General features: G+C 50.7%; 10 protein-coding genes across 21 annotated transcripts; 3 read left to right on the forward strand and 7 right to left on the reverse strand.

The window, feature by feature from the left end:
- Positions 1-14203: 14203 nt before the first annotated feature.
- TEX101 (testis expressed 101) lies at positions 14204-23091 on the forward strand. Its single transcript, XM_036743525.1, has 6 exons — positions 14204-14374; positions 14816-14976; positions 15077-15217; positions 20332-20514; positions 22362-22493; positions 22806-23091. Exons 2-6 carry the CDS (start codon positions 14910-14912, stop codon positions 23012-23014), a joined length of 732 nt encoding a protein of 243 aa, XP_036599420.1. The 5' UTR covers positions 14204-14374; positions 14816-14909; the 3' UTR covers positions 23015-23091.
- A 2361-nt stretch (positions 23092-25452) lies between these two features.
- Positions 25453-30012, reverse strand: LOC118835266 (CD177 antigen-like). Its single transcript, XM_036742460.1, has 4 exons — positions 29878-30012; positions 29526-29708; positions 26642-26776; positions 25453-25859 (listed from the first exon to the last, which is right to left on the reverse strand). Exons 1-4 carry the CDS (start codon positions 29936-29938, stop codon positions 25657-25659), a joined length of 582 nt encoding a protein of 193 aa, XP_036598355.1. The 5' UTR covers positions 29939-30012; the 3' UTR covers positions 25453-25656.
- Positions 30013-34279: 4267 nt separating this feature from the next.
- On the reverse strand, positions 34280-40116 carry LYPD3 (LY6/PLAUR domain containing 3). Its single transcript, XM_036743097.1, has 5 exons — positions 40047-40116; positions 39159-39290; positions 38114-38284; positions 35583-35744; positions 34280-34806 (listed from the first exon to the last, which is right to left on the reverse strand). Exons 1-5 carry the CDS (start codon positions 40114-40116, stop codon positions 34280-34282), a joined length of 1062 nt encoding a protein of 353 aa, XP_036598992.1.
- A 2469-nt stretch (positions 40117-42585) lies between these two features.
- On the reverse strand, positions 42586-50653 carry PHLDB3 (pleckstrin homology like domain family B member 3). Its single transcript, XM_036742968.1, has 15 exons — positions 50159-50653; positions 49416-49568; positions 48670-48807; positions 47606-47734; positions 47310-47468; positions 46855-46965; positions 46506-46595; positions 46305-46415; positions 46024-46123; positions 45820-45910; positions 45636-45723; positions 45333-45359; positions 44481-44751; positions 43960-44045; positions 42586-43407 (listed from the first exon to the last, which is right to left on the reverse strand). The coding sequence occupies exons 1-15, from the start codon at positions 50327-50329 to the stop codon at positions 43273-43275; spliced, it is 1860 nt and encodes a 619-aa protein (XP_036598863.1). The 5' UTR covers positions 50330-50653; the 3' UTR covers positions 42586-43272.
- A 2609-nt stretch (positions 50654-53262) lies between these two features.
- ETHE1 (ETHE1 persulfide dioxygenase) lies at positions 53263-57205 on the reverse strand. Its single transcript, XM_036744563.1, has 7 exons — positions 57054-57205; positions 56770-56914; positions 56184-56332; positions 55185-55314; positions 54557-54646; positions 53578-53694; positions 53263-53442 (listed from the first exon to the last, which is right to left on the reverse strand). The coding sequence occupies exons 1-7, from the start codon at positions 57165-57167 to the stop codon at positions 53390-53392; spliced, it is 798 nt and encodes a 265-aa protein (XP_036600458.1). The 5' UTR covers positions 57168-57205; the 3' UTR covers positions 53263-53389.
- Positions 57206-59671: 2466 nt separating this feature from the next.
- ZNF575 (zinc finger protein 575) lies at positions 59672-61252 on the forward strand. The gene is made up of 3 exons (XM_036744564.1): positions 59672-59764; positions 60118-60215; positions 60490-61252. The coding sequence occupies exons 2-3, from the start codon at positions 60137-60139 to the stop codon at positions 61176-61178; spliced, it is 768 nt and encodes a 255-aa protein (XP_036600459.1). The 5' UTR covers positions 59672-59764; positions 60118-60136; the 3' UTR covers positions 61179-61252.
- Positions 61253-61758: 506 nt separating this feature from the next.
- Positions 61759-70417, reverse strand: XRCC1 (X-ray repair cross complementing 1). Of its 5 annotated transcripts, none has more exons than XM_036744558.1 (17): positions 69955-70417; positions 66403-66495; positions 65985-66095; positions 65528-65686; positions 65245-65322; positions 65065-65170; positions 64557-64687; positions 64257-64377; positions 63954-64179; positions 63758-63874; positions 63573-63633; positions 62951-63080; positions 62755-62809; positions 62544-62680; positions 62278-62368; positions 62067-62142; positions 61759-61966 (listed from the first exon to the last, which is right to left on the reverse strand). In XM_036744558.1, exons 1-17 carry the CDS (start codon positions 70003-70005, stop codon positions 61853-61855), a joined length of 1857 nt encoding a protein of 618 aa, XP_036600453.1. In that variant the 5' UTR covers positions 70006-70417; the 3' UTR covers positions 61759-61852. The 5 variants fall into 5 exon arrangements, with proteins under 5 accessions (XP_036600453.1, XP_036600454.1, XP_036600457.1 ...); XM_036744559.1 differs by having other exon boundaries at positions 61769-61966; positions 65065-65167; positions 69955-70243; XM_036744562.1 differs by lacking the exon at positions 69955-70417 and adding an exon at positions 69853-69874 and having other exon boundaries at positions 61769-61966.
- A 168-nt stretch (positions 70418-70585) lies between these two features.
- LOC118838819 (phospholipase A2 inhibitor and LY6/PLAUR domain containing) lies at positions 70586-75030 on the forward strand. 4 transcript variants are annotated; one of them, XM_036746184.1, is made up of 7 exons: positions 70586-70738; positions 71108-71197; positions 72238-72318; positions 73113-73229; positions 73748-73900; positions 74369-74512; positions 74770-75021. In XM_036746184.1, the coding sequence occupies exons 2-7, from the start codon at positions 71164-71166 to the stop codon at positions 74946-74948; spliced, it is 708 nt and encodes a 235-aa protein (XP_036602079.1). In that variant the 5' UTR covers positions 70586-70738; positions 71108-71163; the 3' UTR covers positions 74949-75021. The 4 variants fall into 4 exon arrangements, with proteins under 4 accessions (XP_036602079.1, XP_036602082.1, XP_036602080.1 ...); XM_036746185.1 differs by lacking the exons at positions 70586-70738; positions 71108-71197 and adding an exon at positions 71707-71819 and having other exon boundaries at positions 74770-75030; XM_036746186.1 differs by lacking the exons at positions 70586-70738; positions 71108-71197 and adding an exon at positions 71775-71819 and having other exon boundaries at positions 72218-72318.
- A 4830-nt stretch (positions 75031-79860) lies between these two features.
- Positions 79861-84384, reverse strand: IRGQ (immunity related GTPase Q). 4 transcript variants are annotated; one of them, XM_036747208.1, is made up of 3 exons: positions 84083-84384; positions 82360-82909; positions 79861-81967 (listed from the first exon to the last, which is right to left on the reverse strand). In XM_036747208.1, exons 1-3 carry the CDS (start codon positions 84228-84230, stop codon positions 80680-80682), a joined length of 1986 nt encoding a protein of 661 aa, XP_036603103.1. In that variant the 5' UTR covers positions 84231-84384; the 3' UTR covers positions 79861-80679. The 4 variants fall into 4 exon arrangements, with proteins under 4 accessions (XP_036603103.1, XP_036603104.1, XP_036603106.1 ...); XM_036747209.1 differs by lacking the exon at positions 84083-84384 and adding an exon at positions 83508-83861; XM_036747211.1 differs by lacking the exon at positions 84083-84384 and adding an exon at positions 83456-83474.
- Positions 84385-132908: 48524 nt separating this feature from the next.
- ZNF428 (zinc finger protein 428) lies at positions 132909-135301 on the reverse strand. Of its 2 annotated transcripts, none has more exons than XM_036746069.1 (3): positions 135218-135301; positions 133731-134007; positions 132909-133556 (listed from the first exon to the last, which is right to left on the reverse strand). In XM_036746069.1, exons 2-3 carry the CDS (start codon positions 133804-133806, stop codon positions 133045-133047), a joined length of 588 nt encoding a protein of 195 aa, XP_036601964.1. In that variant the 5' UTR covers positions 133807-134007; positions 135218-135301; the 3' UTR covers positions 132909-133044. The 2 variants fall into 2 exon arrangements, with proteins under 2 accessions (XP_036601964.1, XP_036601963.1); XM_036746068.1 differs by lacking the exon at positions 135218-135301 and adding an exon at positions 134900-135077.
- Between the last annotated feature and the right edge of the window lie 1070 nt (positions 135302-136371).

A 136371-nucleotide genomic window follows, 5' to 3' on the forward strand; every position in this document is an offset into this window, starting at 1 on the left:
CCCCCTGGTTCCGTCCCACGCTCTATGCTCCCACACACACTCCCCCTCCCGCCCCTAGCAGTGGTTCCTTCCCTTCCTACTCATATTCAACAAGACCCCCCCCCCCACGGTCCTGCCCAATGGTTCCGTCCCACGCTCTATGTTTCCTACACCCATCTGCCGCCCCACCCCACTCCCAGCAGCAGTGCCTTCAGTTACGCACCAGAGGACCCCGCAAAAAAAAAAAAAAATCCTGCCCCATGATTCCATCCTACACTCAATTTGCCTTCCCTTCCTCCCCATACACTCCTGTGCCCCCTATGGCCTCGCCCAATGGTTCCGTCCTTCTTGCTACTGGTTTCCTTCACATCCCAAGGAAAGTGCTTTCTCGTTCCAGGCCAAGGGAAAGAGAAAAGAAGGGAATAAGCACTTATCTAGCATCTACTATGTGTGCCTAGCACTGTGCTAAACACTTTGCAAATATTATCTCATTTGATTCTTACAACCCGAAAAGAAAACTGCTAACCCTAATGCCCTGGTTCCTTCCATTCCGAAGTTCCGGCCCTCCCCGAACCTTGCAGTGGTACCTTCCACGCCTCAACAGGGCCCCTAGATATCGCCATACAGCCTTAGAGTATGGGGTTGGAGGGAGGAAGTTTGAGCGCCAATGCTACAGCAGACGCATGCTAGTTTGACCCTGAACAAATCTCTTAGTCACCCCATCTGTAAAATGGGGATAACATTAGAGCTTGTCTGCCTGGGTTGTGAGGATAAAATGAGATGATAAAACGCTTCCTAACCCTTTATGCGCTCTATTAAGGCTGTCTACTCTTATTGCTCTGCATTATAAGATGTCGCGGTGCTTCTAGTCAGACCTCCGACGCGGTTCAGTTCCCCACCCTGTGGTCCTGACCAATGGTTCCATCCCGCGCTTTAGCCCCCACCCCCACCCCTTCCCTTTCTCTCCTTTGCGTCAGCCTAACCCAGAGGCCTTAGCGAATGGGGTGAAATTACAGAGGAAGAAGAGAGCCAATGGGTTGGGTGAAGGGAAGCAGAAAGACGGTGCTTCCACCCTAGAGGCCCCGCCCCCTTCTCTTTACTCCAATGGAGCTTCGAGCTCGCTTAGCGGGTGTCTGCAGGTTCTGTCCAATGGGACCTCAAGTTGGGCCGCGCTTCGCGCCTTCTGGTGGTTCCGCCAATGGGTGAAGTCATTCCTTTCCGCTTTCGTGGAGGCGTCCAATAGGACGTCGCCTTCGATGCCTCCGCCGAGATGGGTCCCGCCCCCTCCGGCAGCGTGCTTCAGACTGCTGCAAAGGAGGCCATGGCCAGGTGGCTGTGTCTGCCCGCTGCGCTCTGCCACCTGTGGTTCTGCCTCAGCCGTGCGTTAGCCGGGCCGGGGCTGGGTGGCGGGTGTGGGGGAGACCCGAGGCCTGGAGCCGGGCCACGCTGACCCGGCCTCCTGCCCGCAGGCACGGCCGCGCTGCGGTGCCACCTGATGCCGCTTACGCAACTGGGCCCCGGCCCCAGCCCCAGCCCCAGCTCAGGCCCCCCAGCCTCGGACATACAGCAGTGCGAGGAGGGGCAGGTGTGCCACCAGACGCTGCTGCGCGTGCGCACGGGTAAGGCCGCCCCACCCGGGGACCCGGCCCAGCCCCCTCATCCTCACAGGCCCCCCCAATCAGTCCCCAGCCCCGCTCCCTCCCTGCCCATCCCCCAGAGCCCTGCCCCCTCACCAGTCGTTCCTCCCCCCAGCCCCCAGCCCCCTGCCCATCCTCTAGGGCACTCCTTCCTAGGCCTCCCCGCATCAGTCCCCAGCCCCTCTACTTATCATCCCCAACAGCCCCGGCCTCCCCCTCCCCAGCCCCGATCCCTTAGGGCCCCTCCCCCTAGTCCTCCACCCCTCCCAGCAGCCCCGCCCTTCCCTCCCCCGGGCCCCTCCCCCCAGCCGTCCCAGCCCCCCCCCCCCCTTCCCCCAGTCCCCACCCCTCCCTCCCCCAGTCCCCACCCTCTAGCAGCCCTGGCCTCCCCACCCCAGGCCCCGTGGTCGCCTCCTTCGGCAGTAAGGGGTGCACCCCGCTGGGGTCGCAGAGCACCGGGGTGTCCCAGTACCGGCAGCCCCCCGAAGTGAGCCTCACCCTCTACAACCACGTGTGTTCCACGGACCTATGCAACGACCAGCAGACCGCGGCCTCGCTCTGGAACCTGTCGGGTAACCCGGGGAGGGGGGGAGGGGAGCGGGGGGGGGGGCTGCCAGAGCGGAGGCCGGGTCTGGGCCGGGGGCTTTCTGCCTCCGTGCTCCGAGGCCCGGGGATCTGAGGTCCTGCCTCGTTCTGTTCGGGGGTCACGCTGTGACAGGGTTTGGGATGAAGCGCAGAAAGAAGGGAGGGAACCGAGTGCACTCCAGAGAGAAGGCCAGTGAGGGCATCGCGAGTCTGAGCCCCCCGAGACCTGAGTCTTTGCCCCTAGCCGGCCTCAAACCGCCGAGCAGCAGCACCTTAGCTCCTGGGCTCCTCCAGTGTCCGGCCTGCGTCGCCCCGAGGTCCTGCCCTGACCAATCTCCTGTCGTCCCCTGCCCCTCGAAGAGCAGCTGCTACCAAGGAGTCATCCAGCTCGAGACCAGTGAGGCCGGGCTGGGGAGGGAGGCCCAGTGAGGCTGGGGCCGGGGTGGTGGGGGGGGGGACTCAGTGAAACAGGGCTGGGGGGGGCCCAGTGAGGCCGGGCTGGGGGGCCGGTGGGTGCTCAGTGAGGTCAGGCTGGGTGGGGGGGGGGGGCGGTGCTCAGGCTTGGCTTTGGCTGGACTTGAAGGCCCTTTCCTCTCGTCCCTCCCTGCCACAGGTAACCTCTCCCTGCCGCTGGCCATCTGGGGCTGCGGCTCATGGACCAACTGCAGTCTGCTGGAGGGCCTCTGGTGGCCAGGGCCGGTCGCCTTGAGGGAGATGTGTGAGGATGAGATGGAAATGAGGGACTTGTTGGGCCGCTGGACTGTGAGAGGTGGAGTTTGGCCAGATCCCAGGCTAGCCTGGCAGGTGAGACTGGCCTCACTGCTGACCCTGTGGGGGATGCTTCCTTCCTCAGCTCTGAGCCCCTGGGACCTTTGTCTCTGAACACCTGTCTGATGTCCCCCAGTCCTCCTCCACCTTCTGTCCCATGTCCCAACCTGGTATTCTGATCAAACTGGTATCTTTTACTTTCCTGAAATCCTAGTCCAACCTCCCTAATGGTTCTGGCCTCTCCTAAAACTGTAGATCTCAGTGACCTCTAAGGCCTCCCACCCACCCCACCCCATCCTGTGGGGCTCTGCTTTGGGAGGATGGAAAGAATCAATGTGTCTTGACAATAAAGCTACTTCCTCTGCCCTGGCATCAGAGTCTTTGTATTCCTCTGGGGCTGTGGGAGGGGTGATGCCCAGCTGACTTCCCAGTGCACTAATGAATCCCACCTCCTTTCCCCAGCCCCAGTGGGCAGGATTCTTGGACCTGGCCTCAGCTTTACTTTTTCCTAATTGTCAGTGCTCCAAAGAGACGTGTAATATCACCTGTGTGCCTGTTTGAACAATCTGGCTAGCAGCTGTTATGGGGGTGAAAGACCAACACAAGCCCAACAACAAGAACGCTGCCAAAGCCCAGGTTCTGTTGCTCTGCTTTACTAAGGAAAGCAACGTTAAGGGGTTGACAAGCTTACTTTAATTCAGCATACAGACATCATTCACTTAGTTCAGGGGGAAAGTCCAGCACCCTGAACTTCAGAGCAAAATACAAACAAATTACAAACATCGACAGACAGACTAAATGCAATTGATAGTTACCAACATCTAAGTTCAGCCCAGGAGCTCATAACAAGGGCTGGCCCCCAAGTCATGCACACCACCACAGCTGTGGGTAAGAGCTCCAAAAAAGAGAAAGCCAACCCCTGGTTTTATATCTTTTTCAGGGTCAAGGTGAGTCACACATTAGACACCCACGTGACCTAAAGTCCTCACAAAGAGGCAACTTAAATCCACGTGGTCTAAAAGCCTCTGATGTCCCAAACATGTCACTCAAACTTGTGTAAACTAGGCCCTCCCTTAGCCCCACCTTGGTTACCAATTCACACCCACACAGGTTTAGCACCTAATTGGGGTTTGGGCCTGGGGCTTAGCACCTAGTAAGACTCAAAGACACTTAATCATTTTAAAACAGTAAGAAGGTCCCAACTCAATTGATATTACAGCGCCTATGTTCTCCACCAACACGGATGTGACCTTTGTTCGGCTATTTCAGTTGTGTCCAGCTTTTTACGACCCCTTTTAGGTTTTATTTTTGGCAAAGGAGTGGTTTTGCCATTTCCTACTCAAGCTCATTTTACAGATGAAGAAACTAAGGCCAAGAGGGTGAGCTAGCCATGTGGCCCAGGATCACACAGCTAGTAAGTATCTGGAGGCTAGATTTGAACTCAGTCTTCCTGTGCTCTATCCACTGCACCATCTGTGTAACTTTAGGCAAGCTGCTTCCTGGAGCCTCACTCTTCTCATTTATGAAAATGATCCTAGGGAGCCTCATAAGGAAACGATTCACAATAATCTAATGACACTTCATTGTTCCTGGAACAAGACACCTCTGACTTCTCATATCCCCACTGGCTATCTTCACTGCCATCTCCATCTAAAAGCCCATCTTCTAAGACAAGACTTTCCCAATCCCCCACAATGCTGGAGCCTAGCCTCCCCTCTGGGGTTATCTCTAATTTATCTTGTCTGTACCTCATTTGTACACACCACATCTCCTCCATTAGACTTATGGCTTCATGAGAGCAAGGACCATCTGTATCCCCAGTGTTCAACACAGACACGAACACACAGTAGGTGCTTAATAAATGAATAGCTCTTGACTTCATGTGGATAGTGGTGGCATATCCTTCTGGCATATTCAAGGCTGCCTATAATCTAGCTCTGTGCATCTGACTTTAATCTTGTATTCCTTAGATCAGGGCTGTCCAAAATGCGATTTATTTGGCCTGCCTACAAACGTAGAAATTTACATAAATGCTTTAGTGAATGAAGCTGAGCTACTGCAGAGCTCTCACTAAAATGGCAAATCAAAATATATTGTCTATTGTTTCAATAAAAACCTAAGGTTGGACAGCTCTGCCATAGATGATTTCCACCTCATCAATACCATAATCCCTACAACTTGTTCCATGCCAATAGATGTGACAGTTACTATAATCACAAATCAATCCCCCGCTTTGGCCAACTTGGGCAATGACTTTCTCCAAACTTAGGCAAGCTGGTCCTTGAATGACACATGTGGTCCATTCCCAGGCCAATTCTTGACTTTCTAGCTGAGTGTAGGACTTAGCAGAGACAAGCTCAGATGGATGGCCTTCCCTCTGATTTTAATATGGACTAAAGGAAAAGCAAGTTGTCCACATTTAATACCTGCTGCTTTGAGTAGCATCCTCTATTATGTGTATGTAAATGCTCTTTGTTGTTAAGTTTAAAATAAAAATTAGTTTTTAAAACATGTTTTTCTTTGTGATGATATTATGTAAATTGTTCTGGTCCTGCTCACTTCACTCTGCCTCAGTTCATAAAAGTCTTCCCAGGCTTCTCTGAAACCATACATTTCGGTATTTCTCTGGGTATGATAATAATATTCCATAGCATTTGTATGCTATAATTTACTTAGCTATTCCCCAATTGGCTGGTGCCTGCCTTAGTTTCTGGATCTTTACTACAACAAAAAGAACATAAATATTTTTGTGCACCCAGGTCCTTTCCGTCTGATCTCTGTGAAATATAGGTGTCCTGTTGTGTTGCCAGGTCAAACAGTAAGCACAGTTTAGTGACATTAGGGCATGGTTCCAGGTTACTTTCCAGAAAAGATTTCTGCAGGCCGCATATCGACTTAGTTTTATAATGTAATGTTACTTATGCTTTATTGTAGGTTTATTGATTTTGTTAAATACTTCCCAATTACATTATAATGTGGTTTTGGAGTATTTTGGGCCACATGATTAACACCTGTTCTAAGGCTTCTCCAGCAAAGATGGTCTGCCCTCCCACCACTGACCTCAGCCCCTGAGTGGGCTGTTGTCAGTGATCTGCCCTATCCCTGTGGCCAGCAGCTCCCAGTGTCCAGTTTAGCACCTGGTCCCCTTCCATTCTCTTATTCACTACCCCCCCAACACACACACACACACAGATCCACAACCTAGATCCCAAGAAGAGTGTTTTCTAGGACTTCTTAAGGAAAAAAATTCTATACAGATATAACAAGTAAAACACTATTTGGTGTCACTGTGTAGTGTACAGCTGGCCCTCCAGGACTCAATCCTTTCCCTCCTTCCTCCCTGCAGTAAGGCAAAACTGAATCCTTCCCAGGCCATGCCTGTCTCCTTCCAGAGGGAAGTCAGGAATGGTGTAGGATGGGATCCTTTCTGCTACAACCCTAACCTCAATACCGCTCTTTTTGTGCCTGGATAATCAATTACACCTTGCTACAGTTACTCACTTTTTATCCTGGCCCAATAGGACAACCCTCAGGTACATGTCAGGGCTCTGCCACTTTATAGAGTTCTTATCAATCAGAAAGTTAGCCATGCAATCCCACTAGCTCATTGGGGAAATTCCTAAGGCTCAGGGAAAGGTGTGGCTCTCTGCCCTAATTTAAATTTGTTCTGGTTTCTAATTAACTCTTGGCCCCTTCGTTGGAGGCAAAATTTAGCATATGGGAAATATTTAGGTAAAAAGAATGGTACATTAGAGTGTCTGATAGACATGAGGAGGGGAAACTGGAGAAAGCAGAATTTGAGGGGAGTTCCCCAAAATTCCATAAGTTCTTGAAGAGGACAACTGTTCACTTCAAGTCTTCTGCCTCAGTGCCTCTAAGAGCATCTTCTCTGGCCCAGCTGGGCAGGGGAAGCTGTTTCTCCACCTTGAAGGTTTCACTCCTTCCTCTCAGACTTGTATCTTGAAGACCATATATATCCATTTATGAACTCCTAGGTGTGACTCGAATTTGACGTACAGTTCAAAGATTAGTCCAAAATCATTCGCAAAAGAAAGCAGAAATGGATGGCCCTCTGAACTAGCCACCCAAAGTATTGGTCACTTTTCCATTTCCTATTTCACAAGAAGAGAGTTTTGCATCCTCCTACCATAATCAAGGCCTTCTGGGATCTGACCTTACCCACCCAGCCTCATTACCTCCTCCCACCAGATGGTCTATTAAAAAAAACTAGGAGAGGTGGGGCTGGAGGCCACTTCTGCCCTCTGTTGCCTTAGTGGCCCTGAGGAGGTCACAAACCTCTCTGGACACTAGTTTCTTCAGCACTGAGAGAGGCTCACTCACCAGGCTCTACTCCAGGGTCATGACTAAAGTACTCAGTAAATCTTCCAGCATACAAGCCATGATCAACAGAAAACAAGAACCCCCTCATGGGTCCTAGAGTCAGGAGTCTATTTGTCTCAGTCCCAGATATGCCATTACTCACTGGGATTTTAGACAAGCTCCTGTGCCTGGAGGAGCCTCAGTTTCCCTGAACCACATGGTGAAGAGGTTAGTCTGGATGTTCTCTAAGGGCCCTTTCACCTCTCCCAATCACAACAATCACTACATCTCAGATTTAGAAGGCACCTCAGAGGCCACCTGGACCACTTCTCTGAATACACTCAAGAAGGGCTCATCCAGCCTTTGCTTGAAGACCTCCAATGAGGGAGAACTCGCCACTTCCTAAGGTACCTCATTCCCTTTTGGAATTGCATTAATTGTTGGGAAGTTTGCCTTTGCATGATTCTTAGAAATATCCATCCGTGGCTCCTACTTCTCTCCTGTGAGGGCAGACTAAATAAGTTCTAATTTCCCTTCCAAACAATGTGCCTTCAAATATTGGAAGAAACCCACCATATTCCCCTTCAGCCTTCTCCTAGATAAATATCTCCAAGGTGTCTGACTATTGATTCCCATTGCTTTGTCCTGTTTTTTCTCAACCTGTCTAGTGTGTCTCGGGGGAAAGAATTCTGAACTTGGGGTCAGAGGACCTGGGTTCAAATCCTAGCTTGACAGTTTCCTACCTATAGACTCCATCTTCACATCTGTAAGATAAAGTTAAACTAGGTGATTTCCACGATCCTTTCCCATTTTATCTTACACCAGTCTCCCAAGCCCCATTCAAGTTCTGCCTGCAGAAAGTCGCTGCTGCTTGTGCCAAACCACAGGGCTGCTCCTTAAATATGAGCTCCAATTATGCTTGGAGTCTCTCCTATGAATTTATCAGTGGATTCGTAGCCAACAGAAGACATGGTTTCTCCTCAAACTAAAGGCATTTATGCCAAGCAAACTCAGTTCAAAAAGACTTCCAAATTTGGGATTGCTGTAGCAGACATGGTGGGAGAAGGGAAACACTCCATGTTATCAGATGACTGTGGGTGGAGGCCAGGAAGGAAAAAAGGAAGAAGTGACAGGAAAGAGGCTTCCTGAAGTGGCCAATCCTGGACAAGCAAGAGGGACTCCCAATCCAAGAATAGAGGACCTTCACTGAAGAAGCAAGGATAGCACCTTCAGAGACAAATAAATGCCTGAAGCTCAGAGGAGGGACAGACACAATGGTGCCAGCCTACTGGGCCTCTGCCAACCACAACTGCACCTGAATCATTTGAGAACAGGGAGGAGAGGGAAGAAAGACATAGAATAGGGAGCCACCCATCAGAAGGTGGATGATAACAATTTCCAAAGTATGTTTGTTAAGAGGGCTGGGCTATAAGCCCCTTCTCTCTACATTATAGTCCTGAAACACTGCAATTAGAAGCCTTGGGTGCTATCAAATGAGCTGTCCTAAATACCGTAGAATGGAGCTCAATTGGGGGTTCCCAAAGTGACCGACCTTTCGCCTGTCTCATATGACAATACATGAGCCATGTGACCTTGTGGTGAGACATCCAAGATAGATTACAGATATTGTAGTAAAGGGGAAAGAGCACTATGTTTGGAGTCAGAAGACCTGTGTGATCTTGGCCAAGTCACCTAAACTCTCTGATCTTTGGTTTGCTCACCTGAAAAAATCAAAGGGTTAAACAAGATGGCTTCCAAAGTCCCTTTCCACTTTAACTCTTCTGTTACAAGAAATAGTCACATGGAGTCTATGTAAGTCAAAAGTCCCTAAGGGACATGAGTTACAGACTATGTAAAAATCCCCTGAAGTCTTCTCCCAATGTCTCTTTATGGGGTAGAAGAAAGTGTGACCCTGTCCTTGGAACCCAAGCTCCGGAAATGCATTTGGCATGGGCCAGTCAACCTACTATGGGTCTGTCTCCAGTTTGGTCAATGCAGAGAGTCTGATCCTCAAAGGATAGTCCCCCAGGGCATGGCATTGACAGTAGGTCAGTCAGTCAATAAGCATTTGTTAAGTGCCTACTATGTGCCAGGAATGTACAAGGTAATGGAGAGACAAAGAAAGGCAAAAGACAGTCCCTGATCCCAAGGAGCTCACCATCTAATGGGGGAGATAACAAACTCACAGCTATGGACAAACAAGATATAGATAGGAGAGTATAATGCCTTCTTTCTATTGACTTTCTATTGAGATTCGTGAATGGGGGCAAGGGGCATGTTCAAGGCACTTTCCTGGCCTGACCTTCCTTGTTCTAAGGCCCCCTCACAAATCCCCCAAGGACTGAAGTACAGGAGAGGGTCATCTGGAATGAATTCATGGACTCAAACATTCTTTAAGTCAAGGTGGCAAAGGTTTATTGTAACACCAATATGGTGGGCAGAGCTCCTAAGGAATTGGCAACCTAACAGTAATGATGCTAAAGCTTATATAGAAAAAGTAGTGGATTATGTGGCAGATATGCTAATGAGGTGATAATGTACAACCTTAGTCACAAGCATCATCATCATTCGCTACTGAAAACTGGGGAAAGGAGTTCCCAAGGGGTGTATTTTTGATCTGTTGTGTCTGTAGCAAGATAGCTTTGAGAGTTGATGACTATAGCTTGACCTCTAGATTGTAAAAGATAACTGTGGGAATCAATATATGATAATTCTGTGATTACAAAATAGTCCTGTTTTTACAAGGGAATTTCTTCAGAGGTCAGCTTGTTCTTGTAACAGGGAAAGATGGTTTGTCTTACTGGGGCCCACTCATGAATAATTGCTAGGCATGGTGTCCTTCGGCTGGGGAGAAAACTGTCAGGGATAGTGTTTTGAGGCTAGGGTGAAATGTGATCTTGAAACTGGGATCCAAGCACAAGCACCCAAGCACCCCATCATTTCAAATTTATCCTGTATGTAGCAGTATCAGAGGAGAGTTGTTATGAAAGTAAAATTGACAGGCCTTGGCCATAGATTCGATAGAAGAGTGGATATGAGAAAGAATGAAGAGTTAAGTAAGACACCTAGATTTCAAGCCTAGCTGACTAGGAAGATGGTGGTTCCCTTGATGGTGAAAAGCAAGTTGGGAAGAAGGAACTTGAGTTTAGGGGTGGGGTGGGGAATGATAATGGATTCTGTTTTGGATATGTTGAAATCCAGTTTGAGATGTTCAATAGGCAGTCAGAGATTTGGGGGTTAGGAGGGAAATTAGGGCTTGGATTAGTAGATCTGAGAATCATCAAAAGAGATGATCATCAAATCCATAGGAGCTAACGAGATCACCAAGTGAAAGAATAAGGGTGAGAAAAGAAGAGGGCCCAGGACACAGCCCTGTGGGACACCAACCTCGATGAAGATCCAGTAAAGGAGACTGAGAAGGAACTGACAGATAGAAGGAGAACCAGGGGATAGCAATTCACTAAAACCTAGAAAGAAACCAGGATCAAGAAAAAGGGAGCAATCCGCAGTGTTAACACCTGCAGGGAGTCAAAAAGGATGAAGACTGAAAAAGGCCATTGGATTTGGCATTGAAGAATGCATTGGTAACTTGCAGGGGGTGGGGAGTAGTTTCAGCTGAATCATGAGGTCAGAAGCCAAGCTGTAGAGAGTTAGGAAGAGAGCTTGAGGAGAGACAGTGGAAGTACTAAATATGGATGGCCTCCTTAAGGTGTTTAGCCACAAAAGGGAAGAGATCTGGATAGATCAAGTGAAGGTTTTTTAAGGGTGAGGAAGACCTGGGCATGTTTGTAGGCAGTAGGAAAGTAGCTACTAGACAGGGAGAGATGAAAGATAAGTGATAGAGTGGGGATGAAAAGGGGGTGGAATTTGCTGTCCCAATTTTGGCAATGAGAAGGGCCAGTTCTTTATGTGAAGGAGGAGATAGTGGCAGAATTTATGACATATTCCTGCTAAGCCTTACTGACTGCTGCCTGAACTTAGTGATCCATCTGATCTTTAAACCAAATTTTCGGGGCCTAGCTTGACCACCATGATTCTGTTTATTGGAAAGAGCACTTGATTTGGAGTCAGGACTTGGTGTGGCAGCTGATGTAGACAAAGAGTAAAATTGTTGCAGAAGCAAGTAAAACCTGAATGTAGCTCATTGCCCAGCTTTTAAATACTGACCCATTTCCCTACCAAGAGCTCTTTCTTTGCAGAAGCCTCTCTAGTCCTGCCTAACCAGAACTAATTCATTGATTGGTTATTTATTGATGTTGAAAGAAAAAGGAAACTTGAGGACACTGAAAAATATACCAACATAGAATCATAGATGAAGAGCTGAAATGGACCTCAGAAGTCATCTCCAGGGCTTCTTAAACTTTTTCCACTCTCAACTCCTTCAGCGCTTCTTAAACTATGGGTCAAGACCCCATAAACCCACAGTTTAAGAAGCACTGAATCTGCCCCCTCACTTTACAGATAAGAAAACTGAGAACCATGTAGGGTAAGTGACTTTCCTAAGGTCATAAAGTGTTAACCAAAAACAATATCACAAGTCCATGAGATAAATAAAGGTGGGATTTGAATTCTAGTCTTCTGTCCTCAAAACTGACTCTGCTGAGGGGAAGAAGAAACCCAGGGATGCAGGGATCCCAAACCAAAGTTCCTAGGGAGAGGCAGCCTGGAATGAATTCACGGACACAAGCATTCTTTAAGTCAAGGAGGCAAAGATTTATTACACTTTTTCAGCGGGCAAGAGTTCTTAGGGAACCTGCAACCATAGAGAGGTGCAGGGGGAATCTTTATAGAAGCTAATAGGAGATTAAGGGGAGGGGGGGAAACAGATCAGTTAGGTGTTTGGGGGTGGGATTAGGGAGTGGATTAGGGCATGTTCAAGGAGTGGTTAGTTCTTAAAGGAACATGTACATTTAGTATCCACTGAGCAGGCATACTACCCAGAGTTCTCTAGGAAATAGCCCACAGTGGGGTTACTAGGGGTATGGCCTTTACCGTGAAACATCACTAAGTTCAAGGTCAGTAGGGGCTAAAGAGGACTAGTTTCTCATCTAGTGTTTTGTTAAACAAAATACTATCTCTAAGATACATGTTAGAAAGGGCAGTGAATAGTAAATACGGTTATGACTCAGTGTTCAGTGAATTATCAGCATCCAGAATTCAATCTACAGTTGCGCATAGTTGCTTACTGAGGAAGAAGCAGGGATAAGTTGGGTCAGGCTGCCCTGTAGCTAGAGAGAGATAGCCTGGGACAGAATATGTTTTTTGGGAACAAGATGTGTTTATGAGAACTGAATGTATTTTGAAATTTCGGGTTCAGGCACAGGTACCCAAGCAGAGGCTGTTAGAATTTAGGGTCCAAGCACAAGCACCTCATCAACTCCACTGCCTTCTATACACTCCCTATCTTTCTCATGATCCTGCTAGGCTCTTTTCCTCAGTTAACTCCCAGAAGTCCCTAGAAATTGCTATTACAGTGGGTCTTAATATTGGCTCTAAAATTTGCTAAAATGAGAGAATATATAATTGTTGGGCAAATCTTAAAATTCAATCATAGTTCAACTCCCCTACATTATGAACTATTATTGTTATGGCACAAATCAAATTACCTTCCTTTGACCTCAGCTTCTTGATCTGGAAAATGAAGGGGTTGATTAGGTAGCCTCTCTCCTCCGCTCTCTATCCCTGCAACAAACCTCGTTTTTCTTCAAAACTTTCCATTTTTTCCACGTAGTTATTGCCTATACACTGGATTATTGGCTTGTAACCTTCAGGGTGATGAAAGGAACTTCAGATGTTTGAAGAGGGCAAGCCTGGTCCCACCAGTTCTGTGCCAGGCAGCCCTGGGTCCCTTCACTCCTCCCCACTCCTCATGACATAAGCTCTGATCCTTGGCTCACAGAGACAATGGGTGTGCTCCACTTTGCCAAAGCCCTTGCTGCAGAGTGGCCCCCACTGGACTGAACACAGTACCCCAGAAGTGACTACATCTGCACTGCATCTGCAGTAGAAATGATCAACCCCTCATTCTGGAAAATGCTTTTGTTGATGAGGCCAAAGATTTTCTTTGTGGGCACAGCATTGTCCTTGCCCTGTTAATTGATAGGTAAATGGAGTTCTTGTTACCTAAAGTTTCAGAATCACTCCCTCAAGTTCGGCCCCAAAGTTCACAAAACACAAGCTATTTCTCATAAGCCTCTTTGCGTTGACTCATGCTCCCTCTCAAGATCTCACCTTGTTAAGAACTAGCCTGGTATGATGAAAGAGCCCTGGGCCAGTTCTAGGCTAGGCTTTGCCCTTGACAGGCTGCTCTGTGACCTTGGGGAAAGCAAGTTACTCCTCTGAACTTAGAACTCAGGGTCAGCAAGGCCTTTGAACATGCTGTGTCAGAGCTGGGAGAGATGGGGAAGAGAGGGGTTACAATAGAGGATGTTAAGAGCTAGGAATGGACTTGGAACAGGGGATGTCAGGGCTGGGAGGGGCCTAGAACAGGGGATGTCAGGGCTGGGAGGGGCCTAGAACAGGGGATGTCAGAGCTGGGAGGGGCCTTAGAATAGGGAATGTCAAGACTGGGAGGGGCCTTAGAACAGGGAATGTCAGGGCTGGGAGGGGCCTTAGAACAGGGAATGTCAGGGCTGGGATAGGGGGGGCAGGCCTTAGAACAGGGAAGGTCAGGCCAGGAAAGAGCCTTGAACATCGCCTCTAACCATGTCCCTCGCCCCTATTCACGAATATTCGGCCACATGGCCCTTCGGGAGCCCTCTCTCTGTTCCTCCCGCCCCTTCCCTCAGCCGACCAATAGATAGTCAAATCCTTCTCTGGAGGTCCCCAAATCAGACCAATAGAGAAGGGCCGCCAGGCCACCAATGGGGCGTCGAACTTCTCAGATCAGAAGAAGGCTGGTCCCGCCCCCCAGCGCCTAAAGCCGGGAGCAGGAGGGAAGGGGGGAGAGAGGAGGAGACTGGGCCTTCCGTTAGTCAGGGGCGGGGCCTAGAGGGGCTCCTCCAATAGCCTGAGCAGGTCTCAGGGCCGAGGGGAGGAGGGTCCAACGGAGGCCCCGCCCCCTGGAGTTGGAGTAGAGTCTTGAGGCAGGGAGGGTATTGGGACACAGGGGCTCCAGGACCCCTGGGATTGGGGGGAGGGGACTGACAAGGGGCAGAGGGGAGACACCTGGGTCCTGTGGTGGGGGAGGGGCACCTGGGTCCTGTGGGGGAGGGGATGATGCCAGGATCCTGTGGTGGGGGAGGGGCACCTGGTCCTGTGAGGGAGGGGATGATGCCAGGGGCCTGTGGTGGGGGAAGGACACCTGGTCCTGTGAGGGAGGGGCACCTGGATCCTATTGGGGGGGAAATTCCAGAGTCCTAAGCGGGGGAGGGGATGCCTAGGTCTTGTGGGGGGGGAGGGGGCACCTGGTTCCTATAGGGGAGGGGATGATACCAGGGTCCTTTGGTGGGGGAAGGGAAGCCCGGGTCCTTGAACAGGCATTATACCAGACGAGAAGTGTCTTTCCCATCTTTTCTCCGATTCAGCATTTCTACTCTTCCCCTTCTGGACCCCTCCTCACTGGTTGGATCACCAGGCTGAGCAGTGGCCACCATATCCTGCTTCCAAGGATCTGGGACCATGGCACCCTGCCATGCCAGGCTTCCACTGTGCCTCTTCCTCCTAGGAGCTGCCCTTGCCCTCTCAGGTGGGTGTGTGGACCTGGGGCCCCCAAGCTAGGGCCCCCGAGGGAAATCTTGTTCATTCAGGGCAGGGCTAGAGGCTCACCCCTGCTACCTCCTCCCTAGGAGCCCTCACCTGCAACCGGGGTGTACTGATACGGATTGGAAAAAACCCCACGAAATTCCTGGCGAACTGGACAGAACTATTTAAGGAAGAATGTAAAGAAGAGGACCTGTGTCAGGACACTATTCTGATCTTCGAGACAGGTAAACAAGAGGTGTTGATGTCTGGCAGAGCCTTGCCCTCCCAACCTTCCTTTAAGGCCTCTATGCCTACCTAAAAGGGACTAATAGTCTCTGTTCTCATGCCCCTCCCAGCCCTGACATCTCTTGTTCTAAGGCCCCTCCCAGCTCTGACATCTCCTGTTCTACGGAACCAGTAACATCTGGAGCTGGAAGGAACATTAGGCACAATGCTTCTGAAATGGAAAGACAAGTAACTCCCTCTGGAAGCTGCTCATCTCACTTTGGGGCAGTTCTCATTGTCAGGAAATTTGATTTCAGATCTGCTTCCTGTGATCCCCCGTTGCTCCTCTTTGGAACCCAACAAACTTTTATCAGTATGCTGCACTGCACAGCGCTGCTAGGCCCTGTGGTACATGTATGCCGGCCCTCACAGAGCTTACATTCCACAGGGGATCTGGCCCTTCACAGAGATGCGTAGCACCAGGAAGGGAAACCAAGTTGTGGTCCGAGCGATGTGCTCTAGCAAAGTGTGATGAGGGAGAGAAAGCTGAGCTGAGGGGAATGGAGAAAGGCTTTGGGAGAGGAGTGTTCTGAGAAGAGGGAACCGGCCTGCTCTTAGGCACTTTGACCAGTGACCCTCAGCTGACGCTGGACCAGAGAGTCCAGATACCCAAGAAGATGGGGACTTTTGGACACTGAGCTGAAAGTGAAGTCCTGCAGCCTTACACTTGGGTACAGCTTCACAGTCTGAGGTGGGAGAGGCATGGTTAGAGGGCAGTAACCACAGGCCAGTTAGACGAGCAGAGAGCGGGTGAAGAGTTAGGGATGCTCAGTCAGCCAGGAATGGCACCTTGGAGCCAGACTGTGGAGAGCCCTCAATGCCAAGCTGAGGAAAGGAGATTGGGTTTTATCTTAAGACCAAGAGGGAGCCATTGAAGGTTTGGGGGCAGGGCACGATATAGTCAGAATTGTGTATTATGAAGCTCAATTATTTTGGCAGGTGCATAAAGGAAGCTGGGGGCAGGGACCTGTTGGGAGGTTGTTATGACTATCTAGGTGATCAATGATGAGGGACGGAACCACGAAAGGGGCTGCCTTGTGAGTAGGGAGAAAGAGGTGGATGGGAGACCTGGGGTGAAGGAAAAAGTGGTAAGACTTATTGACTCTGTGCTGAGGAAGCGGTATCTGGGATGCCCCGGGGCTGTAAACCTGGGGTCCTGGCAGCATGGCAGAGCCCTCAGCAGAAACAGGGGAGCTGGAAGGAAGGAAGGAAGGGCCAGTTTTGTGGCCCTTTGCCTCATTTAATTCTAGTTTAATTCCACATTGCTTTCCAGAATAGTTGCATCAATTCACAGCTCCACCAACAATGCATTAGTGAACTTTAGATGAATCTTTCTAGGATTTTATCAGTGAAAGGATAGAAACAGAATTAGGGTCCGAGATATAGCATGGGGCAGCCTGGATCTGTTTTAGGCAACAGAATGGATCAGAGGGGGGCAAGAATTATTGAAGACATTAAAGAGGGAATGATGAGCCCTGTTTTGAAGTATCTGAAGTGCTGATGGCTGGCCACTGGCGGTGTCCAGGAGGGAGTTCATGATGTTGGGGGGAGATTAAAGCTGGTGGTTAGGTTTGGGAATTATCTGTGCTTGGGCCTGTGGGAGCAGGTATAAGCCAAGTGAGAAAAGGAGCCCTGAGACAGCATCAGGGGACACCTAAATTTAGAAGGGAGATGGATGATGATTCAGCAAGGGAGACCGAAAAGGAGTGGGAGAGCCCTCAGAAGAGGGCAGTGTCCCCGAAATCCAGAGAGACTCCATCAGGGAGGGTGCACACATTGAAAGGTCAAAGTGAAGAGAACTGACAAAATTGTCCGTCTGCTTTAGTAGGAAAGAGGCCCTTGGTGGTCTGTGAACGAGCAGTCTCAATTGAGTGGTGGGTTCATAAGCAGGGGCTTGATGGGGGGGGGGTGCAGTGTGTGGAAGCATCAAGTGCTAAAGCTTCTTTCTTTAAAAAAAAAAATAGTTACTAATTGTGCCCGCAGTGGCGTGAATATACGATGAAGTGATTGACACAAAAAGACAAAGACATGGGGCTAGGCGGGTTGTATAGTCAAGCTATAGACTGATTTTAATGGAGTTACTGACAGTATTTTATACAGGTTAATTACTGAGTCATCCAGACTTCAAAGAAGAGTACAATGAAGCATTGATTAAGTTTTTTACCTCCTTGTTCCTAGGAATGAGACACTATTTTTACTCAAGGGTAACCAAATTGAAACATTTTTGTTCTCTCGCATATAGATAACCAGACTGAAACATTTCTGTCATCACCCATGTGGGTAATCAGCTACAAAAGCAGGTTTTCTTTGCCAAGTCTTCTTATCCTAAAACTGGCCTTGCCATGCACAGGCCAATTTTCAATTGACCCTGCCTTGCAGAGGTCTAAGAGGCCTAAACAGGATATAGCTGGCTCCCTACAACTAATCTCTTGTTTTTATGTCACATTTAATTCCTAATATATCACACCATCTATCTAGAAAGCCATCCCTTATACTAAAGAATTTTTTTTAAAGAGGAGAGTCAGCCAGACAAAGCAGCCCATCCCCTGAGCCTGAGCCTGACAGTCTGGGGGGGGGGGGCGGTGATTCCCACCTGTGATCCCCAGCTGTGCCAGGAAGCAGCTCTCTGCCAGCGCTCTAATATTCCATGTTCCATGGCTTGTTCAGCCACTCCCCAGTTGAGGGAAAACAATTGTGTTTTCAGCTCTTTGCTGCCACAAAATATGCATCTGTAAATCATTTGGTGTATATGAGACCTTTCCTCCCCTCAGGGCACATTCTAACAGTGAGCTCTCTGGGCCAAAGGATATTGGGGCAGTTAGTCGTCTTCTGAGTATAATTCCAAACTGCTTTCCAGAATAGTGGCATGAGTTCATAGCTCCACCAATAATATGTTAATTTGCCTTAGAGGAGCTCTTTGTAAGAGTCTACCGGTGAAAGGAAAGAGAGAGATAGGAGGGAGCTCAAGGGGATAGCAGGGTCAAGGCAGGGGTTTTGTTTTGCTTTTTTGTTTGTGTTTTTTAGTTGTTTTGTTTTAGGATAGAGGAAACCTGAATATGTTTTAAGCAGCAGGGAAGAGGCCAGGAGAGAACAAGACATTGAATACATGAAAGAGGGAATGATGAATGAAATGAAGTCCTGATGGAAATGAGAGGGATAGGATCAAAAAAGACCAATAGAAGAGGAGAAGTCCACGTCATGCTCTGAAGCTGGAGCAAAGGGGGAGGATGGATAAGGAGATGTGCTAAAGGAGGGGTTTGGGGTTGAAGCAAGTGCTGTGAGGAGCAGTATGAAGTCAGGCAGAGATGAGAGAGAGAGAGGGGTAGGGGGAGGGGGGAGAGATAGGAGGAGGGGGAGAGGGAGGAGGGGGAGAGAGAAGGAGGGGGAGAGAGAGAGAAGGAGGGGGAGAGAGAGGGGAGAGAAAAGAGGGAGAGAGAGGGGATAGAGAAGGAGGAGGAGGGAGAAAGAGAAGAGAGGAGAGGAGAGAGAGAAAGAGAAGAGAGGAGAGGAGAGAGAGAAAGAGAAGAGAGAGAGAGAAAAGAAGGGGGAGAGAGGGGAGAGAGAGAGATGGAGGGGAAGAGAGAGAAGAGAGAAGGAGGGAGAGAGAGGAGAGAGAGAAGCAAGGAGAGAGAGAAAGAGAAGAGAGAGTGATGAGAGGAGACAGAAAGAGAGAGGGAGGGAGGGAGAGAGGGAGAGAGAAGGGGGGGAAGGAATGCCATGCAGTGGTGAGGCCCCATTGAGGACCAGTCACCAGCCTTTACAGTGGAGTCAGTCCATGCAGTTTGATGACTTCCTCCAGCCTTTTGTGTTCCACGGTTTGGGAGCAGGAACAGAGAAGGTGGATAGCGGGGAAGAAGAACTAAGAGTATGGAGAGGACCATGTGGTTAGCTGCGGCAAGAGGGAGGGAGGAGGGAAACAAGCATTCTGCCACGTGCTCAGCACTTTGTAAATAGCATCTCATTTGATCCTCTCAACAGCCCTGGCAGGAAGATGCTGCTGTTATCCCCATTTTATGAATAAGGAAACTGCAGCAAACAGAGGTTAAGTGACTTGCCCAGGGTCACCCTGGTAGTAAGTGTCCAAGGCAGGATTTGAACTCAAGTTTTCCTGACTTGGGGCGAAGTGCTCTGTCCACTCTGCCCCCTAAACTGCCTCTCTCTGGACTGTGAAAAGAGAGAAAGGAGGCCAATATGGGGCTAATGGATTAGGGTAACAGGGAGATCAAGCAACCAGAGACAGAGGAGAGGATGAAGAGCAGGGAGAGGCTGAAGGACAGGAGAAATTATAAAATTACAGATTAGAGCTGGAACCTTGGAAACCATCTACACCAGGTCTGGAGAACCTGCGGCCTCAAGGCCCTCTAGGTCCTCAAGTACAGCCCTTTGACTGAATCCAAACTTCACAGAATGAATCCCCTTAATAAAAGGATTTGTTCTGGAAAATTTGGACTCAGTCAAAGCGCCGCACCCAAGGACCTAGAAGGCTACATGTGGCCTTGAGGCCCCAAGTTCCCCAGTCCTGATCTAGACCAACTGCTTCATTTAACTAGCAAAATCACAGGGTTGGAGTTCAAGAAGGGTTTTGGGAGCAGAATCTGTCTGCAGATGGCAGGGCTGCCCCAGGGAGTGCTCTAGTGTGGAGGAGAAGAGGAGATCAAAAGCCTGAGGTTTGATTGGCCAGACTGAGCTGGAGAAGACTGGAAGCAGGACCCTAAACTCCTCCAGGAAGGAATGACCTGGAGATGATGGGAGACCACACTGAAGCTTTGGATGGGCATAAAATAGAGGCTTCCTGAGGAAGCAAGAGGGGGTCCATGGTGGGGGGGCAGGACTCTTCTCCTTGGGGAGGCCAGAAGGGCTGATGTTCCTGCCCCAGGCACATAGGAGGAAGAAGCCCATAATGAAAGGGACTGAGAGGAAGGAGGGCACACGGGAAACACCATTGAACAGGTAAAGACCAATGCAGGATTTGAAGCCAGGTCTTCCCATCCCATGTGCCCATCCCAGAGCCCCCAAACTTTCGAGGCTCCTTGTTACCAAGCGCAGGCCTCCATGTGTAATTCTGTCTTTCTAGAACTGCAGGGCATTATCATAGCCACCAAAGGCTGCTTCCTCGAGAGTGTGCAGGAGCCCACAGTTGTCAAGTACACGCAGCCCCCTGGTGTGTCTGCTACTTCCTACACGCACTTCTGCTCCACCGACTACTGTAACAATTATACAGACCCAACGCCACTGACGGAGCCCCCGAGAGGGGCAGGTGAGGATGAGAATCTTTCCCTCTCCGTGGCCTTGGGGGAGGGCAGTGGGAGGGTCAGAATGGGAGGGGGACCTCTGACTCCTGGACCTATGGGCTCAAGCAAGGCCCTTCCACTCCCTCAGTTTGCTCATCCATAAAGTGGAGGCAATTATAGCACCTGTCTCACAGAGTTCTTGTGAGGACCAGGGGAGATTATGTGAAGCTATTTGCAAACATTAAACGAGCCCTGGTATTAATATGCACACTCATCAAGGCCCTTCCCTTCACTGCATCTCCAGTAAGACAGTTGGACTACAGTCCGTTCCAGCTCCAATGTCCCACGTTCTCAGGTGCCTAGCACAGGGCCTGTGATGAACACAGGAGGCACCTGATGCCCCTTTGGCTTCTGTGACAATTCTCCCATTCTGCCAGGAGGGAAGAATGCATCTTTATGGAGCCCTGAGCAATTACAAAGCCCAGGAGCTTGGCGTTGTCTCTGGGTGCCAGGATCTCTGCCCCTTGGCCAGTCTGGCACCAGTGGGGCCCCTGGCCCTCACCAAGGAAGGCCAGGAAAGTGATTGGCCATTATACATATGAGGAAAACCAAGCAACCACCTCCCCCCACCCCGACCTTTCCTGCCTTGTGTCTCCTCCTCTTCTCCTTGGGGCAAAGCCCAGCACAAGACTTCCCTGCCCCCTGAAGGCAGTCATGACCAGAGAAGCTGCCATGAGGGTACATTAGATTCCCCTCAAATTGTCAAAAAAAAGCTGGAATTTCTTTAAAACTTCATCCAGGGTGGCCCCAAGGTGGAGTCAAAGATAGGAAGAGAGCGGTGGATGCAGGCTCAGTCCCCAGCTAGGCCAAGTCAGGGCCTCAGTTTCTTCTATAAGCTGAGGAGTTTAGACTAGATGGTCTCTAAATCCTACAATGACCTCTTTGTTGTTCAGTCACTTCAGACGTGTCCGAATCTTTGTGACCCCATCTAGGGTTTTCTTGGCAAAGATACCAGAGTAGTTTGCCATTTTCTTCTCCAGCTCATTTTACAGATGAGGAAACTGAGGCAAATGAAGTGACTTGCCCAGGGTCATATAACTAGTAAGTATCTAACTCTGGATTTGAACTCAGGTCCTCCTGACTCTAAGCCCAATGCTCTATCCACATCTCACCCAGCTGACCACTATGATGATCTAGACAAGGTTGAATGAGTAACAGCTGGATTATACGTGGCCTTGAAGGAAAGCTGAGGCTGGGATCAATATGGAAGGAAGTACCAAGAATTTGATAAATTTGAGCCAAATCCTCTGACTCCAGAGGAGCTCTCAGGTAGCTCTGAGCAGGTGATGCATGGGAAGAACCTTTTGGGGTGTGAACGCTCCTTGGATATGGAGCCAGTGGATCTGGGCTTGAGTTTGAACCAGCTGTGTGACCTTGGGACCTCAGTTGCCTTATCTGTAAGATAAGAGGTTTGACCTTGATGGGCTCCATGGTTCCTTCTAGTTCTGATAGTTTGAGCCAGGCTTTAGACACATGAATGTGGCAGCCAGGTTGTAGGGGGCAAGGCTTGAGTGCTCACCCTCTGTACTCTCCCCCCTAGTTAAAAGTTTACAATCCCTATAAATCATACCAAAGTGCCTCTCTTCTAAAGACAAGCAAAGCTTAAACATTCTCTGTTGGATTCTAAGCTTCTGGTTCTGTTTTCGGGGCACTTCTAGCTTTGGGTCAGAAGCATATCTGCAGCACTCCAATCACACCCCAAAGCAGAAAAATGCTTTGTTTGTGGGCATGAGCCGGGCCCAGACTTGAATGGGGCAGTGAGAAACATTGTGGTAAAGGGGTGGCCCTGACAGCTCTTTTCCTCCCCTTCTAGTCAGCCCCCACCAAGAGGGCCTCATGTGCCCCACCTGTGTCTCTCTGGGGCCCTGTGTCCCTGGCTCACCGGTCATGCACTGCCCCAAGCTCACCCTCTCCTGTTACAGCGGGACCATCATGATCAAGGGAGGTGAGAGGGGAGATGCCTGTATCCCTGGGGCTGGGGAAACAGATGCCCAAGCCCCTAGGTGACCCGAGGAAAAGGGTGACAGGGATGTCTGCAGGACTGAGAGGACAAACACCTGAGGTCTCGGGAGGAGGATGGCTGAGATAGTTGCTTGGGTCACTGAAGGACTAGGGATGTAGATGCTTGAGAAGACCAGGGGTTCTCAAGGGTTGGGGAATAAGATGGCTGTGGGAAGCTGGGTCCCTGGACTTTGGAGGCCCCACTGATGGTCCGAGATCCCCTGCTGAGCACCATTTCTCTCCCTCTCACTCCCAGGAGGCATCTGGACCCCTGTGGACCTGGAGGGCTGCATGGGCGAGATCGAATGCCGAGTGCTTAACAAAACCCACACTCTTGGGCCCCTTGAATTGACAGAACTGTGTGACAGGAGCAGCTTGTTTGAGGACTTTAGGATGGACTGTGGCAGCTGTGTCCTCCCTGCCTTTGTGTGGGCTCTGGGCCTGGGCTCCCTGCTAATCCTGTAGCCTAGAGGGGAGGGGAAGGGTGCGATGAACCTGACTTGTGCCGAATGCCCTAAATAAAGTCTGCTTCTGCCTCCTCTCTCCTGCCCTTTGCCTCCTCCCTCCTGCCCAGGCTGTCTACTTATGGCCAAAGAAGTCTCAAAGACTGAACTTAGGATTATCACAGCTCTGAGCAAGGTTCTCCTGAATGCACAAAGTCCAAACCCCTACCCAGGACAGGAACTCATCCCCAGGGCTCCAGAAAAGTGGTTGTCCAGCTATCACTAAGATCACCGACGTGACCATATTTTGCTTTTAGTTAGGGAGACAAGTGACATGGAGCTCTAATTGTCGGTGGTATCTTTAAGCATGATGACATTAACTCGCTTAATGCTTTCAAATTTGAATTCAATTTTGTCCAATCTCATCCCTGCAATTCCAGATTTTCTAGAATCAGCTGAAGCATAGTACATTTTAATTTCTCCTGTTGTCTTGAATTTTTATGCATCACGGTGCTAGGTATCTTTCCAGTAGGTAACATGGTATTGGGTTGTGTTTGGTCATCCATTGGGTGATTGGGTTTTTTTTCCCTTTGATAGAGGAATTTGGTGCATTTGCATTTAAGTTTATTGTTCAGCTTGATTATATTTTATCATTTTGTCAAAAAGGAATATGATAATTCACTGGCACTAACTCCATCTTGACCTTAACACTAATGAAAACACACACATGTCCCTAAACGCCTGTAGTTCTAAGTATAAACTGTTCAGAAATCCAGCTATCTTTTTGGTGAGATTCTCTATCTCTGTCTCTCTGTCTCTCTCCCTCTCTTCCTCCTCTCTCTCTCTTCCCCCTTCCCCCTTCCCCCTCCCCCCCCATTCCTTCCTCCCCTTGTCTCCATCTGTCCACCAGTCTCTCTCTTGTAATGATGATAGCTGACATTTCTATCGTGCTTACTCTGTGCCAGGCACTGTGCTAGCACTTTACACTTAACAGTTGCAGAAATTGAGGCGGACAGAAATTGTGACTTGCTGAGGGTCCCACAGTGAGTGTGAGTCTGGATTTGGATTCAGGTGTCTGTCCACGTCTGCCTCTGTCTCCCTCAGACACTCACAGAGCCCAATGTCTTTGCCTTTCCTTGCCCCCTCCCCACTTTTTAGCTGTCATTCACATAATTTAGGATTCTAGCTTCTGAGATGGGCAGGGCTATAGAGGTCATGTAGTCCGACCTCATTTTACCCATGAGAGGTCACATCACTCTCCCAGGGTGGCAGGGAGCAGGCTAGATGACGAGATGGAACTGAGCCCACGGCCTCTACCCCAAATCCCAAACTCTCCGAATTAGAACTGGCCTCACTTCGTCCTCTTCTTCCTACCCCTCCATTTCCATCTGGAGCTCATCTGTCTTATCTCCCTCCGCCCCCACCTTAAGTAAAGGCTAGTTACAAGATCCCCATTGGCTTCCTGCCTCTGACCCAAGCTCTGCTTCTTGCTGGTGTGGCAGCTGGCCATCTCCTCCACAAATTCTTGGCGCGCATGTGGACTCCTAAAGGACTCTTGTCTTCAAAAAGAATGGTTAGTTTAGCCGAGACACTGTTTGGAAGAGGAAGTCCATTGTTTGAGGCTCCAGGCCAGGTTATTTCTCATTTTTGTAGAGAATCTTGTGCACATCACCAAAGGCCCTCAGAGGCTACTGATGTCCATGGGTGGTCCCGCCCAGCCCTTCCAGGAGGAGCGCCAGTGATGAGCACACAGGAGGGGATCGGCAACCCCCAGGAGCGGCCCATTTGTTCATTTCATTGTGGAGAGCTCTAATTGTTAGGACGAGTTTCCTTACTGCCCCCACTGTGCCTGGTGTCCTGACATTTGTCTAGTGCTAACCAACCCAAGCTGAAGGTCAGTCCTCCCTGCCCCACCTCCAGGCTAGCAGGAGCATTGGGGGCAGCCAGGGAGGACCATGTAAAGCTACTCCACGATGCATATACAGGAAGCACATTTTGGCTGTTGAGGAGCCAGGCTGAGAGCCAAGGGTGGCAGCCCAAGACAATGGAATGACTTTCCACCGCCTCGTTGTGTGGCCAGAGGTGATCTCTTCCCTGAGTCTCAGCCAGTCTCTCCAGTGCGAGGTAAGGTAACGGGCTCTGTAAGCCTGAAGCTCCTAGCTACGTGTCCTGGTCACCTCTCTCAGGTCTCACCTCCTCTGTCAGCAGAGATGATGGTACTACTACAGTGCCACCTACACAGCCCCAGATTCATAGGGCCCCGGAGCTAGATGGGGCCACTTTCCAAGATGGAAGCTAAGACCCGGGGAGTGGATAGTTAGAGCCAAGATTTTAATCTGGAGTGGTTGGGGGGGATCCTAATCAAAGGGAGAGAATACACTATTGGGAGAGCCCAAGGAAGAAGGGAATTATCATTATCATACATGATTAACAATAAGTGTTGGCAGTGGACAGCAGTAATGGAATAGTCCATTTAAATCTTTAATACCTGTGCAGCAGACAGCCTTGTGCTGGGGTTACTGGGGCTTTGGACACACCTCCTGCCCCTGAGATCTCAGGGCATCCTCTTCTGGCCCCCAGGCAGCACCATGGGACCAGGAGGGTTCCCCTCTGCACCTCTTCCTGGGAGACTCAAAGAGATGTCTGGTCTGAGGATGCCGCTGCCTACAGAGTAAGAAGCAGTCCCAGCCCGAGAGTCCAGGCCCAGGCGGGCCGAGGGGCACCCTGGCTTCTTGGCCAAAAGACTCTATGATGGTCCAAACACTTCTCGCTCAGGGTGAATGGGCCGATTGTCTCCATGCCAAGGAACAGCTCACAGTTGGGCACAGTGGAGCAGCCAAGCAAGCCCAGGTCATATGAGACGCCTTCTACGAGGGGTAGAGGGGAGACCAGAGACAAAGACAGAGCAGGTGGGTGGGCACAATGACAAAAGGCATGAACACTTGTTTGGAGGCCTGTTACAAGACCCTACTTCTGCCACTAATCCAACATCTGACCTTGAGTGCCTTCTCTTCCAGTTTCCCAGAGGCCTCCTGGTTGGCCTCCAGTGGCCTTTCCAGCCCCAGATCTAGGAACCTCTGAGGCCCCTCTGAGCTCTGACAGTCTAGAAATCTCTAAGGCAGTAGCAGCATATTGTGGTAGAGGCCCTGCATTTGAATCCTGGCAGCTCACCTGACTAGGCAGCTCTAAGGCCATTATCTCATTTTGGGCTCACAACCAACCAGATGAGGAGCCTGGGCTCTGGAACTCTGGACTTTCCCAGAATCCCACAGCTAGTAAGGCAGGTCCCAAGCCCAGCATTTGCTCCATTTACTCTACCAAGCTACCTCTTAGGATCACACAATTCCGAGCTGGGCAGGGAGGGCCTTGGAGACCATCTTGTCCCCAGAAGAGTGGCCGGAGGCCACAAAGATAGGAAAAGACAACACTAGGGTTCCAGCCCATGTCTTTAAGAAGACCAAACCCAGGATTCTTCTCCCCAGCACACACTCCCAGCCATGGGGCTTTAGGAAAGGCACCTCAAGGACCCGGATCAGCTCCTGAGAATGCTTTCTGTTTGCCTGGTGCACATTCTGAATCACCTCCTTCCATCTGACACTCAGGACCACCTCCACTCTTAAGAGGCCGACACTTTGCAGCTGGTGCTCACCTCCCTTGATCTGGATGGTTCCATTGTAACACCTCAGGGCCTTCTCACTGCACCGATGGAGGTGGACCTTTGTGGGGCAGGAGTACAAGGCCAAGCAGACTGGGCAACGCAAGGCGTAGTCTGTTTTTCCAGTGACTGGAGGGAGGGAAGGGGCATCACTGGGGCAGGCACTGAAGGAATGCTGGGAACCTGGGATCCCTGGGAGGCTCTCACTGTGGGCAGTCTCTGACCTATTGTCTCCCTACTTCAATCCATCTTTTACTCCAATACCCAAATATTCTAGCAGACCTGTCATCTCATGTGTATGGATGCCTGCCCTGCCTTGACTCTGACATTCCTTTCCCTAAGGTTACTGCCAGGGAGCCCCCAATATGCTCCCTGTATTCCAAGGACAGAGCCCAGGGGCTGCCCAACAGTTATGCCAAGCACTGGCCATGGGCCTGTCATCTCCTTTTGGCATTCATGCATTTCTTCGTCATACTTAGCTGCCTCATTGAGTTGCGGATGTGACCCTGGGCTCACAAAGTCTACACGAGCTAAGGCACATTCTATTCTTGCTAGGAGGCTTGGAACACAAACCCAGCTGACCGAGCCTGTTTCCCAAGGACCAGCCCTGCTAAGGAATGCCAGGCCCCTCACCACTATTAGGTTGGCCATGCAGTGAAAAGTTCTTTGGGAAAACTGAGCATCACACAGTGTGACTAACTAGGCATTTAGTGTGAGGGTCTGAATGGGAACCCCAAGCCCAGGGCTGTTTGGCAGAGCCTGGGAGACATGCCAGGAACCTATGTTTTCAATGGCTTTTCTGGGAGGAAATGCTTCATGGTGACCCTTGAACAAAGAGTCAGGGGGCCTGGGTATGAATCCCGACTGTGCCCCTGACTTATTTGTGGCTTAGGGGAAGTCCCATCTTGGAGTCTTTGTCCCCTGTCTATAAAATGAGGGAGTTACCAGCAATCCCCCCAAAAAGGAAGCATCTGGCTGGTCTTTGGACAATGCATGCTCTCTAAGAGGCATGGGAGGTCAGGTAGCTTCCCAGTGATAAAATGGAGTTTTTCCAGCAAGAAGTAGAGACAACAGCATCAAATGAGGATGTTGGGTCCCTCCCTACTGGTTCTAAACAGATGGGGGCAGGAGAGAAGATAAAGAAATTGTGGGGTAAGTGATGTAGGAGATCAGGAGATGAGGTCATGGGGAGCCTGAGAAATACCATGAGGAGGGACCATGGGGATATACTCCAGGGGAGAGGGAAGGACACTTGTGGGGAATACAATAAAAGGGTAGAATGTGGCAAGGGGCTAGCGGTAGATACCACAGGTTGGGAGGGTATAGAAATTATTGGGAGGCAAAGGGAAAAGAAGCACTAGGAGATCCCACCAGTGAGAGGCCCCGCGAGACCTGGGCTACCTAGGTAAGCCTTGGGTCTCAGCACCGGGGCTGTGCTGGTCAAGTTGTTACAGTAGTCGACATTGCAGAAGTGGACGTAGGAGGTGATAATGATTCCTGGGGGGCCCAAGTGCTCTGTGACCCCGGAGATCCGGTTCCCTGCTGGTGTGCAGCCCTTACTGCCTACAATCAGTGACTGGGGCCCTAGGAGAGGAGCAGTAGGTTGGCAGGGGTTGGGCCCAAGCCCCAGGTCAGTTAAGAGACAGATGTCAGTGTTCATCACCTCCTCCTCCACCCCCTTGTGGTGACAGACCTGTATCAGCACACTTTTTACATGTCCATAGAAAGACAGCTGATTTTGCATTGGCAAGAACGCAGAGCACAAGCCAGGCAGATGCCCATGAGAAAGGCAAGAATATGGACCAGCAGGAGGGAGGGAGATGCCCTTGCCTTCTTCACCTGGCTTTAAAGATTGCCCAGTTTTTTTGTGTGTCAAAAAGGACCCGAAGAACAAAGTGGACTATCTCATCCCAAAACTTCAGTCTTCTTCTGGGGTCTTTTCTGGCCAGAGTCCTTGACACAGGTTTGGGGACATAAGATTCTGACCAAGGATGTTTCTGGAGTTAAATGGAATTGCTTTCCCCTAAGTCAGACAGTTGTCTAGGATGATGGCCTCAGTCAGTTCTGGATAGCGGCAGACCCTTTCATTGAGGGCATTCTGCTGGCCTTAGCTCCCTCCCTGGCTGGGGCATGGGGGGGAGGGGGAGGTGGCAGTCACAGCTCAAGCTCTTCATTCAAATAACTATCAGCCTGAACTGTTAGGAAGATGCTTTTTAACCAGCACACCTTAATAGCAAGAAGAACCCAGCAGATGGCAGCAGAGGGAAGCTCAGTGGCCATAGCCACATTAAGGGAGATCCTGGGATGAGCAGGGAAGGCCAGTGGGAGAAGGGGCAAACTTTCAGGGTTGAAGAAGTAGGGGCCTGGGCCAGGTGTGTGCCCCCTATATCTGTCCCCACATCACCCATGTTCTCCACATGTATGTTTTTCCCCACATAGACTTTTTTTTTTCTTTTGTAGGGTGTTGTAACCTGTGGGAGCACATATCCTATGTGTTCATGGCAGGTGGCCTTTAATTGTCAAGATATTTTCTATGGTATTTGAGACCATGTCTTTGGTCTTGAACTAATGGCTCCTCTGGCTGCCTTACACAAGTAATTCAAGCTATGGTTTTTAGTGAGTGCTGACCCACAGAGCGCTTCGAGCTTTTCTGGGAGCCCCACAAAGGGGGACCCCAGGGGCTACATTCAGAGGAAGAGACTAGGGTCCAGAAAGGGCAAGGGAATCACTGATTGCAAAAGCTGGGAGTACTTTTGGCAATCCTATAGTAAACTCACCTAACTTTCTAGATAAATATAGGGAGAATTCTCTAAAGCAGCCTGATTCAAAGGCACTGTCCCCACTGCACCCCCTCCTTTGTCATCTGTCCTCAGTTTACCTGTCTCCAGCATCAGCAGGGTCTCCTGACACACCTCCCACTTCTCACAGCGCTTGGAGTGCTGCAGGCTGGAGGTCCAAAGCTCGGGCTCTGAATTCAGTTTGCGCCCAAGGTACAGCATCTCCGTGTGGTAACAGGCGACAGGCGGCAGCAGGGGGAAGATGGGGGTGAAGGGGCGATCCTCTGCGGAGGGGGGAGGGGATGATCAGCGCCTGACCCTCCCCTCCAGGACCCGGGGATTCACACGCACACATGCAAGCGCGCGCGCACACACACACACACACACACACACACACACACACACACACACACACACACACACACACACACACACACACACACACACACACACCAGTCTGGGCGAGCGAGGCTCCCACAAGGCCGAGGAGCAGCGGGAAGCTGACACATGCCATGCTGCGGTCTGGACCCTCCTAGACCCTGCAGTTGTCCTGTCTTGGGTCGTCCCTGGCCCCTGGGACCCCGGACTCTGGTGGGAACGAAGACAGCAGGGAAGTGAAGGGCACGCCCAAGCCCCCACTACGGGGGGCCCCAAGCAACCCCCATCTGTGCCCTCCCCATGTCAGCCCCCGCCCATCATTCCCCCCACCCCAACAGGCTCCCCGAGGTCTCTCGCAAGGCTCGGATTTGTAAGGTCCTATTAAGAGGGGCCTCTGAGGGGGCAGTTGGAGACGCCCCCAACCCCACCCCTCCCCCACGCCGAAGGCCTGCTTCCTCCCCTCGCCCAAAGCCTCCCCTCTCTCCAACACAGCAAGCTCCTCCCCTCCCCCAACCCTAAGCCCCGCCTCCACCCTCCCCCAAAACACAAGCCTCACCCCATCAGTCCTAAGCCCCTCCCCTACCCCACAAGCCCCGCCCCCAACCAACCATAAGCCCTGCCCTTTCCCTCCCATAGCTTAAGTCCCGCCTCTTTCCCCTGGCTCCCACATCAGGGCCCACCCCAAAGGCCCATCCCCGTCTCTAGCATCGCCTCTCCCTCCCCACCCCCAGCCAAGCCCCGCCTCCTGCTCCTCCTACCCTCCCCCTTCCCAACGGCCCCTCCCTCGAGCCTGCGCACACGGGGCGGGGCCAATCTGCTCCGTTCCCACCCTTCCCCATGATGGTTGCAGGGGAATGTTGGGGGGAGAAGAGTTCCCGCCCCATTGGCCTCCAGCCTTTACTATCCACTCCACCCCCCCACCATGCCCCATTGGCCAAAGCGGTGCAGAGTGATGGGTTCCTGTTGGCTCTTTTAAGGAATGGGCGGGGCATCTGTTAGCGTTGGCTCTGGGGAGGGGTGTCTCTCCCCATTGGCCGGTGAACTTCGCACCCCATCTCCCTTCCCAGCACCAATAGGAGATCCCCTTACAAATATGGACAAGAAAGGGTGCAACCAGGGCAGGCCACACGAAGTTGAGGGGCGAGGAAGGCAACGAAGCTGTATTTTAGGCCCCGGCATTTTCTCCTCCCCTCATCTCTCCCAGTGGTATCTCCCAAAATGCCAAAGAGGTTCAGAGAGTGGGAGATACCATGATAGAGGAATGGGGTGGGAGGGGGAGAAATCTGCCCACACACATATGGGGGCCTCAGATGCTACTAAGGGGATTTGAACCCAGGTGCTCAACTCCAGCCCTTTTCCCATTGCACCCGGTTGATTCGTCAGGGGCCATAACAGCAGCAGATGGCCTGTGGGTAGCTCTGCAAAGTTTGCAAGCCCTCCTCCAGATGATAGCTCTCTGTGGGCCAGAGGTGGAGGGCTGTTAGCATCCCATTCTGCAGATGAGCAAACTGAGGTTCAGAGGGATTCACTTTGACTTCCCCAAGGGCAACAGCTTTCAAAGGCCAGGGGCAGTATCCCAACCCAAATTTCTCTTCCTCCCACACCCGAGGCACGACACCATTCTGCTGTCTGTCTCAGAAAAAGCTGGGGGTGCCTTCTGATTCTAAATGTATACTTTTATGGGTCCTCATTTTATCCTCACAACAACCATGGGTTATAGATGATATTTTTTTCCCATTTTGTTCAGCCATGTCCTACTCTCCATGACCCCATTTGGGATTTTCCTAGCAGAGATCCTGGGGTGGTTTGCCATTTCCTTCTCCAGCTCATTTTACAGATGAAGAAACTGAGGCAAACAGGGTGAAGTGACTTGCCCAGGGTCACACAGCTACTAAGTGTCTGGAGGCTGGATTTGAACTCAGAATGATGAGTCTTCCTGACTCCAGGACCAGGGCTCTATGCACTATGGCGCCACCTAGCTGCCCTCAGAATACATTTGCAAAAGAGGTGTTGACCTATACTGGTAACAGGAGTTTCCTCATATGGGAGTTTAATGTTACATAATCTCATCTGGGCCCTCACTGCTACCAGGCAATCCTTTACATCTCCCTAATTGACTCACTCACCCTCTCCCAAACCTTCTCATCCCTCCTTAAGCCTCCCATACTTTTTCACTTGGTGATTTCTTGTGAGTTCCCATTGATTCAATGATCATTCTCAGATCTTTTTTTCCAGCCCTAACCTCTCTCTGATTTCCAGTCTCACCTCTCCAACTGCTGGTTAGACATTTCATACTGAATGTCCCATAAACCTCTTAAGCTCAACATATCCAAAACATATCCCCACCCCCACCCCCCCGCCCCCAAACCTTCCTCTCTTCCTAACTTTCTTGTTCCTGCTGAGGGCACCACCATCCTCCTGTTACCCAGGTTTGAAACCTAGGTGTCCTCCTCCAATCCTTACTGCCTCTCATTGTCCCCTTCCCCCATTCAATTGGTTGCCATACCTGGTCCATCTTACCTTCTTAACATCTCTATACCTCCCTCTCCTTCTTCCCTCTGACACTGATCCCAGCCTGATGCAGACTCTCCTCACTTCACACCTGCATTATGTAATAGTGCTAGGTTAGTCTCCCTGCATGCTCCAGCCCACCCACTCTGCTGTCCATGGGATCTTCCTAAAGTCCGACCATATCACTCTCCTATTCAGAAAGCTCCAGAGACTCCCTGTTGCCTCCAGGATCAAACACAAAATCCTCTGTTGGGTGTTCAAAGGCCTTCATAACCTCCCTCTCCTACCTTTTCAGTTTGCCTACGTCTCCCTGGCCCCCACCCCTCCAAGTGCTAGGTGATTCACCAGCCTCTTCCATGCTCCTTGAACAAAACCACACCATCTCAGACTGGGACTTCTCTCCTCCCTCATGCTGGCCTCTTGGCTTCCTTGGTTTCCCAGCAAAAACCTTCTGCAAGAAGCCTTTCCTGGTCCTACTTAATGTTAATGCCTTCCCTTTGAGATTGCCTCTGACTTATCCTGTATAGATCTTGTTTGCACATAATGATTTACATGTTGTCTCCCCCATTAAACCACGAGTTCCCTGAAAGCAGGAACTGTTTTTGCCTTTCTTTATATCTCCAATGTTTAGTCCATACCTGACACACAGTAGGTGCTTTTAAAATTGCCTCTCAAATGACAATATGGAAATGATGTGTTGCATGACTGCACACATATAACCTTTATCAAATTGCTTGCCTTCTCAATGGAGTGTGAGGGGGAGAAAGGAAAGAGGGAGAGAATTTGGAACTCAAAATTGTAAAAGAAAAAACGAAGGTTAGAAATAGTTTTTATATGTAATTGGGAAAAATATTTAACAAATTTTAAGTCCTTATTGATTTCCAAACCCTAATGAGATCATAGGCTCAGTCCCTATGTTTCCATCTCATGGTATTTCCCAGTATTTTTCTCCCCTCTGCCACCTGCTCTCTCTCACCACTTTCTCCTCTTCCAGTGGTATTCACTAATAACTTCAGACTACCCTTTTTCCCTTCTCCACAAGATCTGCAGTATTTGCCTAATGTAAGAACCATAATCACACTGGGCCAGCCAAGGCTTTGTACAAGGAACTAACATCAGGAGTGCCTTCACGGCCCTGGGCAGGTGACTGCCAAGAGGAACAGGCTGGCTCTAGGATCAGGAGCAGGCCTGGACATATCTGCTGGAAGCCTGATGATAGGGATGAGTCACTCGTGGGTATGGTGCCCGGGACTACTTTCAAAGTAAGGGGGAGTCTTGGAACCTTCCTCCTCTGGGCTGGAGGTCTGCTTCCCTGAAGGTCTTTCTGCCTAGGGAGAGGAGGTGCTCCAGGGGCCCCTGAGCCCACGAAACCCAGGGAGACAGGCAAGGGAACCCCCTGGAAATGGAGAGTCTCTTCCAGTTGCTATCCATGGATGAAGAGAAGGGGCAAGGACCAGGCTGAGGTGGAGAAGTTGCTTCTTGACCCCTAGGCCATTCCAGCGAGTAAGAAAGTATCTAAAGGAGAGGTGTACTGGGGAGCCATCGCCATCCACTCAACTGAATTTTGTCAGGTGACAAAAGTCCTAGGTATGGCTTTGCCAGTTGTGACATACTGATGTCACAACTGCTTCTCCTCTGCCCCCAATTCTGCTTCCCTCCCTCCCAATTCCCAAAGTGGTCACCTCCCTACTACCCTTCCCGATCACTCACATCCCACTTCCAGCCCTCCCCCATAGCCATCCCTTAAGTTCTCCATGCCCTAGGAACAAAGAGCTTGGACTAGTTCGTAAATATAGGGTCATTTTATTTTCAGGACTGAGGAGACCTGCTCAGCCTGATGCGGCAGGACAAGGTGAGACTGGCTTGGGGTGGGACCAGCCCAGCCCAGGGAAGAGAAGGGAATTTGTGTTCAAGGAGAGGTGTCCCAAGGCCACAAGGGGAGGGGATGGGAGGAGGGGGAAGGGGATCACAGGAGCGTCCTGGCAACAGTAGCTACCAGGAGCAATGCCAATGGAAGGCCCAGGGCCCTGCTACTCCTGTTAGTTGGGTGTTGGGGACCACCCTTAGGGGGGAGCTGCCCCATATTGCTTCGATCGCTATGACCAATGGCCCCTCCACTGGCCTCTTCCTCCTCTCTAATGGTCTCCACAGGTTTCTCAGCATGAGAAGCTGACTCCCTGGTTGGGGCCTGAAGGGTGGTGGTTGGGGCCAGGCTTGAGGAGGCTGAGGGTCTAGTAGTTGGAACCCGGGTGGATGCAGGAGTCTTCGTTGCTGTCGAGTTTGGGCGGGAGGTAGCTGTGGGCTGTGGCACGGGCAGCACCACCAGAGGTGGGATACCAGGGGCAAAGTAGGTCTTGTTCCGGAGGTCAGCGTTGCAGTGGGACCCAGAGCAGCAGGAGCCGCTGAGGGAGAAGCCTGGGCCGGTCACTCCATCTCTGGTGCACCCCTCATCCTGGACACAGCCTCGCACAGGCATCGACACCGTCACATTGGCTAAGGGACACCAAGGGAATGAGGTGGCTGGTTAGTGCCGAAATCCCAGAGGCGTAGGAAGCAGAGCCCTGGGGTGGGGATGGTTAGGGAGGGGATCAGGGAGTGCAGCTCCTAGTCCCAATTCTTCTCCAAATTCACTGAGGACCCATGGGTGAATCCCTATCCCTCCCAAAGCCTCAGTTTCCAACTCTGGAAAATGGCAGCATTGAAAAGATATGATTCCCCAGTGTACTGGACAGAACATGATCAGGCACAGTGCCCTGCTGCTGTTAAGTCTGACTCTTTGTGACCCCTTTTGGGATTTTCAGGGCACGGACACTGGAATAGTTTGCCATTTTCTTCTCCCTATAATTTTATAGGATTTTATAAGATTTTATTCCCATTGGGGGTGAAAGGAAAGGCCTTGAGGTGTGGAACACTATTTCCCTCGATGGAGTAGAAGCAAGTTCTCTGTCTCCCATAAGGCTTTGCTGAGGAGGAAAGGAGACGAGGGACCCTCTTACAGAAACATTTCGGCCCCTCCCCACTCCCCACTCCAGACCCCCAAGTTGTTACTGTTCTTTCCCCCTCAAATCACGCTTTAGTTCATCAGTTGTGTGCCGGTTGTATCCTCCATCCCACCCAATTGAATGTAAGCCGCTTGAGGGCAGGGATTGTTTCATTGTCTGCCTTGTGCCCAGCACCTAGCCAGGGGATGGTACCGTTGGACTACTCCCAACCAGGTTCTAGAAGGAGGGATGCCCCAGGACCTCGTGCAGAGCATCCTCCTCGCTCACCTGCGGTCAGGGTGACGTTCCCATCAAAGCAACCCTTGTGTACCCGGTCGCCCGCGTTGTAGCATTGGGCCAGAGGGGGCTTTGTGCCTTCACAGGCCTCCCGGCTCAGCCCCACACAACTGTAGCACTGGACGCCATTGGGCTCGTGGGCACTCTCATTCCCTGTGGTGGTGATGGGTGGAGAGAGAGAGGAGCCATCAGTGAGATTCCCTGTCCCCAATTCCATAGATGTCATTATGACTTTGCCCCCTTCCCACCTTTCTGTTCTTAGTCTCTGGTCCTGCTACATGAAGAGCGGACCCCAGACACCACTGAGTCCAGCCCATTTGCAAACAACAGCCAGCCAGACATGAAGTCCTCCAGCCTTTGACTGAAGACATCCAAGAGGAGAAACCCACCATATCCCAAGGCAAGACTCTGGTTTTGGAATCGCTCTAACTACTGGACACCTTTCCTGTCATTGACCTGAATTCCACCCTTCTTCAATGGGTACCCACAGTTCCTAGGTCTAAGTTAGGGCCAAGTGGACCCCATCAAATGCCTCTTCCAAATATTTTTAAAATAGTATTTTGTTTTTTCCAATTACATGTAAAGACAATTTTAATATTCCTTTTTTATAAGATTATGAGTTCCAAATTTTTCTCCCGCCCTACTTTCCGTCCTTCTTCCCTAAAACAATAAGCAATTTGCTATAGCTTATATATGTGCAATCATGTAAAACATCTTCCAAATATTTTAAAAACAGTCCCATGTGCCCACCAAGTCTTTTCTCCTCTTGGGTATACAACCCCCGCCCGTTTCTTCAACTGATGCTCATAGGCTCACGTGGAGTGAATGGGAGCTCCTTCACCTACCTAGTCATCTTCCTCTGGACTTCTCTGCAGCTTCTGACTGACCTTTGTAAAATGAAGTGCCCAGAACTGAGCCCAACACTCCTGAGGGGGTCTAACCATGGCAGAGGATGAAGGGATTGTATCCTCCCTAGACACTGGACATCGTCTTTCTTAATGAAACCTAAGATTAAATTAACTAATTCCTTGACCCTGTTGACTTATATTGAACTTGCGGTCCACTAAAATTCCCAAATCTTTTTCGATGAACTGCCTAGCCATGTTCCTCCTCCCCCCATCTTATACTTGAGAAGTTTTCCCCCCTCCCCTTTTGTTGAAGTATAGAAGTTTACATTTAGTCTTAGTACAACATCTTTGGGCAGCTAGGTGGCAGAGTGGATAGAGTGTTGGGTCTAGAGTCAGGAAGACTCATCTTTGTGAGTTCACAAGCTACGTGACCCTGGGCAAGTCACTCAACCCTGTTTGCCTCAGTTTCCTCATCTGCAAAATGAACCGGAGAAGGTTAAATGGCAAACCAGTCTAGTATCTCTGCCAAGAAAACCCCAAACGGGACCATGGAGAGTTGGACATGACTGGAAAATGACTGAAAAAAACAATGCTATCTTGGGGGAGGCAGACTGGCATAGAAGATAGAACATGGGCCTTAGAGTCAGGAAGACTCGGGTTCAAGGCCTGCCTCTGACACTCCCTGGATGTGAGACCCTGGTTAATTCACTCCCCCACGTCATGGGCACAGATCTGCATGGAGGAAGGAGGCTCCTCACTAGGAGCTCCTGACACCAGTACATTTTTTTTTAACGTCATCTTCTTAGTGCTGGCTCAATGTTCCATCATGCCACAGTCTTTTGGAATTCAGACATTGTCATCCAGCATCTTAGAATCGCTTTGTGATATTGGCAGATTTGATGAGCTTACTGTCTCTGCCTAAAGGCATCGAGTTGTTAAACAGCACAGGTCCAGGCCCAGATCCCTGGGGCCCTCCACCAGAGACCTCCTCTTCTAGACCAGCCTCGAGTGTGGCCACTCTATGGATTTAGTTATCCTACCAATTCTGCACCCACCAAGCCCTACCATTGTCTGGCCTGAGTGGATCTCTCCAGCTTGTCCAGGAAAAAAAAATGGAATGAGATCCTTTGTCAGAAACTTGGAGAAAACTCCTATCGACTCTACCCGCTGCAATCCCTTGACCTGACTGCCAGGCTAGCAAGCCTGTCAAAAGTGGAGCCCAGTTAAGTCCGACATGATCGATTCCTGTGCTGGCCCTTTGAGATTGCTGCTTCCCTTTCTAAAGAATCACTAGCCGCCCTTTCAGTGATACCTCCTAGACTATTGTCAGGAACCAAAGCTAGATAACTAGATTATACTTTGTAGATTCCGTCCTACTGCCCTTTACCAGTCCTGCTTTACCCTTCACACTCCCACCAAGTCGCTCACTCAGTTTCCAGCCCCTTCCCCCATTTCTGGTCTCCTTCCCCAGGGCTGCCCTTAGATTGAAGGGTAGGATTTAGAGTTGGACTGCATCTTGGACCTCATCTACTCCAATCTCTTCATTTTATAGAGGGGGAAACCAGGACCCAGGGTCACACAGCCAGTGAGTAGCAGAGTTGGAATTTGCACCCAAAATCTAGAGAACAGGGCTCCTGTCCCCCTCCCCGAATCCTGAGGCCCCTTTTGGCTTACCACTGGGGTTTAGGGGGTGTGAGGTAAGGTTGAGCTGGGTGTTACACAGGTCCTTATCGCACTGCTGCAGCTGGAGGAAGGCCAGGACCCCATGCAGGTCCAGCCCTCTGTCATTCTTTCCTGCAAGGCCTGATCCACAGCCTCGGATGGCCAAAGAGAACTGCCCGTGAACTGGAGGGAAGAATTCAGGCACAGGATGAGAAGAGCAGGGGCAGAACAGGGAGGAGTTAAGGAGAAGGACTGGGGTGGGGGAGGATCCAGAAGGAGAGCACTGAAAGAGGGAGGATCCAAAGAGAACGAACCCAAAGGGGGAAGATCCAGAGAAGGAAGACTCAGAGAGGGAGGATCCAGAGGGGGAGGACTCAGAGGGGGAGGACACAGGAGGGAAGGATCCGGAGGGAGAGAACTCAGAAGGTGGGGGGAGTTAAAGAGAGGTGTGAGAGGGGAGGAATCTTGAAAGGGAAGAGCTCATAATGGGGGGGGCTAAAAATTCAGAGCTGGAGAGGGGAGCTCAAAGGGAGCACTCAATGAAGAGGACTCAGAGAGGGGAGCAGTCAGATGGGTTGGGGTCTGGGGTCTCTGAGTCAGAAGGGAGCAGAATTTTGGAGTGTGGCCCACCGGAGCCTCAGGCTGGATGCCCAGGGGTCTGGGGGTGGGGATAGGTTTCCATGTGATAAAGCTTCAGGAGGATGGGGTCTCAGCCCAAACCAGGGTTAGCCTGGACTACCTGGAAGCCTTGCCTTCCCCAGTGAAAGTAGCTGAGCCTAAAAGGAACAGGGGGTGACTCAGAAACCCCTCTCTCCCAACTCCCTGGGGGCTCTGTCCATCTCCAAATCTAGATTTATGACCTCTAGGCCCCTGGACCTCCAAGCACTTGCTTACCTCCATTGCCAAGGAGACCCCAGACCAACCCCAGTGAAGGAAATGGGCCAGCAGAAGGGATTGGGTTTGTGAGTCTGGGTTTGCCCAATGAACTCATTGGATACTATTGGGTCCCCCCCATTCTCCATATGCCAACCCCTCCCTCCAGAGGAGCTTCACTTACTGGTCTCCACGGCCCCCACAGTCTCTGTGCAGACCCCTAGGTCAGCAGGGCACGTCACCACCTTCATCTTCTCTGGGGAGCACCCTTCATCGGCTTTCTGAATGCAGCTATAGCATTTAAGAGCTGAGGCACCTAGGGGAGGGCCAAACCCACTGTAAGAACCTTCTTCCCCTCCCCGAACTGTTCTTGTCGGCATTATGAAAGAGCCCTATCCCGTGAGCCCCTCTCCCCAAGCTAAAAGACCCTTCTGACCAATGGCTCTGACCCTGAGGCTGGAACTTCTTCCCTGTGATCCTCCCCCTTTGTTCTGCAGATGGAAGACCTTTCCCAGCCATCCCTTTCTGTGGGCCTTCTCCACAATCTCCCCTCTCCAAAGAGGGAGAGCCCCCTCTCCTGTGGTCCCTGAAGTCTCTTGGGGGTAGGAGGCCTTTTTCTGCAGCCTTCTCAGCTGAGTTATAGCCTTTAAAGCCCCTCTCTCTGGCCTAGCAAAAATCTTCCCTGCATTCCTGTGTTTTCTTGATGGGAGAGCCAGGTGGCGGGCCCACACAGCCCTCTCTGCCATGGGAAGCCCATAGTCCCAACTTCACTAGGGCCAGAAGGCTTAATCTCCTATAGCTAAGCCTTTCCTTGGGGTTCAAAGGCCTCCTTGCCCACAGCCCCCTCTCCCTGAGGTGGTGAAACGTCCTTCCCCGTGACTCCCCCTCTCCTGGATGCAAGAATCTTCTCCCCTGTCCCGAAATCACCTCCTTTCCTGCACTTTCACAATTCTGGACAGGGATGAGTGGGAGGCCTTTCTGGACTCATGCCCCATCTGCCTGGGATGCAGGGGGGCGTAACCCTCCCTCCTCAGTCTCCTCATCCCTCCTGCCCAAGTCGATTCGACCTCACCTGGCCAGAGCAAGGACAGGAGTAGAGTTGCTGCGAGGAGCCCCGGGCTGCATCTCCTCTCTGTCTCCATGGCTGTTTGGTCCTGCTTCTTCTGAGTTCCCCAGGGAGTGTCGGCTCTGCACCCCAGCCTGGCCCTCTTACCTGAGCCCTAGGATGAGTAACTGCCCCTAGGGCCTCACTCTCTCCTCCCCCAGCCCAGCCCGACCCAGCCCAGCGTTCACTCTCGGGCGGGTCCCCCTTTTTCCTTGCGTCACATCCCTGCAAGAGACCAGACTTGGCCTCTGACTGCTTCTGAGGGAGATGGGAGAATCCTGGCCCAGACAACGGGAGCCCTGCCCTGGGGCTGCTGGTTCTGGGAAGTGACTGGGTGGGGTGGAAGGGGCAGGAGCCAAAGAAGAGACCAAGCCCACCACTACCCCATGGAGTGCAAGGGACATCTGGTCCAAGCCCCTCATTTGACAGATCGGGAAACTGAGGCCCGGGGGGCTCAAGAGATTTGTCTGAGCATTTCTCTCAGCCTCGGTTTCCTTCTCTGTGAAATGGGGATAACCGCACCCACCTCATAGAGTTGTTGTTGTGAGGATTAAATGAGATAACATAATGGAAAAGCATTTTTCAAACCTTTAAATATTACATAAATGCTAGTTATTATTCTCTTAATGAGCCGAGTGTTCTGCATCTCCAGATGTATTTTCCAGACAGGGATCCCCAGACCTAGAACAGCCAAATGACTTGCCCAGGGGCCCATCATGGACTTGGTATGGGGGTAACCCAGGGCTAGGACTCCAGGCTCTTGCTTCTCCCATCCATTACCACAGGGCTGTCTCTCCAAATGCTGTGCCAGAAAGAGGCAGGAGAGGAGGCCTTCACGGGCCAGAGATCAGAGAATGATCAATCAGCCCATTGCTGCCCCAGCACCCTGGGATCCTGAATCTCAAGTGGGAGGGGGCTGTCCCCAGGCCCCAGTCTGTATGCCAGCCCCACGGTTTTAAGCTTTAGGGGCCCAAGAAGCAGGAGGGGGAGCGTGGGAGCAGGAGTTTCGAGGGCGGGTCCCAAACCAGGGCTCCCTCCCCAAACTGGCTGGACCGGAGAGACAGGCATCTGGAGAGCAGGGCTGGTGAGGGGTGGCCTCTGTCTGGGCCTGCAGGACCCCTCAGGTGACTTCCTCATCCCAAGTCTGCTCACAGAAAGAGACACAGACTGAGAGACCATCTAGTCTGACCTTTTATACAGGTTTGGAAACTGAGGCCCATAGAGAAAAGGGTGCTCTTTGCAAGTTTGTTGTATCACTTCAGTCAAGTCCTTTTCCTTGTGGCTTTCAGTTTCCTCCTTTATTAAATGTCAGATTTGGACTAGCTGAGCTCAAAGGACCCTTCCAAGTCTGACCTTCCCGGTTCCGACTTCCCATATTCTCTGTTCTGTGGCCCCCTCCAGTTCTTCCATATTGTGTTCTATGTTCTAGGGAGCTTTGTGGGTCTAAAATCCTATGATTCCTAAGACTGAGACCCATATTTCGCACTACAGAGGATACAAGAACGTTCAGAAGGAAGCACAGACTAGTCGGATAGTTTTGAAAGCAGCCTGTAGGATTTATTATGTACTTTCAAACAGCACGAAATGGAAATTCTGGGTTTCACATAAAATCCTCTTTTGTGTTCTGCTTTGTGACTGGAAAAATGCTCTTTTTAAAAAAGAATAAAGACTGAGACCTCTAAAAGCTAAGGTGGAGATGGATGCTCTTTCCCCAGGACCTCACCCTCTGCTCCAGAGGTTCTTAACCTGGAGTCTGCTGATAGATTTTAGAAAGTCCATGTATTTGGATGGTGAAAAATAAGTACACCTTTATTTCAATGTTCTTGGCTTACAAAGTAAGCCTACACCTGCTATTTAAAAACAGTATTTGGAGGAATCTCTAGGCTAGGCAAATTGTCAAAGAGGTCTATCCCAGCACAAACGTTCAGAAGCCCAGCTCTTGATCCCTTCTGCAGACAAACCTCACCCACGTGCTTAATCCTTTTTATCACCAGATTTGGTTTTCGGTAAAGTGGAAGGATTAAGGCTCTGGGGGAGGGGGCCCATACGGGCAGAAGAGAGCAGCCACAAAATGAAAGGTGAGGGAGGATCAATGCTTCCTTCCTAAGGGTGGGGCTCGAGGCTTCCTGCGGGTCATGGGAGGAGGACGGGAACCTGAGGCTTCCTGACTCAGGCTCCCTTCTGAGCCCCAGCCCCCTCCTCAAGTTCACAGGGTGTATCTGCGTGTCATTTCCCTGAGTCCCTAAAAAAAAAAAGGCTGGGGAGAGCCAGGACGCTTGGTTTCCCCCAAACGTGAAAAAGGGCAAAGGCTGGGGCCCCTGACGAGTGAGGACTGGAGCTCAGGTCCCTAATAGGCTCCCTGGATGAAAATGGGGGCTGGGGGATGAGGACGTAAATGGGGGTCGGGGGAGGGGCTCAATCCTCCTAGGTCCCTGAGAGCGGAGGCCAGGAGAGAAGCTTGGAGGAGTAGGATGCCCCGGTTGTGGGCAAACAACAACAACCACGATTGTTTTTCCTCGGTATTTAATTTAACCCCACATGTACGTCAATAAATAAACCTCCCTTCCCCGCCCCCGCGCGCCCCAATGACCCGAGAGCCGGCGAGGTGAGGCCGGCAGCTGCCTCCTCCGGGGGCACGTGGAAAACCGAGCTCGAACCTGCCGAACAGAGGAAGCGCACCAGGAGGAAGCGACCGTTCCCAGGGGATTGGGCTTCCTGGGTCGGGAAAAAGTTCGGAAGAGAGAGAGCGCCGGGGGTGGGAATGTTCGGCAGGGGGCGGGGCCTTCTCCGGGAAAGTTAGAAAGTTACAAGCAATAGAACACTGGGGGTACGAACGTTCGGCATGGGGCGGGGCCTTCCCGGGAAAGTTACAAGCAACAGAACACTGGGGGTACGAACGTTTGGCAGAAGGCGGGGCCTCCTCCTGAAAGTTACCAGGGCTAGAATGCCCCGGCTTTAAACACTGGGCAGTGGATGGAGCCTCGATAGGGGTAAATTCATAGCATCTGGATCGTGGGATTGAGCTGGAAGGGACCTCAGAAATCGGCTCGTCAAACCGTCGTTTTACAGATGGGGACAGTGAGGCACAGAGAGGTTAAGAAGGCCTGGGCCATGTCAATACTAGGCAGTGGAAGGGGCGCTGTAAGGGCAAGTTCCGAAAGGGTGGGGATTTGGGGGCAGTTGAGGGCCTGGATCAGGGGGCGTGGTTCTCATCTGCAGCAGTCACGATGACGTCCATCCAGATTCGCATGGCCTCTGGGCTGGGGGCCACCATGTAGAAGAGGCGTTCGTAGGTCTTGACGCAGAACGTCAAGCGGGGACTGGGGCTCTGAAGGACGAAGGGGTGTGAATTCGGTGGCTCTTCTCTCGGGCCCCAGCCCCTCCCGACACTGAATTATCAGGGACCAGAGACCTTCCCCCCTTAGGCAGCCCCTCCTCCACCACCACCACCAAGGGTGTTTCAGGGTGTGTGTTTAGAGGTGGGGGGGGGCTCCAGAGACCTAGTCCAACACTCTGGGGAGACTGAGACCCAGAAAGGAGCAATGACGTGCCCAAGGCTACCGAACTAAGTGGGGCAGAAATAGCACTCACACCCTGGACCTCTGATTCAGAATCCAGGGCTAAGAATGAGCCTGGTCCCAACAGAATGTCGGAACTGGAAGAGAGAATGTTGGAAATGGGTCCCTTTGCACCTGAAATGCCTGAATGTCAGAGTTGGGAGGAACCATCTGCTCCCATTTTCTGATGGGGGATGCTAAGGCCTAAATGTACAGGGGAGTCCTGCTCTCTGTTGTCATTCCGGGCAAGAAGGGAGCAGGCCAAGTATTTTTTATTTTATTTTTCTTAAGAATGAGCACTGACCTGGGGAAAGGAAGCTCACCTTGAAGGCACATCGAAGGTGGTCATAGTATACCTCTTCTATGGCTTGGAAGTAGATGACTCCCTTGAGTTTGGTCTCCTCTTTGTCTGAGATATGGAGAGAATAGGGAGGGGTTTTTGTTTGTTTTGTTTTGAGGTGGTAAGAGGGAGGGAAGGCCTGGAGGTTGAGTTTACAGTTGGTCACTCCAGCTGTCAGGAGGGTGGGTGAGGGAATGGGCCCAATGGCAGAGGATGATGTCAGGGTCCAAATTTGAGCCTGTGGTCAAAGGTCCTTAACATTGTGTAGACAAGGGTTGGGTCATCAAAGTCTGGAATTTAGATCCAGCAGGGACCTTGGAGATCATTTTACAGAGAAGGAAACTGAGGCAGGGCCAGGCTTTAGAGCCTAAGTTTTGGGATGTAGAGGGACCATCTAGTCTCCTATTTAAGAGGAGACCAGCTGGGCCAAGGTCACATGTCTCACTCCTGAAAGAGGTGAGGAAAGGTGAGGTTGGCAGTGGAGAAGGAGGGGTCACCCCTCACCAGCATAGTAGGCGAGCCGGCGGGCATGGCGGTCAAAGCAGAACCATCGCTTTCTCCAGGTCTTGATCCGGCCCCCCACCTTCACCAGTGGCCCCCGACAGCAGCCACTGGTCACTCGAACATGAGGGCAGCTTTCGGGGCTGTGGCCCCAGCGTTCCAGGTGTTGGTGCAAGTCTAGAACCCGGGGGCCTGGAGGGCGGGGTGGCGGTGGTGGGGGCAGGGGTGGTGGTGGGGCCTGAATGAGGGGGAGACATGGACAGGATCCGGGTGACTCCAAAATCAAGGAGAAACAGAGGAAGGAGCTAATCTGGTTGTTGGACGAGGGGTGGAGAGAGATGGGGGGGGGGGGCTGGGTTCTATCATTGGCTCCCTGGGAGTTTATTAAACTAAGATTTGTGCCACTGAGCCTGTGTGGCAGGTAGGGCAGGTAGGTCAGGGACTGTCTTTACAATGGAGGAAACACTTTCAGAAAGGTGGAGTCATCCTCATTCCTCAGGATTTAGACTTTTTTTTTTTTGAGGGGGGAAGGCAGGACAATTGGGGTTAAGTGACTTGCCCAAGGTCACATAGCTAGTAAATGTGTCAAGTGTCTGAGGCTGGATTTGAACTCAGGTCCTCCTGACTCCAGGGATCTACTCACTGCACCACCTAGCTCCTTAGGATTTAAAGCTGGGGAGGGGGCGCTGAGCTGGATGGTGTAGACTGAAGTGGGGTGGGGGTGGAACCAGAGCACCTGGATGACCAGGGGTGGCTCAGGAAGAACCCAGGTGCACGAGAGAGTGGGGAATCAAGGGGCTGGCTGGGAGGTTGAGGGGGGGCATCACTGACCATGATGGCTGGAATAGTTCTGGCTTCCTCCTTGGTCCTCTTAGTCCCCTCCTGTGGGGGTCAGAGTGGGACGGAGAATCAGTGGGGGACCAAAGCCCCCCAAACCTGAGGTCCCATGCCCTGTGCCAGCAAAGTCAGAGATGTGCCCAGTGGGCAGGGAATGGGATCAGTACAGTTAGGAATTTAAGGAGGTTGGGGACTGGAGGGTCCCTGAGAGAGATGGGGGTAAAGTGCCCAGGTCCTCAAGAGGCAGGATACTAGAACCCCAGGGTCCTTAGGAGATCTAGAAGGCCAGGACCTCCTCCAGTCAGGGTCCCTGGCTCTTACCCGGGCCTGGATCAGCCTCTCTCGTTCTGCCACAGCCTGCTGTAGCAGCTTCTCCATTCGGATGATATCGGGATGGGGCACTCCATAACTGGAGGACAGGAAAGGCCCGGGAGTACCAGCCCTGTCCCCAGGTGCCCTTTCCTCCCCTGACCCACTCCTGTTTCATCTCTATCCTTCTCCTCACCTGGCTCCAGGGCTACAGTTCAGCAGCTGGTACAGAGGGTGTCTCTGGGGGTCCCCTGGAGGGGGCTGCAGGGCAGAGGCCTCCAGGGGCCCTGAGAGGGAGGGAAGCAGCTTAGAGGATTCATCTCTTTCCCCCCTTTACCCCACCCACACCCCTTCTCCATCCTTGCTCCCATAGTTCTCTGACGGGGGACAAGATACTCACGGCTGCAGTGCAGGGACAGGGGTCTTGTAGATCCCCTCTGTCGGGCCCGGTCTCCCTTTCTCCGAGGCAAACTACCGGTCCTCTGGAGCCCAAAGGAGCCCTGGAGGGGAAGATGAAGAGAGGAGAAAGGGGAGGAATAAGACAGGAGAGGAGAGCAGATATGGGGAGAGAGGAAAGAGAAACAGAAATAGGAGAGCATCAGTTTGGGGCCCACTTCCGACAGCCTCCCAGCCTCAGGGTCTTAGCCCTAGGTCTCCCCCACTTCTCAGCCCAAGCCCCACCTGGAGGGAGCTGTGCACAGAGAAGAGGCAGGAGGAGGCGGCCGTTGATGCTGGGGCCAAGGAATCCTGTAGGACCAGGAGCTGGCGATCTGTCTTCTGGGTGATCAGCAGCTGGACAGAAGATGAGGATCAGCCCAAAGGGAGGGAGTGGCACGGGGATTCTTGTCTGCCCCTGGGGTGAGGGGTAAGGGTTCCCATTACCTTGGTTAAGGCCTGGCTCTGCTCAGAGAAACTGCCGTCTCCACTTTGGGTTCCCTGCAGGTGGCTGAGTTCCAGAAGCCGGTTCCGCTCCTGGGTAGAAGGAGGATTCAGCAAATTGGCAGGGGATCTCAGAACCTGAGGACCCCCCAAGAACCCTTGCCTCATGGCATGTAAAGGATTCTTAGCCTCATTTTACATCATAGAACAATTAGGTCAGCTATGAAGTGACTTGACCACAGACACATAATCCAGTGGGTGTTGGCGAGAAGCTCCCAATTGGAAACTACTTTAAGCCTGTCCTGCTGGGCTTGATAGGACTTCAGGGTTGCGCCAGGGAAGTCGGGGTCACCTGGCTTAAGGCCTGCAATGCCTCTTCTTTCTTTCGGCTCAGGCCACGGCTTTCAGCTGCCATCTGTTCCCCAAGCGATCCCAGTTGTTCCTCTAAGACCTGGATTCGACGCTGAGAAGACCCGGCCCAAGACTCAGAGATTTGCAGAAAGACCCAAGCACCCTGCCTGGTATCAGACCTCAAAGCAGATCAACTGACCCCTGGGGATCCATACCACACAGAGTCACAGGGGGGACATTGGAAGAGACCTCAGAAGACTATATCCAACCAGTGGCCCTCTGGCCTCTGCTTGAAGACTTCCAGGATGAATGGGGAGCCTACCACCTCCAAGCCTACCCATTCCACTTATGGAGACGCCCACAGAGTAAAGGATTGGGAGACAAGACACAAACATGCTGAGTGAGGCAGACAGAGACAGGGACAGGGGAGGGAGGCTGGGCTCTGCTGAGGCTCACCCTGTGCTGGGCCAGGCTCCCCTGCAGCTCTCGGATCTTGGGGCCCAGCCCCTGGTGCCCTGGCCCGTCCACTTCTTCTTCACAGCTACTTTCCTTCTCCAGCTGCTGGAATTCCAGATCCTCATAGGAACGCTGGGCAGCATCCAACTGCTCAGACACCTGGGGAGGAGGGAGGGGCTGGGGGATCAGAGAGCCTGGGCCCCTGAGGGGAATGGGGGCTGGTGGATACCTAAGGGGGGAATTAGATTAGGGGTTGGGATGCCTGGGTCCTTTGGTGGGGAGCAGCATTCACTTACCTCCTGGACCCCCTTCATCAGCTCCTCCCTGTCACCCTCAGGCTTTGAGTCCAGTTTGTCCTGAGCCTCCTCTAGCTTCAGCCGAAGGGCCTCCACCCGGGCCCGGGCCTCCCTTAGACGCTGCTGCTCCTGGCAGGACCAACCCCAAGAAGCAGAGACTGAAACTCTTAGAGCTTCTCCAAGCCCCTCACTGACCAAAAGATGCCAAAGTCATTTGCCATCGCACAGCTTGTCAAGGCCAAGAGATACCAGGATTTCAATCAGGAAGGGCCCTTCCCTTAGACATCACCCATTACAACAACCCTTTCCTCTTTTCCACCCCCACCCTGCCCCCACCCAACACACTTTACACATGAGAGAACAGGCCCAGAGAGGGGCAGGCACTTGTCCAAAATCTGATAGGCCCCTAGAAAGGGAGGGAAAGAGAGAGGCCTGACACGGGAATCAGGACGCCTGGGTCCTAGTCCCAGGCTAGCTGTATGACCTCTCTGTGCCTCGGTCTCCCCTTGTAAGACAGAGTCCCTCCTTCATGCTTCCTTTAGGGGACCTTGAATGCTCCATCACCCTGGGCTTCACCCTGACCTTTCTGGGTTTCACCGTCCTCTAGAATCACCCTAGTTTCATGGCAGAGTGGGAAGAACATTGGGTTTGATGTCAGGAGACCCAGCTCTGGGTGACCCAAAGCAAGTGCCTTCTGGGGGCCTCAGTTTTCCCCTCTGTATGTTGATGGTCTCCAAGGTACCTACCTTGCTCTGACATTCCTTGTTTCCTCTTCTAAGGTCCCTTCAAGCCCCAATGTTCTATCTAGGTCAGCTGCCTTCAGTCTCCTACCTATGCCCCTGGAGTCTCACTGCCCAAATGTAAGGACTTGGGACTTTAGGAGACCTGGTTTCTGATCCAGGTTCTGCCACCACTATGCACTCTGGGATTTTAGCATGCTAAATCCCATTCTGTGCCTCAGTTTGTTCATCTGTGCAACAGGAGAACAACCCCCTTCCGTAGACCAAAGAGGGAGCCTCACCCCCCACCCCCTCCCCAGGACCATGGGCCCCTCCTCCACGCACCTGTTTCCTCTGCTCCCCCGCCTTCTGCTCAGCTGCCTCCTGCTGTCTCTGAAGCTCCCGCAGCTGCTCCTCTTCCCTCCGGGCAGCCACTCGCTCACCAGCCAGCTCCCCTCGAAGCAAAGCCACCTCTACCTCCATCTGCGGTGGAGGGATGGGGAGCTGAGGGTCCAGATCTCTGGGTGCATGAAGGGAGGGGACTAGGGAGAGTATGATGCCTGGGCGACTGGGAGAGGGGTCTGGGAGGGTGGAGAAGCCAGGATGCCCAGGGGAGGGATTTTGGGGAGTGGGGTATCTGGGGGAGGGGACTGGGAGGGGGGAAGCTGGGGTCCTTGAGGGGAGGGATTTCAGGGAGCAAGGTGTCTGGGTGACTGGGGGAGGGAGCTGGGAGGGTGGAGGCCAGGGTCCAGGGGAGGGATTTTGGGAAGTGGGGTATCTGGTGACTGGGGGAGGGGGCTAGGGGTGGGGAAGCCAGGGTCCCCAAGGGAGGGATTTTGGGGAGCAGGGTATCTGGCTAACTAGGGGAGGGAGCTGGGAAAGGGGAGGCCAGGGTCCAGGGGAGGAATTTTGAGGAACTGGGTGTCTGGCTGACTGGAGGAGGGGACTGGGAGGGTGGGGAAGCCAGAGTCCCCAGGGGAGGGATTTTGGGGAGCAGGGTGTCTGGGTGACTGGGGGAGGGAGTTAGGGGTGGGGAAGCTGGGGTCCCTGAGGGGAGGGGGCTGCGGGAAGCAGGGCGCCTGGGTCCGCACCTCGATCCTCAGCTCCTTCCTTTGCTGCTGGAGCTCCTTGACCCGCTGCTCCATCAGGGCCACCCGAGTCAGCGCCTCCAATTGCTGCCCTCTTAGACGCCGGGCTGCGCCTCGTGGCCCCTCTACAGGGGGTGGCGTGGAGTGGGCTTCGCCCTGCAGGAGTAAGGACATGTTCTCACTGCTTGATCTCTGGGTCTCACTGTTTTGGTCATTTTTGGTCTGTCTCGGTATGTCTGGCTGTCTAGGTCACGATCTCTGTCTTGACGGTCCCCGTGTCTTTTTGTCTCTGGTTGTCTACGTATCACTGGCTCTGAGTTCTCCGTCTCTCTATATCGGTGTCTCAGCTCCCTGTCTCTGTGTCTCTCGGTGTCTCGTGTCTTTACGTCTCTGGGTTTCTCAGTCTGTCTCTGTACCTATCTCTGTCAGTCTGGTTCCCTGTGCCTACGTCTCGATGTATCTCTGTTTCTTTGTATCTCTCCCCATTTCTTGTCTTTGCGTTTCTGTCTCTATCTCTGTGTCTCACAGCGTCCCTGCCTCTCTGTGACTGTCTCTCAGCGTTTCTCGGTGTCCTGGACTTCTGTGTCTCTGGCTTCCTTCCTCTGTCTCACTGTCTCTGGGTTTCTCGGGTCTCTGCGTCTCTCATTCTCCATCTCTCTGTGTCGCTTTCAGTGTCTCTGCCCTCTCCCCCACCCCTCCCCCCATGTCATTCTGTCTCAGTATCTCTTGGTGTCTCTGGCTCTCACCTGGTCCCGACCGCTCTCGGTACTGCTCCCCTCTTCATCCTCCTCTTCCCTGGAGGCTGCGCTGGGGGCCTCGGAGACTTCTTGCTCGCGGGTCTCCACGACTTCGGCTTGGCCCTCAGGACGTTCGGACCGCTCCTGGCTCCCATTCTCGGGGCTCGTCGGGACTCCCATGTCTGTCGCCTACGGGACTGCCTTCGGCTCAGGCTCCGGAGACTGCTGGGGGAGAAGGGGCTGAGGGCAGGGCTCTCCTCTCCTTGGCTATGGGGGAGGGGCCCGAGGGACTTGGACAAGAGTCTGGGGGCTCTGAGCTGGAGGGGCAAGGAAGCTCAGGGATTGGGCAGGGGGCTCAGGGAAAGAGATGTACGATACCCCGAGGACAAGGGGGCCCAGGGGGTGTGGCCTATAGTATCCCGTGAAGGACGGGAGAGCTCAGGAATTGGGTAAAGGGTCTAAGGGGGCGGGGCTGAAGAACTCCGAGGAGGAAGAGGGGGCTCAGCCGGGCTGGTCGGAGGGACTCGGGGATTGGGCAGGGGGCTCAGGGGGTGGGATCGAACGGACTCAGGAACCAAGCCAGAGCTCTGGAGGCGGGCTCTAAGAAGAGCTAGGGGCGGGACCTGAGGCTTGGGGAAGGCTTCGGAGGAGGGACCTAAGGAATTTCGCGAGTGGGATACTGAGGGGCTGAGGCCCGGCAGGATTGGGTCAGGGCCTGTTCCGGGGGCTCAGATCGCGGATCCTTGCAAGAACTTGGCTTCATCCTACCAGTCCCGCTCACTTCTTTGCCTCAACCAGCCCATGGCCTAGAGAAATGCCCAGGAAGACCCCTTTTCCCAAGAGCCACCGACCACCTCTGACCCTGACCCTCACCGATCCAGGGGTCTAGGTCCCTAGGGTTCTCCTCCTGGGACTGGGGCTTTCCCCCCTCCCCACTCGGGAACCCTGGCATTCTGATTAACACAGATACACACATTTCTTCAGGGACCCAGGTGCCCTAAACCACTCCCCTTGCCCCTTCAGGCACCCAGGCCTCCCGATCCTTCAGCCACCCCCTCCGGAACCCAGGTGTCCCAATCCCTAGCCCCCGCACCCTCACAGCCCCGGGTGTCCAGCCCCCTCACCCGCTCTGTCTCCTCCGCAGGCCTCTCCTTGTTCCCAGAGCCCTGGCCTCTGCCCACGGGACAGGTGGCGGGGGAGGAGGGAGGGGCCGGGCCCCCCCCCCCCCCGCAGGAGCCCGGATGCGGGGAGGGGAGGGGGAAGTGGGAGGAGAAAAAGGAGGAGAGAGAACAGGTCTGACAGCTCTGCAGGGAGCCAGGTATCTGGCCCTTCCAGTGCCCACACCCCGAGAACCAAGCGTCCTGGTCCCCCCTCCGGGGGGGTGGGGGGAGGTAAACGTTTCAGGCCCAACCCAGAAGCCCAGGGATCTGGTCTTTAGGACGTCATCTTCAGGGACCCAGGTATCTCCCTACCACCACCACCATGGAGCCCAACGCATGATTTGCCAGCCCCCAAACCCTGGACGACAGAAGTATCCAATTGTCCAGCTTCAAAGACTGAATTTCTTGTGTCCCAGCCCCGAATTTCCTGTCCCCTTGGGACCCAGGCCTGCAGGTGGAGGGGTGGGGCTGTTCCCTCTAATGACCCCTTTGGAAGGGCTGGGACCGGTTTGGGGGCCTGGGGAGGGGGGGTATCTCGTGATGAGTAATGGGGAGAACCGGCTCAGTCCCTGTGCCACACTGGGAGGCGGGGTTCACTGGAGGGAGGAGTTCAAGGTCATGTGTCCAGACCCTTCCTCCCGGGGCAAAAACAGGAAGTTTAAATGAAAACTTTCCAGCTCCCTCCTCCCCAAACATCCCCCACATGGGCCTGCCCGGGTTCCCAGAGGGAGAGCTCTCTGGTCTGCGGTGTCTTTTCCCATCCCTACCCTAACTGGCAGAGCAGTTGAATACAGAGCCGCGGCCCCCCCCTCCCCCCCCCCCCCCCGTGGTCAGTCCCACAAACCCTGCCAACATATGCCCCCTAGTGGTGCTCGCCAGCAAGACAAGCCCTTCAGCAGTTTGTCTGGCCAGTCAAAACCAGCCTTCTAACCTCTGCCCCACATCTTCAGCTGGAAAACAGGAGTAACAGCACCATTTCCCAGGGTTGTTATGAAGATCAAATGAGATAATATTTGTAAAGTGCTTGGCACAACGCCCGGCACACAGCACCCATCCATTATCACATAGATTTGGCTGACTTCTCACTTAGAGACTTTGAGCTAGAAAGGACCTAAAAGGACATCAGGTTCAACCCCCTCATTTTACTGAGGTCCAGAGTTGCCTTAGGCCACACAGGGAGGAAGTGGAAGAACCAGGATTCAAACCCAGAGCTTCTGAACCAGTGTTGTCCCTCGAACCATCCTGCCTCCCCCACTTAAATCCTAGGTGCCATGAGCCTTCCACTTCAAATCGAACGTAGGTTCTATTCCCAGAAAGTTGAGGGAGTTGAGTTCTTAAGAAGCAGGAAGCATTTTTGTCTTTATAACCACAATGCCTAGCATGGTTCCTGGCCCTGAAGAAGTACTTAATGAAGACCAAGTATATCCGGAGCCAAGGATGGTACTAGGGGACGTGGACCCCAGGTTCCCAGTTTAGACAATCTGGGTTCAATCAATCAAGGCACATACTTTAAGTACCTACTATGTGCCAGGGGCAGCTAGGTGGCTCCATCGTGCATAGAGTACCGGGTCTGGAGTCAGGAAGACTCTTCTTTCGGGGTTCAAATCTGACCTCAGACACTTACTAGCTGGGTGACCCTGGGCAAGTCACTTCACCCTGTTTGCCTCAGTTTCCTCATCTGTAAAGTGAGCTGGAGAAGGAAATGGCAAACCACTCTAGTAACTTTGCCAAGAAAACCCCAGACAGGGTCATGAAGAGTTGGACACAACTGAAACATGACTGACCAACTATGTGTCAGGCACTGTGCTAAACCCTGGGGTTACAAGGAAAGCTAAGAGACAACCTCTGCCTTCCAGTAGCTCCTAGTCTGATGGGGAGACAACCTGTAAACAATCATGTTCAAACATGCTGCAGATGGGATAAATGGGAGCTAAGATGAAGGACTGGAAAAGGTTTGAGCAAAAAAAGTTTTTATTAACGGAATCTGGAGGGGAGGTGGGGTCTATCACTGTTAGAACCTCCTCCCAGTGGGAGCAGGTGGAGTTGAGTCGCTGAGCTGGGGGGTGCCCTCTCGAGGAAGTCAGCTGGGGGGCTCCTGAATGCCACAGCGCATGTTGGCCGGGACAGCGATGTCTGCAGAGGGAGGAGGAGGGTGAGACAAAGGAGGAAGCTCCCAGGAATTCAGGCACCTTGCTTCACTATGCCTGACCCCTGGGGGCCCCAGGGGTCCCACCCCCCTCAGACAACCACGACCTCTGGGCTTCTTACCGATCTGCTGAGGCTTGGGCAGGTTAAGGTTGTTCATGACTTTGATGAAGTCCTCACAACTGAGGGTGAGGCGAGGGTTCAGAGTCCTCTCTTCTTCCACAGTGGACACTGTATGCCCTGTTACCCAACAAGTATCACCCCATGTGCCCATTTGGTTCCCAGAGCCCTTTTTCCAGCCCCCTTCCCCAAACACCACCAAACCACCCTTGGGGTTCCCCCAAGCCCAGGGGAAGGGCAGTCACTGTCAAGAGCCCCTGAAGCTTGTCCCACTTCTGTTGACGGGCAATTGACACTTGATGAGTAAGGCATCCCCGGTGAAAGCTGTCCTAGGCAGGCATATGCCATGCTGGACTACATATTCCATCAGCCCTAGGAGCTACACCTGGGTGGATCAGAGTGCTTTATGGGCAGGGGCAACAAGGGTGCCTCACACGCTATGGCCCGTCCCAGCTCCACTGAGAGGGATGGAAGTCCAAAAGCTGATGCTCTCTGAGAGCTCTAATGGTCCATAAACGCCTCCACATAAGCTACACCCTGCTCCCACCTTCCCCCCCACCCATGCTTAAAAACTCTGGGAGATGTGGTTCTCCTGTGCACAAAGGGCCTCTGGGAATTGTGGTTCAGAGCTCCCAAGGGCTTCTGGGAGCTATGGTTCTCTGGAGCCCCATTCCCCAGGGCTGATCTGTGAGGCTCCTCTGCACACCCCAAGGGCCTCTGGTTCTGTACACAGCCCAAAGGCCTCTGGGAGTTGTGGTTCTCCTTTGTGCACCCCAAAGGCCTCTGGGAGCTGTGGTTCTGCTTTCCCAAGGGCCTCTGGGAGCTGTAGTTCTCCCACCATGTACCCCGAGAGCCTCTGGAAGGTGCGGTTCTACTGTGTGTACCCTAATGGCCTCTGGGAGTTGTAGTTTCCTCATATGCACAGTCTTGTAACTGGTCCTCCTCCCTCTCCCAACACAAGATCTCCTGGAAGCCCTCACACCTTGGTAGTCATGAGCTGGGTAGATAAGGCAGTCTCCAGGAAGGGTGAAGATCTTCTCATGGACTGAATGGTACAAAGTCTTAGCACAGCCTGGAGGGGTGGGAAGAAAGGAGGTCTTCATGGAGCCCTGATGAGTGTGGGGTTGCCCAAGAACAAATGAGATCATACTGCACACAGTAGGTGCAGTCTAAGTGCTTACTCCCACCCACCGTCCCTCCAAGAGCAGGAGCTCAGCAGCAGCCTCACGCACCTCCCTACCCAACACCCCAAGGGAGACAAGGGGCAGGGAGACGACTGAGAGAGGGTGTGCGCTCAAGAGAAGGAAGCCTAGGACTGGGAAGCACGGAGGAACTGGGTCCCAGATGCAAGTCTTCCCCTGCCTCCCTGTGTCATCTCAGGTGAACACCCTTCCCTCTTTAGGCTTCACTTTCCTCATTTGGAAAACCGGGAGAATGCGCCCAGCCTCTTTCTGCCCTGAGGATGGTCTAATCACAGATAAGCCCCACTCCTGATTTCCAGCCCTAGGCTAAAAGAGGACAAGCCTACTCCTACCGCCCAAGGCACAGGGTTGTTGGAGATAACACTAAATATTCTTGGAGGGAGCCCGTGTAGGGGCTGGGGCCCAGACCTTGCTGGAAGTCTGTGCGTCCACATCCCCGGATGAGTAAGGCATCCCCGGTGAAGGCTGCACTGTGGTCGCTCAGGACAAAAGTCAGGCAGCCATCCGTGTGGCCTGGGCTGGCCCGGGCCTCCAGGGCCTGAGGGGGAATTAGAGATGAGAGCAGGCCCTGCCTGTCCTTTACCTGGGCTCCAGGGCTGGGATAGGAACCTTGTTATGGAAATCTACCTTTCAAATCCAGCCTCAGTTTCCCCATCTGTAAAAAATGAGTGGATCAGACTCAGTGATGGCTGAAGGCCCTGCCACTGCTAAATCTGGCATCCAACACTCTGGTTGTGTGACTGTGGGCTGGCTCCCCACCTCTGGGTTACATCATGGCCACACTTCCTTCCTGAAGAATTTCAGAAGAACCACTCGCCGAGGGTCATTTTTTTTCCCTTGGTAGATCTCTGATTTCATTCCTCTAAGAGTTCTCTGCATGGAGCCTGCCCGCCACTGGCAGCTTCTCTCCAGCCTGGCTCCAGTCTTAACGGCCTGGGGACCTTAAGAAATTGACTTGTCCAGGGTCACAGAGCCAGGATGGGTCAGAGACATTTATCCACCACCCATGATGTTCCTGTTGTAAACATTCTATTGATGCGAAAATGGCTGCTTTCACACAGAAAATTATGTGTGCGTATACACACACACATATACACACATATACGTATACGCAGGATATAGTGTAACAACACATTATTCATATAAAACTCTGGGTGTCCCTGTGGTGACTGGCTCCCAGACCTGGCTCTTCCTTCTGTCCTCCCCTCCCCCACCCCAGGGCTGTGCTAACTCCAGGAAATGTGTTGATTCTAATGATCACATGCCGATGTCCCCGGTCACACCTGCCCTTCTCACCCAGTGCCAAGGGTGTGTTTATGGCCCCTTTAGCTATGCCCTGGTGATTCCTGCCTCACCCCGTTTGCCAGACTCATCTGCCCTGGCCCTGCCCCTCCCTGGGCAACTCACAAATCGCCCAAAGGACAGGATGTCACCGTCCTCCAGGAACAGGTCAGCTTTGGCTCCACTGAGACGGGAGATGACAGACTTGCAACCAGGAATCATGGACCGGAGGAGACCGCTGCCCGTGACATGGTCTGCATGGCAGTGCGTGTTGACTGTTGGGGGAAGGGGAGGGCGGGATGTCAGAGTGGGGAGGGGCCTTAGAGACAATCTCTTCCGCTCACACCTCTCGCCTGGACCTCCAGTAGCGACTTCCTCTTGACCTCCAGTCTCTCCCTCCTCCAAACCATCCGGTACAAAGCGGTCTGGTATCCTACCCGTAAATGAACGGGAGACCCATGGCCACACCCACTATACCCAAGCCCACCCCGGCCCTAGGAAGAATTAAGCAAAAGCAAATCCCCTCAGAGGAGTAGAGGACCTCCTGGGGGCAGATAGTGGCAGCTTTTCATTCTGGTGCCTTGCGGGGCACAGTCCTGGCTACTAGGCACCGATCGGCGTTTCTGGAAGCTCTCCAAGCTCGGTGCACACTGGGGGTCCAGCCTCCCAGTCCCTGCCTGCCTCCGGGCCCAGGCAGCTGGGCCAGGCTCACCTGCATACAGGAGGCGCAGGCCGAGCTCCTGGACTAGTCGAGCATCCCTGGAGGCGGTGTCCAGCACCGGATCGATCAGCAGAGCCTCCCCAGTGGCCCGGTCCCCCAACAGGTAAGTGTAGGTACAACTCTTGGCTTCGAAGAGCTGGAAATGGGGGACAGGAGAAGACGTCGGGATGAAGAGGGGGTCCTGCTCCCAGCCTGAAGCCCCCCATTACATCCTCCCCCTTTTCTCCAGCATCCATATATCCTGAGGACCCCGGCATCCCGGCCCCCGCCTTCACCTGGCGCAGCAGGAGCCCGTCCGCCCGCACGCTGAACGCCCTCCGACATCGTCCCCAGCGCAGCCCCGGAGCCCGCAGCAGCCCATGCACGCGCAGCAGCAGTCCCGGCCCCATCGCTCGGACTGAGGTCGGTTAGCGCTGCCCCGAGACCAGAGCCAGGGGAGGGGCCGCGCCCGCCTCCCGGGAGTGGTTTGGCCCTGCCAGCCAGGGAGGGGCCTTAAAGGGGCCGCGCAAACCTCACCCTCTTTTGGAACAGAGAGAAGCGAGTTCGAATCCCAAGACCCCGGGCTAGATACCTTGTCTGAGCCTGTTTTCCAGTCTGTAAAACGGGCCTTCTAATTACCCAGCGCGCCCTACTCAGGCGTAACCGTGCTTTGGGGATCTCTAAGTGCCAAGGATATGGGAGCAGTTGTTATTTGTAAACTGATATTTATGCAGGGGGCGGGGGTGGAGGGGCTCACAGTACTAAAGCGCTGTTTTAATCTAGCATCAGCCCTCTGAGCCCGGTCGATACGGTCATCCCCAGCTTAGAGATGAGGAAATCGATGATACTTCGAATGGACCACAGACTAGCCCCGAGGCACGCCGGTAGCCCGCTGACTCCCAAATCTCCGGCTGTGGTAGGTGCCTGGCTTTGTGCTGGGCGCTGGTGCCACGAAGACGGAAGCGAAAGTAGCCCCTACCCTCTGGAAGCTTCCAGTCTAGGCGGAGCAGCAATTCATGATCATTACTGTTGTTGTCTTTAGGCTCGAGAGACCCAGCTTCCAATTCCGCCTATGAAAGGGTCTAAATCACTACCCCCCCCCCCAGGGGTTCACGGGGGCGTAAGGAGACAGGCTCGGTAATGCAACGCCCCTCCCCCCGAAAAGAGAGGGATGCCCACAGGATAGCCCAAGGGAACTCCACTGTTGCGGATTAGGACCTGCGTTCGAGTCACTTATCTTCACGGATGTGACCTTGGGGGAGTCCCTTGGTCTCCAGGCGCCAGTTTCCTCACCCGTCCCCAGGACGGGAGCCCCTCCCCATGGCCCAGCCCGGATCAGCCTCCTGCAGCTCCAGCGGCCGCGTCCTCCCAGCACCCTCCTGCAGACATGGGGATCTTGACTGACTGTCCCCCTGTTCTCTCCCAGCTCCAGTCCGGTCTGGTACTTCACATAAACCCGGCATCCCACTCCCGGGGCCAAGCAGAGGGAGGGATATGTGGATGAGTGGATGGGTGGATGAATGGATGGATGGGTGGATGGATGGGTAGATGGGTGGTTGGATGGGTGGGTGGATGTAGAATGAATGGTGGCTGCAAAGTATCCAAGAGCCGGGAAAATGAGGGACAGGGCATGAGGAGGGCCGAGGTGGAGGGGCGGAGACAGGCTTTGGGGTCCTAGCGGTGACTTGACCGCCCCTCTCCCGACCACGGCAGGGCCATGCTGATCTCTGGGTATCACACGAAGGGCGCGGCCTCGGTGGTTCTGAGGGCTCGCTGCTCGGGCACGCAGGCTCCTGCCGGGACTGGAAGGAGGTGGGCGGGGGGAGCCCTTCTTTGTGGGAAGTTTACACGACTTGGGGGTGGGAGGAATGTGCGGAGTCACTGTCCAGGGAAGGAAGCCAGAGCGACCCGTGCTCCATCTTCATCCCCAAGGATACTCCTCCCTCGGGCAACCGGGGGACCTAGGCATGGGGTGCCCAGACGGCACCCTTCCAGGGCCCGGGGCTTATCTGCCAGCCCCTCTTCTTGAGGGACCCGACGCCCCACCCCCGTCGCTGCCCTGTTCCCCCCGGCTCTAATTGGGGGGCTACCAAGGCTAATGCAAACAGCCGCCATCTCGGGGCCGCCCCCCACGGCTCTGGGACTCCCCGTGTCTCTCTCTATTTCTCTATCTCTGGTTGTCTCTGACCAGAGATGTAGAGAGCTGGGGGGACACTCAGGGGTCTTCTGGTACAACAGATAGGGCAACCGAGGCCCAGAGATGGGGAGCGACTCTCCAGCCAGTGCCTATCGACGCACCGGCCTGGGGATCTGGGGCAGGAACCTTCTCGCTGGGCCTCGGTCCCTGCTCCTTTAAAAGGAGAGGACTAGGAGACAGCCCGGAGAGCAACAGAAAGCGAAGGGATCGCGTCGGATAATCTTGATCCAGGGCGACCACCGTAGCGCGCTTCTCCTTATCTGTTTATTTTGTGTATTTACCCCACTACTCCCAGTCTGTCGCTCCTCTTAGCGCATGCGCCTTATCTCCCCCGGTGATAGAGGCAGGCTCGCGCCCTGCCTCGCGTGCTCGCCCCCGTTTCCCTCGCTGAAGGAGAGTGCAGGGCGCGTGCGCGCGCGTCGCCTGCGTGGAGCTCCGTCCCCGCCCACTCCTCGGGCGCGCGCTCAGAGCTGCAAGCCCCCGCAGAGGCCCCGGAGCAGCGCGGCAGCAGCGGGGGCGACTGGAGGGGCCGGAGCCCCGCCCCCAGGGAGGGGCTGCCCAGAGGTCGGGGTCCCGGTTCGAGCCCTGGGCCCTGGGCGGGGCGGACGAGGCTGGGGCCTGACTCCGGGCTTCTCAAGGGGCGCAGACCGGACGCCTGTGTCCCCGTCGCATCTGCCGCTCGCGCTGCTTCCCCTTCCAGGTTTCCTCGCGCCCTTCCCCGCCAGGCGCTGGCGATGACACGCGACCACAGGAACGAAAGGGTTAACGCGCCCTCCATGGACCCAGAGCGAGCCTGAGCCCCGGAACCGGGTAACTCCGCCCACGGGCTTCGTGGCCCCGCCCCTTGAGCGCTAGGGCAGCCCCGGTCACCTGCGGCCACGCCCCCATCAGCTTCCCGATCGCCCCGGGCCCCGCTCCCAGGACAGAAGTCCTGCCTCTCCCCGCCTCCTGGTTACCCGTGGCCCCGCCCCTGATCATCCTCCTGGATATCCGAGGCCCCGCCTTCAGCGGGCCTTGGTCCCGCCCAAGTCAGCCTCCTGCAGCTCGTGGCCCCGCCCCCACGGTTTCCTGCTTCTCCCAATGAACTGGAGGCGCCCCTCCCCCCCCAGCACCCTCCAGCAGACATGGGGGCCTTGACTGAGTGCCCCTCTGTCCTCTCCCAGCTCCAGCCCCGCTGGCATCATGCTGGAGCGAGGGGAGCAAGGGCCTGGGGGCAGAGGGAGAAGCCCTGCTGCCAAGGAGTCAGTGACCAACGGAGGCGGTGAGAACTAGCCACCCCCAGAAAAGACCTTTCCGGGAAGGGGGCGCGGGGAGCTCGGTGTCCACGAGAGGGGGATCCCTCACGAGGGGCTGGGGGACAGGGGAAGACCTTCTGGAGAAGGACGTGTCAGGTGCCCACGGGAGGGAGGAGACCCATGGCTGGAGATGGGGGCTGGAAGGGACCACGAGGGCCACGGCCTCCAAGGGCAAAGGATAGTTCCAGGGATGAGCCGTTTTCACTCAGTCCGCGGATACCATCTGATCCCCATCCCCAGCCTCCAGCAAAGTCTCCAAGCCAAAGCGGAGCTCAGCAGCAGCATCGGAGCGCCCTGGTCCGTCTAGAGCCCGCCGCCCACCACCACTTCAGCGCCCTCACCGCTGTCCAGACTGTGACAAGGCCTTCTCCTACCCCTCCAAGCTGGCCACCCACCGCCTGGCTCATGGTGGGGCCCGCCCACACCCCTGCCCAGACTGTGACAAGGCCTTCTCTTACCCCTCCAAGCTGGCTGCCCATCGCCTCACCCACAGTGGTGCCCGCCCCTTCCCCTGTCCGGACTGTCCCAAGGCTTTTGGTCACCGATCCAAGCTGGCTGCCCATCGCTGGACCCACTCACCTGCCCGCCCCTACCCCTGCCCAGACTGCCCCAAGTCCTTCTGCTACCCCTCTAAGCTGGCTGCCCACCGACACACTCATGCTGGTGGCACTCGCCCTTACCCCTGCCCACAGTGCCCCAAGTCCTTCTGCTACCCCTCCAAGCTGGCAGCCCACCAGCGGCGCCATGCTCCTACTGCTACTGGTGTCCCCATCCCAGCTCCCCCCTCACCTCCCGCCCCAGCAGACCCTCAGCATCGCTGCCCGAGCTGTGGCCAGGCCTTCAGCCAGCGCAGACTCCTGGCCCTCCACCAGCGGAGCCACCGTGGAGAAGGGAAGGCCAGGAAGGGGGACAAAGGGGAGCGGGCCTGAACTCTGCCCTGCACTGGTAGATCCCACCCCACCCCAGCCCCTCGCCTGCTGCCAATAAAGAGACGATTTCTACATCTGGGGTTCTGTGTAGGCACTTGGGGGCAGTTCTGCATTGTTCCCATGGGTGGCCTGGGAGGACAGCTCCCCCTCCTCTCCCCTCTCCCCTCCCTTCATCCCTCCCCCTTTCTCCCCTTCTCTCTCCCCTCCCCTCTCCCTCCCCCTTTCTTCCCTTTTCTCCCCCTCAGATCCAGGCTAAACATCCCTGACTCCTCAGGCTGCTCCTCATTTGGCCTGGTTTCCACTCTTTTTCTCTGCATTTTCTCTGGCCCCAGAGGGAGAAGGAGGAGACAGGGGAGGGATGGGGCAGCTGGCTGAGGTCACCTCAGCCCTCTGATTAAGTGTTACATGGAAGCTTGTGTCCCATGCATGTCCCCCCAGAAAAAGGGCTTCTCCACTCCATAGGCACAATGCCTAACAGCTCATGAAAGCAGGGAGAGTTCTCCAGGATGAGGGGTGAAACTGAGGATCCCACAACCCTACCCCCTCAACAGCAGGGGGCTTCAGAGAAGGGCAGGCAGGGGCTGCTCCAAATAGTGCCTTTTATTAGAACTCTGGGGGTGAGAGGGAAGGGAAGGAGCTGTGCCTGGTCCTCTGTCTGTCTCTCTGGGCTGCCATCAGGCCTGGGGGACCACCCCATAGAGCTGATAAGGCAGCAATCTCTGCTGCTCGTTGCAGCTGTAAATCCAGCGGGGCCGGACAAAGGCCAAGGACGGGTTTTCCAGGAGGGCCTGGGGAGGTGGGGGGAGAGGACAGGCTGGGATAAGGGCCAAATTACAGCCCCGCCTCCCCTTCCCTTTAGCCCCAGGTGTGGCATCAAAGGCTCCTCACCTCCTCAAAGCTGGAGTCCCACTCCTGGGCTGTAATCACAAACTGGACACGGTCATTCATATAATCTTCTATCTCCCTGTAGGATCCCGGAGGCAGACACATCAGTGGGGAAACCCTTGAAAAGTCAGACTCCCCACCCCCCCATCTGCTCCCTCCTCCCAAGGAGCCTTCCCCCCACCTTGACATCTGCCCCCCCTCCCCGGACTCTGACCCGCTGAATGCTGTAACAAATCGGACGAGCTGTCGTCGCTCCTCACCGGGAAACTCTCCATAGAGAAAGAAGCGTTTGCCCTGGAAGAAGTCTGGGGGGATGGGGGACAGAGCAGTAAGGGACCGTGGAAGTGCTGAGATGAACTAGCAGAATGAGGAGCAGGGGGAGACCCTGGGACAAGAGGCCTCCCAGCACATGGGCTGAGGGAAAGGGCATTAGGTGAGAGGCTGAGTGGGGCACATGGGGAGGATTGTGGGTGACGACACCTGGGAGCTCAGGGATGGGCTGGTCCGGCAGTTCTGGGTCTTCGTCATCTGTGTTCTCATCTGTGGACCCAGCATATGGGTCCTCTCCATTCTCCCCCGGATCTGAGAGCTGCTTCTGGTCTCTCAGCTTGACCACCCTGGGGATGCGCAGAGGAGCCCAGTGATTGCGGGGAACTTGCCCACCTCGCCCTTCCCGTCCCACCTCACCTACCTCCTCAGCTCATCCTCTGTGTCCCCGGAATCTTCTGTCCCATTGTCCTGAGCATCTGAGGGCAGAAACCTTTGGTTCATGCATTCAGTCAACAAACACATGGCATAGGCTCCCAAGGTTCTCTCCCTTTCCTCAAGGATCTGGGTCTCATTCTCTCCCAGAGCTCCTTCTTGCCATAGGGGATCTGGGGCCTCACCTGCCAACTCCTCCTCCATGTATGGGTCTTCCTGGGGTCCTCTGGGGGCTGGCTGGGGCTCTTCAGGGGATGGCGTTCTGGGGCCTGACTTGGGCCCTGCTGCAGGAGGCTGGTGGTTTGCCTGGGGGCGCTAGGAGAGGTACAGGAGACAAAGTCACAGCGTTCCACTTTGGGACGGGGCCTCAGAAATGCCAGCCATGACAGGTGTCACCCAGGGCCACCCTACCTCCAGGTGGCTCTCACTGTGGGGGCTTTGTCCTTACACTGAACAAAACCCTTCCTCCCTCAAGTGGCCCTTGTGATGGGAAGAGAGGTCCCATGTTGACTGCCTGCCCCCTCCACTCCCTCCTTCCTCCCCCCCCCATCCTTCCCCCCTTCTTCCCTTCTCTCTCTCCTCCTCTCCCCCTCCCTCCCTCAACTCTCCTCCTTTCTTCCCTTTTCTCCCCCTCAGATCCAGGCTAAACACCCCTGGCTCCTTGGGCTGCTCCTCATCTGGCCTGGCTTCCACTCTCTTCCTCCGTATTTGCTCTGGCCCCAGAGGGGGGAGGAGGAGGAGGAGAGGAGGAGGCAGGCGAGGGATGGGTGGCTGGCTGGGTCATCTCAGCCCTCTGATTAACCTTACCTTTGTGGTGGGAGGAGATGTCTCCTCGTCACTGCTGGAATCTGGGCCTGCCATGAGGTACCTGGGGAGGGGTGCAGGTGGACAGACAGAAGCAGAGGCTGTGAGAGGTCAGAGGGGTGCCTGCCTCAACCTCACCATCAAGTCACCTGAGGCCTCCCCCAGCCATGCCCTGAGAGGGTCCTTACCGCTGACAGGGCAGCCTCCGCCGCATGCGGTGACAGTCCAGCACCCACTCCTTGCGCACTATTCGCCCACCCCGGCTCAGCACCGCACTGTACTTGGGCGTGTTGGCGAAGGCACAGCTGAGGGCAAAGGGCAGAGGTCAGGTAGATGCTCAGGTCACCTGAAGTGAGTAGGAGGGGGATGGGGGGGGTGGCCTACATGAGGTGAGTGCTGTCCGAGGTCCAGTCTGGCCGGTACTTGGCGCCAAGCTCCAGGGCCTTGTCCCGAAGCTCTGAGCGGAAGGGGTTCTGGAAGCCGCTCAGTACCACGACCACGCCCTCAAGGACCTTCCCCAGCTGGCCAGGCCCAGCGCCGGCCCCAGCCTTGGCCCCTTTCTTTTCAGTTTGTGGAGTGCCCTGGGCAGGAGAAGGGCCCGCAGCAGGCACTGAAGAGACACAGAAATCCATGAGTCTCAGTCCCTGGGCCAAGGACCCCAGCCCCGTCCCCCTCTGTCTGCCTCACCTTTGGGCTTCTTGGGGACTGGTAGCTTAGGGTGGGCTGGATGGGTCTGGGGTCTCTGGGAGCTTCCTGGTTCATCATGACTTAAATCCAATTTCCTCTTTCCCTTAGGAGACTCTTGGGGCTGACAAGAGGGTGTATGTATGTGGGTACACTGTATGTCTGGGGGAAATAGCTTGTCATGCAAAATCCCCCTCCTCCTCCGTCTCCAGCCCCAACTGCCCCAGCCCAATTCCCATCCAGCCAGCCACAGGGGAGATGAGGCCCATCTCCTGATCCCCCTGCTTGGCCCAGGGTCCTCACCTTGCTGGGAGCTCTGCTTGAGGATGGGGGCTGGGGGGGAGATATTCGAGGAGGAGACTGGGTAGCCAAGCCCTGGGAGGCCTGCAGTGTGGCTGCGGCATAGCTGGGGCCTGGCTGTTCTTTGGTGGGGGCTGTAGAGGAAACAGAGCTTCCAGAACCTACTCTGGGGTGCTGGGGACCTGATAGGGCCTAGGGCCACGCCCCCCCACTCCCCAGGAATCTTGATCCTCCAGCCTCAGGGCTCCAGGGACTCAGTCTCAGCAGAGTCTCCAGCCTCTGCCTCCTTCAGGGGGCTGAGCATCCTGGGCCCCAGCACTTGTCCAGGCTTCAGGTTCCCAGCCCCACTCACTCAGGATTCCTGAGTTGAGGAGATGTCTTAAAGATGTCCTGATTCCCCATCTCTTGCCTCGCCCCCTGACTCCACCCTGAGCAACCAAGATCCCAGATCCCAGAGCTCCAAAGGGCCCCCAGGCAAGTCTCTCTCTTTGGGCCCCTAGTCCTATTTCACCTGGAGAAGCCTTGCTGACCCGACTGAAGAAGAGGGCCCCAGGTCTCAGGGAGCTGCTGGTCTCATCATCCTCCTTCACTCGAAAGGCTCCCAACTTGGTCACCTTCTGTAAAGAAGCAAGGTTAGGGGGAGGAGGCATCCCAGCCCGAAGCAGAAGACAGAGAAGTGGAATCTACTCACTGGAGAAGCGGCGCTCCCAGGCTCTTCCTTGTCTGGGGGGCTGTGCAACCTTATAAAACTCAGGCCGTAGGGAGAGTCCTGGGGGGGTGTAGAGAGGTCCAAGGCTTGAGCTCCTCCATCCTACGGACTTGGGGTGGTGGATGGAGGAAGCTGGGGGGAGAGCCCTGCTGCGAGCCCTTGAACCACTCTCCCAGGCATTTCCCCTGATCCCCTGGGGCCCCCAGTTCTTGTCCCCTGTGCCCTGCAGGCCAGGACCCAGGCGTCTGGGAGCTCAGCTCCTGACCTTGGTGTAGGGCTGGCTGCACACGATCTTAATCCGGTCCCAGCGTTTCTCAGCCGTGGCCCGAACCAGTTTGTCAGCAGCAAAGAGCCGAACCCGGTTCAAGTTAGTCCCACTACGGCTCTCAGATGGGGACATGAATGAAGAGGTCACGAGGAGGACCTGGGAACACAGATACAAACACAGAGAGATACAACCACACACAGACACAAACACACAAACACACACACACACACACACACACACACACACACACACACATGGAGCTCTAACCTCATGGCAGGTTAGAGATAAAGCCCTGCCTTCGGGAAGCCCCCATCGGGTGGGCACGGGGTGAGCGGTCCTCCTGTGGGGGACTCTCCAGTTGGAGCAGGCTATACTGCCAGGCTTGGTGATGAGGGCCCCCAAGAGAAGGGGAGCTCAACCAGGCTGGCTGCCTGGCACAGGCCTCTTTGCTTACCTCATAGTCCTGATCCCCACTGCCACCTGCTGAGCTGCCCGCCAGCACCTCCACGAAGGCTGAGCCCTCGTTCCCGATGTCTAGGCTGTGGATCTGCTCTTCCTTCTCCAACTGTGGGGAGGGAAGGGTGAGCTGCATCAGGGCTGGGGGGACCCTCAGCACATCAGGGGCAGAAGGCCAGGTCTGGAAAGGCCTTAGCAGCAGTCTCTTTTGGGCCACAATGGCTGAACCCAAGTGTCCTGACTCCTAGGCCAGGCCGTGGGGTTGAGGCTGGGAAGGGACAGAGACCTAGAGACAGGTCTGGGACAGAGGGTGCCAAGACCAGTGAGACCTGGCTGGCTGGAGTGATGGCAGAGGGCTGCTGGTGGTGGGCTGGGAGGATGGGGGGGGGGGGAGGGATCTCAAATGCCAAGGTCACCTGCAGGATGACGGAGATCTGCTTTTCCCCAGCCTTGGCAGAGCGCCATTTCCTATAGGTATCTGCCTTCAGGAGGTTATCAGCTGAATGGGTCTGGAAGGAAGGGAGAAGGGAACAAACATTTACTGAATGCCTACACTGTGCCAGGCCCTGTACTAATTACAAACCCCATCTTGCTGGAGTCTAAGAATCCAAGGAGGTATTTTCCTTGTTATTATCCTGGTTTCACAGTTGAAAAACTGAGGCAAACAGATTACATGACTTGCCCTGAGTCAGAGTTAGCAAGTATCTGAGGCTGGATGTGAACTCAAGTCTCTCTGACTCCAGACCCATCACTATCCACTTCACCTCGTTAGCTGCCTGGAAGTCTGGAGAACTGGGGGGGTGGGGGTGGGGCAAGGGAGGTGAGCCCAAAGCTCTGAGAGATCAGCACTTCTCTGGCCCCCTCCCCCTGGGGTCCAGACCAGCCACCCCACCCCTTTCCAGTCCTCTGGAGCTGGGTTAGCAATGAGAGCAGGGGACCTGGGCACTCCTCATCTTGCCAAGGGCTCTCCTTCCGATGGACCTAGCCACCCAACACCCCTCACAGATCCACTCCCAGATATCCTGATGTCTGCTCCTGGAATTACCCCATAGACACTTCTGAAGGACCCTTATAGACATCCTTGGGGGCTCCTCAAAAGATATCTCTGGGAGCTCCCCACAGCTAGTCTTGGATATTCCCTTGTGATCCCCCAAGATGGCATCTAGAGACAGTCTGAAAACCTACAGAAGCCTCGGTTGAGAACTATTTCTATTTGTCCCTACAGATAACAAATAAAGCTCCCCCAGACACTGCGGGATGTTAGGAATCCTCTATACCTTTGTATCCCCTATAAACAACCAAAAGCCCCTTCAGCAAAACGTCTCCCCCCCAGATTTATAGATGTCTGCACTAAGCACCCTGGGGAGCCCTGACAGATGCCCCTAGATGTATCCTAGCCATAGTCTCAGAAGCACCCTTGAGCCAGCCCAGAAATCTCCTAGGGACAATCTTAGACTGTGTCCTCCCCCCACCCCCGGCAGATAGCTTTGATATTCTCCCACAGACATCCTCAGCCCCCATAGATATTCTCAGACGTCTCCTATGGACATCCTAAGATGGCTCCTATAGATAACTTCAGGCTAACCCCTTCCAACGTATCTCCTACAAATACCTCTGGAGACACCCTCTGCCCCCCTACCCCCAAACATCTGGACCCCATGAGACACTCACAGCAGGGCCCCCAAATGTCCCCCACAGACATACCTGGAGCCCACTAGGACATTCCATGACTCCCTTGCCCACCTCTGATGCATCCCCAAGAGATGCCACTGCACCAGGCCAGCATCATAGAATCCCCAGGTTCTGAAGGGGCTGAAGGAACTGCCTAGTCCAAAACTACACCTGAGCAGAAATGTCCTGAGCTCATGGGGCCAACAAGTGGCCATCCAGTTCTCCCCAGGAGACCTCCAGTGAAGGGGAGCCCCAACTCTCTGGGTCAGCCTGCTCCGTCTTTCTCCACCTCCAATGGTCAGGAAGTGGAAATGTCCATCCTGGCAACTTATTCTGCCCCAGGGTCAAGCTTGTCTAGAGATAGTCCTAAACACGCCTACCTAGGCCTCCCTCCTGGACAGGTCTCTTTTCTTACAGTTCCAATTTGCCTCCAGGCTGCCCTCTAGTGGACACTCATCTATGTCCTTCCTCGGCTGGGGTGCCCAGAACAAACCACCACCCTGAAGATAAACAGTTGCACCAGGCCAGACCCTGCTTGCCCCCCAGGACCCCCCACCCCCACCGCCTGCCCTGCCCAGTCCTCCTGTGCACCAGGCCAGACCCTGACCCCTCCCCAGGACCCTCCTCCCGCCACTGCCGGCCCTGCCCAGTCTTCCTGAGCACCAGGCCAAGATCACCACACTTGCTTTCTTGCCTTCCAAGGAGGCTGTGAACTTTTCATCAGTGTTCAGAAGAGTTGCTGCCCAGCTTAGGGCCTCTGGGACCTGCAGATGGCTTCACATGTATCCCTACTGATATTTATTCTATTCAGACAAACTACACGTCCACTAGAACATAAGCTGCTTATGGGGAGGGATGGTTCATTCGTTGCATTCGCATCCCTGCCTGGCACCTAGCAGGCACTGAAGAAATGGGCAGGTCCCCCTTAGATTCAGATGATGGTCTTGCCCCAGGAACTCTCTGAGTCTTTCCTGATGGCCAGTGTTAACCATCCCTCTGCCCCGACAATCAACAATACCAGCCGGTCCTTGACCAAAGTCATTAACACAATGTTGAAAGAGCCCCAACCCCGGAGCTCCCCCAGGTGCTACACCACCCTCAGGACGGTCCGCGGGGGGTGACCACTCAGCCCCTTCTGAGGCCGCTCGAGGCAGGCGAGGATGTGGCAGAGATTGGCAGAGGCTTTACCCAAACCTAGGAAGACTCAGGCCTGCTCTCAGCAACCCTCTGGCCTGTCCTGGAAGAGGCCAGGCTGGCTCTTTGTGATCACCACCTTCTAGAGAGGGCAGAGGGAGTCCACGGACACCCGCGGAGACCCCCAGACATCACTCCCAGGCCTTCTTGAACCTCCCATGGATGTCTGTCCTGAAGTCCTGAATGTCCCCTATGGGCACCCCTAGAGCATCCCACAATAACGTCATTCCTGAAGCCTCTATGGAGGTACCATAGCCACTGTCCACAAAAAGGACTTAAATATCCCCATTAGGCCCCAAGAAGTCTCCTACAGACATTCCTGGAACCCTCATAGACATGATAAATATGTCATATATACACCCCCGGGGGGATCCCAAAGACACCCCATAGAAACCCTAGGTGCTTCCCACTGACATCCCCAGGCTGTCCCCATGGACATCTGAGGTGCCTCTCCTAGACACCCCGACACCTGAGGTGCCTCCTATAGACACCCCCCCTACACACAGACATCCCCAGGAGCCTCCTATAGACCCCTCCCCCAGACACCCCTAGGTGTCTCCTATGGACACCCATGTCATAGACACACCCAGGTGCCTGCTATAGACACCCCCCCACCCCAACACCCCCAGGTGCCTCCTACAGATCCTCCCACACCCCCAGGTGTCTCCTATGGACACCCTCATAGACACCCCCAGGGGCCTCCTATAGACCCCGCCCAACACCCCTAGGTGCGTCTTATGGACACCCCCCCGGACACCCCCAAGTGCCTCCTATAGATACCTCCTCAAGACACCCACCCAGGTGAGTCCTATGGACACCCCCCACACACACACACACACTCCCAGGTGCCTCCTATGGACACCCCTTTAGGCACCCCCAGGTGCCTCCTATAGACACCCTCATAAACGCCTCCAAGTGCTTCTTCTAGACACCCCCCGTTGCCTCCTCTAGACTCTTCCAAGTGCCTCCTCTAGACAATTCCAAGTGCCTGCTCTAGATACCTCCAGGTAGTCCCATAGATAACCGGAAGTCCCTCCCCCCGGTCCTCCGTAACCGGAAGTCCGCAGAAGCCCAGGCATCCTCCCCTCCCCCGGTTCTCTCACCGGATCCTGGCTGCTGCACGACACTACGTGGCGGAGGCGGATCTCGGGCATGGTGGGACCAGGGGCCAGGCAGGACAAGACCTCAGAATCCGAGGCTTCTGAACCAGGCCGGAGCCTGGGAAATAGGAGGCCGCTCTTTCAGGGCAGCACTAGTGCGCAGGCGCGCGGACTCCCGGCTCTGTTCAAAGTCCGGCGCGCGCTCCCTGCAGCCGCGCAGGCGCACCAGCCGCGCTCCCCGGCTTCCCGTGGTCGGCTCCGCCCTCCCGTGTCCACTCTAGGCTTCTCTCTCTATGACCTGTCCTGGCTCTAAGCCGGCCCCATGACCGGGCTGACGCCCTAATTCCACCAGTCCTTGGGCTGTTCCTCCAATGGCCAGACTTTGTGGTCTCTCTACCCGCTTCTCTCTATGGCCACCCTACCTTGCCTCCACCCCTTTTCTATGACCTCTCTAGCCCTTCCTCTCGCTGACCCGCCCTCCGGAGGTCACCATGACGTATTCCTCATTTTCCGCCTCCCGGGCTCTGGAGCCCATTCCCATTGGTCACTGCAGCCCTGTTCTCCTTTCCCATTGGGTGGCGTTGTCCGAGGGCGCCCCCTCTTGGCTTTTCTGCACTCCAGGCCTGCCCAGTTTTGGAAGCATCCTTGCAGGTATAGAGTGGGTGGGCCCACGCAGATCCATTCCGAGCTCCATTAAAACCAGGCAGCCTCAGATCTAGCCCAGGCGCCTGGAGCTGAGCCCACGTGGTCGGATTCAAGCCCAGAGAGGGGCAGCGACTTACCCGAGGTGACACAGCAAAGGGTATAACTAGAACCCAGGACCTCCCCACCCTGCACTAGGTCTGTCGACAGACTATTTACATGGCAGGCTATTCAGTTAAGGGTGGTGGCTATACCATTCACGGCCCCCATTTCTCCACCCCCTGAACTCTGCCTTGGGGAGATTTTGTTGGTGATGCGGCTTGGACACAAATCAATACATACAAAGTAATCCTGGGGGAAGGATCAGGAAAGGCTTCCAGGAGAAGGGGGGGCCCAACTTCTGCCACTTTTTCAAGGGCAAGATGCCCTCTGAGGAACAAAACTTCCAGAGGTCATACCCCTGTTCCTTGGCCTGGTGAATCACTGGAAAATCTTCTGCTGCTCTTGGCTCTAGCCGTCTGATGGAAACTGAGGCAGGGATGATTGGTCAAGGGCACAAAATTCCCATCCATGGATGACAAATTCTCTGATGGAAGGCTCTCAGGTACTCCTCCATGTGTGAGTGGCCCCTTTCCCCAGCTGGTTGCAGATCTTCTTTTCCCCTCCTGTTTTCAGACACCTGGGGGGGGGGGGGAGGGAGAGATGTTGCTATGGGAGACAAAGGACCCCTAGTCACTTGGGTCTCTCCAAGCTTACAAGCTCTTTTCTTGAAACAGCTTCATGAGGGACAGATACAGAAACTGAGGGGAAGGAGAGGGTGTGATTTGCTCAGGGCAGTGACAGTAAGTGGGTGGAAAAGTCATCAGAAGGTAGGATTCCCCAGCCCAGGCTGACATCTTAATTAGGAGATCATAGATTTTGAGCTGCTAGGGATTTTAGAGTTTATCTCTCCAACAAATGGAAAAACGAAAGCCTTGAGACAGGAAGGAGTCTGCTGAGAGTTATCTGTTTCCCCATCTAGAACATAAGGAGATTGTACCTTTAAGGGTCCTTCCACCTCTGACATTCCAGGTTCTAGGGTCCTCTGCCATTCCGTTTCCCAAGGTCCCTTTCAGCTCTGACAATGGAGGATTCTGTGAAGTGACTGGGGACTCCCCTTGTCCCCACCTCCCCCAGGGACTTGTGCCCTGCCCATTGCTGGGAGGGGTCAGGTCTGGGGGCGGCAGGTAAAGAAGCCTGCACACAAAGGCAGGAGTGTGAGCAGGTCTTGGGGGAGGAGGGACCCAGACATCCTGGCCCCCACAGCAATGTGTAGGAACAAGCTGGGCGAGGGAAAGCTGGGTGGAGAAGCTGGGCAGGGTAGGGTGTGAGTCATACTAGGGAGCCGTCTGAAGAAAGCTGGTCAGAAGAGAAGGAGGGACCCTGGGGCTTTGACTCCTCCCAACACTAGCCTCTTCCCCCCAAGCTTTGCCACCCTGTATGGTAGGAGATGGACCAAGGATGGGGAGGAAGGAGGGAGCATGGGCCCCAGGATCCTCTAAAATAATCCTGGTAATTTGGACCAGTCTGGGGGGAGGGGCAGGGCTTGGGCTGGCCCTGCCCCCTGTCCCTACCCTTCTATAAGGCCCGTGGGCCCTGATCTAGGAGCAGACATCATGAGGATCACCAGGAGCCCTCAGCTGGGCCTGCTGGCCCTCAGCCTGCTCTGTACCCTCTTGTCCCTTGGTGAGTGTCACCCCAGCACCCCTGGGCTGGGCGTCCTGGACTCTAGGATTCGGGGAGGGGATAGCAGTGAGCAAGGGTTCCAGGGTCCCAGGAAAGTAACTTCATAACATGTTTTTCTCACTGGGATCCAGGTCTCTGGGCTTCTTTATTCTATCCTGCAGGGGAAGCCCCTTTAGTTTCTGGCATGTAGGCATTTAAGCCTCCAGCACCTATGGAAAGACAAATGTTTGGGTCCTCCATTCCCTCAGGGAGCTAGGAAACTAGGTTCAAAATCACCAGAACCCTGGGGACCTAGGCATTTTAGTCATTCATGCTCTCAGGTACCTTATTCCTGGACCCCCTAGGTTGCTCCCTTGAGCTAACAAGAATGGCTAGTAGAACTAGCTACCGAGTTCTTGACAGCTGCCCCCTCCCCCAACCTAAAAGAAATACCTGCCCTCCAATGTCTAACAACATCTCCCTCCCATCCCAGCCCCAATTCTGGTCTCAGGCGTCCCCAGCCATGTAATTACACAATGCAGCCTCAGACTGAGTGGCTTCCTGCCGCCAGGGGATAGTTTGGTTGTGAGTGTCCAGGGTCTCCTCTATTGCTCCACCCAGGTCACAGGACCTGGTCATCACAGGAACTCAGTCATCCAGATCTCCAGGGGTCCTGATCCCCCATCCATGCCCCCTCAGCACCCAGGGTTCTTAATCCCCCCACCCCATCCCTTCAGAGATCCCGGTCTCTTGCTGCCCATGCTTCTGCCTCCTCAGAGACCCAGGGGTCCTGATGCCCCAGTCTTTCCCCCCAGCTCAGTCTCTGTACTGTGAAGTGTGTAAGGAATCAGGACCCTCCTGCACCGGCAAATTGAAGCTCTGTGAGGCTGAGAAGGATGCCTGTGTAATCATTGTGGGGTTGTCCACCACAGGTATGGGGGGAAGGGTGCTGCTATGGTGGGATGGGGTGGGGGGGGAAGGAAGATCATCTCAGGTGTTGGATGACATTACAGCTTTGGGGGAGTGACTAAAATTGGTATGGAGGTCTATAACATAGGTATGGGGGTAGAGAAGAAGCTGTCACAACTATGGGGGAGGTGACCACCATGAGGTTATCTTAGAGGCCACCTATTCCATTTCCAACCCTGCTCATTTTACAGGAAAGGAAACTGAGGCCCAGTGATTTCTCCAAAGTCAGTCAATAAACATTTATTAAGCACCTACTAGGTTCCAGGCTATCGAGGCAATAGGTGGGCAAGGCTGGGATTTGAAGCCAGATCCATGGGACAAACCCAGCGTCTTTCTCCTGCTCCCCAGCTAGGGGAGAGACACCTTAAGGACATGTGATCCCTCTCTCTCTCTCTCTCTCTCTCTGGGTGTGTGTGTGTGTGTGTGTGTGTCTGGGCTGATGGTGAGGGTTCCTGACACTTCTTTTTCCCTTCACCCGCAGGGGGCAAAGAGTCCTTGTACACCTCCAAAAACTGCATGAAGTACAAGGACTGTTACTCGGGCTTCATCTCCGTCACTCTGGGGCATGAGGAACATATGGTGTCCAACTCACATTGTTGCCAGGAGGACCGCTGTAACCAGGCCAGCATCCCGAGTACGGACCCTTCCCCCCTTCCCCTCCCCCACCCGCGGCCGCTTCCCCCCCCCCCCATAAAGCTCTGCCTGACGGCCTCCCACACCCTCTCAAATGTCCCATTCCTTCCTTCTCGTCTTCCAAGTCATCGCCCTTGCCCACCAGGACCTTCTTAGAGCCTTGCTCTTCCTTCTTCACTTCCAGACTCCAGGAGGGTACCCTTCTATCTCTGTGGCCCCAGATATTCCGTTCCTTCGGAGCCCGCGTGTCCCAACGACCTGAATTCCCCAGAGTCGGCTCACTTTTGTCCAAGCTGCCTGTCTCTCCGACCTCCCACCTCCCACCTCCTGCATCCAGTATTCCTGGATGCCAGCCCCCTCGGTCTGAGCTAATGGGCCCCTCCCTCCTACCTCTCCGCTTTCCCTCGGAGCCCTCTGGCTTTGAGCCCATCCCTAGGCAGATGCAATCTTTTCCTTCCCTCTACCCCAGCCCCGAAGAACAATAGCACACTGAACGGACTCCGCTGCCCATCCTGTATGGCTGCCTTCCAAGAGACCTGCTCCGGGGACGAGGTGGTCCAGTGCATGGGGCACGAGACACAGTGCGTCTACTTCTCGGGGACCGTGCAGACAGGTGAAAAGCTTCGGGGACCTCTGGAGGGAGGGAGGAAACACGGGGTCTAGGTCATTGAGCGAGGCGTGTCTAGGTGCCAGGATACTGGGTAGCTGAGGGAACTGGGGCATCAGGACCCAGTCCCTAAGTAGGCAGGGAAAATCAGGCAGCCTGATCCCGTGACTGGAAGGGAGAATAAGGGAGCATGGGTCCTTGAGAGGGTGGGACAGGGCGCAGTGCCCCTGGGTCAGGGGCTGACCCCAGGCCACCTCCACCAGGCATCATCAACACCAAATTTGCCATCCGTGGATGTGCCACCAAGAGCGCCTGCCACGCCCAGGTTGGTACTGAGGTGCCCTCGGTGACTTACACCTATGAACTTCGGAGGGCCGACTGTGTCCCTGCCCCCCAACCCCCTGGCAGGGCGGAGAAAAAATCTGCCGTCTCAGTCCACTGAGCATTGCATCGGGAGCCCATTCCAAACCCTATCCTCACCATCGAGGTCCTCTTATCGCCAAATTAAACCAGTTCCCCCAGAGAGTCAACTTTGCGTATGTCCCCCGGGAGTCAGTGCATCACGGGGGACGGGGGTGGGGTGGGTAAGGGAGTGGGCAGACTTGGGGCAGAGGCTCAGGTCTGAGCCTGGCGGACGCAGCCTCCAGGCTCGCTGAACTCTGATGATCTCGGTCCCTGGATCCTGAGGACCAGAAGAGTGCAAGAATATTCTTGCAGTCCAAATACTATCTCCACTTTGGGGCTGGGGGAAGGGAGGAGGAGGATTAATACCTTCGCATTTCATTTCCAAATAGATCCCTCCCTCTACCCTCTCCAGTGATCCAGCCCTTGTCACACAGAATAATATAGAGGAAAAAAAACCAACAGTTTGGTAAAATTAACCAACACGTCAACGATGTCTGACCGTGTATGTATTCTTCCTCACCATACCTCTGCAAAAAAGGATGCAGTTTTCAACTCTTTCTTGGAGGCTAAGCTTGGCCACTAGAATTACACTGAATTTTATGTGACTTTTTTTTTGTTCAAATGAGGGAGATCAGTTGGAAAAGAAGCCTCCGTGCCTTGCCCTTCAATCCGAAGGGTTTGGGGATGAGCACAAGAACGAGAGGCAAGGGGAGGAAACCTGGGCAGAATGGTACAGTTAGGTGACTGTAGCTGGGCAGCTAGGTGGCGCCATAGTGCACAGAGTGCCAGGCCTGGCATCAGGAAGACTCATCTTCCTGAGTTCAAATGTGGCCTCAGACACCTACTAACTGTGTGACCCTGGGCAAGTCACTTTACCCCGTTTGCCCCCGTTTCCTCACCTGGAAAATGAGCTGGAGAAGGAAATGGCAAATCGCTCAAGTATCTTTGCCAAGAAAACCCAAAATGGGGAGATGGAGAGTCAGATATCACTGAACAACAATGTGCCTGCAATCCCACGATGAGCTTACATTCTATCCGGGAATATTTGGGAGGTGGGATTGGAGGCAACACAGCAGCACCCGAGGAGATCAGGAAAGACCTCACCTGGGTAGTGGCATTAGAGGTAAGCCTTGAAGGATTTCTGCAGTTCTAAGATGAACCATCAGGCCTGGAGTCAGGAAGACCTGAGTTAGAATTCTGCCTCAGATACTTACTAGCTGTGTGAACCTGGCAAGTTGCTTAACCTCTGTTTACCTCAGTTTCCTCAACTGTAAAATGGGGATTATAATAATAAGACCTACCTCTCAGGCTGGTTGTGAGGATCAAGGGAGGTACTTAGCAGGCATTACATAAATGTTATTATAAGAGGCAAAGGGGAGAAAGGCAGTGTATTCCAAGCACAAAGGACTCAGCCTGCATAAAACCACAAAGGAAGAAGACACAGGGAGATGTGGGATGCCGTACAACATCTGTTTGTTTGTATTGTGGAGTGTTTGAAGGGGAGGAATGTTTTAAGGCTGGAAAGGCAGACTGCGGCCAGGTTGGGAAAGGCTTTAAATACCTGTCAGAGCAAGTGTGTGTCTGACCCCAGAGGAGATAGAAAGTGACAGCAGTTTTCTGAGTAAGAGAGAACCCTGAACTTTGGGCATATCATTTTGGCAGGTGTGTAAGGGATGGCTATGATCGGAGGCTTATGGTGAGGGGACCACTTAGGAGGTGGTTGCTAGAGGTGTGATGAGTTCCTTAACTAGGGTGGTGGCCGTGTGAGTAGAGAAGAAGCCGGTTTGCTGGGTGTGAGGGCAAGGCTGATCTAGAATGAGTGTCAGGAGAGAGTACCACCACCAAAAGCCGAAGAAAGAATACAGTGTGCTGGAGGAATGGATAATCTATAGTGGCCATTGTTTAGTTCAAGTCAATAAACATTTATTAGGCACCTGAGCTTGTATTGGCCTGATCAGCCACAGGTGAATCTTGACTCAAGTATAGTGATGTCATTTTGGTCCTCTTCAAGAGTGAAGGACAACAAACCAACCAACGGGGATGGGGGCTCGGTGCTAAGTGACAGGGATATATAAAGAAGCAAAAGAAACTCCCTGCCCTCAAGGAACTTACAGTCTAATGGGGGAGATAACTGGCAAACAAATGTACATACAAAGCAAACTATAGACAGGATCAATAGGTAATTAAGAGAGGGAAAGTACTGGATTTTAGTTGGGACTTGAAGAGAGAGTGGGAGGTCTGTGGGCAGAATGGTGGGAGGGAGAGCCTTCCAGGCATGGGGGCTAGGAATAATGCCTGGAGCCAAGAAATAGAGAGGCCTGTTCACGGAATAGCCAGTAGGCCAGGATCTCTGGATCGAAGAGGAAGCTTTGAGAAATGTAGGCAGACTAGGAAGGTAGCAGGGGGTAGGTCAGGAAGGGCTTTGAATGACACACAGCATTCTGTGTTTGATCCTGGAGGCCATAGGGAATCACCGGAGTGAGATGTGTGTGTGTGTGTGTGTGTTTGTGTGTAACATGATCAGATCTGCATTTTAGGAAAATCACTTTGGTGGCTTAATAGAGGATGGGCTGGAGTGGGAAGAGGCCTGAGGCAGGCAGACCCCCCCAGCAATTATTACAATCGTCTAGGCAAAAGATGATGAGGGTCTGCACCAAAGGGGTGGCAGCATCAGAGGAGAGAAGGAGGTGTATTTGAGAGATATTGCAAAGGTAAAATTGACAGGCCTTGGCCACAGCTTGGGGGTGAGGGGGCGGAGATGTGGGTGGTGAGAGAGTGAGGAGTCCCTGAGGGATGAGAGGATAGTGTTTGTTTTCCTCTAAAGCAATAGGAAGGTAGGAAGTGGGGAGGGTTTGGGGGAAAGAATTTCTGTTTTGGATATATTGTGTTTAAGATGTCTACTGGACATCCAGTTGGAGATGTCTGAAAGGCAACTGGAGATGTGCCGATGTACTGGAGGTCAGCAGAGAGATTGGGACAGGAAAGGTGAATTCAAGAACCATCAACAGAAAGAAGGTTTAAATTAAATTAAATTAAATTAAATCCAAGGGAGCTGATAAGGTTGCCAAGTGAATGGTAGAGAGAGAAAAGGACAGACAAAATGGAGGCCAGTCACCAAGAGAGCCACCTCCTCAGTCAAAAGGCGGAGTGCCTTCCCCAACCCCTCTAAATTCCCGGACTTTCCCTCTCTTAAGTACCTGTTAATCCAGTCTATAGCTTGCTTTGTCCCTCAATTTGCCTGTTATCTCCCTCATTAGACTGTAAGCTCCTTGAGGGCAGGCACTGTCTTTTGCCACTTTCTCTATCCCCAGCAATTAGCACTAAGCGCCGGGCTCAGGTTAGGCACTCAATAAATGTTTATTGAATTGAACCTCTCTCCAACAATAGCCATTGTAGACCCGGACAGCCTTGGGACACCCAAGGTTAGAGGGTGTGAACTGGAAGAAGATCCAGCAAAGGAGACAAAGGAGTCTAATAGGTGGGAGGAGAACCATGAGAGACAGAGGGTGTCCCAAAAACCGAAAGAGAAGGAAATATCAAAGAGGAGAGAGAGTGATCCACAGTGTCAAAGGCTGCAGAGAAGTCAAGGAGATTGAGAAAAGGTCGTTGGATTTGACAATAAAGAGATCCTCAGTAACTTTGGAGAGAGTGGTGTCAGTGGGATGCTGGGTTAGGTCAGAAGCTGGATTGTAAGAGCGTGAGAAGAGGGTGAGGAGAAAGAGTGGAGACCTATTGTAGATGGCCGTTTTAAGGAGCTATAAAGGATAGAATAGAAAAACTGCTGAAGACAGGATGGAATGGGACCACCTGAAAAGGTAGAGGGGTACGCCTTGGTAAGGAGTAAGGCTACCTCATCACGTGGTAAGGCATCTAAGGGATGAGAGATGAAGGGAAGGTAGTGCTCATGGTGAATGGCTTCAATTTTACCTATAAGATTCTCAGCTGAGAGAGTGAGGGGAGGGGGAGCCGTGTGAAGTTTGAGGAGAGATGAGGTTTGGAGGAGCCGCTGTGGCAGGGCTGGGAGAGAGAGACTGCTGAATTGGAAAGTAAAAAACTCACTGGGCCGAATCTAGTAAAATGACTAGGTTAAGTGTTGAGTCTTATACTTGGGTTCAAAAGATCAAGAATCCAAGTCCAAGCTGGGGTGTCTCAATGAGTTCGTGTGAAAGTGAAGGCATCACATTCAGAACAAGGGAAGTGATGCTGCCAGGGTTGTCTGGTATATTTAGTTCTGGGCCCCCCAGTTTGGGAAGGATATTGATAAGTCTAACAATGCCTGGCACAGAGGAACCAGGGTAGTGATGGTCCTGAAGATCATACTAAATGGTCACCTGCTCAAAGACCTGGAGTGGTTATAAGGGAAGAAGTAGGAAAGTTATGATAGGCATCTTCATCAGTCCCTACAGGGAGAATTTTAGACTTGTTCAGCAAGAAACAGGGTGGAAATTCAACCTTTAAAGTAGGGTTTCTCAATTCTCTGTGTCCTGAATCCCTTTGGCAGTCTGGTGAAGGTTACGGACCTATGGGTGTTGGAGCCAGAGTGTGAGGTGACCTATGCGTGGCTCCACAGTTAATGTAATCAGCAAAAGGAGCCCCAACTATCCTCTGGGGGAACATGGATGTGACCTTGGACCATTGCTGGCACTAGACCTTCTTTGTTCTCTTTCTGTATAATATCTGACTTGATCTATCACTGTTCTCCTGCTGCTAAAGACCGAGCCTGTGAGTTAGGTTAACTCCCTTGATTAACCCAATAACCACCGCCCCCCCACCCCCACACTGGCTGTAGACTGCCCTTCTTTCTTCCCTATCTCTGTACTCTCCACAGGGTCCGCCACCAGTAAAAATGGCTTCATCAGCGAAGAGCAGATCTACACTCTTACAATTTATTCTGTCTTTAAATGCATATACAAACATAGGATTACAAAGGAACACACATTATTTTGAAATGTTGTCAAAATATTTATTAAAAACCCAACAAATTCATGGTCAAGACCCCCTGCTATCCAAGAGTACAATGGATTGTCGTGGTACATAATGAGTTCTCCATCAATCATGCTCTTCCAGAGAAAGATGTGGGAAGGATTCCTGTTTAAGTATAGTTCATACTGGCCTCAGTTCTTCCGACTCCGAGATTCTGATTTTACCAGAGTATTTGTGGAGGCCTGGCAGAGGCAGAGCTTCAGATGGGGGCAGGGAGGCTTGCCAAGGTTGACAATATCTAGGGATGTTTCCTATTTCTGCCCCTTTCCAGTGGAGACATAATCATTATGGAGCCACCCTGAGAGATCACCCAACTCGCAAATGGATGGGGGGGGAGAGGCAGGATGAAACGTGATAAATGCATAAATTAAAGGCAACTCCTGGTCCACAGCCCTCTCCATCCCCTGTATCCTCATTATACCGACACTGCAGACTCAAGAAAAACAAGTGAGGGAGAGGCAGTCCAAAGGGGAGAGCGTCCCAACAGGTTGGATTCTGCCCTTCTCTCTTCCATTTCTGTCTCATTGTTCCTCGGTCTCGGCGCCAGCTGGGTCTCTCTATCCCAAGACGCAGGTAGCATCATTTCCCACAGTCCCATCTTGCACCCTGATCCTGTGTGAAGGCCAGCATTGTGACACCTCCCCCACCCCCCTTCAAAGACCCAGGCATTCAGTGCCTCTCAGCACCCGGGATCCAAGATCCCAAAACATCCAGGCGTCCTTCTCTCCACCCACCCCAGGATTTCCAGCGGGCAGAGACAAGGGCACAGCAAAGACGCGCAGTTTTTATTCAGGGTCTGGGCCCGGGGCCAGCACGGCCTCGGCATCGGCCTGCAGCTCATCCAGAGCCGCCAGAAGCACGCCGTGGGCCGCGCGGTACCCGAGGCCCCCGGTCGCCGCCGCGCCGCCCGCCGGCCACAGGAAGGAGAGCGCGCCCAAGGCCGCGCCGCCCGCGGTTCCTTCTCCGGCCCAGCCCCGCAAGCGCGCCTCCACCTCTCCACGAGCTGCTCCACTCAGTGCCAGTCGCGAGCGCTCCCGCCCCACCAGGGTTCCAGGTTCCAGCCCCAGGGCGAGCTCTCGCCGTGCTACCGCGGCCGCCTCGAGCCCCAGTGCGCGCCTGTAGCCAGCCAGTTGACCCCGCAGCAGCGCCACGTCGCAAGCGTGTCCCAGCCCCGGGGCCGGGGACGCGGCCGCGGCCACACTGGCCAGTAGCGCCGCGCGCCACGCTCCAGCCCGCAGCGCGTCCGCCTTGGCTCGCGCTGCCCTCACAGACGCGGGAGGCAAGGCTAGCAGCAGAGCTGTCCCCTGGGCTGGAGTCAGGGCTTGTCGAAGCGCAGCCTCCAGGCCCGGTAGGCCCCCGGGACGCAGGGGGAAGACAGGCGGCGGTGCGTCCTCTGCTTCCTCTGCGCCCAGCACCTCCCAGCTCTCCTCCTCTCCATCCCCACCACCTGATTTTATCTCCCCAGGTCCACCGCCCGATTTCTGGTCTCCATCTAGCGATGTACTCCCGCTGCCCGAATTCTTCCCACCATCACATTTCTTCATGTCCTCCTCTCTACCTTTTTCTTTGTCGTCTCCATCCCCACGGCCAGATTTTTCTTCATCCTCTTCTGGTTCAGGATCCTCTCCTTCGCCATCAGTCCTTACAAAGAAGAGGGGCGTGACAGGGCCCGCCAGCGCCCTCCCACGAGCTACATCGGCCGATGTAGGGGGTCCTGGAACCACCAGGACCAGGGCATCGTAGTGAGCGGACCCAGGGTCAGGGCTGGGGGCGGGGTCAGCGTCGTCAGGCAGCGCCCAGAGGACCACATTGGGCCTCTCAGGTGCAGGATAGGGGGCTGGCCCGGGGGAGGTGGGAGTGGGTTCAGGGTCCTGCCCAAGAAGGCAGCCTATGACTGTGGGGGCTTCTGGACCGGCCACGCCCAAGTCCACCCGGGCGCTGCCCAGAAGCTCCAGGCCCGAGCGCAGCCAGGTCATAGCAGCCTCCAGGCCGCCGGCCTCGAAAGCCTCGCGCACTGCTTCTAGTTCGGCCCCTCCCACGACCTCGAAACCTTCTTGGGCCGGAGGCAGCAGCCTGGGAGAGGAGAGCATACAGACTGGGGGTAATTACGGGCGGGGCGGAGGTTGCAAGGGGGTAGCAGGAGACCATGAATGGTCTGAGCCTCGGAGGACAAGGCCAGATGTGTTGGGAAGGAATTTTAGGGCGCTTTGGAATTCCCTGACCTGTCTCCTCACCCCGGCCAGGTCACCAACTCTCTTCTAGGGCAAGATCTTATATCCCTCTTCGGTCCTCCCCAAGCCAAAAATTTTGTGAATCAGGAAGATGGGTTCTAATGAGAGACATGGGCAGGCTCAAGAAGATGGGAGAAGCGGAAAATGTGGTGAGGAGCAGGGCCCCCACCCTTCAGAGACTGCTTGGGCATAAGGTTCAGGGAAGGTGGGGGCGGGGCTGGGCTCAGGCCTTACCTCTCCAGTGCCGCCCCCCGGTCATGTAGCGCCTCTCGAAGTCTGGTCAGGTCAGTTCCTTGGGGCCCAGGACGACTAAGTACATAAAGTGGTGCAGCCCCGAGCCCGGCAGCGGCCAACTCGGCGGCCGCCTTTATCCTTTCCTGCTCCAGGTCTTCAGGCTGCTCCGGGGTCCCGGTGTTCCCATTCCTGGGACCTCGACTCCACACTGCTAACACGGGTGCCCCACGGGCCAGGGCCGCCCGCCCAGCTGCCCCCAGCCCCTCGGGCAGAGACCCATCCTCTTCCTCAACCCCGTTCCCGCCCCGAGGCCCCCAGACCAGCACAAGCACATCAGCCTCGGCTGCCCAGGGCTCGGGCGCTGCCGGAGGGCAGCTCAGCTCGCCCAGGAAGAGACCAGGTCCCGCGGGGTAGAGGGCAGGGATTCGCGCGTCTTCATGCCAGGCCTCTGGAGCCTCCCGGAGTGCAGCGATGAGCTCCGACTTTCCCGATCCTGGGGGACCCAGGAATAGGGCGGTCACATCACCCCTCGGGGGAGGCATGGTTGGGGCTGCGGGTGGAGAGAGAAAGGGAGGGGGTCACCAAGGGATCTGGACCCAGGTTTCTTACCTCCATCTCCTAAGACCTCCTCTCATCTTTTGGGGCTCAGCCGAATTCCTCTTTAGCTCTCATCCTAGCATTCTGGCATCTGCAATTCCTAATTCTTTGCGACTTAGTGTTCAAATCCAGCCTTCCAATTTCCTCCCCTTCTGCATTCAACCCGGGTGACTGAAGATCCCAGCACTCAGAATCCAGATTCTCTGCCCCCCCCCCCACCCAACCCAGACAATAGGTCCTGGCACCAAAAGGGCTCAGAACTCACTGTTTTCAATCCTTATACTTCGATCAATCCTTACAGCTTTGTCCTAGCACCCTAAAGACAATTCGGGCACAGCTGCCACAGCCTCTTTTCATTTACTTCTCCCAGGGACTCAGCTGAGGTCCCCGTTCACTGTCCTCACCACCTCAGGTCCTGGGCTTCCCAACCTCCAGTCCTCAATCACTCCACCAGTTCTTCCATGAAACACCCCAGGAGCCAAGAATCCTGCCCATCCACCCCCATTCAGGACCCAAACCAACGAGGCTCCCTTCTCCCAGAGACCACCCACAGGCACTCAGCCAGCGTTCTGGTGTCAGCCACTGAGCCCTTTGGCCCCCAGGTCAACCTCCCTCGCCCTATCTTATCTTCCTTCCTCCGGACACCGGCATTCTGGTCCCCATCCTCTGGAACTGGGCTTCTAGTCCTCCCCCTATCTGGCAGAAACTCAGGCATCCCGTGTACCGCCCACCACGTGACAGAGACTCAGGCGTCCGGTCCCTCTCAGCCTCCTCCCCATACACACCTGGTAATGACCCCAGGCATCCTGTCTTCACCCTCCATACCTGGCCAGGCCCAAGGCGATGTCCTCCTCCCCCTCCCCACACCTGGCAATGATCCAGGCATCCTGTTCTCACCCTCCATACCTGTCCAGGACCCAGGCGATGTCCCCCTCCCCCTATCTCTCCCCAGGCCCGACAATGACCCAGGCGTCCTGTCTCCCTCCTCCTCCCCACGCCAGGCAATGACGCAGGCGTCCTGTCCCCTTCTTCCTCCACACATCCAGCAATGACCCAGGCGTCCTGCCTTCTCCCTCCCCAACAGCTGGCAGCGCCCCGGTCAGTCCGATCCGCTCCCTCCCCACACCTGACAGAGACCCCGGGGTCCCACGCCCTCCTTCGGACCCCGGGTGGCAAGGCTCGCAGCAGATAAACAGCCCGCGCTCGGCGCAGTCCTGGGGGCTGCGGGGGCGGTCAGTTACTGGAGGTCCCGCCCCCTGCGCAGGGCGGGGCATGGGGGGAGAGAAGAACCCTAATCAGGTGACGTCATGGCTCTTCAGGCATGGTAATGACGTCACCGGGGGCGCTCCGAAAAGGGACGAGCGGCGAACGCGTCCGGTGACTAGCGCCCGAAACAAAGGCATCGGAGCCTTAGCGCGTGCGCAGAAGCTCGACCAGCCCCGCAGCTCCCGCCCCATCAGGCGGAAGGGGAGGGGGGCCCCGGCGGCGTCAGAAGGGCGCGGAGGAGGGCGGGGCAAGAGGCGGGTGAGAGGTCACGAGGCGGAACTCCTGGGGATTGGTGGGGCTCAAGCCACCCATGATAGACTCACATGGGATCAAAAACAAGTGATGTCACCGTGCGAGCAAAGGTGACAGTCACGTGGGGTCGAAAGTCAAGAATAAAGTCCTGGCGGGAGTCAAAGGTCAACTGCTTGGGGATCTTTAAGTGAGCGGGGAAGGGTCATAGGGCTGTAGGATCAAGGGTCGGCGTGGACAGGTCAGACGTTGTAAGGTCAAAGGTTAGTGTCAAAAGTCAGGGCGGGAGGGAGGATCCAGCCCCTCCCCGGGGTCCTCTAGTGTCTTCTGTGCCCTGCCGGCCCCCCCCCCCCGCCTCAGTTTCCCCCTCTATAAAGTGCTGGGGTTAGATGAGATGGTGTTCGGAGGAGCGACCCCTCGGCCTGCCAGAGCCCCTCCCTCCCTTCCGGGGGCCTGACCCCCCCCCCTTTAACGAAAGGGTCTGAGCAGAAAGGAAACGCAGCATCGTCATCATCATCATCATCATCATCACCTAACTCAGGGCAGGTCCTGCCCCCTTGCGTAGCGGATCCCGCCCCCCAGCGCAGGGCGGGGCCCTCTGGTGGCTCACCTGTGAGGGGGCGGGGCCGTGTAACCTCACCCGAGGCCGGAGAGCTGCGGGGGGAGGAAGAGCTGGGGTTCAATCTGGGCCTCTCGGGGGACCCGGGGGAGCCCCGCCCTCGGGGCCCCCAGACAATGGCCCAGGACGCCAAGCTGCACGTTGGACCAGGGCGGGAGGCTCCACCCTGGGATGTGTGTGTCCATGGGCAGTCCAGGTCCAGGGTCTCCCCCACAGCGGGTGAGGGGTGGCCAACTGCAGCTTTGACACCCCGCCCCCAGCCTGCACCTCACTGGCTGTCAGCACGTGCCCCGCATTGCAGGTGTCTGTCTGAAGCTGGCCCGACCCAGGAGAAACGCGGCTGCTCGGGGGTCTTCTGAGACCCCAGCTGCCAGCCCTGGTCCAAGCCTGATGTTGCTGCTCTATGTGGGGAGAGCACCCCATGTTCTGGGGATGAAACTGCACCCCCGCCCGCAGCAAATAGCCCGATACCTCAGGGTCACCTGCGGACTCCTGCTCCGAGAGGGTGCTTGTTGTGCCCCTGGCCCCCAGCACAGTCCTTGGCACCCAATACTAGGTAAATTAATGCCTCTTCATTTATCCAGCTTTTCAAATAGAAGGTCCTGTTTGTCCTCATGCTGTCCCCAGGGCCAGCCATGTCCTTCCTGGCTCTTGGAAGGTGACCAGACTTACAGGCTGACCCTGAGGGTTAAATTATATGTATATCATCATCATATTTATATAAATTTTTTGTGGTTGTTTAGCTGTTTCTGACTCTCTGTGACCCCATTTGGGGTTTTCTTGGCAGAGATACCAGAGTGGTTTGCCATTTCCTTTTCCAGCTCATTTTACAGATGAGGAAACTGAGGCAAACAGAGTGAAGTGACTTGTCCAAGGTCACACAGTGTCTGAGGCCTGATTTGAAACTCAGGAAGATGACTCTTCCTGACTGCACTGTGCCACCTCCCTGCCCATCTATATCCATATCTCTGTCTCTATATCATTGGCTAAAACTTAAGAACTTTAAACATCTGTGGCCTTTCAAGTTTATGAAGTGCCTGGCACAAAACAACCCAGTAAGGCTGACAGCACAAGTTACAGATGAGGAAACTTGAGTCTCTGAGTTGAAGTGGCTTGCCCCGGGTGGCACGTCAGATCACACAAGTGGGAAGTGGACGGTGTTCTGGGCTCCAGGACCCAGCATTTCTGTCAGTGGCGGTCTAGGCCATGCCACTTGCTACATAGATGACCTTGGACCACCCTCGATACTGTTCTCTGGGCCATTTGTAAAATGAGGAGGGATGTGCTGTATTTCTTAAGCCCTGCCCTCTAGCTCTGACCTCCTGCAGCCCAGCCTTCCCATAGACAGATATCTGGCCAGCACCTCTTCCCTGAACAGGCCTTCCTCCAGTACCCCACCCCTCCCCCAGCCCTAATCTCCCAGGTTCATTATCACTGCCCTGCCAGGTTTCAGGACCACTATAGGAAGTAGGAGCACAAAGCTCACTTCCCAGAATGGCTGCTGGGGGTGTGAGGAAGGTCCCCTTCACCTGTGTCCAACCCTTTACTTCCTCACTGCCTGGCTGCCCATCAGCATGGTCATTGCCCCTGTCCTTACCCCTGCCCAGGGGATAGTGAGACCTCTGGGCATTCAGCCAATCACAACACTGCAGGGTGGCCTACCAGTCTGCTCTGGCCACCAGCCCAGATCCTGTTCTTTTTGCCAGCATCCAGTGCAGGAAGAACTAATATGATATAACATAATGCTTATATAGCTTTGTATTGGCCATTCCTGCCGGAAAGGCCATCCCACCGTGTAAGGAAGGAGTGAATGCCAAATTAGCATTGGAGGCAAAAAGAAATCATCCCAGAATTCAGCCCAGCTGTGCTGCTAGAGACCCTGTCTCCTCTACCCACCCCCCACCCACCTCGAAGATGGTGTCTCCTCTAGGACCCGGCTCAAGCCTTTTCTGGGCACCCAGACTCCCTTGTATTGAGATGCTTTTGGTCAGTTTATATTTATGCTCTCTATTTTTATATGTATGTGGTGCCTCTCCCATTAGTTTGCAAGCTCCCTGTGAATAGGGATAGTTTTATTCTTTGTACCTGGCACACAGTACGCTGTTAATAAATACTTGTCACTTGACTAGGAAAGTCCTTTCTGCTTTCTCAAGATCAGGATCCCCTTTAGTAAAATTTTGATATTATTGTTTTTCAGTCATGTTTGACTTTTCGTGACCCCACTCAGGTTTTCCTGGCAAAGATCCTGGAGTGGTTTGCCATTTCCTTCTCCAGCTCACTTACAGATGAGGAAACTGAGGCAAACAGGGTTGAGTGACTTGCCCAGGGTCACACAGCTAGTAAGTGTCTGAGGCTGGATTTGAACTCAAGTCTTCTTATCTCCAGGCCCGGTGCTCTACCCAGCTGCCCTTCAGTAAAATAACAGGGTTCAACTGTATGGTCTCTACGGTTCCTTTCTGCTCAAATATTATGATTTGCCTACTTTACATCTCCAGTGCTTAGCGCAGTGCCTGGCACACAGCAAGTGCCTAACAAGCACATGCTGCCTTGACTTCGCAGCGTTGTGACAGAAACGCTCTGTCAACCTTTCAGTGTTATATGGAGGGAAGATGTCATTAAAATTTGGGATAAAGGGAGCGAACTGCGTGTCACTGAGGGTCTTTGAGGTGAAGCTAGATGTCTACTTGTTGGGAATGACATAGAGGGAGTTCCTGTTCATGTACAGGGTAATGAGATGCCACCTTCAGGCTCTGAGATTCTGCAGACCAAGAGGAAGAGTTAGAAGGATGGATGAAGGGATGGATGGATGATAGCCCATGATGTAGGATGGATGGATGGATGGATGGATGGATGATGACACGTGATATATGATGGATAGATGGATGGATGGATGGATGATAGCCCTGATATATGATGGATAGATGGATGGATGGATGGATGATAGCACATGATATATGATGGATAGATGGAGGGATGGATGGATGGATGGATGACAGCCCTGATATATGATGGATAGATGGATGGAGGGATGGATGGATGGATGATAGCACGTGACATATGATGGATAGATGGATGGGTAGAAACATGGATGGGTGGATGTTGTTGTTTGTCCTTCATTTTTGAAGAGGACCAGTGACATCATGGGGTGATGTCTTGATTTATGCATGTATTGGATTTCAGTGAGGCAGAGCTGCACAGAGTCATCAGCCTCACTCTCTCTTCCAGAGTCCTTGAAGTCCAGTGGCAGGACAAAAGCCAGGATGACTGGGGATGGCTCAGGATGCAGTAGAGGACCTTGGCATCTCTGATGTCTGACCGAGCTCTAAGCGCTCCATAGCTGCTTCAGCCGCCTTCAGCCATTGGAGCAAACTGTTCTCATCCTCCCATTCCACGTGGGCAAGTCTTCACAAGCTTGGGGTAGACACCCCCTAACTCACTGATGGCTTTGAGGCTTGTCAGTTACCCTCAGCCTGGTTTAGCCCATCTGCCAGGATGGTTTTACTGGGGTTTGGCAGCTGCACATGCTACAGCTTCTTGGAGCCACAGGTGAGAGTTGAGTGACAGTTGGACACCAAAGGTAGATGCTGATAGATCTTGGGCAGCTAGGTGGCACCACAGTGCACAGAGCACCAGGCCTCAAGTCAAGAAGACTCCTTTACCTGAGTTCAAATCCAGCCTCAGACACTAGCTGGGTGACCCTGGGCAAGTCATTTAACCCTGTTTGCCTCAGTTTACTCATTTATCAAATGAGCTGGAGAAGGAAATGGCAAACTACTCCAGGATCTTTGCCAAGAAAACCCTAAATGGGTCACAAAGAGTCTGACAAAACTGAGATGACCAAAGATAACGACAAATCTTACAGATGATGGATATGTGACAGATGATGGGCAGATAGGTAGACATAGATGGATGGGTACCGAGTGCTTATTAAGTGCTTACTATGTGCCAGGCCCCCTCCTAAGGGCTGGAATACAATTACAAGTAAAAAGGCAGGGCCTGCCCTCAAGGAGCTGAGATCACCTGACTTCTCCCCCTCATCCCAGGAAGCTCATCACCTGCAAGATCCTGTTGATCTTGGTACCCCTTACCATCCTCTCCCTCTGACTGGAGACTGGATCCCCATTCAAGGAGAGAGAGCATTCCATTTCCCATCCCTTTGGGACTTCTCTGAGGTGACAACCATGCCCTGCCTTCCCCCTCCCCCACCACCCTTTTCAGCTTCCTTTAGTGTGTCCTCACTCCCATTAGACAGTAAGTTCCTTGAAGGCAGGGACTCTTTCATTTTCTATCCCTAACTCTTAGCACTGAGCCTAGCACTCAGTAGGTGCTTTAATAGGTTGATAGACCATTGATTATTTGGTCTTAAGGGGAAGACAACACATAAAAGGGGCTGAAAAGCACTGAGGGGTAGGGTGAGGCTGGGCCTATGACCTTGTAATTCTATTGTTTGCCTTGTGTGGTGTCCTCTCCACCTGGGATCTCCCCAAGGGTTGAGATGATATCTCTCCCATCAGACCAAGACCTTAGGCAGTCTTCTCCCAAAGAGACACCAGAGACTCCCAAGGGACAGTGACAGCACGATGTAGCAGCAATCACCCTGGATGTGCAGCCAGGAGACCTGGCTTAAACCCCAACTCTGCCACTGTCTCACTCCCCTTCCCTGGGCAAGTCAACCACTTTCCAAGTCAGCCTCAGTTTCCTGAACTAAGAGAGTGAGGGTTTGGACCAGAGGATCTCCAAGGTCCGTTCCAGCTCTGACATCTTGGGATCCTGTGAGATTCCTTAAGTCAGGGAGGTGAGCTGGCCAGCTCTCCCCTGCCAAGGGCAGCAGGCATTAGACTTGGGAAGACCCTGGAGTGCCATGGAACCAACTCATCTGTGACTGAGACAAAGTCATAATACAGGTCTGCTTCTAGCCTCTAAGGTTCCTTCCAGCTTTGACCTTGTGTGGGTATTTCTGTACCTGGCTACATGACCCTCCTGACCCTACGCACCACAGAATGCCAACACTGTCCATGGGGTTTTCTTGGTGAAGACATTGGAGTGGTTTGCCATTTCCTTCTCCAGTGGATTAAAGCAAACAGAGGTTAAGTGACTTGCCAGGCTCTGTGTGACCTAGGAGGTGTTTGAGATCAAATCTGAACTCATGTCTTCCTGACTCCCGGTCTGGCACTCTATCCAATGAGCCTTGACCAAGCTGATGAGGTTTAGATTGTGGGAGCCCCCTAGAACTCCCCTTCAATCTTCCTGATGAGGGTTTGGGGTGAGGGGTGCTCAACACCCCAAAGTACCGACACACCGGGTTCTGCCGAAAGAATTCCACTCAAGCTTTCTCAGCCAAGGGAAAAGATAAAGTTTAAGAGTTAGCCAAATAGGCCTGCCCCAAGACATCCCACCCCTTGCGACGCCTGTAAGGAAAGCGGGCCAGACCAATCTGAGCTAGATTGGATCTGACCAACTTCATGGAGGCAAAAAGGAGATTATATACTCGGAGATTGTGGGAGGGATTGAGGGGAGGTCTGAGGTGACCAGAGGAGGGGTCTAGGGTCACAGAGCTAGGGTATAGATATTTTCATCAGGATTAAGGATGGGAAACAAGATTAAGGGTGGGAAACAGCTAGACAATAGAGGACTGGGCAAGGTAGGCATTTGGGACTAATGGTTATAGCCTCAGGCCAAGGCCAGGTCCAGTGGGAGGATCAAGGTAGGCATTTGGGCATAATGGTTATAGCCTCAGGCCAAGGCCAGATCAAGTGGGAAGATTCAAGGAGAGTTCAAGGGTTCAAGGGGTTCCCAGAGACTGTGCCCTCATCAATCCCACTGAAGGATAACCTGGCAGACCCTTTCTAGCAGATATCCCTGGGGCTCCATGACTCCACCAAGGAATGTAAATGAGATTATCCCACTAGTAAGATAATCTGACTAAATCTTTTGATCAGCCAGGACCTTTGTTCCTGTTCCCCCCCACTCTGTACCCCCATATCCTATATAAGCCAAGCCATCACCCCAACACATCGCCATTGATTTGTGGTGCCATACCCCAATGGCCGCCGGCTAATAAATTCTCCACTTAAAACTTATACTCTGTGGTGTGTCTTGCTTGCTTCTGGTACAACATTTTGGAGGCCCCAGCAAGATGAGGCGGTATTACGTGTTACCGCCCTGGAGACACACAGAATTCCGGACCTCAACAGGGAGTCTCTGCCCCCGATCCACCTTCTCTCACTTCAGAGGGCCAGCTCCTGGGGATTTCTTTTCCTAGGACTCTGATGTGGAGTGATGGTCTCAGAGAATGGGCTCTTTGCCGACCTGTCCCTTTTCGGCCTACGGAGAATTCTGGTTTTTTAGACCTCTAGAGGTAAGGTTTTTCTGGTTTGGTTTCTGGTTTGGGGCTAGCCATTTGGGTCTCTGTTATCATGCTAAACCCTGACGAGGCTGTGGTACAGAGCTAGGGGGGCTGGGACGCCACCCTCTCTATTGGGGTGTGGGAAGATTGGGGGTCGTATCTTTGAGGAGGAAATCTTTCCTCTGAGGGGACTTGTTTAGACTTCAATCAGCTCATGCCATTTGGTTTTCTGTTTTGTATTTTGGGGTGTGGGGAGATTGGAGGTCGTTATCCCTCCTCCGAGGGAATTTGTTTAGCCTTCAGTCAACCCATGCTGTTGGTCTTCTGTTTTGTGTTGGAGTGTAAGAGAGATTGGGGGTTGTATCTTTGAGGAGGAAATCTTTCTTCTGAGAGGACTTGTTTAGCCTTTAATTCGATCCACACTGTTTTTTTGTTGCGTTTTGAGTTCGTCTTTGTTCGCGTGTCTATGTCAAAATTGTCTATGTTTTGTTAAAAATCTGAAACATAGGCAGCCAGAGACATCAGGCTGCCACTAGGGAAACAGACTCCCTTCCTTGTGGCTCCCGTTTGGCCAACGTGGAACTACGGGGAATGGGTTAAAATTTGGCAGATTCTGGGTTTTAAATTGTTAAAAAGTTTGGAAATTGGTTAGTTGAATTTGGGAAGAAAGAACTCCTAAAATTGTAAATCCATTCCAGGAGCTCACTCTTGCTGAAAACACCTCCTCCCAACGAATGCCTTCTGGCTAAAACCTCCCTTAAAGTCTTCAGTGGAACTGATGAGGGCACAGTCTCTGGGAACCCCTTGAATCTTTGAACTCTCCTTGAATCTTCCCACTCGACCTGGCCTTGGCCTGAGGCTATAACCATTAAGCCCAAATGCCTACCTTGCCCAGTCCTCTATTGTCCAGCTGTTTCCCACCCTTAATCCTGTTTCCCATCCTTAATCCTGATCAAAATATCTATACCCTAGCTCCAGCTACCCCAGCCCTTGATGGGTTGTCATTCCCATATAGCCTTCAGCTATTTCCCCCACCCTGGAGTCTGACCTCATCCTTAAGTCCCTCCCTAGACCCCTCTTCTGGTCACCCCAGACCACCCCTCACTCCCTCCCACAACCTTTGTGTATATAATCTCCATCTTGCCTCCATGAAGGCGGTCAGAACCAATCTAGCTCAGATGGGTCTGGCCCTTTTTCCTTACAGGCGTCGCAAGGGGTGGGATCTCTCGGGGCAGGCTTATTTGGCTAACTCTTAATAAACTTTATCCCATCCCTTGGCTGAGAAGGCTTGAGTCGAATTCTTTCGGCAGGACCCGGCGCGTCGGTACTTTGGGGTGTCGAGCACCTCTCACCCCAAACCCTCATCATTTATGGTTCCCTGAACCGGGAAGTACTGCTAATCTCAAGTTCTTCTCCAGCCAAGACTGAAGGTATGTGAGCCTCCCCCTCTCCCAATCTCCCTCCTCGCTCTCCAAACATTTTGGATGTGCTTCTCGGGCCTGACCTCAGCAGGTCCCAGTGGGTTGGACAGCTTGGTCCAGTGGTCTCAGTGAGTCGGACAGTCACACTGTCCTGGTCAACCTGACGCTCTCTGGTGGTTCTCGGTGGGTCGGACAGCTTGGTCCAGTGGTCTCAGTGAGTCGGACAGTCACACTGTCCTGGTCAACCTGACGCTCTCTGGTGGTTCTCGGTGGGTCGGACAGCTTGGTCCAGTGGTCTCAGTGAGTCGGACAGTCACACTGTCCTGGTCAACCTGACACTCTCTGGTGGTTCTCGGTCCACTCGGACAGCTCGGTCCAGTGGTCTCAGTGAGTCAGACAGCCAGGCTGTCGTGGTCAACTCAACCTGACGCTATCAGGTGGTTCTCGGTCCAGTGGTCATGTTGAAGGACATGGACGGATGCCCCATCCAGAAGCATGTGCCAGATCCTTTCAATTGTTTCGGCGCTGGGAATTTGGGAAAGTTTCAGGTACCTTCTGTATATTTTGTTTTCTTGTTTTATTTTGTTTGTCTCCCGACAATTACTCCTAACTTCTCCTTTACTAAGGAGGAAGGAATTTCCAGCCGAAGGGACCCCATGCCCTGCCTCTACTGCAGGCCCTGCAACATCTATCACCATGGGCCCTATCCCCAAGGCAATCCCTACTCAGGTTCCAGCCTCGGGCCCTGCCCCCACGGCAATATCTCCTCCCCTAGCCCCTCTCTCTGAGGTAGCACCCACTTGGGTCTCTGGGGTATCTTCCCCTCTGACCTCTACCCCTCCTCAGGTACTAGCTGATCTCCCTTGCCAGGCAGATGCCCTGGCCTTGCAGTCTAATCTACCTCAGCACCAAGCTCCAGGTCCCACAGCGCCTTCAAGGCTTTTTCCCCTGAGGGAAATGCCTGCCTCCCCTGCTGGGACAAGGAGATTGCATGTTCCATTCTCCATTTCAGATCTCATCCAAATTAAAGAAAAACTAGGGAGATACTCAGAAGATCCCACTAAGTTTACTGAGGGTTTTAGGGATCTGTCCCTGCAATTTGAACTTTCTTGGTGTGATTTGCATATCCTCTTCTCTACCTGTTGTACCACTGAGGAGAAGAGGAGAATATGGGAACATGCTCAAAAATTTGGGGACAGTTTGGCTAGCAATAACCCCATAAACTATCCCCCAGGAACAGCTGCTGTTCCAACTAGTGACCCAGGATGGAATTATCAAAGGAGTGAGGATAGAGAAAAGAGAGACCATATGGTAATTTGCCTGTTAGAAGGTCTAAGAACTGCATTTCAAAAGCAAATAAATTTTCAAAAAATTAGGGAGATTACTCAGGGAGAAAAAGAAAACCTTATCCTTTTCCAGGCCCGGCTAGTAGAAGCTATTAAGAAGTATACAAATTTGGATCCTGATTCTATTGAAGGGGCATCAATACTTAACATGTATTTCATTAATCAGTCTGCCCCAGATATTAGGAGGAAACTGCAGAAATTGGCAATGGGACCCCAAACACCTCAGGCCCAATTACTGGAGACAGCATTCGGAGTGTTCAATAATAGAGACTTAGTCCAGGCAGAGGAAAAAGCCAGAGACAGAGAACATGCCCAATTCTTGGCGGCTGCCATGGCCAGGAGATTGCCAGAGGGTGCTTCTGGCAACTTTGGCAAAGGGGAAACCTGCTTTCGATGTCACAAGGAGGGTCACTGGTCTAAGGAGTGCCCCTCTAGGGCGCCCCCCTGGAAGAAGCCTCTAGGATCCACGCCTCCAGGACCATGCCCAGCATGTCCCCGAGGCTGGAAAAGTGGTAGAGCCTCCTCCCAGCACCTTGGCTTGGCTGTGCTCCCACTTTCTCCACCTCTCTCACGGAGCCTTGGGCAAAATCGAGGCAGAAGGTAAGGTTACCCACTTTATCACGGCTATGTTCTCTTGCTTTAACTAGTGGCTTTGGCCCCACATGCCCCTCGACCTATCAGGTCATGGGCATCAAGGATCTGTTGTCTGAACACTCCTTCTCTGGCCCTGCCCCCTTTTGGGGAAAGGACCTGATGGTGAAATTGGGAAGCCAATTTTCTCTAGTTAAACCTCCCATCTCCCTTCTCCCCCTGCTTAGCAGACCTTCCCACATTCCTCCGGAAGTGTGGGAGATAGTCAAGCCAATTATTTGGGATCAGAGAATTCCTGGCAAAGCTGCTCAGGCCACCCCTGTCCTTAGTCGCCTCAGAGAGTCTAAAGTGTTCCCCAATTGCTGTCAATATCCAATTAAGCCCAAGGCTTGGGAGAGGCTGCAACCATTAATTGGCACTCAAGGCCCTGACTCACTCCCTCTAGAGTGGGGCCCCTACCCAGCACAAGCTTTTGGGACTTTGAAAACTAAACTGACCACCACTCCAGCATTAGCCTTATCTAATCTAGAAAAACCTTTCACTCACTCTGCTGAAGGAAGGAGAGGACAGGCTTTGGGAATTCTAATCCAGTCCTTAGGATCTGACCCCTGTTTTCCAAAACAATTAGATTCTCTGGCTGCTACAGCCATTCCAATTGAGGAAGCTTCTAAGCCTCTAGCAGACCAGCCCCTAGAAGCTCTGCCTTGCCAGAGCACCCTGGAAGCAGAGGGCCACCAGTGCCTGGCTAACCACAGGCTCACCAAACATCAAAGCTTGCTCTTAGATATCCCCGACCTAATTTGGATGTGCTACACACTCCTGAACCCCGAAGCAGAACAAGTGGTTAGGAGAGCTAGGTATGAAATAGTCATCTTTAATTCCCACCAGGGATATTGTCCTTTCTCTGTACTCCTGTACTGTCTGTTTTGTTGTTTGCTTAACTTCCTTGCCAGGTTTGTCTCCTCCAGTCTCCAAGCCATCAACTTCCAGATGACTGTGCACCCCTTGAACTGGACCCATCAAGCCAGCTCTACGCCCCTTATCAGCAGGAAGCAATTCCAGAAGCTGAGACCTTCGTCCCTGACCCCAAAAGAATTTGGGTCCCATTTGTTTGAGGGGGGAATGATGAGGGCAGAGTCTCTGGGAACCCCTTGAATCTTTGAACTCTCCTTGAATCTTCCCACTCGACCTGGCCTTGGCCTGAGGCTATAACCATTAAGCCCAAATGCCTACCTTGCCCAGTCCTCTATTGTCCAGCTGTTTCCCACCCTTAATCCTGTTTCCCATCCTTAATCCTGATCAAAATATCTATACCCTAGCTCCAGCTACCCCAGCCCTTGATGGGTTGTCATTCCCATATAGCCTTCAGCTATTTCCCCCACCCTGGAGTCTGACCTCATCCTTAAGTCCCTCCCTAGACCCCTCTTCTGGTCACCCCAGACCACCCCTCAATCCCTCCCACAACCTTTGTGTATATAATCTCCATCTTGCCTCCATGAAGGCGGTCAGAACCAATCTAGCTCAGATGGGTCTGGCCCTTTTTCCTTACAGGCGTCGCAAGGGGTGGGATCTCTCGGGGCAGGCTTATTTGGCTAACTCTTAATAAACTTTATCCCTTCCCTTGGCTGAGAAGGCTTGAGTCGAATTCTTTCGGCAGGACCCGGCGCGTCGGTACTTTGGGGTGTCGAGCACCTCTCACCCCAAACCCTCATCAGAACTCTCGCATTTGTCTTAGTCTCTGATTCCCTTAGATTCAAGTACAAAAGAGGTTTTGGGGAGTGAGCAAGGGGGTGAAGTTTACTTGAATTACAATCATTGAGATCTTTTCACTAGGGCTGCAGTAAAAGGTAGAGCAGTTAAATCAAACTCCTCTCCTCCTGGATCAGATTAGAAGAGAATGCAGGAGAATTGTAGGGAAAAACTTAAATCGCCCTCCCCACCGGGCAATGAGGAGAGGGACAGAAATTCACAGACTGACAGTCAGTCCTCTGCCCCTGAGTACCTTTGTAGCCCGTCCTTGTGGTAAAGTTTAAAAGGTAAATTTGTGAAAGAGAGAGATAGAAAACCTGTATAAGGAATTTAGAAGGGTTGTAGAATAGCAGCTTGAGACTACCTGTCTAGTCAGGAGTCCATGTGCTCCTCTTGGCTGCCATGTGCTCCTGGCCTCACCCTTCCCCCACCATCCACATTGAAAGATTGTCAGAGCTGAAGCTAAAGGAAACTTGTAAAGAAATAGGGCTGGTTAGTTAGTGCTTGGAAGGGTAGGCTCCTTGCCCTCAAGGGGCTGCCAGGCCCCACCTAGGGAGGAGCCCTTTAGAAAACTAAAAGAGATTTTTTCCTGCTCTTATCTTCCTTGGGAGTCTGAAAAAAATCCTTTTAGGCATTTTTGTATAAGATGAAGCTTGGAAAAAGTGGGTGCAAAATGAAGTTTCTCTTTCTTTCATAAGTTCATTCATGGCCAGGCAAAAGTTCCTGTCCCTGGGCCAGAGGTAGTGGTGCTGAAGAATATACAGCTAAATAAAGTGTATTTGGGATGTTAATGTATTAATATATGTGATACATGTATTTATATATTAATACATTAATATATAATACCGGAAGTAATAAGACCAATAATTCCTATATTGTATCTGGAAATGTAATTGGTGTCATCTGAAATTTATTGTTTCTGTATTTCTAAAATTATACTGTATTTTAATTTGAGTTTGATATATGTGAATTGGATGCTTTTAAAGGATGTGATGAAAAGTTGGTAATTTTAAACTGTCATATTTGGTATCTACCTAGCCTGAAATGAGTAGTTCAAATTTTACATACATAATAATGTTTAGGGCATCGTTACATTTCTAAAATATTTTGTTAGAGGTGCATTAGGTTAAGAAGTTGGACAATCGTTGTAACCTAGGAATTTATTACTTCCAAGTTTTGTCTGGAAGTTCAGTTGAAATTATTCTTGTTATAAATCAACTATTTTGTTAAAATGTGGTTTTATAAATAGTAACCTTTTTCTTTTTCAATGCAGAGAGTATTGGGCCTTAGAAATTAAAATGTTACCACTAGTGGTTAGGAATCAGATTTGATTTGCTTATCCAACTCAGTTATGATCACTAGATTGGTAATTAATTGGAATCTGTTTCAAGTTTTAAGTACATGATAATTGCTTGTGGTATACTTATTTCTAAATTTGTTATTATATACAAATTGGTTAACATCGCATTACCTGTGCTGTTAGAGAATAATTTCTCTTATAATCTGGATGTTGTTAGATTAAGAATTGTACTTGTGAGAAACGTGGTTTTGGCGATCACTGGACTTCCTAGGCAGGGCCAAAGTCCTGAAGAAGAACCCTGTGATAATCCCTAGGGAAGGCTGTACAGACCACAGGACTCCCAGAGGAAGACCAAGTGGTAGCCATCCCTTAAATCTGTGGGGATCACAGGGCCTCCTAGGGGTCAGACCCTAAGGAAGACCCAAGTGATGGCCCCTTAGGATGGCAGTAAGATCACAAGGCTCCCGAGACAGGGCCGGAAGTCCCATGTGATGTCCCCTTAAGAAGGCCGTGCAGACCACAGGATTCCCTAAGGGAATCCAGAGTGGTAGCCCTCTTAACACCGCAGTGGGGATCACAGGACACCCCAAGACAAGATCCAGGAGTAAGCCTGGTGAGCTTCCGCTGCCTGTTGCTTCCCTTCACTTGACCTTAGGAAAATCCATGTGATTTGCCCATTCACACCCAAAGAATTCAGGACCAGAGCGGGCAGAGGAAGGCATTTTATTACGCTCCCCGGGAGAGCGGGTGTAGTGCTTGCAGGAACACTCACACTGATACAGCTGCAGGAGCAGGGGTAACCATTCCCTCCACTCCTGCTAGAGTCATGGTTAGTTTACAATCTTTGTTTTTTACATAGTTTTCCTAGGTTATACAGTTTATATAAATAGGATAATATGGATACAGAAGTAAAAGTGAAGTTAATTAGATTTTCCTTGTCTTAGTTTAGGATTAAACTATATTCTTTTACTTCCCCTACTTTCCCTCTTTAACATATGCAAATTAGGCCTGGGTTCTTGACCAAGACCAGACCCTAGATAAGCTTGAACTGGTTCAAGTGGGTTTGGCCTCTCTAATTCCCCAGACTGCCTTCTCAAAAAGCATGCACATGCTTATAAGCCTCTGACCTCCCACCTGACCGACCTTGAGGCCTGGTCTCTGCTAAAGCTGGGGTGGGGGAGGGCAGGGAAGCACACCTTTAGTTCTGTGGAAACAAAACTCCTCCTCCCATTTCTTACAATTTCCCCCTCTTCTTTTATTCAAATTTTTGTTTCCACATTCTTAATATTCCCTTACTCTCTTTCTCATCTGAATTTTTTCCTTAATCATCACCCCCTTAAATATGGGAAGGATTGATCGACGCATTGAAAAATCAAAGGGGGCAGTCCCCTTTGTAAATACAGATACAGAGACCCAAAAGAAAACAATAATGCAATTGTCCCTTTAAGATTCAAAAGTCTCTACCCATAAGCTGTCTGGCAGGAACATCAGTGAAGTCTTCTGGTCCTTGGTATTTGTTCCAGCCATCTCCAGCATCTTCTTCTTGCCTTCTTGTAGGAACCAGCTTTCTTTCCATTCTCCTACAAAAGTTACCTTAGCACAATTTTAAGTTACCATTTCTAATCCTTATAACCCTAATCATTTTACAAATTCAAAATTGGAATCTTGACCAATTGTTCTGTTTAAGAAATTTTACATCAGAACCCAGTTCCTCATACTTCCTTATTAACTCCCTACATACTTTACTTAACATACTTTACATTAACATTTCCTCACCAGAAGGATAATATTTCACTAAGGAATTAACAGCAGACTCCAGCACCTACCTAAATACATTAGATAACCAATTCTTAACACAGTACATATATAAAACTTTTAGTCATGCCATGTTTCTTTGATGGCATGTACGTAATAAACCACAAGCCATTCTTCTTTTAACATTACTAACTGTAACACAGCTTTAGACAAGCATGATATTAACCAAATAACAAAATATCCTAAAATATCCTAATTGTCTCCATACCATTTCCAAGAAAAAAACCTAACTTAATACTAGTCCCAGTCCTAGAGTAATCTAAGATGTTCCATAGTCAATTATTTTAATAGATTTACAAAACCTTCTGATTATAGAAATTTGCCACCAAGAGAGTAGGGACTTAGAGTAAGGGGACCATATTTTCCCCAGCTTCCTGTCAACTCCAGGCAGAGGCTGTGTCAAACTGCAAGCTGCATTGAGCCAGGCCTAGTCTGCCAGGTTTCAGTTGAGGCATCAGGTCAAGACGGTCCCACCTCAGCACATGCTGAACAGTTGCCCCCTCAACTTTGCCAAGAAATCATACCTGCAGCTCATGCCTGCCCTCCCACAGGGCTGCTGCCGTCTTGGGTCAGCCTTCCTTGATACTCACACCTGGAGTTAGACTCAGAAAAACAGTCAGTTAACAGTCCCGTTAAGTCTTTGAATGACAAGTTCCAATAACTGGTGACTATAAAGTCACATTGCTTCAGGAACATCCTTAAAGCTAGCTCTAAATAGCTTGCATGCATTTCCTCCCTTGTTCATAAAATCTTCCCATTAAGATCATAAGTTACTGCTCTAACACATTTGCATCAGTTTCTCCTCTATTTTTCTATTCTTCTCTAATTATACCTGATCTGAAAGAATTGAACCATATAATTTTTCTCTTTGTTTTAGATGATGGAATGAATTCAAATCCACATTTAACTTTTTCCATCAATACATAACTATTCTACAACTTCTCTCCTAAAGAGACTTACTTTGAATTTCCTTTCCCTAAACTGAAAATGTCTCTGATTTAGTTCCAGTGATTAATTACACTATTTGTATCAATACCTAATTGCTCTTATATCACTTTAAAACATCTAAGGACCCTATCCCACAAAGATAACAATATAACTTTATATCCCAGCCTTAGTCTATGGGATAATGATTCAATAATATTATCTCATAAAACTTCTTCCCCCCCTTTTCGGATTTTTGCTCCCACACTTCTTACTCACTCCTATTCTCAATTTGTTTTAACATTAATTCACATTCTTCATCATCTTTCCCATCATCTGTTTTTACAATCAACATTTTTTTACCCTCCCTCCTTCATTAAAATATACCGCCCCCATACCCTGAATGGCAATTTTGGTAACTAATTGTACAATACAGGGTATACATAGAGGTAACAAGAATAGGCCACATAATGCTAGCAGGAAGACTCCAATAATTTGTTTCCACCAGGAACCCTTGAACCAATCAAACCAAGAAGGATCGAATGGACTGGTCCATGTCTGTACTGGGACATGTGCTAGTTTCCTGATACTATTAGTAATTTCTTTTACAGCCTGTCCATTACCATCTATTTTTATGCAACAACTAGAGAGGTTGAGTTTCCCACAAACACCTCCCTCTTCTGCTAGCAAATAATCAAGAACCAATCTATGTTGCAGCCTCTCTGGTTTGAGTGGCCTGATCAGCCAGTAGGTCCAATGCCTTGGCAGTCTGGTTGGTGATAATCTCTACCACAGACTGTAATCTTATAAGTCTGTTGAGGATATAGATTGGAGTTCGGTATCCCCAACTCCCATCCTGGGCCCATGTAGCAGCCTCATAGGTTTGAACAATTCTTTGTGGGGGCCACTCATCTCCCTACCCATTGGCATCCCGGGTGACTGTTAGGAAAGTCTCTATCCCCCACTTGAACCTCTCACTTTGGAGCATTAGATCGTCATATAGCCGTATTCCCAATTTGTTCCCTTCTTGTCCTGCTAAAAAGAAAAATTTTGGTCTAACCAACCCCACATAGCACACCCTTGTCCAATTTAAAGGGAGATGGGCATAGGCCGTATGGCCACAAATCCAATAATGTCCTTTTAGGGCTGGTTGCTCTGTCTTGTGTATTTTGGAAGCATTCCAAAGAAAGGGATAATATTGCTTATCGTGGAACCCCAAGGGCCCTCCTTGGTAAGACCGGGTTCCATTCCTTCGATATTGGCACCTCCACAGCTGCTCTGTCCTTCTACATTCACACTTTTCTACCCGGGGGCTACTTGTTTTGTTACTTTTACTCCAAAAAGTATCAAGATGTCCAAAATAAGAACCATTATCCCATCCCCACTGTCTATAAGGATCCAGGAGTATTCCACTAGTTTTTCTTTCTGCTTGACACCTTGCTATAGCTACCGAGTGCCAGAAATTCCAACCTATATTACCCTTACTCATAAGCCTTATACCACAAGAGGTCATTAGGTCTGGTATGGAAGAGACCAATTACTAAGGATCCAGGCCGGACTCAGAGGTACAGGTACCCAGAGCCAATTTTCAAATTGTTGTAGACCCCCACAGATCCAACAATTGGTTACATTAAAAGTTCTGGCAATGACTTCTTTCCCTTATGCCTCCCCCCTTATTCTAATGGAAGGAAAAAAAATGCCACTGTCCCTGTTATCCCCACTATTCCTAATTTTCAACTAGTGGAATAATCCCTCCATCCTTCATTGAAGCTGGTATATACTGAATGATTAACAAGATAATGGAAACAATATTAATACAAAGGTTATTAGTCCATTCTCTCCTGGTGTCCCGCTCCCTTCCGGCGTAATCTTCAAGGGGTTGGAATTGTCCTTAATAGTCCATTCTTGGGATTCCCCCACAGGTCCTTTTACCTTGGTGTAATGAGTCCACCCTTTCTCAGCAGTTCGTATAGCAGTCTCTGTAGTGAGAAGTACCTGGAACGGTCCCTCCCAGCTGGGCTGAAGCTTAGTTTCTTTCCAGGATTTAATCAGCACCCAGTCTCAATAGGTTTGAACTGCAACCAATTAGCTTACAGGTAGAAATTCAGCAGACCTTCTAAAAATTATAAGAACAATTATTTGGACAGCTCTAAAATGAGATGTGTCTCCTTCTTAAAGCAAAATAACCTTTAAACATTGGGATTAATTCAAATTCCCAAAGTGCCATCACCAATTAGTCCATAAACCTCCAGATTAACATACATAAATATATCTTTAGATGATACAGGCTTGAAAATCACACCCCTGTATTTTTCAAAGTATTATAACAACTCAATTCTTTGTTATTACACAATTTCCAGATATCACAAAATTCCTTAGTCAAAAGGATGTTGTAATGGGGAGAACACTTAGTTTCTATACATTACATACCCTTTGTCCATAGGAATCCCTCTACCCTGAAAACTTTACTCTAAAAATCCTTGGTCCACTTAACAACATCAATTTCTTAACTAAGTGCAATTCCTAATCTAACCTCTAGATTACAAGAGAAATTATTTTAATCACTAATGGTAACATTTTCATTTCTAAGGCCCAATACTCTTAGCATTGTAAGAAAATTTATAAAGCCACATTTCTAACCGTTCACAATGTATCCTGAATAGACAGGAGGACCCAACAAGGCCTTTGTATAAATACTTGATTTATAGCAAAAACAATTTCAATTGAACTTCCAGACAAAACTTGGAAGTTATAATTTCTTAGGTTATAGCAACTGTCCAACTTCTTAACCTAATGCAGCTCTAACAAAATGTAATAATGCCCTAAACATTATGTATGTAAAATTTGAACTACCCACTTCAGTCTAGGTAAATACATTTCTAAACCAAATGACAGTTTAGAATTATCAAATTTTCATCACATCCTTTAAAAGCACCCAATTCACATATATCAAACTCAGACTAAAATCACAATGGTCTTCTCAAACTTCACAATCTAAGAGAATTTTAGAAATACAGAAACAATAAATTTCAGATGACATCAATTGCATTTCCAGGTCACCACCTATAGGAATTGTTGATCCTATTACTTCTGATATATATATAAAAATTGAGCAAAAACCTGTTGACCCTTCCAATAGATAGGGGTCCATCCTCACCCTTAACTCCCATAACCTTTAGGATTTTTCTCCCAATTTTTACCCCAATGGGTAGTGTACAAAGGGAAGATCTCTCTGTCCCTGTGTCTATCAAGAATATTATGTCTTCTTTATGATCCCCAAACTTTAGGTTTACTAGGGGTTCTCAGCTGGGTCTAGAGAGAAAGAACCCCAGACCCCAATAGTCTTCTTCCTCAAAAGTGAGGAGGGGAGCTACCTGTTCTTCCTTTCTTAAGTCAGGACACTCACTCTAAAAACATCCTTAATTACAATAGTAACAGACTGTCATACCTGCCCATTTACCCACATCTCTCCTATATCCTGAAGCCCTGTGCCCTGTGAGATTCTCCCTTAAGGATTGTTTATGATCCCCTCTTCCTTCTTGCTTCCTCATAATTTCCCTCATAGTATTGGCCATGACCCAAGCTTTCTGTTTCTGTCTTTCATCCTCCCGCCTTACGTATACTTTCTGAGCCTCTCAATAATTCGCCTATTGGTCTCTCACTCCATCTCTCTAATTTGTGCAATTTCTTATTTATATCTGGCCATACCCTAGTGACAAGGTTTACTTTTAGCATCCCTTGGGCCACAGTGATGAGGGCACAGTCCCTGGGAACCCCCTTCAATCTGGAATACAGTCTCTGGAGCCCCCGTGAACTGTCCTTGAATCTTCCAACTAGATCTGGCCTTCCCCTAAGGCCACAAGCCTTACATTATCAGTGGGCCCAAATCACTACCTAGCCTTGCTCTTTATTGTCCAGCTACTTCCCACCCGTGATACTATCAACATCCAGGCCTTCAGCTACTTCCAACCCTTAATTCCATTTTCTTGGTTGCTGGAGTCTGACCTCATCTCGTCCTCCTTAGACTCCTCCCCAAGACCCTTCCTAAAGCCCTCCTCTAGTCACCCCAGACCACCCCTCAATTCCTCCTACAATCTTTGTGTATATAATCTCCATCTTGCCTCCTTGAAGGTGCTAAGATTCAATCTAGCTCAGCCTAGACTAAATCTGGCCTGCCTGACAGGCGTCACAAAGGGGTGGGACCTCCCAAGACAACCCATCATGGTGAACCTCCAACAAACCCCATCCCCTCCCTTGGCAGAGAAGGCCCAAGCCGAATTCCTTCGGCAGGACCCAGCGAGTGGGCACCTTGGGGTCTTGAGCACCCCCAGAAACCAATGGTTCACTAACGACCTTCATTTTGATTTAACCTCTTTAACAGGATCCTGAATATCTCCTAATTCTTTCTAGGAACTGAGAAGGAGATTCATTTTTTTATTTTTCCTGATTTCAAAAACCTTATATTCTGTGATTTTGGCACAGCTTCCCTTATCCCTTCTATTACTAATTGTCTAAGATCCTGCATATTCCTATGATGTTCTTTAATATTGTTATCCCAGCTTGGATCTTCATTTGGGAATTTTCTATCCACAGCTACCACTCCTGGTCCTGGAGGGTGTCCCCTTTCTCATCCCTCCATGGCTGCCTTTCTAATCATACCCTTTTCTTCTCCCATAAACAGGAGGTTGAGTATGGACATTAATTCTGCCTAGTATTAGGAATATTTGCCTGGTCAAACTTATAAAAAAAAGAAAACTTTATTTCATATCATTATTTGCTTTAAGAACCATCCAGTTTTGAATTTGGCACCCTGCTTTCTACAAAATTCATCTTATGCATACTGGCAATTAACAAAATGCCTAAGGATTCTAAGGATTTTTGAGGGGGAAGTGGTGGGGCACTTCTCTTAAAAAAAAAAAAACTTTTTGGACTCTTAAGGACCACATGGGCTTGCGTATTCCCCCACTCATTCTTTATACCAAGCTAAAATATTTCTCAGTTTCCCCTTCAGCCTGCTACTTCTGATAAAAGGGAAAAATCCCTTTCAGTTTTCTAAGGGCTCCTCCCTAGGTGGGGCCTGGCAGCCCCTTGAGGGCAAGGGAGCTCACCTTTCTGAGCACTAACTAATCCTAATTGACACACCCAGTCTTCTAAGATGGAGTGGGGGGGGAGGGGGTGGCCAAGAGGAGCACGTGGACTGAATACCAGGTGGTCTCAAGCCACCATTCTACAACCCCCCCTTTTATCTCTCTTATTTTCCCAATCTTTACTGAAACTTTACTCTCCATATTTCCAATTTCAATCTTTCTTTCCTTAATCTTGACCCAAATTTCAAATAAATAAATTACATACTCACCCAGCTTTCCTTTTTCCCAGCTGCTTTCTTTTTACCTTAAAACTTAAAAATGACCAACAATTTTTAATCACATTCTAAGAGGACCACTAAGCCTCTTTAAAGTGGTCATCCAATTTTTCATACAGACCCCTTTACTTCTCCTCTACAGTTTAAACACTTGCCTGATGTTAGATAGGCTTACTCAATACAAAATACACAGATTTTTCCTCTAGAATCTAACCAACCCTTAATTCAGAGCCCCCAGTCCTCCCAACTGGCAGTTTCAGCTCTGATTCCTTATCTATTTTAATACCAAAGGTCTCCTAGAGTTAAACATTTTTACCTGAACATAGAACAAAAAGGCACAGACAAAACATTAGACAGACATTTCACTTGAACAATTTAGAATTTGAATTCAGACTCACTTCCAATATTAAACCAAATCACTTTCCTTGGGTCGACCCACGAGTGCTTTTCTTCCAAGCACTAGGAGAAATCCATTCTCCCCACTTAGGTGTACTTTCCCTGGGTCGACTTATTGTCTTCCCAACTAGCCAACATTCTTCCCTACGGGAGGAGGAATGTTAGGAGGATCCTTTCCATCCTCCCCAGGTACCTTTTCTTGGAGCTCTTATTTCCCATTCTAGGCAAACCTTACTTCTCAACCTAGAACCCCCAGACTTGACAAGGCAGTACTACTACCTGTTTGTTCCTACTTTGCTCAGGTGACCTGACTTGCGCAGTCTCCGGCCGTTCCCTCTGCGTTCGTCTGCACACTCTTCTTATTCAAACAAGGTCTCAGGTCCTTCAGAGCCTCCAGGCGGTTTTCAGCTTAAGACAGTGGGACTGCTCTAACAGTGAGCGGGAGCGCTCTTCCCTCTGCCCTATCTTATTCAACCTTCCTGGGGTCTTCAGAATCCCGGACGAGCCCCCAAATTGTGAGAAACGTGGTTTTGGCGATCACTGGACTTCCTAGGCAGGGCCAAAGTCCTGAAGAAGAACCCTGTGATAATCCCTAGGGAAGGCTGTACAGACCACAGGACTCCCAGAGGAAGACCAAGTGGTAGCCATCCCTTAAATCTGTGGGGATCACAGGGCCTCCTAGGGGTCAGACCCTAAGGAAGACCCAAGTGATGGCCCCTTAGGATGGCAGTAAGATCACAAGGCTCCCGAGACAGGGCCGGAAGTCCCATGTGATGTCCCCTTAAGAAGGCCGTGCAGACCACAGGATTCCCTAAGGGAATCCAGAGTGGTAGCCCTCTTAACACCGCAGTGGGGATCACAGGACACCCCAAGACAAGATCCAGGAGTAAGCCTGGTGAGCTTCCGCTGCCTGTTGCTTCCCTTCACTTGACCTTAGGAAAATCCATGTGATTTGCCCATTCACACCCAAAGAATTCAGGACCAGAGCGGGCAGAGGAAGGCATTTTATTACGCTCCCCGGGAGAGCGGGTGTAGTGCTTGCAGGAACACTCACACTGATACAGCTGCAGGAGCAGGGGTAACCATTCCCTCCACTCCTGCTAGAGTCATGGTTAGTTTACAATCTTTGTTTTTTACATAGTTTTCCTAGGTTATACAGTTTATATAAATAGGATAATATGGATACAGAAGTAAAAGTGAAGTTAATTAGATTTTCCTTGTCTTAGTTTAGGATTAAACTATATTCTTTTACTTCCCCTACTTTCCCTCTTTAACATATGCAAATTAGGCCTGGGTTCTTGACCAAGACCAGACCCTAGATAAGCTTGAACTGGTTCAAGTGGGTTTGGCCTCTCTAATTCCCCAGACTGCCTTCTCAAAAAGCATGCACATGCTTATAAGCCTCTGACCTCCCACCTGACCGACCTTGAGGCCTGGTCTCTGCTAAAGCTGGGGTGGGGGAGGGCAGGGAAGCACACCTTTAGTTCTGTGGAAACAAAACTCCTCCTCCCATTTCTTACATACTTAATTAAGAAATTGAGGTTATTAACTGAAACAAGAACTTTTGAAACCATCTAGTCATGAATTCTTATCAATCTTGTGTGGTTTTCTGTGTAGAGGAATTCTTATGGAAAAAGCTTTTTTTAAGTCCTGGTAAACCTTATTATTGTGATAAGGCTGATTAATTGAGTATGTAATTTATAGAAATTAAGTGTCCTCCCATTATAACACTTTTTGATTAAGGAACTTTGTAATGTCTAGGAATTCTGTGCAATATTTGAGAGTGAGGACATTTGGCACCAACTTAGTTAATGAATTCCATCATTTAAGGGTTAATTTGCGTTAAGGAAAAAGAAAGAGATGTCTATCATTTTAAAACCTTCTAAATAATTGTCCTCAGGAAAGTTTAGCGAGCATGCCTTTTAACATCAGGATAAAAAATTTTAAACTGTTTTTAAGAAAGGGAAATAATTCTAGAACTTCTGTAATAACAAAGAATTGAGTTGCTATAATACCTTGAAAAATATAGGGGTATGATTTTCAAGCCTGTATCATCTAAAGATGTATTTATGTATGTTAATCTGGAGGTTTATGGACTAATTTGTGAATGAATCCAAATGTTTAAAGGTTATATACTTTTGAAAAATGTTCTGTAAAAAATCTTTTTGTATAATTTTAGAAGGCCTGCTGAATTTCCACCCGTAAGCCAATTGGTTGCAGTTCAAACCTATTGTGAGTTCTCTGAGTTTCTGGGTGAGAACCTTATTAGAATTATTAGAATTAATGCTTATCTATAGAAGCCTTGAGAGGGAGGTTGAAGGCCCATTTGATATCTTATTCAAGTTTTTTTGAGTACGGAGGTTCCAAATGACAGTCTGAATTCCTTACTCCTCCCTGCCCTTAGTTGAGATAAGAAGAAAAGAATTTCACCTTAACCCACCGGTCAGAAGGGAAAGAAAGGGGAGGGGCAGCAATAAGAGGAAGGTAGGGGCCAAGAAGCCTCCAACCTGGCTTCTTAAAAAAAAAACTGATAAGATTAGACTAAGACTTGAGATGGGTTTGGCCTGGTAGTTTAATTAGTGAAGTCTGCCATCTGATGGAGAAGAACCCACCCTCAGGGGGAGATGAGATGGCAGATCTTTTTAATAAGTGTTCCCTTTTTTTAGAATGAGTTATCACGAAAAACAAATCCCCTTTTTGTGTCTTTGTGTGTTTAAGAAAAGCTGGAATGGGATTCCAGTATACACAGTTATGACAATGAAAGTACTAACTTATGAATTGTTTTGTCTTATGGTTGAAATGTAAAGGAAGACTGAGTACTAGGTTTGAAAGATTTGGAAAGGTAAATTAAGGTTGAGGGAAAATAGGAAAGGCAGATAAGAAAGTTTGGGGACAAATGGGAGTTAGCTAAGCCTCTCCTGTCCCGAGAATGATAGTTTCAGAAGGTCAAAGTAAGTTGGAGATGAGTGTGAGGAAGTATTTAGAAGATAGAAAAGTTATGTAGCTTGATTTGATAATTATTAGCTCAATAAAATTTGGGCAGTCTTATCTGAAGGATATTTATTTGCTATTTTATGGGACTACAATTTAATATTGTCTTAAGCTCTGATTACAGGACTAGGTCACATGAAGCCAGTAATGGCATGGCAGGCGTTGTAAGCTGAGAATTTGAAAGGTCTGTGCCTGGGAAAAGTCTTGAAGACAACCTTGGACACAGCCTAGGAAGGATCTTCCTGACTTTATTTCCCAACTCTGCTATTTCCTTTCTGAAAAGGAAAGTCCCCACCTGGTTACTCCTAAGTCCTGCTTTCAGCACCTGGTGACTATAAGATTGGCTATTAGATATGACTCGTGCCTGGAATCAAACAGAGCTAAGGAAGTTCTTTCCTTCTGTTAAGATATATGACATAGTCCCTCATTTCTTTCATAGCAAATTTAAATTATCAAGAAGTTTTGTAAGCACTATGCTAAATCTGTTAGGTAATAGATAGATGAATTTTGAAATATCTCTGAGTTATTATAATAGGATACAGGTATGAATAGCTTACAATTTTAACCTATGTTCATGACCAAGTAAAACATTGAAATAATATAGGGATAACATCCTCCAAAGGGAAAATGATTAGGCAAAGCAAGTAAGGCAAAGATGTAATGTGATCAATGTCTAATAAAAGGAAGGGATAGCGAATTTTGAAATAGGCAATAGGATCAGATTGATTCCCCTAAGAATTATGTACAGATGTGTATGATTGGCTCTCAAAATTTATCAGTTCTGGAAATCTGAGCTGATAAGTGTGTTTTGGTAATAAGATCTTAAATTTGGATGCTAATACAAGAAAATTGTATAAGATAATGGTACAAGTGAAAATATATCCCCTTTGTAAAGTATCTGTAAGTTATAGTAAGTTAAAATTGTCTGAGAATTTCTAGATCTGAACCAGAGAGGCAGAACTTAGCCCTGTGTGGCTGGGACCTATGTTGTGTTTCTTTCTTAATCATCAAATTACATGTGTTCTGGGAACCCCGTGTGAGGAGTGGACATCTGGGCCTATAGGAGCCTCGCCATGCGGTTCCAAGAGCCTGAGAGGGACAGCACCGGATGCAGATGGCTTTCTCATGGGATCCGGAACCAGAACCTGAGCAAAGACCTGCTTTTTTCCCTTCTGCGTCCTTGTGTTCCCAAGACTGTTTTTTCCTGAATTTTTATTATGTTCCCTCTGCTTACTTACAATTAGTTTACAATTTCTGCCCATCCCTGGGGATGTCCAAATACAGAAAAGAGAAAACCTGACTCCACCTAGATAGGGATTTTAAAACTTCCCCCTGTGGAAAATAAAGTTTTTTCCATACCTTTAATTGGTCTTTAGGCGAAACTTTCAGTTTGCCTTTGACCCAAAAGGGGGAAATGTGGGATGTTTTATACCATTTTTTAAAAATTTCTGGAGTGCAGTACCCGGGGAGGATCCTTGGACTCTCCTTGAGTCTTCCAACTAGGTCTGGCCTTCCCCTGGGGCCAACGACCTAGCATTCCTTTTATTGTCACCCCTGCTTAGCATTTTGGTTGGCCTCCTAATTTTATTGCTATGCCCCATCAGGTCGTTCCTTTTCTTCAAGGATTTGAAATTCCCATGGAAGAAAGTGAGGAATGTAATACAAGGAAAATTAGGAACCCCTGAGAAACCCCTAGCTACTGACAAGCACCCCCAGAAAGAATGGACTCAGATATCTTTGGCATTTAGCAAACCCCCTGGGCCTCCATGACTCCACCAAGGAATGTCAATAGATAGGAATGTAAATGAGATTATCCCACTAGTCCGATAACCTGACTGAATCTTTTGATCAGCCAGGACCTTTGTTCCTGTTCCCCCCACTCTGTACCCCCATATCCTATATAAGCCAAGCCATCACCCCAACACATCACCATTCATTTGTGGTGCCGTACCCCAATGGCCGCCGGCTAATAAATTCTCCACTTAAAACTTATACTCTGTGGTGTGTCTCACTCACTTCTGGTACAACATTAGTGACCCTTGTTCCTATTTGAATTTGAGAGAAAAAAAAAAGGTGGCTTAAAGCTTCCAAAATAGAGAAATATGACCAGAGAATGAGAGCCAATCTGAACATATTTTACCCAAAAGACTGTTGCTTATTACATTCCTGAGAAACAGAAAGGGCAAGGGAAAAGACAAAGTTTATTAGGGATTCACCATAATTGGTTGTCTTGAGAAATCCCACCCTTTGTGATGCCTGTTTTCACAAGCAGGGCAGATTCAGAATCTGAGCTAGATTGAATCTGAGCACCTTCATGGAGGCAAGATGAGACTTATATACACAAAGATTGAGAAGGGATTGAGGGGGTGGTCTGGTGTGATTAGAGGAGGGGTTCAGGGAGGGTCTTGAGGAGGAGTCCAAGGAGGATCTTCATGGGATGAGGTCAGACTCCAGGGACTAGGATGAGATAACCAAGAGAATGGGATTAAGGGTGGGAAGTAGCTGAAGGCATGGATATTGATAGTATCAAGGTTGGGAAGTAGCTGGACAATAAAGGGCAAGGCTAGGTAGAGATTTGGGCCTAATGATAATGCAAGGTTATAGCCTCAGGCCAAGGCCAGATCAAGTGGGAAGATTCAAGGAGAGTTCAAGGGGGTTCGCAGAGACTGTACTGCAGGTTCAAGAGGATTCCCAGAGACTGTGCCCTCATCATTCCTCCCTCAAACAAATAGAAACCAAATTCTTTTAGGGTCAGGGACGAAGGTCTCAGCTTCTGAAATTGCTTCCTGCTGTAAAGGGGCATAGAGCTGTCTCTGCCTAGATGGGTCCAGTTCAAGGGGTACGTAGTCTGAGCAGTCATCTGGAAGTTGATTGCTTGGAGCCTGGAGGAGATAAAACCTGGCAAGGAGGTTCAGCAAACAAGCAGCAAATGGGCAGTATAGGAGTATAGAGAAAGGACAATTTCCCTGGAGGGAATTAAAGATGACTATTTCATACCTAGCTCCCCTAATCACTTGTTCTGTGTACCATACTGCTTCAGGGTTCAGGAGTGTGTGGCACACCTGAAGAATTAGGTCAGGGGTGTGTGGGATGAAAGACCCTCACCAATTAAAAGTTAATAAGGAGCCATATCAGGATGGGAACAGAAATAAATTTTATTCAATTCTCGAGAATTGGGCATCCCCTGCTAGAACGAATCCAGCAAGGGGTGCGCTTTACAAGGAGCAAAGCACCAATAATTATACCTAACACAAGAGAATTCCCACCCACCTCTGACCCTTCTCACCATTGGATAGGAGGTGGCCTTACAATCTGAGCACAAAAGCTAGACAAAGAACTGGGAAATTGAGGCACAGAGACTCCAATTCCCATTCCCTTAGTTAATGATTACAGCTAAGGTGACATCTATAAATCTGAAGAAGGAGAATAGGCTAAGGGAAGGGGGAGGGGACCCTCTCCATTCTCTTACAGTAGAGAAAAATAGTTCATTATGACCCTGTTCTTACTGAGCAAATCTTTAAACCAGAACCAGAAGAAAGAACAAAAAGATTCAGGGTAAACTTTCCCAGAGGCTGAGCCATCAGACTCTCATGGCCTCAGAATCTTCCCCTTCCCTATATCTTGATTTTTTAAATACTCCTGTATATTGATATGAATATTATACACATCCTTCCCTGTAAAGTCTTCACATTTCATTTATTTACCTCACACAATTCCCCTCCCCTTGACACTATTTTGAAGACTTCACACACCATTTTTGGTATGTATTATCCACCCACCTATCCTCTTCATTCATCACACCTTTATCTTTCCCATCATACTGGTATCCCCATTACCCTTTTAATAAATATGGGAAGGATTCACCAACATATTGACAAATCAAAGGGGGCAGTTCCCTTTATAAGTACAAATACAGAGACCCAAAAGAAAACTATAATATAATTGTCCCTTTAAATTTCAAAAGTCTCTTCCATACAGCTGTCTGGCAGGGAGAATCAATGAAGTCTTCTGGTCCTTGGTTGTTTCAGCCACTTCCACAGCTTCTTCTTGTAGGAACCAGTTTTCTGTCCATGCTCCTACAAAAGTTACCTTAACACAATTTTAAGTTACCATTTACCCTGATCATTTTTAGAAATTCAAAATTGACACCTTAGCCAATTGCCATATTTAAGAAATTCACATCAGAACCCAAATTCTCATACTGTACATTGATTCATTATTAATTTCCCCACCAGGAGGATAAGACTCTAGTACATACATTAAATAACCATTTGTTTAAAACAGTACATATAAATCTCAACCTTTTAGTCCTGCCATTTTTCTTTGATGGCATTACAAAATAAGCCACAAACCACTGTTCTTTTAATGTTATTATTTGTAACAAAAGCTTAGACAAGCTTGATATTAACCAAATAACAAAATAATGTTCTCACAAGCCCTTGACCTAATAATTGTTTCCATACCACTACCAAAAATATAAACTAGCCTCACTTATACAGGGCCACACATAGGAACACCAGTCCCAGGCCTATGTTAACCGAAGATGTTCCATAATCAATTATTTTAATAGATTTGTTACTGTGCTTACAAAACTTTCTGATTATAGAAGTTTGCCACCAAGAGAGTAGGGACTTAGAGGGAGGGGACCACATTTTCCCCAACTTCCTGTCAACTCCAGGCAGAGGTTGTGTCAAACTGAAAGCTGCACTGAGCCAGGCCTAGTCTGCCAAGTTTCAGTTAAGGGGATTAAGTCAAGAGGGTCCCACCTCAGCACATGCTGAACAGTTGCCCTCTCAACTTTGCCAAGAAATCATATTTAATATTATTTGTAACAAAAGCTTAGACAAGCTTGATATTAACCAAATAACAAAATAATATTCTCACAAGCCTTTGACCTAATTGTCTCCATAGCATTACCAAGAAAAAAAACCCTAACTTACACAGAATGCTAGTTCCAGTCCTAGAGTAACCTAGGATGTTACACAACCAATTATTTTACTAGATTTGTTACTGTACTTGCAAAACCTACTGATTATGGAAATTTTCCGCCAAGAGAGTAGGGACTTAGAGTAAGGGGACCACATTTTCCCCAGCTTCCTATCAACTCCAGGCAGAGGTTGTGTCAAACTGAAAGCTGCACTGAGCCAGGCCTAGTCTGCCAAGTTTCAGTTAAGGGGATTAAGTCAAGAGGGTCCCACCTCAGCACATGCTGAACAGTTGCCCTCTCAACTTTGCCAAGAAATCATACCTCCAGCTCATGCCTACCCTTCCACAGGGCTGCTGACATCCTGGGTCAGCCTTCCTTGATACTCACACCTGGAGTTAGACTCAGAAAAAGTCTGTTAACAGTCCCATTAAGTCTTTGAATAGCAAGTTCCAATAATCGGTTTAGAATATGATTATGATCTCGCATTGCTTAAAGAACATCCTTAAAGTTAGCTCTAAATAGCTTGCATGCATATCCTCCCTTGTTCGTAAGATCTTCCCATTAAGATCACAAATTATTGCTTTAACACATTTGCATCAGTTTCTCCTCTATTTCTCTATTGAATTCAAATCCACATTTTAACTCTTCCCATCAATACAAAAATATTCTACAACTTATGTCTCTTAGAGAGACTTACATTGAACTTCTTTTTCTTAAACTGCATATTTCTGATTTAGTTCCAGTGATTAATTACTGGTAATTAATTACCATTTGTAGTAACACCTAATTGCTCTTATACCACTCTTAAAACACTTAACCTTATCCTACATGGATGCAATATAATGTAAAATCCCAGTTTTAATCTATGGGATAATGCTTCAGCATTACATTTGTATCCTTCTTCTTTTCTCTAGGTGGTCCCATTAATATTAAAAAAATGTTATCCTTCACATGACTATACAAGAGTACCAATTAATCAGATTTTTCCATATTCCCCCGACAAAAGCTTCTAGGTCTTTGGGTATCACAACTTCACAATAATAGCATTTTCTGACAAATACCTTTCCTTTTTAAAGCTTTACCAGGACCTCACAATCAAATTTTAATTTTTAAAAAGAATGTTCTAAAAGCCAATTACTAAAAATTAGTTCTACTGACTTTAAAAGCCAGGTTCAGAGGTCAGCTAGTTTCTGACCCCACTGTTCTCTCTCTTTCAGTAAAACCTTCCAGGCTTTCCCAACTTATTGTACAAATAGGGATCCCAGTAACTGCTGCTACAAAACCTGGAAGTTTATAATTTCTTAAATTAAACTTCTTTAAAAGACATGGTCAAATAAAATAACTTAACAGTTTCCTAATCCCTTCATTATTTTAATAGTGCAAGTGTCAACCTAACAACACTTAGAGAAATTGCCTCTCTAACAACACGGATGATACAGTTCAGTTGTTTACCAAACAATATAACAAAATTTTCAGAAACACAATACCATAAGCAGTTATCATGTATTTAAACCTTTTAAAACCATAATTAATTAATTACCAACCTGGCTGGATGTGTTTCCAACTTCATCTTATCACCATTGACGTAAACTTCATATCTGAGAAAATCCATATATAAAACAATTATAGTTAACTTAAACGTTTGTTTTTACCAATCACTATGCCAAATACTTTTAAAATTATGTGATTCCCATATTATTTCTAGGAGTGAATTCCACCCTTATCCCCTCACTTTACAGTGAATTAACTTTCTTAGGGCCACACAATTCTAATACCCCTGGCTCTTAAAAAAATTATTATTATCCACAATTTCATATATTTCCTTAATTTTTCAGTTCCCCATTCGTGTTGACATTTTCTTGCGAAAATTTTACAAACAATTTTGAATCACCTGTTATAACCAGGTCAGTTTAAAGTAACATACTGGACCAATATTCATATTAAATTTAATAGAACCCACTCACAGACCTAGTCCAAACGGTGGGTGGATATAATCACTTCCATCTCTCTATAACTTCATCTATTGGGTTTTTAACTCAGGCTATCAAGCCTTTTACTCTAAGCTTCCTGCTCCAGATTTTCTTTTTAATCACAGTCTCTCCTTGCCTTTTCCCATAAACTTAAGTGACAAACAGCAAAATAAACTCTAATTTATCTTAAGCATTAAATTAGGAATGACACATCTTCACTTTTCACATTTAGTTCAATTCTTTTCTGGTTGGGTCCCATTACACAAAAACTTTTTCTCTTTTAGGTAGGCAGAAAAAGGGTTAAAATACTTGTCTGGCCTGAGGGAAAAGTTCTCCCCTCTTCTTTCTTCCTTTTTTTTATCGGAGCTATTACCATTTCTTATCTTGAGGCTTTTTAGTGCAAAAAAAAAGTTCAAAAAGAACTTTTTCCCATGCACCTTTAAGTCTTCCTCCTGCTCTGATAACTTTGCCTCTTGAGTGGAGGTTATAATAAACATCACATACCCTGTTCTCTCCCCGTTTTCAACATAAATCAATCTCCCCACCACAAGTAGACGTTAACTTGTGGGTATTTCTCCTTACAATGGTAAACTTTAACCAGACCATGGACACATACCCAACGTGTTTCCTCAGGAATGCTAGTGAGGTAGGGAGTGGCAAGGGGGAATTTACTGACTGCTCTGTCACCACTGTTCCTGCTGCTGCTGATAGGCTACACTCGTTCACAGAGACACACACAAAAACACTGACAGGTAGGTACAGAAATCCAAAAACTTTTTCCTAAAAGACTACCTACCGGTATACCTGGAAATCCTTGCTCCAAAATAATAGACTTTGATTAATTTTTCCCCATTTCAATTTAGACAAGGTCCGTCGCTGGAGCCTCTGAGTCAGTGACTCTGGAAACCACAAAAGCTGGTCACCCAGCTTCTCCCAGTCACCCAGGGAGGTCACTTGGTGGCACCTAATCTAGTTAAGACCCTTGGGCCCACAAGCTCTTGCCCTCCCCTCCCCGCCCGGGTTATATGCATATAACTTGCCTGACTGATTTCTCTCTCCACCGGCTGGAGTTTTACTTGGGGGATTTTCATTTTAGAATCAGAGCTCTGTGGTTTCTGTTCCCCTGAGTCTCTCCTTCTTCGGGACTTTGCCCGGCCAAAGCGAAAATACCCAAACAGTTCCAGAGACTATCGAAGAAATCTCCAAGTGTGCACCAGTCTCTGAGTCTCGCTTACAAAATGGGCAGATCCTGGACAAGCCCCCAAAACTGTGTGGGATGAAAGACCCCCACCAATTAAAAGTTAATAAGGAGCCATCTCAGGATGGGAACAGAAATAAATTTTATTCAATTCTCGAGAATTGGGCATCCCCTGCTAGAACGAATCCAGCAAGGGGTGCGCTTTACAAGGAGCAAAGCACCAATAATTATACCTAACACAAGAGAATTCCCACCCACCTCTGACCCTTCTCACCATTGGATAGGAGGTGGCCTTACAATCTGAGCACAAAAGCTAGACAAAGAACTGGAAATTGAGGCACAGAGACTCCAATTCCCATTCCCTTAGTTAATGATTACAGCTAAGGTGACATCTATAAATCTGAAGAAGGAGAATAGGCTAAGGGAAGGGGGAGGGGACCCTCTCCATTCTCTTACAGTAGAGAAAAATAGTTCATTATGACCCTGTTCTTACTGAGCAAATCTTTAAACCAGAACCAGAAGAAAGAACAAAAAGATTCAGGGTAAACTTTCCCAGAGGCTGAGCCATCAGACTCTCATGGCCTCAGAATCTTCCCCTTCCCTATATCTTGATTTTTTAAATACTCCTGTATATTGATATGAATATTATACACATCCTTCCCTGTAAAGTCTTCACATTTCATTTATTTACCTCACACAATTCCCCTCCCCTTGACACTATTTTGAAGACTTCACACACCATTTTTGGTATGTATTATCCACCCACCTATCCTCTTCATTCATCACACCTTTATCTTTCCCATCATACTGGTATCCCCATTACCCTTTTAATAAATATGGGAAGGACTTACCAACATATTGACAAATCAAAGGGGGAAGTCCCCTTTATAAGTACAAATACAGACACCCAAAAGAAAACTATAATACAATTGTCCCTTTAAATTTCAAAAGTCTCTTCCATACAGCTGTCTGGCAGGGAGAATCAATGAAGTCTTCTGGTCCTTGGTTGTTTCAGCCACTTCCACAGCTTCTTCTTGTAGGAACCAGTTTTCTGTCCATTCTCCTACAAAATTACCTTAACACAATTTTAAGATACCATTTACCCTGATCATTTTTAGAAATTCAAAATTGACACCTTAGCCAATTGCCATATTTAAGAAATTCACATCAGAACCCAAATTCTCATACTGTACATTGATTCATTATTAATTTCCCCACCAGGAGGATAAGACTCTAGTACATACATTAAATAACCATTTGTTTAAAACAGTACATATAAATCTCAACCTTTTAGTCCTGCCATTTTTCTTTGATGGCATTACAAAATAAGCCACAAACCATTGTTCTTTTAATATTTAATATTATTTGTAACAAAAGCTTAGACAAGCTTGATATTAACCAAATAACAAAATAATATTCTCACAAGCCTTTGACCTAATTGTCTCCATAGCATTACCAAGAAAAAAAACCCTAACTTACACAGAATGCTAGTTCCAGTCCTAGAGTAACCTAGGATGTTACACAACCAATTATTTTACTAGATTTGTTACTGTACTTGCAAAACCTACTGATTATGGAAATTTTCCGCCAAGAGAGTAGGGACTTAGAGTAAGGGGACCACATTTTCCCCAGCTTCCTATCAACTCCAGGCAGAGGTTGTGTCAAACTGAAAGCTGCACTGAGCCAGGCCTAGTCTGCCAAGTTTCAGTTAAGGGGATCAAGTCAAGAGGGTCCCACCTCAGCACATGCTGAACAGTTGCCCTCTCAACTTTGCCAAGAAATCATACCTCCAGCTCATGCCTGCCCTTCCACAGGGCTGCTGACATCCTGGTTCAGCCTTCCTTGATACTCACACCTGGAGTTAGACTCAGAAAACAATCAGTAAACAGTCCCATTAAGTCTTTGAATAGCAAGTTCCAATAATGGATATGACTATGATCTCACATTGCTTAAAGAACATCCTTAAAGCCAGCTCTAAATAGCTTGCATGCATTTCCTCCCTTGTTCATAAAATCTTCCCGTTAAGATCATAAGTTATTACTCTAACACAGTTGCATCAGTTTGTCCTCTGTTTTTCTATTCTTGTCTAATTATACCTGATCTGAAAGAACTGAACCATATAACTTTATGTTTTAGACAATGGTATGAATTCAAATCCAAATTTAACTTTACCCATCAATACAAAAATATTCTACAACATATCTCTCTTAGAGAAACTTACTTTGAAATTCTTTTTCCTAAACTGCATATGTCTCTGATTTAGTTCCAGTGATTAATTACTGGTAATTAATTATCATTCATAGTAATACCTAATTGCTCTTATACCACTTTAAAACATTTAACCTTATCCTACATGGATACAACATAAGGTAAAATCCCAGCCTTAATCTATGGGGTAATGATTCAGCATTACATTCGTATCCTTCTCCTTTTATCCAGCTGGTACCATTAATATTAAAAAAAATATTCATCCTTCACATGACTACACAGGAGTACCAATTTACCCAATTATTTGACTAAAAACAACAAGATTTCACATATTTGCATTAATCAAATTTGTCCATTTCTCCCTGACAAAACCTTCTAGGTCTTTGGGTATCACAACTTCACAATAATAGCATTTTCTGACAAATACCTTTCCTTTTTAAAGCTTTACCAGGACCTCACAATCAAATTTTAATTCTTAAAAGAATGTCCTAAAAGCCAATTACTAAAAATTAGTCCTACTGACTTTAAAAGCCAGGTTCAGAGGTCAGCTAGTTTCTGACCCCACTGTTCTCTCTCTTTCAGTAAAACTTCCAGGCTTTCCCAACTTATTGTACAAATAGGGATCCCAGTAACTGCTGCTACAAAACCTGGAAGTTTATAATTTCTTAAATTAAACTTCTTTAAAAGACATGGTCAAATAAAATAACTTAACAGTTTCCTAATCCCTTCATATTTTTAACAGTACCATTATCAACCTAACAACACTTAGAGAAATTGCCTGTCTAACAACACAGATGATACAGTTGTTTACCGAACAATGTAACAAAATTTTTAGAAATTCAATACCATAAAGAGTTGTCATGTATTTAAACCTTTTAAAACCATAATTAATTAATTACCAATCTGGCTGGATGTGTTTCCACCTTCATCTTATCACCATTGACATAAACTTCACATCTGAGAAAATCCACATATGAAGCAATTATATTTAACTTAAACGTTTGTTTTTGCCAATCAGTATACAAAATACTTTTACAATTATGTGATTCCCATATTATTTCTAGGAGTGAATTCCACCCTCATCCCCTCACTTTACAGTGAATTAACTTTCTTAGGGCCACACAATTCTAATACCCCTGGCCCTTAAAAAATTATTATGCACAATTTCAAATATTTCCTTAATTTTTCAGTTCCCCGTTCATGTCCACATTTTCTTGCGAAAGTTTTACAAACAATTTTGAATCACCTGTTATAACCAGGTCAGTTTAAAGTGACATACTGGACCAATATTCATATTAAATTTAACAGAACCCACTCACAGATCTAGTCCAAACGGTGGGTAGCATAATCCCTTCCATCTCTCTATAACTTCATCTATTGGGTTTTTAACTCAGACTATCAAGCCTTTTACTCTAAGCTGGCTGCTCCAGATTTTTTTTTATCAGAGTCTCTCCTTGCCTTTTCCCATAAACTTGAGTGACAAACAGTAAAATGAACTCTAATTTATCTTAAGCATTATATTAGGAATGACACATCTTCACTTTTCACATTTAGTTCAATTCTTTTCTGGTTGGGTCCCATTACACAAAAACTTTTTCTCTTTTAGGTAGGCAGAAAAAGGGTTAAAATACTTGTCTAGCCTGCCTCCCTTTGATCTGAGTGAAAAGTTCTCCCCTCTTCTTTCTTCCTTTTTTCTCTGTAGGAGTTGTAACCGTTTCTTATCTTGAGGCTTTTTAGTGCAAAAAAAGTTCAAAAAGAACTTTTCCCCATGTACCTTTAAGTCTTCCTCCTGCTGAGATAACTCTGCCTCTTGAGTGAAAGTTATAAAAAACATCCAAAGCCCTAAGAACTCAGTCTAACACTTCTCGGGCTTTCTTTCTCACATACCCTGTTTTCTCCCTGTTTTCAACATAAATCAGTCTCCCTGCCTCCCCAACTAGATTTTAACTTGTGGGTATTTCTCCTTACAATGGTAAACTTTAGCCAGACCACAGACACATAGAACAAAACTGAATTGCCTGCTCTGCTCCCCCTCACTCCTAACCACTGCCACTGCTCCAACCTGTTTCCTCAGGAATGCCAGTGGGATAGCGAGTGGCAAGGGGCAGTTTACTGAATGTTCTTCTTCTTCTGCTGCTGCTGCTTCCGGCAGGCTACACTCACTCAGTCACACAAACACACAAAAACACAGACACACAAAAACACAGACAGGTAGGTACAGAAATCCAAAAGCTTTTTCCCTAAAAGACTAGCTACCAGTATACCTGGAAATCCTCGCTCCGAAATAATAGACTTTGATTAATTTTTCCCCATTTCAATTTAGATGAGGTCCGTCGCTGGAGCCTCCAAGTCAATGACTCTCGAAACCACAGAAGCTGGTCACCCAGCTTCTCCCAGTCACCCAGGGGGGTCACTTGGTGGTGCCCAATCTAATTAAGACCCTTGGGCCCGCAAGCTCTTGCCCTCCCCCACTGGGTTATATGCATATAACTTAACATGACTGATTTTTCTCTCCACCGGCTGGAGTTTAACTTGGGGGATTTTCATTTTAGAATTGGAGCTCTTTGGTTTCTGTTCCCCGGAGTCTCTCCTTCTTCGACACTTTGCCCAGCTGAAGTGAAAATACCTGAACAGTTCCGGAGACTATCAGAGAAATCTCCAAGTGTGCACCAGTCTCAGAGGCAATCAGGAGTTTCGCTTACAAAATGGGCAGATTCCGGGAAGAGCCCCCACAACTGTGTGGGATGAAAGACCCTTACCAATTAAATTTATAATAAGGAGCCATCTCAGGGTTGGAACAGAAATGAATTTTATTCAGTTCTCGAGAATTGGGCATCCTCTGCCAGAACAGATCTAGCAAGAGGCAGAGTACATGAGGCAAAGCAGCAATAATTATACCTAACACATGAGAAATCCTGCCCACCTCTGACCCTTCTCAGCATTGGCTGGGAGGCAGGCTTACAATCTGAGTACGGAAAAACTAGACAAAGAACCAGGAAATTGAGCCACAGAAACTCCAATTCCCATTCCCTTAGTTAATGATTACAACTGAGGTGACATCTATAAATCCGAAGAAGCAGAATAGGATAAGGGGAGGGGGAGACCCTCTCCATTCTTCTGTAGTACTTTTACAGTAAAGGAAAGCAGGTCACAGTGACCCTATTGTTACTGAGCAAATCTTTAAACCAGAACCAGAAGAAAGAACAAAAAGTTTCTGAGTAAACTTTCCCAGAGGCTGAGCCATCAGACTCTCACAGCTTCAGAATTTTTCTGCTTCTGTATTTCTTGATTTTTAAACATTTCTTAGTATAGATATAGATATATATTTATACATATCTTCCCTGTGAAGTCTTCACATTTTATTTACCTCACACACCTCTTTGCAGCATTATCATCCATCTCATGGACGCTCTCTGAGACACTCATCAGCTTTCATGGGTTCAAGTACCATCTCCTTACAGATGACTCCAGCCCTCCTCTCTCTTCTGGGCTGCAGTCCCCCAACATCAGCCACTGACTTCAGAAATCTGCTGGATGTCCTGTGGTCATCTCAGACTTAATTTGTTCCCATCATTACCTCTCCTCCAACTTCCTTATCTTTGCTCCTATCCCCCAGGATATCATGTAGGACTCCTTATACCCTTAGGCTCCATATTTAATGGGCTGCTTCCTCTTCTTTGTTCTACTCCACTCTCCACAACATCTGTACCAGTCCCTTCACTCCACTCCTGTGGCTAGCTACCATGCTGAGGCAGGATCTCAGTGGACCTCTGACCTCTACCACTTTAAGAGGCTTCTTGGCTTCCCTCTGTCTGTCAGTTCACCCTTCACATAGCTATCAAAGGAATCTTGTCCTGGGACTGATGGAGTTTAGGCTGTGGGAACCCCCTTGAACTCTCCTTGAATTTTCCCACTGGATCTGGCCTGAGGCCTTAAGCCTTTCCTTATCACTAGGCCCAAATCTCTACCTAGCCTAGCCCTATTGTCCATCTGCTTCTCACCGTTGATCCCATCAAAATTCCATTCTGTCCTAGTCTTGACCTCTAGTCACCTCAGTCCCATCAAGATCCTCCTTAGACTCCTCCTCAAGACCTTCCCTATGCCCCTCCTCTAGTCACCTCATACTACTGGACCACCCCTCAATCCCTTCCACAATCTTTCTGTAATAAGTCTCATCTTGCTTCCATGAAGGCACTCAGATTCATCTGGCGCACTGGCATTAGCGTCACAAATGCTCAGGCTTCCTAAGAGTCTGCCCACTATGACGAATCTTTAATAAACTTTGTCTTTTTCCTTGGTTGAGAAAGCTTGAGTTGAATTCATTCGGCAAGACCCCGCATGTCAGTATTTTGGGGTCTCTAGCACCCCTCAACCCCAAACCTCATTAGGACAGGTAGGACCATATCCTCTCAGGGGCATCCTAGCGCTTCAAGGATGAAGAGTAAACTCCTCAACCTGGCATTTCAGGGTCCCCACAAAACAGTGCCTGCCTCCCTGTCTGGACTCCCTCCACTCAGACTGTGGCAGGACCAGGTGTTTCAGGAACTTACTCGTTCCCCCCCCCCCCACTTCTGTGGAACTGCATGGGCCCCCTGGAGCCTGGGGCTGGAAAGCACTCGCACCTCCTTTCTCATCCCTTTACCAATCCACAGAAATGGTTCTTTCCATAGTAATTAAGGGATTGTGGGTGACTGACTGGAAGAACATGGCAATTGGCTTTTTTCTCATTGCTTATGCTTCCTGATCTCTGCAGTATTTGACTCAGATGACCCCTCCCTCCTCCTGAGACTTTCTCCACCCTGGTTTCTTTCCTCCTGGTTCCCCTCCTACCAGTCTGACCTGTCTCAGTCTTCTTTGCTGATTCAGCATGGAAGCCCACGCTCAGCCCCCTAATCCTGAGTGTATCTGAGAGTTCTTTCCTGTGCCTTCTCTCTTGTCAGCTTCCACAGGTTCCGTGATCATCTCTAGGAAGGTGACTCACAAAGTGACATATCTAGCCCTCATCGCTCCCCTAATCTGTAACTCTGCATTACCAGCTACCTGCTGGGCATCTCCAGCTGGACATCCTTCAGGCACCTCAAAGTTAGCTTGTTCAGAACAGCACTCCTTTATCCACCCTCCACCCATCCTTCTGGATTTCTCTCTTTCTATGGAGGGCACCCCTGACCTTGTAGTCACATGGAGCTCCACTCTTCCTTTACCCTCATTCCCCAGAACCAGTCAACCATTAACTCCTGTTGCCAAATTTACCTCCACTTACCTTCTCTTCACTCCTATTAGCTCTATCCTAGAGCAGGTACTCATGACTTCTTGCCTGGATTATTACACCAGCCTCCTCCTTGGGCTCCCTCCCATCAGTCTTTCCAACTTATGTGTTAAACAGCTGAAAAAAGAGATTTTCCTAAAACAACTTGTCACTCCTCTGCTCAGGAAGCCTGTCTGTCTCCCTACAGTATTTAAGATAAAACACAGCTTCCTCCATTTGGTCTTGAAAGCCTTTGGGGTCTGATCCCAAACTCTTGGCCAGATACATATCTCCTACCACTCTCCTCCAGCCACTCCACACTCTAGTCAGAGGGACTTATGGGCTGGATCCAAACTTTCAGCTCTTCCTTTCCTGCCTAGAATCCCCTCCATTCTCACATCTGCCTCCTAGCCTGACTGATGCCTTCTACAAGAGATCATTCCTGATTCCCCTTGCTGTTGGTGTGCCCCTCTCCCCAAAATCACTTCAAATTCACATATCTGTGTATATCATGTCCCCCCAGTAAGATGCAGTCTTTTTTTTTTTCAATCTTTTTTTTTGAGGGGGAAAGGCAGGGCAATTGGGGTTAAGTGACTTGCCCAAGGTCACACAGCTAGTAAGTGTGTAAAGTGTCTGAGGCTAGATTTGAACTCAATTCCTCCTGACTCCAGGCAGGGCTGGTACTCTACTCACTGCACCACCTAGCAGCCACAGTAAAATGCAGCCTTGAAGGCAGGACCTGTTGTGTTTGTGGTTGGATCCACAGAGCCTAGCAAAGTACCTGCCCTCTACTAAGCTCTTCATAAATCCTGGTTAAATGAAATTGGAGCTCTGTCTCTCCCAATCCATACTTTCTTTCAAGACTGAGCTAAGGGGGCACCTCCTCCATGAAGCCTTTCTTGATTCATTCCCCTCTCCCATCATTAGTGCTCTCTCCATCTTCCTTGTCATATACCTGATATGTGTTGTGTGCCTCCCCTCCAAACCCTAGAAGGAAGGTGGGGCTGAGGTCCTTGTCTCTGAGGCCTACAGCCTAGAGCTGCGCTAGCTGAACTGAATCCAGACCCTTCTGCCAGAAAATGAAGTGGCTGCTCTAGGTGGTCTCTAAGGTGTCTGTGTAACCTTGGATGAAGCCCTTCACTGCTCTGGGCTCAGCTTAACCATATGAAAGGTGTCTGAAGGGACAGGAAGGAGCCCTGGCATAGTTGCCTGTGGGGACATCCTCCCATTTCTCTTGGCTATGGTCCAGGAAGTGTTAGAAGCCACAGGAATGTCAGCCAGGCACTGCCAAGGCCACCATGATGTGTCAACAGGAGGCTTCCTGATTGTCTCAGAGGGAGTCCAGGCTTGGAGATCAGGCCACAGAGTTTGGTACCAAAGGTCCATATCAGCAAGGAAAGTACCCTGGGTTCTTGGTCCCTGCTGGGGAGGGAAAAGCACTGGGCCTGCAGGTAGGAGGGTCCCAGTTCAAGGCACCTGGATGCTTGGGGTTTCAGTTTCTCCATCTGTAAAATTGGGGGCTGAACTGAATGATCTCTAATGGCTCTTCCAGCTGAACATCTCAGGCCCAGAAGACAGGTCAGACAACCTGGGAAATAACAATTTTTGTTGTTCAGTTGTTAAGTCATGCCTGATGGGGTGCTTGTGCTTGGACCCCAATTCTAACAATCTCTGCTTGGGTGCCTGTGCCTGAACCCCAGTTCTAAAACACATTCTGTCCCAGGCAGTTTCTTTCTAGTTAAAGGGCAGTGTGCCCCAGCTTATCTCTGCTCCTTGCTCAGTAAGCAGCTGTGCCTATCTATGGACTGATTCCCAGATGCTGATAATTGACTGTACACTGAGTCATGACCATATTTGCTACTTACTGGCCTTTCTAATGTGTATCCTAGACATAGTATTTTGTCTAACAAGACATTAAATGAGAAGCTACATAGAGATTCCCCTTTAGCCTTGACTGATAGTTAACTTAGTAATGTTTCAGAGTCAAAACCACACCCCCTAGTAGCCCCCCCCCCCCACCTTGGGCTATTTCGCAGTGAACCCTGGGTAATATGCCTGCATAGTAGACACTGAAAGTGCATGTTCCTTTAAGAACTGACCACCCCTTAACTACTCCCTAATCCCACCCCAAAACACCTAATTGACATGCTTCCATGCTTCCCCCTAAACCTTTTATAAAAACTTCCCCTGCACCCCTCTAAGGTTGCAGGTTCCCTAAGAACTCTTGCCCACTGTAAAGCATAATAAATCTTTGCCACCTTGACTTAGACAATGCTTGAGATCATGAATTCATTTCCAGCAACCTTGCCCTGGGAACTTTAGTTGGGGATTCCCAAATCCCTGTTTTTTTCCCCCTCAACAATGTTTGACTCTCCATGACCCTGTGGGCCATACTGTCTAAGGGGTTTTCTTGGCAAAGACACTGAAGTGTTTTGCCATTTCCTCCTCCAGTGGATTGAGGCAAAAGAAGATTAAGTGACTTGCCCAGGGTCACACAACTAGTGTCTGAGGCCACATTTGAATTCAGACCTTCCTGACTCCAAGCCTAGTATTCTATCCACTGAGCTACCCAGCTGCCTCCAATGATAACAATATAATAGTAATAATAATAATAGCTGACATTTATACAGTATTGTAAGGTTTGCAAAGCATCGTAATAGAAATCACCTCACTTGATAATGAGAATTCCTAGTGAATAGAAAAGCAGAATGAGTTTTGTCCAAATTTGCATATATACTGCCTGCAGCTGGGTGAATAAACACTTGGAGTCATCTTTCCAGTTTAGCTTATGATGATCAGGGGAGAGAGGGGGATGGGGGAGAAGGGAAAGAGAGAACAAAGGCAGGGTCTGGTGTCCAGAGATGGAGGAAACAATTAAAGAATGGGGAATGACCCATCTCTGAGTCTTGTGTGGACTACTGAGAAGGTGAGCACAGGGGGAGAGAAGAAAGGTTCCCTGGAGAGGACTCAGCAGTGAATAGGAGAAAAGACCTCTGGGATAGAGAAGCCTGGCTCAAAGACCACCTGGGGGACCTCAGGCAATCACAATGGTCCTAAGGTTGTTTCATCATCTGTAAATTGCAGGCCTTGGAGCAGAGGGCTGCCTTACAGCTATGATCTGGAAGCTCAAGGCCTAGGGCTGAATTTGTCAGGGGCTGTCACCTACATAGACATCATCTGCTACTAGAGATGGGAACTGGCTGCCAGGGCTTCGGAAGCTGAGGGGGATTCAGAGCAACTCCAATGCATGCCTATAAGAGAAGTGGAAGGAAGCAGGAATGAAGACTCAAGAGAAGAGTACAGGAGGGCACACAAGTGCAGAGTGAGTGGTCACAGGGAAGAGGAGTTAGGGGCTTCTTTGGTCTGGCCCCAGGGGAGAGAACTGGGTGCAATGGGTGAAGGCTGGAAGCTGGCCATTTCAGCCAGATGGAAGGCAGTCAGGCTGAAGCCCCGTAGAAGGTGGCTGTGGCCGGCTCCCTCTCCCAGGAAGTCCTCCAGCACCCTCAGGCAACACAGCTACTTTGTCCACAGCTACTCCAATGACTGGTCTGAATTCCATGGTCTCAGATCACTTCTAGGGCCAAGATGTTCTGAGGTAGAACCTGCATACATGTAGGGGTGCTTTAGTAGGAAAGGTCTGGAAAATCCAGGCTGAGTCCTGACGCTGCCCCGTCTGAGCTGAGTGACCCCCATAAAGTGACTGCCTCTGTGACCCTGAGGCTCCTCTGCTATAAAAATGGATGTATGCACTTCCTGCCTTAGAGGTCTGCAGAGAATCAATCAATCAGCATTTATTAAGTGACTACTATGTGCTGGGCACTGTGGTAAATGCTAGGGATATGAAAGGAGGCAAAAGACAGTCCCTGCCTCCAGAGAGCCTACAGTCTGATGGGAGAGACAACATGCAAATGGATACATACAAACAATATACAGGATAAAGTGGAAATACAGAGGGAAGGTACTAGAATTGGGAGAGGTTGGGGAGGGCTTCCGGTAGAAGGTGGGACTTTAGCCAGGAATTAAAGGAAGCCAGGGAGGTCAGTGGGTGGAGCAGAGGAGGGAGGGCATCTCAGGCATGGAAGACATGCAAAGAATATGTCTGGAGCCCAGAGATGGAGGATCTATTCATGCATCAGTTGGGAGGACAGTGTCACTGGATTGAAGAGTACATGTGGAGGGGTAAGGCTGGAAAAGTAGGAGGTGACAGGCTATGAAGGGCTTTGAATGTCAAACAAAACATTTGCTCCTGGAGGCAGTAGGCGTGGAGTGTGTGTGTATGTGTGTGTGTGTGTGTGTGTGTGTGTGTGTGTGTGTGTGTGTGTCTAACATGAACAGATCTGCATTTAAGGAAAAGCATTTTAGTGGACTGGAGAATTGAGATAGGCAGACCCACCAACAGCTACTGCAAGAGTCCAGGTATGAGCTGATGAGGGCCTGCAGGTATGGGCATCAGACAAGAACAGGGAACATATTAGAGATGTTACAAAGGCGACGTCAACTGCTGTTCAGTCATGTCTGATTCTTTCCTTCTCCAGTTCATTGTACAGATGAAGAAACTGAGGCAAACAGGGTTTAGTGACTTGCCCAAGTCACACAGCTACTAAGTGTCTGAGGCTAGATTTGAACTCAGAAAGATGAGTCTGCCTGACTTCACACCTAGTGCTCTACCCACTGGGCCACCCAGCTGCTCCTGACATCAATAGGCTTTGGCAACACCTTGGCTATGGGGGGGGGGGTGGGTGGAGGTGGGGCGGTGTGTGAGAGAAGGTGGAAGAATCCAGGATGATGCCATTGGGGGGCTGGGAGGAGTGTTGTCCTCTGCAGTAATAGGGGAGGTGGAGGCAGGGAAGGGCCTTAGGATGGAAGATCTTGAGTTCTGTTAGGTATGTGTTTTAGTTTCAGATGGCTCCTAGACATCCAGTTCCAGAGGCCTGAAAGTCAGTTGGTGATGAGCTATTGGAGGTCAGCAGAGAGTTTGGCACAGGAAAGGTAGATTTGAGAATCATCAGCATAGAGATGGTAATTAAGTCCCTGGGAGCTGATGAGATCACCACAGGAAGTACAGTTATCATTTCCACGTGGTTGGGATTCGGGGCATGGCGCCCCTCCCTCCCAACATGGAAAATCTACGTAAAATTTTTTGGCCCTCCTTTCAAACCAGAGAAGTCTGAATTATTATGGCATTAAAAGATAAAATATGCTGATATTATACAATACTATACATGTATCTTATGCATTTCTGAGTTTCTAAACTTTTTCTGTCATCTACTGGCCTTTGTATGTAGTCTATGGCTTCTGCGAAACTACCCCAAAATTCCCATTTAATTTTTAATGCTGATGTGTAATACATTGAAACTGAGATGGGGAAAATCTCAAAGTGGAAGGGACAACTGTAGTATAGGAGAAGAGGGCTCAGGACAGAGCCCTGAGGGATACCTATGGTCAGAGGGCTTGATCTGGAAGAGGATCCAGCAAGGGGGGCTGAGGAGAGGTCAGAGGGATGGGAGCAGAACCAGGAAAGGGGTGTTCCAAGAACCTACAGAGAAGAAAGTCTCAAGGAGGAGAGAGTGCTCCGCAGTATCCAAGGCTGCAGAGAGGTCAAGGACAATGAGGATTGGGAAAAGGCCATTGGATGTGGCAAGTAAGAGATTCATCGGTCACTTCAGAGAGAGCAGTTTTGGTGGAATGATAAGGTTGGAAGCCAGATCCTAAGAGGTTAAGAGAGGAGAGACAAAGTGGAAGCCCTCTGTTGTCTTCAAAGTCCTGTTAAAATGGAGGCCAATTATGAAATTCCCTATCGGGTGTCAAGCTTATTGAGGACAAGGGCCATCTTTCCTTTTTCATATTTGCATTGCTAGCCCTTGGTCCTGTGCTTGGCATACAGGAGGCACGGAATTGCTATTGTTTGCCCTTCATTTTCCAAGAGGACCAATGATATCAGGAGATGTTTTCTTGATTATGTATGAACTGGACTTAAGTGAGGTTGAGATACACAAAGCCTTCAGTCTCACTTTCTCTTCTACAGTCATCAAAGTTCAGCGGCAGGACAAAAGTCAGGACTGGTGATGGCCCAGGATGCAGTGCATGACCTTGGCATCATCAATGTCTGACCAAGCTCTAAGTGCCCCTTCATGACCATTGGAACAAACTGTTCTTATCCACCCATCAACATGCTTGGGATAGATATCCACTTAACTCCCCAATGGCCTGTCAGGTACCCTTAACCTGGTTTAGCCTGTCTGCTTAGATATTTTACCAAGGTGTGGCTACTGTGCATGCTGCAGCACTTTGGAGCCACAGGTGAGAGTTGGGTGACAAGTGGACACCCAAGTGGGACAATACCCTAAAAAGAACTTGGCAAGCCCTCACACCAGAGGTGCCAGTACTCCTGAACACCCCATACAAATATTAGATGACCTGAACAGGAACCACAGGTTTACGGAACTCCTGATTATTTTCTATGGCTAATAAATGTTAACTGACTGATCGGCTGATGATGCTAATTCTAGACTCATGTTAACCTCGTGGTGAAAGCATATGTAAACATTTTTAACTTTTCCTAGAATTATTAAGAAATGCAATTTTTTTTCATTAAAGCCCTTTTTAGACTCCTGGGAAAAGACTCTTGAAAAGGTGGGTATGGTAGATCAGGACAAAAGGAAAGACAGCCCAATAGAGTATCTCCCATCCAGACAGCCTTTCCCCACCCCATCCCAAGGCCCCACTAGAATACTGATCCATTTAAGGTCAATCCTTCCATCCCCACAATGGATCAGACTTTGGTCCACCCTATTGGAAGTAGCCTTTAGTATTCAAACAGAGCAACTTGCAGGCTCCTCTTCAACTAGTATTCTGGATATAGGTCTAAGGGAAGAACCCCAATGATTTCTCTAGATTCTAGAAGAGAGGTCCCAGGTAAGGAAGGGGTTAAGAGATATGGTTGCTTGATTCTGGACTTTTAACCTAGGCTATCTTTTATATGCTCAAGAGTCCCATAAATGTGATCTGAAATTGGTTGGGAGCAGTCATGTCAGAGGTCATGGGGGATGACTGATTCCTATCTGGATATTTCTCCAAGTTAGAAATGGTTTTGGTGTTCATGTTCAACAAAACTGTTCCTGGAAGGCTTGAGACTAATTCCGTGGGTGCTGTATTAGTGTTAACATCTGTCTTCAACAAAGTGACTCCCAGGTCTCCACTTCTGGCTCTTGCTCCAATTCTCCGACCACCAAATGGACGTTTCAAAGTAGATGTGCCATAGACATTACAAACTCACTGTCTGAAACAGAACCCACTTATCTGTTGCCCTAAGCCCTCCCCACTTCTGAACACCTAGTGCATCCCCACACTCTTCTTGTCACCATCCTTCCAACCGTGCGAGCTCACGTTCAATCATCCTCATTTTTTTCCCTCTATGTATCCCCTAAGTCACCAAGTCTACTCAGGTCTGTCTCCAGAGTTTCTCCCACATCCTCCCTTTTCTCCATTCAGCAGCCCCCACCCCCCACCCCATTACACTGTATTTGAACTTGGGAAGATAAGTCTGCCTGACTCCAAGCCCAGCACTCTCTCCACTGTGCCACTAGCTGTCCATCACAACTACTAAACCTTCCCAATTCTCTGCAATGCCTTCCACATAGCATTTGTTTAATAAATGCTCTCTGAGTGTTGATGCAGTGTCTAAAAATCGAAGACCAGTAGCTTCCAAGTCTGAGGCTGTGGGTTCCAGCCCTGACCCTGCTACCTCTGTGACCTTTGTTCTATCTAAATCTCAGGTTTCTCATATGTAAAATGGGGGGGGGGAAGGGTGTCAGATTGGAGGACCCCTACTGTCTTTTTCAGTTCCAGATGTTATCATTGTAGGAAATTGAAAAGGCCTAAGAGTCCATGACTGCCAGATGAGAAGAACACAATTCTAAAGTGCTATGTCTGTGGATCTAAGATGTGGTCTATGGCCCCAAGATTCTCAGACTTTCTATGAGGGGACAGAAGAGGTCAAAAGCTAAGGGTCAGACTTGCACAGACACCATTGCACACAGAAATCTGGTTTTATTTGAACCCTAACACAGCTACTGTTCAGAAGACAAAGACTTGATTGGCGGTTTCACATCCCCCAGTGATCCCTTATCTCAGCCCTATACCCACCCTCTAAGGAGGGGTCAGCCTTACACCTCCCCTCGGGCATGCAGCATGAAGTGGCCATGCAGCTCCCCAAGATCGTCGAATGAATCCTCACACTCTGTGCAGTGATAAGCACCCCCCTCATCCCCAGGGGGCCCATCACCTCCAGTGGAGGTGGCCCCTTCATCCTCATCCTCTTCTTCATCCTCCTCCTCACCCACCTGGCGCTGAGCGGCAGCGCGGGCAGCGGGTGTTGCCTGGGGGGCAGCTGGGCGACACAGCCGACAGGGTGGGCCCCCAGGGGCTGCAGCCCCCTCCCCCGGGGGTGGGCGGCCACACAGGGTGCAGGGCTGGGGTGGGGGCCCTGGGGGTGGGGCAGCCCGAGGGGCCCTCCGAGAGGGCGCCCCTCGCCCCCCACCAAGACGCTGCTTCACCTTGTAGCCAGGATCATATTCTGGGTCATCTGTTGTTTCCTCCTCCTCCTCCTCCTCCTCTTCATCCTCGTCTGAGTCAGGCTCCGAGAGGGTGTAGTCTGAATCGGAAGGGTGCTCTGGACCTGCCAAGAAGGGGGAAGTCAGAGAAGTCACAGGTAAGACCTAGAGAGCTAAAGCTGGTCTCCCCCACTGGCCTTTTCTGAATGCCCCGGGGTGGGTGGGTGTGTGTGTGCAAGAGTGCTCGCCAGGGGCCCACAAAGGCATTTCCTCAGCAGAAACAGGTTTCAGCACCTCACCTGGGGACAGCTCCTCATCGTCTTCCTCCATGCTGGCATAGCCCCCAGTCTCAGCAGTCTCCCGAGTCTCTGTCATGGCCGGGGGAGCTGGGGGAGCTGGGGGAGCTGGGGGAGCCGGGGGAACCGGGGGAGTCGGGGGAACCGGGGGAGTCGGGGGAGGATGTTCCGAGGGGGGACGTCCACCAGTGATAGAAATAGCAAGATTGGACTCCACCCCCCAGCCGACTTCCCGCAGGAGGGCTTCTTCTCGCCAGCAGCCTGGGCCTGCACACCAACCCTGAGCAGGAAGAGCAAGGAGAGATGGGATTCAGAACAAGACTGGACGTTCCCTGAGCAACCCTCTGCCCGGTCCTGGGTCAGCCTTTCCTGGGAAAAATCACAGGCCATTTTACAGAGGGAGAAACTGAGGCCCAGAGACCCAGGTGGCTCCAAAAGGGAGAGGCCCAGAGGAGACGCTCCTGTGCCTATGGACTGGGGGGGGGGGTGTCAATAAGGCCTTCCGGGGGAGGGATGGCTGAGGATGCCCTGGCGCACCACGACCCTGCGATGTCAATGGGTGCTCCAGGGCCATCCGGCCTATATACAGCTTGCTTTGTACTGTATATATTGGCATTAGATTGTAAGCTCCCTGAGAGCACCGGCTGTCTTCGGCCTCATTTTGTATCCTGGGCGCTTCGCACAGTGCGTGGCACACAGCAAGCACTTAATAAATGTTCGCGGAATGAATACACCGCTCGCGGAATGAATGCGCCGCTCGCGGAATGGGTGCGCCGCTCGCGGAATGGGTGCGCCGCTGGCGGAATGGGTGCGCCGCTGGCGGAATGGATGCACCGCTCGCGGAATGGATGCACCGCTCGCAGAATGCGCAGGGCCCAGGACCCGAGGCTGCCATGATGTGTGCATGCCACACAAAGACAGGGTGGCAGCACTCCCCCCGAGATGCCCATTGCACCCAGGCCCAGATCCTACAAGGCTCTGCTCCGGGTACCAGGCCAGACCACCGGGCCCATGATGCGCCAGCGTATGTCGTCCGCGCTCCCAGTAAGCACAGGCCGAGTCTGATCCCGCTCCCAGGAGACACCGAGGTGGTGGGCTGGGCCCCCACGACGCCAGGGGTCGGATCGGTCCAGCTCCCCCAACAAATTGGGGCAGTGGGTCCCACTACCCACCATTAACGGGGATAGAGAGGACCGGCTCCCAGGACGCTTCTGGGCACTATGGCTCAGCTCCCAGAACACACCGGGGCACTAGGGCCTGTTTCCCACAATGCAGCGGGGCTGCCAGCCCCCAGCTCCCAGGATGCCCCACGGTGGCCCCTCTCCGCCACCGTGCCCCAGCGTGCCCCGGGACAAAGGGCCCGTAGCGCCGCCATGCTCCCAGGTCGGCGGGAGGGGCGGGGCCGGCGGGAGGGCGCGCGGAAGCAGCCCCACGGGCTCCCGACATGCCCCGCGCGCGCGCCCCGCCCCTCCCCTCCCCCGGGCACTCACCACCGCTGGCGACCTCGCTCCGCTAGCTCCGGTCGGCGGCGGCAGCACGCAGGGGCCCGGCGCCTGCGCAAAGCGAACTTCGACGGCGACGGCGGCGGGCGGGGGGCAACGCGGAGCGGCTGGCAGGCAGGCCCCAGGGCGCCTGCGCGGTGGTCCAGACCATCCCGGCCGGGGCGCGGGGGGAAGCTGCGGCAGGAGCGGGTCATCCGAGACCCCTGGAGGGTCTTGCCTCCCCCGCTCTTCCTAGGCTTGGTAGAACCGGGGCTGGGCCTTGGCTCCGTGGCTAGGGGAGGGGGCTTTCTCTCGCCACCGCCCCCGGTGGAGGGCTGGGGAAGGCGCGTTCTTTTACCAAAGCGGGGCAGGGCCAGGGGCTGGGGAGCGTACCCCCGTCTTCTCCCGTCTCCCCAGTGTAAAGTGACGTGGTTGCACTAGGAGATCTCTAAGCGCTCTTCCAGCCCCAGGTCCTGAGCTGGGCAGGGGTCGGGACGAGTCCTCGGTGACTACTGCGCGCTAGCCCCGGGATTGCTGGGAAAGCGGGTCTGCTCACGCACGTGCCCGGGCCCGTGGGGAGGTCAGCTTTGCATATCGTCGGGCTGGGCCTCGCTGGGGCGCAGCGATTTGCATTTCGGTTCTGCAGAGCCCGGGGCGGTGGGGAGGGGGAGGTCTGTGGCCCGGGCCAGAGAGCATGCGCAGGACGACTTGGGCGGAATTGGGAGAGGGGGTGTGTAATGCCTAGGTTTCCGCCTCTAGCCAGGGGGTGGTCCCTCTGCTGACCCTTCCAGCTTCTCTCCCATCGCTGTTCTCTGCAGGGAAGGGCATACTCTCCCCGGGGCATCCCCCCAACTCTGGGTCACCTAATCCAGGGTCCCCAGTTTACCTACACCCCTCACCCCATTCAGGCCCTTCCCCTAGAGAAAGTCCTACAGCCTTCCCCTTGCTCCTCCACGTGACACCCTGGGGGCTTCGCCACTTTCCCCACCCCTCCGCGCAGCCCCCCAGTAATAGCTCCCACTCTTTTCCGTGGGCTTCCTAAACACTTTCTCCAGTTTCTCTCTTTCTCGAGGCTTTTCCCACATCGCTCCTTCCGCCCTTCACAGGGCGGCATCTTCCCCGCTCCGAATCCAGCTGCTCTCCTTCCAGCCCCACTCCCCCCA

The sequence above is a fragment of the Trichosurus vulpecula genome, chromosome 2 (assembly GCF_011100635.1).
Source record: "Trichosurus vulpecula isolate mTriVul1 chromosome 2, mTriVul1.pri, whole genome shotgun sequence".
NCBI classification, from domain to species: domain Eukaryota; kingdom Metazoa; phylum Chordata; class Mammalia; order Diprotodontia; family Phalangeridae; genus Trichosurus; species Trichosurus vulpecula.

Bases quoted from the DNA above. Each gene is read 5' to 3' on its own strand.
- TEX101 (XM_036743525.1), top strand. From the start codon at position 14,910: ATGGCACCCTGCCATGCCAGGCTTCCACTGTGCCTCTTCCTCCTAGGA. The intron at 20,515-22,361 runs GTGAGGATGAGA...CTCCCCTTCTAG, and splicing joins GGAGCCCCCGAGAGGGGCAG to TCAGCCCCCACCAAGAGGGC. The intron at 22,494-22,805 runs GTGAGAGGGGAG...TCTCACTCCCAG, and splicing joins GACCATCATGATCAAGGGAG to GAGGCATCTGGACCCCTGTG.
- LOC118835266 (XM_036742460.1), bottom strand. From the start codon at position 29,938: ATGGCATGTGTCAGCTTCCCGCTGCTCCTCGGCCTTGTGGGAGCCTCG. The intron at 29,709-29,877 runs GTGTGTGTGTGT...CCCCCTCCGCAG, and splicing joins AGCCTCGCTCGCCCAGACTG to AGGATCGCCCCTTCACCCCC. The intron at 25,860-26,641 runs GTGAGCACCAGC...TACCCCTCGTAG, and splicing joins AACCATCCAGATCAAGGGAG to AAGGCGTCTCATATGACCTG.
- LYPD3 (XM_036743097.1), bottom strand. From the start codon at position 40,116: ATGGAGACAGAGAGGAGATGCAGCCCGGGGCTCCTCGCAGCAACTCTA. The intron at 39,291-40,046 runs GTGAGGTCGAAT...GCCCTCCCCTAG, and splicing joins CCTGTCCTTGCTCTGGCCAG to GTGCCTCAGCTCTTAAATGC. The intron at 34,807-35,582 runs GTGAGCGAGGAG...GGTGTCCCTTAG, and splicing joins GAACGTCACCCTGACCGCAG to CCAATGTGACGGTGTCGATG.
- PHLDB3 (XM_036742968.1), bottom strand. From the start codon at position 50,329: ATGGGAGTCCCGACGAGCCCCGAGAATGGGAGCCAGGAGCGGTCCGAA. The intron at 46,966-47,309 runs GTGAGCCTCAGC...GGGTCTTCTCAG, and splicing joins GGAGCCTGGCCCAGCACAGG to CGTCGAATCCAGGTCTTAGA. The intron at 44,752-45,332 runs GCCAGAACTATT...TTGATTTTGGAG, and splicing joins CTAAGAGGACCAAGGAGGAA to TCACCCGGATCCTGTCCATG.
- ETHE1 (XM_036744563.1), bottom strand. From the start codon at position 57,167: ATGGGGCCGGGACTGCTGCTGCGCGTGCATGGGCTGCTGCGGGCTCCG. The intron at 56,915-57,053 runs GTGAAGGCGGGG...CCCCATTTCCAG, and splicing joins ACGGGCTCCTGCTGCGCCAG to CTCTTCGAAGCCAAGAGTTG. The intron at 56,333-56,769 runs GTGAGCCTGGCC...TTCCCCCAACAG, and splicing joins CCTGCGCCTCCTGTATGCAG to TCAACACGCACTGCCATGCA.
- ZNF575 (XM_036744564.1), top strand. From the start codon at position 60,137: ATGCTGGAGCGAGGGGAGCAAGGGCCTGGGGGCAGAGGGAGAAGCCCT. The intron at 60,216-60,489 runs GTGAGAACTAGC...CCCCATCCCCAG, and splicing joins GTCAGTGACCAACGGAGGCG to CCTCCAGCAAAGTCTCCAAG.
- XRCC1 (XM_036744558.1), bottom strand. From the start codon at position 70,005: ATGCCCGAGATCCGCCTCCGCCACGTAGTGTCGTGCAGCAGCCAGGAT. The intron at 62,810-62,950 runs GTGAGGCCCCAG...TTCTGCCCTCAG, and splicing joins CATGGAGGAGGAGTTGGCAG to ATGCTCAGGACAATGGGACA. The intron at 61,967-62,066 runs GTGAGGAGCCTT...CCACCTCCCCAG, and splicing joins GGGACTCCAGCTTTGAGGAG to GCCCTCCTGGAAAACCCGTC.
- LOC118838819 (XM_036746184.1), top strand. From the start codon at position 71,164: ATGGATGACAAATTCTCTGATGGAAGGCTCTCAG. The intron at 71,198-72,237 runs GTACTCCTCCAT...GCCCTGATCTAG, and splicing joins CTCTGATGGAAGGCTCTCAG to GAGCAGACATCATGAGGATC. The intron at 72,319-73,112 runs GTGAGTGTCACC...CTTTCCCCCCAG, and splicing joins CTGTACCCTCTTGTCCCTTG to CTCAGTCTCTGTACTGTGAA.
- IRGQ (XM_036747208.1), bottom strand. From the start codon at position 84,230: ATGCCCCGCCCTGCGCAGGGGGCGGGACCTCCAGTAACTGACCGCCCC. The intron at 82,910-84,082 runs GTGTGGGGAGGG...CTCCACCCGCAG, and splicing joins GACCCCGGGGTCTCTGTCAG to CCCCAACCATGCCTCCCCCG. The intron at 81,968-82,359 runs GTAAGGCCTGAG...CTCCTCTCCCAG, and splicing joins CGGGGGGCGGCACTGGAGAG to GCTGCTGCCTCCGGCCCAAG.
- ZNF428 (XM_036746068.1), bottom strand. The intron at 133,557-133,730 runs GTGAGGTGCTGA...CCTTCTTGGCAG, and splicing joins CGATGAGGAGCTGTCCCCAG to GTCCAGAGCACCCTTCCGAT.